This window comes from Arvicola amphibius, chromosome 5, assembly GCF_903992535.2.
Source record: "Arvicola amphibius chromosome 5, mArvAmp1.2, whole genome shotgun sequence".
Taxonomy (NCBI): domain Eukaryota; kingdom Metazoa; phylum Chordata; class Mammalia; order Rodentia; family Cricetidae; genus Arvicola; species Arvicola amphibius.
Window position 1 is genome coordinate 50,499,820 of NC_052051.1, and position 137,647 is coordinate 50,637,466.

General features: G+C 43.1%; 3 protein-coding genes across 5 annotated transcripts in view; all 3 read right to left on the reverse strand.

Annotated features, from left to right (window-relative positions):
• Dut (deoxyuridine triphosphatase) overlaps positions 1-4,067 on the reverse strand; it is a 9,023-nt gene extending 4,956 nt beyond the window's left edge. Inside the window, exons 1-4 of the mRNA XM_038330493.1 lie at positions 3,933-4,067; positions 3,436-3,568; positions 1,799-1,890; positions 604-648 (exon numbers count right to left, since the gene is read on the reverse strand). Of these exons, the coding sequence (XP_038186421.1) occupies positions 604-648; positions 1,799-1,890; positions 3,436-3,568; positions 3,933-4,041 (379 nt within the window). The 5' untranslated portion in view covers positions 4,042-4,067. The remainder of the gene's footprint in view (positions 1-603; positions 649-1,798; positions 1,891-3,435; positions 3,569-3,932) is intronic.
• Positions 4,068-28,240: 24,173 nt separating this feature from the next.
• Positions 28,241-109,230, reverse strand: Slc12a1 (solute carrier family 12 member 1). 3 transcript variants are annotated; one of them, XM_038330116.1, is made up of 26 exons: positions 108,823-109,230; positions 101,057-101,188; positions 100,842-100,917; positions 94,895-94,990; positions 92,411-92,550; positions 91,243-91,353; positions 90,349-90,460; positions 88,096-88,223; positions 82,516-82,600; positions 74,206-74,357; positions 72,936-73,043; positions 72,499-72,622; positions 70,921-71,022; positions 68,665-68,820; positions 65,681-65,780; positions 64,813-64,924; positions 58,966-59,106; positions 55,951-56,057; positions 53,457-53,539; positions 44,200-44,343; positions 39,400-39,531; positions 38,529-38,640; positions 37,085-37,171; positions 31,438-31,573; positions 29,378-29,445; positions 28,241-28,376 (listed from the first exon to the last, which is right to left on the reverse strand). In XM_038330116.1, exons 1-26 carry the CDS (start codon positions 109,228-109,230, stop codon positions 28,241-28,243), a joined length of 3,288 nt encoding a protein of 1,095 aa, XP_038186044.1. The 3 variants fall into 3 exon arrangements, with proteins under 3 accessions (XP_038186044.1, XP_038186043.1, XP_038186045.1); XM_038330115.1 differs by lacking the exon at positions 94,895-94,990 and adding an exon at positions 95,445-95,540; XM_038330117.1 differs by lacking the exon at positions 94,895-94,990 and adding an exon at positions 96,069-96,164.
• Positions 109,231-115,841: 6,611 nt separating this feature from the next.
• On the reverse strand, positions 115,842-116,087 carry Ctxn2 (cortexin 2). The gene has a single exon (XM_038329235.1). The coding sequence runs from the start codon at positions 116,085-116,087 to the stop codon at positions 115,842-115,844; it is 246 nt and encodes an 81-aa protein (XP_038185163.1).
• Between the last annotated feature and the right edge of the window lie 21,560 nt (positions 116,088-137,647).

Sequence of the window (137,647 nt, forward strand, 5' to 3'; positions counted from 1 at the left end):
CACACTGCGCATGTATGCACAAATGCAGAATGCTCACATATATTAAATAAATATACACATAAGAATCATGTCAGGAAAGTAAAGAATCAGGAAGATTCTTTACCTACAGAGGCACAGTTAGAAACCCTGTAGCTACAAGGCAACACTGCCCAAAGGTGACAAGAGAAACAGGTGCCACCAAAGACACTTTCGAGAAATGGAGAAAAGCACCATAGTTAGTCTTGGTACTGTGGGGCAAAGAACCTTGCTACATTTTGCAAAATAATCATGGCCTTTCTTCCAAAGCTAAGAAAATTCTTACAAGTTAGAGCCGTCTAACTAGAACCTTTTGCTTAATAGTTCAGCAAACTCTAATTCAATAACCACACAAAAGGTTTTTCTCATCTTTGTGCTAAATACAGATTATCAGTACAGCAAGGCAAAACCCTTTGTTGGACAGTGCCTGCTATTAGTAAGACAACATGCATTTCATATATGATCAGTAGAAATTAGACATTATCAAATAGTATCTGAAACCACAGCAATATTGCCTATTCAGACTTAAGAGATTCCTAGAGGCAAGGATACTACAAAAATCTCACAGAATAAAGAAATAAATGTTACCTCCTACATCTATGAAGTGCTTTACTGCCAAGCCAGACCGTGGAGCTGAAAACAAAATTGAAAAACAGTGGTCACTTTCAATGGTAAGGGGAAATAGATAAACTATTTATGATATAACTTAAAGTACCACAGTCTCCTCTAAGGTGTTTATTTTTACCTTAATGTCGGCAGATCACTCTTAAAGAACACCTTTACTATATACCATACTACCAAAGTTGGAAGAGGCTAGTTTAGAAAAAGTCAACGCCGTTTCAATTCAAAGCAAACCCAAAGCAGTCACATGACTGGTCGTGGTACCGAAGGGAGCAATGGGTTGCTGGGATGAATTGGAAAGTGAGCAAGCACAGCTCAATCCGAAGCCTTCTGACTAGTTCTTAAATTATATGTACTTATTATGACCATGCATGGGGTGTGTGTGTGTGTGTGTGTGTGAGCGTGCGTGCGCGCATTTAGGTCAGAAGGCAACTTTGTGGACTCAGTTTTCTCCTGTGCTGGGGGACCTTAAAAGTGTAGTCAGCAATGCTACAGACCTGCAGAACCCATTTTCCTCTTTTTAAGGGGCAAAGTACTACTAGAGGCTCTACACATGTGTGGCAACAGTGTTATTAGCCCAGGTCTCTTATCTAAGGAATAGCCTTTGTCTCCAGACAAGTGGCACGTCACAGAAACTCAGTCCATGTCTTCTCAGCAGTAACGGTACACACACACACACACACACACACACACACACACACACACAAGTGCCCCTCGCTCTAATCTCTAGGGCCCAGAGCAAGACAAGGCTCAGTGGGTGTGGGTTCAGGCCTCTGTCCCACAATATAAAATGCCAAAGCCATAATAAGACCCCACTTTCTTACACAAATATTTGTCTGCTCATCAATATATTTACAAAGAATGTAACCTCCTATGCAGACTAACTTTTGCAAAGTTACAATACTACTAGAAAAAGCTCCAATTAAAAACCGCCCATGTTTCCCATTTTAAGAACCAACAATTGGGTCTTGAGTCTCTATCGACTCAAGAAGGTATTTGAAGTAAAAATGCAAAAAGAGGCAAACGCAGACATGAGAACCGAAGTTTTTTAAAATAGCTGTGTGTGGCCAGACGGACACTGCCCAAGCCTGCATCAGCTCTCCGCTGTGTGCCCACACGACACTAAGATGGCAGACAGTTACCGTTCTCTTAAACCACTTACCTACTCTTCCATAGCACCCAGAAGGAACAGCGATCTGAATGTCTGTTTTCACAATGGCTTTCTCCATGGGTGCTATTGTATAATCATAGGCACTAAAAAGACATTTAAATAAAGTAAGTATTTATTAAACTTTTTTTTCTCCCCAGACACGGTTTCTCTTTATAACAGCCACAGCTGTCCTGCTACTCTTTGTGGACCGGGCTGGCCTTGAACTCAAGAGATCCTCCAGCCTTTGCCTCCCAAGTGATGGAATTAAAGGTGTGAGCCACCACCCTTTATTAAACCGTTTGCATTCTTTGCTGTGATAATGCATATAAAATGTACAGCTATGCCATTACTTCCTATAAACTTAGATCCTATAAACAATATTGACAAATTCCTAACTCATCCAAAACGTTTCTTTAGAAGGTAGTTTTTCTTTTCGCTTTAAAAAGACGGCTTTAGGTTGGAGGTGGTGGCAGACACCTTTAACCCTAGTGCTCAGGTAGAGAGATCTTGGTGAGCCCAGGCTAGTCAGAACTCCATGGTAAGACCCTGGCTGGGGGTGGGAGAGAAATACGGGCTCACAGCTTAGCTAACAGTTCTCTGAATTTAACAGTGGACCGAGTAGCTGCCAACGCTGTCACAACTGTGCGTTTTCGGCTCTGAAAGCAATGGCTGGGTATTAGCACGGGGAGCGGAAAGGTAGACTTAATTCACAAACTTTATGGAAAGAAAATGAAAAGCCAAGAAACTGGCAAACAACAGCTAACACTCACTAGGCCCTCACTCCATGCCAGGCACAGTTCTAACCTGCTAACACATATGATTCTCCTGAGGGTGACCCTGCAGAATAACACTGGTGAGGCGCCGAGACGCGCGGCATTCCTTCTCAGCCAGGTAGATCAACAAACCTCCCAAGCTGTGGCTGTGAACTTCGGTGGCTGAGGAGAAAACTGGCCACCCAATTTTGGGTGTCCATCCCCAGTGGCTCCTGGTGATGGACACGGATGAAAACCGATTTCCGAAGGTGTACCTACCAAATGCTGCGCTCCCTTCCTGTTAAAAACGTCAGAGACTACAATGAGCAGCACTGGAGCTTACTCGGGAGGCCTTAATTCAGTCTGGAGAACTAACTGTGTTAGCTCCATTCCTTTCACGTGGTATGTGCACACCAGTCACTTCCGAAACACAGAAGATCCCAGCTTACTTACAAGATGTGCAAAGTATCTAGTATCTCTCCAAAGACTCGCCATACTAGATGCATACACACGGGTCATGAGGCTTGATGACCATCGGCTGAGCCTGGGACCCCCCCCTTTCTTAAGTTTCCAGTCTTTGGACTGCATGGCCGTTTAGAAATGTAAACAACGTCCAGGGATCCTTTTCCTAGACTCCCACGTAGCTTTTCTAACGTGCAGACCGTCACCTCTCTGTCAAGGATAAGCCGCGCTCACCGGACCTTCCCCTTGCAAAGGGTGGCGTGCGCGCTGCAGAGCAATGCTTTGTTTAAGTCAGCCGTTTACTTTCCCCTCGCCCGAATCCCTTACAGGGTTTGCTTAAGTAGAACTCTTAAAAGTTTCAGCGAGACCGCGGCGGAGCCACGGCTGCACCGAGGCTAGGGGTTTGCAATCCTGCCGCCGGGCCGTGGCTCTCACCTGTACAGGTCGTAGCCCGCAGCGCGCGCGGACCCGCGAGTGGGAGCCGTGGCGTGCTCCGAGAGGCGCACGAAGCGCAGAGAAGAGCCATCCTCGGCCCGAGCCCGCTTGCTGACCGAGACGGCGGCCACGTCTTCCGAGCAGGGCATGGCGACAGGAAGAAAAAAAGCAAGAGCGGAATGAGCACCGGAGCCCGCCAGCCCGGGAAGAAAAAAACCGCTCCTGCCTGGACGAGCCCACCGCGCAGGACGGGGGCGCCGCCTTCCACAAAGGGCTCGAGCGCAGCCTAGCGGAGGCTCCGACCGCGACGGGCTCCCCTCCTCGGAGACCCCAATGGACTCGCTCCCGCGCTCGGAGCCCGGCCCAGGCGCCCCGCTACCTGAGCAGGCCCAACCTCCCCACCCGCGCGCGCGCGCACGTTTCCTTTCCGGCTTCCCCTCCACCCGCGCGCGTTCCCGGCCCAGCGCCCGCACCCACGGCCCGGGCGGGGACTTCACCCGCTCCCTCGGCGCTTCGGCTCTGCACGGGCGGGAGCGCGCTCACGGGGAGCCGGGCCCGCAGGAGGCGGCCGCGCAGCAGGAGCGCGCGCGCGCACAGGAGCTCCATGGCGGGTCCCTCCCCGGGCCGCTGCTCGCACTTTAGGCCCTGCAGGCCCCGAGCCCGCCGCCCCGCCCCGCGCTCCGCCTAGCGGCCTAAGGAGAGACGGTTCGCCTTCTGCAAGTGAACCGGCAGAGCGTTTTTTAAATCTCTTCTCCTCGGCCAAAGCAAATGGGCGATCCCGTGGCTGGAAGTCAGTTCTTTTTTGACTTTACAAAGGGGATAATGAAGGAAGTTAATAGACTCTCCGGTTTTGTCTGGAGTATACTACAAACACATGGAACTCCAGTTGTGATGCACTTGGATTTCAAAATAAATAGAAGGCCCAAGGCATTTTTTTTTTTTTTTTGTTTTTGTTTTTCGAGACAGGGTTTCCCTGTAGTTTCTAGAGCCTGTCCTGGAACTAGCTCTTGTAGACCAGGCTGGCCTCGAACTCAGAGTTCCGCTTGCCTCTGCCTCCCGAGTGCTGGGATTAAAGGCGAGCGCCACCACCGCCCGGCCCCAAGGCATTTTTATAGAAATGCCAACTAAACATATTAGGGGGATGATCGTCATTTCCATACCTTTTCTACAGGCCAGTGCAGTCCTCTGGTGGGTGTGCAATACACTCTGCTTCCTGAGGCTCTTTAAAGAATCTGTTATTAGCCAGGCGGTGGTGGCACACGCTTTTAATCCTAGCACTTGGGAGGCAGATGCAGGTGGATGGACGGATCTCTGTGAGTGTAAGACCATCCTGACCTACAGAGTGAGTTCTAGAACAGCCAGGACTACACAGAGAAACCCTGTCTCAAAAAAACAAACAAACAAACAAACGGAAGGAAGGAAAAGTTACAAGGAAAGGAAAAAACACAAAACATGATGTGTATGTGTGCTCCTGCGTGTAAGGCCATGCCAGTGTGAGGTCAGCTCGGTCCACGATAGGTGGGCTTAGGGGTGGACCTTTGACCTTTGGTGACCAGGTTTGAGCAACAAGCTCATTGTCCCACTGTCTCTCTGGGCCCAGACTTTAAATTTTATCTATATGCCCAGAACTTTGAAATTTCTAGCATGGTCAGGCATTCTGCTCATTTTCCCGCTTGAGCAACTGTCCTACGGCCCTCTGGTCGCTGTGTCTTTCTTTTTTTTTTTTGTTTCCAGTTTATTTATTTTTTATTAAAAATTGCCATCTCCTCCCCTCCTCCTCCCCCTTCCCTCCCCTCCCCTCCACCCATACCCCCACTCCCTCCCTCTCCAGGCCAAAGAGCCATCAGGGTTCTCTACACTATGTTGAGTCCAAGGTCCTCCCAACTCCCGCTCGCTGTGTCTTTCTAACCATTTCTAGACCCAGCTTTGGCCCCAGCAAAACTCAGTTTATCTCCTGGAGGCCATTCGGAAAAAAACTTAAGTTGTTGCCCTGCCTCTGCTCAGAACTGTTTACTACCAGAATATTTTTCTATTTACATTTCTTTTTTTTGGGGGGGGGGTTCGAGACAGGGTTTCTCTGCAGCTTTAGAGCCTGTCCTGGAGCTAGCTCTTGTAGACCAGGCTGGTCTCGAACTCACATTTCTTGTTACTACAGTCTATACATGTATATTTTTTTCTAGTCTATTGTCTACTTATTGATTAGATTCAAAATCCATAAAGGAAGAACCCTATATCCTTTGATTGGTCTTTTAGATTCCTGGTGTAACATGGTAGGTTTCTGAAGCTCACTCCAGGCCCAGTGTCCATTTCTGCCTGCTGCCTGAGGATCAAGGCACCTCTGATTTTTAACTGAAGGCTTTTCCTTCCATATATTGCTCTTCAGAACAAGAGACAGGTATGATGCCTTCCCTAAGCTTCTGCACACGCCCACTCCCAGTCTCACTCCTTAAGGACAAGGGCCTCTAACGTGTGGGCTTTTCATGCTGGAATTTCCTTCCCTATCTCTAGATTATGTGTTGACATTTCTTTTAAAATGATACAGAACTTACCTTCTGAATTAGGATAATTCTTTTAACATTGTCCTAAACACCAGTCCTGGGACTATTTAATGAGAACGTTTGAGCAGGTCCTCCCTTGAAAGACCTTTGTCCTGACTCAAGCTATCATTCATTACCAAGATGAATAGTGTGATGCTTTGGAAACCACAGTGCTCTCAAGCCAATTGTTTTATAGGAGCTACATCTAATTTGCCCATTGTTTTTAGTATTGTGTTCCAAACATGCTACAGGAAACACACATTTAGCTCTTTCTCAGTTATAATTCCCCCCAGGGTGTCCCTCTCCATGGTCTGGCTCTGGTCTGTGGTGGTTGAAGTGGCTCTAGCAGGCCTGAGCCTGGCGAACACCACAGCCCAGAACATGGCCAATGCAGGCCTGAGGATGTCACTTTTACCTTCTTCTCCATTCCCTTACATTCTTAAAGCTAGCTACCAAGGTCTTTTCTTTCATTTGGCCACTTTCTCCTCCTGAGGTTGACTACCAAGGTTCAGCTATCAAAGTCTTGAAGTCCAGCAATCAAAAGCCCCCTTTTGGCTGCCCCAATTAACATGTCCAATCAAAATTAGCCAACTCATCCTAAGAGGAATTTCACATTCTACCTTAATAAACTGCCATTTGCCTACAGGCTACTTCTGTCTCCTCTCTATCCAGAGGCAGCCTTTGTCCCTCTGAGGCAAGTATCCCTTCCCTCTACTCTCTTGTTCCCTTCCCCCTCTCCCTTGTCCTCTGTCTCTTATTCCCTGCTCTTTGTCCCTCTGGGGCAAGTAAGTCGTCTTTGTGCTGAGAACTTGGTCTTGGGGTGTCTTGTGACTTCAAGGTCTGTTCCCCCTCTCATCCTGAAGCGTGGTTCCACAGATCAAGTGCCTGGCTCTTAATTTGTTCCTTTGTTTTTGCTGGAGTCCTTTCTAGTAGTTTCTGAAGAGAGTTCCTATGAGAAACTGTTTGAATCTGTGCTTCTCTGATCATGTAATAATTACAGGTCTCCTCTCCTAGTTCCAGATCAAAATTTCTCTTCACTCAAGACACTTACAACCAGGAGTGACTCCTGCTCCCTTCTTATCTCCCACGACACTCACTCTGTCATTAATTTATCACTTAGCTCTGGTGTGTGAGCTCATATCTTATCTTCCAGATTAGCAAAAGTCATATAACATCACGAATGCTTCAAAGTGCTTAGCTGGCTGTTTTATTCCAACAAAAGCATTGCTTGCCTTATATAATACCCACCACCATGACAGTGCCCTTATGTGCTTTTTGTTAATTTGGGTATAGAGAGTGTTGACTGTGATCACTTTTCCTCTGGGTCATTTTAGACTGAACAGAGAAAGGGCTATTAGCCACCTGAAAAGGAGTGTCAGGATTCTGAGGGGGAAACGCGACAAGTCATTGTTAATGGAAGTGGAGATACAGCTAAAATGAACATCGACTTTCAGTCCAAGCTACCGTACTTAAGAAGAACGAGGTATCTCCCACTGCGGCGAGCGAGCCCTGACCAGCGGGGAAAGATCACCACCGACACAGGATTCTTCTCTGATCACACTTTATTGAAGCGCTGCTTGGTTGAGGGAGAGCTGGAAGCAGGGGGCCCCCCGAGCCGGGCTGGGTGGCGGCTTATATACAGGAGGACGGGGCGTGTCTACTGATTAGGTGACGTGGCAGAAAAGGATTGGTGGAAACCTGTTGCTAGGCAGATGTGGCGCGAAAAGTTCGCGCCACATACTTGTTTACTTTAGCCCTCGGCGCCATCTTGTAATGGCGAAATGTAAGTGCGGCCGCCACAGTTCCCCCCTTTTAATTTTATGACATTTAAAAGACAGTCAAGGCTGAGGTCAGAGGACCTTACCCTGAAAATGTAGACATGTCCCATTTTTCTCAGGGATGGGAAAAATAAGCGGGACTACCCATATGCATAAGGTCATGATCTCCTGAGTGGATCTACTCAGTGCACTCTTAGGTGCAAAACCTCCTGTCCAGGACAACACATCCCCAGATTCAGGGGAACCTCATCGATCCCTCTTTCCGAGTGCAATGGCTCAATGGCCTTCGGGTGCAAAAGCAGGGATCAGGGTCAGGAGTCCTGTAAGATGCTGATCCAAGCTTGGGGGGAGTTGCCGGCCTCCAAGGCTGCGAGGGCACGTGCAATGGCCACCTTTTCCCGTTTCCTTACCCGAATCAGCCTTAGAATCAGAAACAACGCCAATATCACTCCCGAAGTTAATATTAATCCTAGCACGCCAACCCCTGCCCATTCCTTAATATATGAAAAGGTATCTACCAGCCAATCTGTAAATTCCCCCAGCGAAACCATAGTCGCCTGGGTTTGATTCAAAGCCCAAATCTTCAAACTAAAATTGGCTTGCAATTGTTCCAATTCCCTTGTCCAATTGCCATTTAGATATTGAGAAATCGCTCGGGATTCATTAAGGGTAGCAGTATAGGGGGTAACACACAAGTGCTTAGTACGATCCACACAACCAAAGGTAACTATATCAAACATTTCTAACATATTTCTTTCCACCAAATCAACTCTCTTATTTAACAATAAAATACCTGACATTAATTGATGGTTAATCTTTTCTTGTATATACATAGCGTCCGAGGTTTTTTGTACCACGGAATTGATAATAGTAACTGTCTGAACTTGATTGGCCATAGCTACTCCTGCAGTAACAGCCGCAGCAGCAGACACTGCAATAGCCGTCACAATAGTTGCTGTAATGCCAAAATCCCTTTTCCGGCGAACCAGGGTGGCTAATGGGAAGTTCTTAGGATTGGCTTTTACAGGCAAAAACACAAAGGTAGGGATGCGCATAACAATCGCACCTGAATGGTAGAAATTCCAACATTGTGACAGAGAGCAATTATCCTTCTTGCAATCAACTGCAGTATTATTTGAACTCCCTGTAGTATTAAACAAAAGCCAGACAAAGGGAGGATCCAGGCAAACTCTGGTTTGCCGTAGAGTAGTATTATGTTTTTTCTCTACACTAGTTATATTAATTTCTTTAGAAGTGTGATTCATAATCCCTGTATAATTATTTAACGTAATTATTCCAGAGCGAACAAATGTAGCAAATGGAGACAACTCAGTTATAGCTCCTCTGGAATTCATAAGTATCCACGGAGTAAAGGGTGATCCAACCTTTATCATAAGTTTTCTTTTAACCTTAAAATGGTTAAGATTCCTAAGAACCCATCCAGAATTATTGTAAAACTTATCATATCGTCCTCTGCAATCCACAAATTCAGGGGGATAGCTCAAATCATTACCAGAGCATCTAGGGACAGACCAAGAAAAAATATTATTACTAGTATGATTACTATTGCCAACCTGTGAATCACTATTATTAACCTTGCTGACCTGTACCCAATTGGGCGTTGTAAGGTTGCAACTGATCCCATAAGTGGTAACATTAACAGTATCATTGAAACCGGAATAGGAGCCAGATCCAGATTTAGCTCCAGATCTAACCTGAGGCAGGGCTACGCTAATGGCCTTTCTCAAAAAATTGGGGGTATCTTCTAAAAATGGATCTCTAGCTACAGTAAGATTCATGGCATCTAGCAAGATGCAGTCTGAGATAGAAGTGCTCTGATTTGTGGTAAAACATAAAGTTCCTGCTAGGGGCACTACAGTTTGATTAAATTTTTGTTCCTGTGCATCTACCTTTTTGCAAACTAAGTTCAATTGGCAACTATCAACAAAAAATTGTGGCAATATTGTGGACTCATTGTGAACAGGAATTGGAATGGGCCATGTACGGGCCACAGCCCAGAAATAAGATTCTTCAGATTCAACTGGAACCGGCAGGTTCACCAACAGGATCAGGAGCAGCAACATCTCCTTGCTCTTCGTCAGGCTGTTCCAGTGTTGTCACGATCCTTGTCAGTCTGGTAGGGATCCACACCGGATCTGGCCGATTCTGAGGAAAGACACAAACAGCTCCCCTGGACCTCTGTATCACAGGGTCCGGTCCATACCATTTGTTATCAATTACATCCTTCCATTTTACTAATTCTGTATTTCTGTGTCTGTGGTCCATATGTCTTTCCGCGGCTGAACGGCCATTGGAATCCAAGGTCAGAAAATTAAATGTAAAGAGAGCGAGAGATATTCTATCTCGCGGGGATGCGCCCTCGGCTATTCCCCCTTTTTGTTTTTGAAGCAATTCCTTAATGGTGCGGTTAGCCCTTTCCACGATGCCTTGTCCTTGTGGATTATAGGGCAAACCAGTAATATGATTAATTTCAAAAATAGAGCAGAACTGTTGAAAACTTTTAGAGGCATATGCCGGGCCATTATCCGTTTTTAAAGAATAAGGCTTGCCCCAAGCAGCCCAGGCTTCTAGGCAATGGGTCTTTACGTTAAGGACCTTTTCACCACATAACGGGGTGGCATGTATAACACCTGAACAAGTGTCCACGGAAACATGCAAATATTTTGTTTACCAAATTCTGAAACATGAGTAACATCCATCTGCCAAAGGGTAAGTGGCTTTAACCCACGTGGATTAACCCCAATATGAGGCGGATGATGAAAAACCACACAGGAGGAACATTGTTTAACTATCTCACGCGCTTGGTCGCGAGTAATATTAAACTTAAGGCGAAGGGTATTTGCAGGCACATGAAACTTTCTATGAAATTGTTCAGCCGATTGCATAGGATCCAGGGCAACTAAAGCCATTTCCCTGGTAGCCCTATCAACCATATCATTAGCTTCAGTCATAGGTCCAGGAAGACCGGAATGAGCTCTAATATGACCGATAAAAAATGGTTTAGCACGTTGAACTATACAACTCTGAATTTGTAATAACAAAGATGCAACCATGCTACTAGGTTTAACATATGCAGCCACTTCCAGATGTTTTACAGCATTAACTACATAGCATGAATCAGAATACAAATTAAAAGGCTGATGGGGAAAGGCCTTAAAGACCTCCAACACTACTTGACACTCCACAACTTGGGGTGCTCCAGAGCGAAATTTCAGAGTAACAGGCGGGGAGCCATATACCATATAGGCTCCAATTCCAGTTTTGGACCCATCAGTAAAAATAGTCAAGCCATTATTCAAAGGAGAAGCACTGGTAATCTTTGGAAAATATACAACATTCTGTGCCATAAAGGACAGCAATTTATCAGACGGATAATGATTATCAATAACGCCTGAATATGAGGAAATCAATACGGCCCAATCATCAGTAGTCCCTGTCAAAACCTCAATTTGATCTTTGGTATAGGGCAATATTAACTTCTCTGGCATTTTTCCAAAGGAGGTCAAGCTGAACCTCACTCCCAATAATGCCTGTTGTGCCACTAAATCAGGATAATAGCTTAACGTGCGCGAACCAAGTGTATGACCATGTATCCACCAAATCGGGCCTGTCTGCCACAATACTCCAGTAGGATGACCAACAGTGCGCAGAATGCAAAGCAATAATGGTTGTTCTGGATCAAACCGAAGAACCTGCGCTTGTTCTATGGCCTTTTCCACTATCTTTAATGCTTCTTTTCCTTTTGGTGTAAGCTCTCTAGGTGACGTTACATCAGGATTTCCTTCTAATATTGAGAACAACGGCTGCAAAGCTTCACGGGTAATGGGGAGATATCCTCTCAGCCAATTTATATCTCCGAGCAACTTTTGAAAATCATTTAAAGTGCGTAAATGTGATGTGCGAATGCAAATTTTCTGTGGAAAAATCTGTTTTGGGGTAACACGGGCTCCTAAAAACTCTATAATACTTGTTTTTTGAATCTTATCGGCGGCAATAATCAGCCCCTTTTGTTTTAAGGATGCCTCCAGGGCAACTAATGCCCGTTCTAGCATATGCTCTTGTTTTGCTGCCAATAGGATATCATCCATGTAATGGATCAGCCTAACTTTGGGAAAACTACGTCTCACTGGTTGTAACGCCTGATCCACGTATAGCTGGCACATGGTGGGACTGTTGGCCATACCCTGTGGTAAGACCTTCCATTGATAGCGTTCATCAGGCTGTTCGTGATTTATAGAGGGAACAGTAAATGCAAAACGATGTTTATCTAAAACATGCAAGGGTATAGAAAAGAAGCAATCCTTAACATCTATGGCAAAAACAGGCCAATCTCTTGGTAAAGCACTTAAAAGAGGCAACCCTCTTTGGACAGATCCCATGAGTTGCATCTGTGCATTAACTGCTCTAAGGTCATGCAGCAGCCTCCATTTTCCTGACTTCTTTTTTATGATGAAAATAGGGGAATTCCAAGGAGACACAGAAGGTTCAATATGACCAAGCTGAAGTTGTTCTTTAACTAATATGTGTGCGGCCTGGAGCTTTTCCATAGACAGGGGCCACTGAGGCACCCAAACGGGTGTATCTGTGCCCCAGGGGATGCGTAACGCATCATCAGTGGCCCCTAGGAAAAACCCAAGCCCTTCCGATCAGATTTGGGAGTGGGCAACACGGGGTCACTTCGTCCTTGAAGGCGAGCCCCCAGCCCTTTTCCTGGTACAAAGCCTTGTGCCTTCATGACATCTTTACTCACTTGAGAATAATCATTGGTAATTATCAATTTTAATTGTTGTTGTACATCCCTTCCCCATAAATTTAAAGGGAGGTCTATGACAAAAGGCTGAAAAATGCCTTGACTGTGTTCCATCCTCCAATGCAATTGCTTAGCACTCATATCTGGAGTATTTTGATATCCTAGACCCTGTAAGGTTTGTGCAGCCGTCTGTAACGGCCACCTCTTCGGCCAGTCCTGTTTACGCATCACACTTCTGTCCGCTCCGGTATCCAATAGGCCCGTAAAGAGCTTTCCTTCTATTTCTAGGGTACACATGGGGCGATCATCAAGTCCTATAGACAAGCATGCTAGCTCAACCCCAGAGGAGCCGAACCCTCGCTCGCCCCTCTCTTTCTCACATGCGGGAAATTTTTCATGGTCTGATCGAAGAATTAACAATTGTGCAATACGATCTCCGGGTGCAATCGAAATGATGCCAAACGGAGAATGACACATTACCTTAATAATACCTTTGTAGTCAGGGTCGATCACTCCAGGTAGCACTAATAACCCTCTAAGAGTACCGGAGGATCTTCCTAAAACTAGTCCCACTGTTCCTTCCTCTAGAGGTCCTGACATATCTGTGTCTATAGCTTGAACACCCATACTCTGAGTCAGTACCAATCCGGTGGTGGCACGGAGGTCCAACCCTGCGGAGCCTGTGGTGGCCCTTCTGATGACTGGGGTGGTCTCATGTTTGGCTCCTGAATTGCCCCATAAATTCTCGGGCCCTGGGGTAGTGGGCCCTTCTGCCCGTTTTTTGACATGGCTGATGTTGCATTAGGTATGGGCTGTCCATTGATATCCTTTACGGATCGACACTCATTCGCCCAGTGTTTTCCCTTTTTGCACCGCGGGCATGTGCCCGGCTGTCTCTGACCTTGGCTCTTTTTATGTGTGCCTTGGGGGCAATTTTTTCGTACATGCCCCGGCTTCCCGCAATTAAAGCAGGTACCTGATCTTCCCTGCCCCCTGGAGACTGCTAGCATAGCAGCCGCTAGACCAGCATTAGTTAGAGGGCCGCCTATCTCTCGGCAGGCCTTAAGCCAAGCATCCAGTCCTTTATTTTTCCACGGCATGATGGCTCTCTTACATTCTTTAGTAGCCTGTTCAAACACTAGCTGCTGAACCAAAGGCATGGCTTCTTCGGCTTCACCAAACACCTTCCCTGCGGCTTCCATCATGCGAGCTACAAACTCCGAAAATGGTTCAGTAGGGCCTTGAATAATCTTCGTAAGATTGCCCGTTACTTCACCTCTTTTTGGTATCATTTTCCATAATCTTGTATAGATTTCATTAATTTGTTGATAAACCTCCACTGGATAGGCTGTTTGATTAGCCGTCCATTGCCCTTGCCCTAATAACATGTCTGCATTCCAGGGAGCTCGATTTGGCGTTTGCGCATTTACTCGAGCCTGAGTGTGAGCAGCTTCTACTACTATAGATCTATAATCTAGATATTGACCTGTAGAAAGGCATGCTCTAGCAATTTCCCACCAATCTGTTGGTGTCATAGCTCTGGTGGTCAACCGAGTCAGTAATGTGCGGGTATACTGCGCATTAGCTCCATAAGTCTTTGCCGCTTCCACTAAATCTTTTAACTCTTTATAAGGGACTGGCTCATGATATCTTTGTTGATTTTGATCCTCAAAAACAGGAAATACCACCACTGAAGGTGGATAATGCACAGCTAACTGCGCAAGAGTGCCCCTGTCAATGAAATGGCAGCTACTCCTGGGCTGCACGTAAGGAGGGGGAAACTCTCTAGTGGGCACTTTTAGAGCTGGCCCATATCTCTCCTCCTCATAATGTGCATCTTCCTCCTCTAAGCTCTCCTCCTCTGCCTCTACCAGCTCCTCTTCAGCCAGCCGCAAGGCTGCGAATTCATCCAGCACCGGATACAGGGGAGGTGCTGAAGGTTTATTTATCTTAGGATCCTCTTTTTCTTTTATATCTTTCTTTTCCCCTTTTTTGTTCCTTATTACCGTGCACTTTTCTTCAGTATCCTCCTCTGTCTTTGAACCTGCTTCTGAAAGGCTGTCCTGGTGTCTTGCCAACATTTTCCTTCCTTCTCTTAACTCCTCTATATTTTTTCCGTCTTTCAAACAGGAGTGTACTAATCTCCAAAAAGGATAAGTTCCCTTCTTTAATTGCCCCTGTTCCTTTGCTGCCTCCAAATCTTTGCCTAGCTTTCTCCAGCAATGCAGATTTAGATCCCCAGACACCGCAAACCACGGCGCCATGCGATCAATATCCCCGACAATCACCTTTATGGTGGATTTCGAGATTTTCAATCCTCTCTCCTGTAGTAACCGCTGTATGGGATCTACAAAATCGCATGCACTGGAGACAGACTGATCGTTGCCCATCTTTGCTTACTTTTCTACAAGAGGCTTACAAAAGGGCAGAAAAATCGCATTATCTGCCACGGACTTACTTTCGCTTTAGATGTTACAGCAGCGACACTCCTCTCCTGGTCTATGACAACGGATAAAAATGCAAAAGGCATAAACCACTACAGCAAAAACAACCACTGCTAATGCAAACCACAAAGGACTAATTCCTCCAAGAAGCATACCTGAGGATACTTACCGGCGCCGACCGCTTCGTGTGTAGAGTTCTGAATCCTCTTCGGGCCCCCCGTGTGTGTCCGCCGAAGTTCCCGGGTTTTGGCACCAGCTGCGGCGAGCGAGCCCCGACCAGCGGGGAAAGATCACCACCGACACAGGATTCTTCTCTGATCACACTTTATTGAAGCGCTGCTTGGTTGAGGGAGAGCTGGAAGCAGGGGGCCCCCCCGAGCCGGGCTGGGTGGCGGCTTATATACAGGAGGACGGGGCGTGTCTACTGATTAGGTGACGTGGCAGAAAAGGATTGGTGGAAACCTGTTGCTAGGCAGATGTGGCGCGAAAAGTTCGCGCCACATACTTGTTTACTTTAGCCCTCGGCGCCATCTTGTAATGGCGAAATGTAAGTGCGGCCGCCACATCCCACCCCAGCTTATTTTATCAGGACTCAGCTACCAGTCCCGCTGACTAATTTAATTGCGTATGTCCAGCGGCGGCTAGAAACCTGAGGATCAAATAGGAGCTTTGCGGGTGAAGTTTGCGGCGCAACCTCAGATGCTTTGGTGTCAGAATCCTTGTTCTTCCAGCATTCTCCGCAGGTTTCTATGTGTCCCAAGAAGACCCCGATGGCAACACCGAGCCTGCCGCTGCCCATGCTCTCAGGTGCTAAGATGACTGGTAAATGAATCAGGGTCCTTTATGTGGAACTGCTTCTTCCATGGGCTGCACCCTCTGGCTTCCCTCCCTCCCTCCTCTTGGGCATCCTTGGGTGTAGTTCTGATCCTTCTCAAATTCTTGTGCTTCAGACTTAAAAAAAAAAATCTAAGAAGAGCCAGGTATGATGGCACATACCTTTAATCTCAGCTCTTGGGAGGCAGGGGCAGGTTTTGAGGCCAACCTAGCCTACAGAGCCAGTTCCAGGATGACCAGGTCTACATTGTGAGACCCTGTCTCTCCAAATGAAACAAACAAGCACAGCATTTTAAGAAGAGACTGGTTTTTCTTTCAGTTTTTCTCCTCTTTATTCATTAACCAATCAAAGCAACACATAGACAGGACTTCCCACACCATACGCCACAGCCACAGTGTTGAAAACAACAGGTGGATGTTGCTTGATAAGATTTGTTTGTTATCTGAGTGGGTTGACTTAATCGCTTGTAAAACTGTTAAAGACTTCTGTAAAGTACCACCCATTCCCTCCTCCATGTAAGCTTTCTGTGCTGTTGTATAAAAGAGAGAGCAAGGCCCTTTGTTAGGGGCATAAACACACAGACAGACACAGGCACAGGGTAGGCTTCACCAGACAGTGCTCAGTCAGCCATAGGTTCAGCTCCATGCAATAGACAAAGAATGACAAAGGCACAGGGAAAGGCAAGTAGAGAATTCAAATCTGGCCTCACTTTTGGTTAAATTACACCAAGTAGAAGTGATTTTAAATTTACTTTTCTTAATTAGACACCGATGCATTGTTAGTGACTGGGAGTTTATCACTAATGCATCCAAACTGATGCATTTACTAACATTTATCTCTTTCTCCATGTTCCTCCAGTGTCTTAGGCCTCTGGCCAGTGACATTATTTTCCTCTCCAACTTCCTGAGGTGAGAGTCCTTCGTAGAGGAGCTTTCTCAGACCTGGGGGTTTGAAAACTCTTGCATTCCTTCTGGGTGGGAGTCTGTCTTTTCGGACAATAATGCAGGAATGGAAGCGATGTAGGCAGTGATGGAAGACTGTCCTTACTGTCCGAATTTAGAACATTCCAAAACGGGCCACAGCAACTTGGTTTCTCATGCTGAAGTTCACAGAAGTTCATGAAGTTCAGACATGGATGCCAAGAAAACACGAGGTCACTTAGGACTCTGATAATAAAACTGAAATGTGTTTCTTTGCTTCTGTTCTGGAGGCCTTTCCACCATGGGACATAATCCGAGGCAGGCTGGGGGTGGGTGGGAAGTGTGCTTTTATAAACAGATAGTTACAATAGGGGAGCTAAAAAAGGAACTGGTAATATAGAAAGGGAAGCATAAATAAAAAGATAAAATATAATGTTAATGAAAAACATTCTTCCAGAACTTCTGAACGCTTTAGTTTTGCTAATGTACTATTTGTAAGTTTTTGGCCCAATATACCATTGTGGGTTCTGGAGAGGTGGCTCAGTAGATCGTTTGCCATACAAATGAGAGGCCTGAATTTGACATCCACTACGCACATAAAAAATAGGGTGTAGTGGTGTGCGCTTGTGTTCACAGCACTGGGAGGCAGAGACGGACAGAACCCTGGGGCTCCCTGGGCAGCCATATTAGTCTAGTCAGTGAGTCCCAGGTCAATGAGAGACCCCTGAGAAGTGACTCAAGTCAAGGTGAGTGACTCCTGAGAAATAACACCGGAGACTGACCCCTGGCCTACACACACCTACGCAGACAAACATAAATACACGTGCGAGAACACACACACACACACACACACACACACACCCCTACAAAATAATATCATTGGGAAGCTTCTCAGGGTGACTTTTGCTCCCCCAGAAGTGTGTGCGGGCATATTTGAAAATATTTTATTAGTGTATAATGTAGCAACCACATACGAATATTCCTATGAGGCCTTCATGAAGAACACAATGAACAGATGCAGGATTTTGATTCCGTGAGACAAGCACAGGGATCTTGAACATACAAATAGCTCAGGAGGGCCTGGAGAGATGGCTCAATGACTAAGAGCACTGGCTGCTCTTGCAAAGAATCTGGGTTCAGTTCCAAGCAGGAACACATAGGCTTACAACCATCCATAGCTCCACTTCCAGGGGATCGAGTACCCTCTTCTGACCTCCGTGAGCACCGAGCACGCATGCAGTGAACTTATATACATGCAGGCAGAACACTCATAAAAATAAATACATCTTAAGGAGAAATAGTTCTGCAGATTGACACAGATTGACTGGCAGTTAAGTGGCCTAGAAGCTAATTACACAAGTATTTCTTGCTGTAAAACTATTTGAACTGACTCACAAATTATGGCCTCATTGTACTGCAGAAGTTGGTGGGGATAGGATACTTATCATAAACTCTGAGAGCGTGACGTTCTCTTGAATATACTGAATACTCAATCTAACTTAACGAGGCAGCCATCATGAAAAGCTGATTCTACATTACGCAGACATGTCAGGAGACACAATCTCTGTAATTGTGGTTCACAGATGAGTTACTATTACCTAATTTTAAGGCATCATTTAGCTCTTCTGAAGGAAATAGTGTAAAAGCGACAGCTTTAAGAAGGAAAGTACACAGGACAGTCACCAGAGAGCTTGGCTAGAGCTTGGCCCAGATCTCAGGGCCCTTTGGTTGCTCATCCTGTTCAGAGACCGTTGCTTTGGGACTGATTATTGTAGAATTTTGTGGGTTCATCACACCCTAGAAAGAATCCCTTCACCTTTAATCACTGTTTCCAGCTCTACCAAACCTTCTGTGCTGAACATTTTGGTGGAGACATCATCACCTTAAATACGCAAGCTACAGCAAGAATTTTGTGAAATTTTTATTTATAAACAGACAGCACCCTGAATGTCTCCTGCTTTCTCAAGTAAGCTGAATGGAGACCGTCAAGACAAGTCACAGAAGATGTCCCACCAGCCACTGAGTGGGGCCGGAAGGCTGAAGTTAAAAAGTCCCAGTGATGAGGAGCTATTGATGGAGGAGGGTTACAAGGACTGAGCTGCAACGCCCTGAGGAGCCATGGGCTTTCTTTGTCTTTCCTGGCTCATGGTGCTTCTTCACAGCATGTATTCCTTCCTCATTGGAATTTCTTATTGAACTATGAAATTAACTTTAGAATGTAGCCATCTCTGTTGACTGGGCTCTGGTCAGAGCATCTTTATATGGTTCCATCTGACATGGGGGCAGAATTTATTTTTCTTTTACCATTTTTCTAGACACCCGTGCAACGTTTTGTAACTCACTCGAATTTTCAATTTGAGTCAAGGTAGAAGGAATGAATAATAGTTTTAGATGTCAATTTGGATTACCCTGACTTCCCCAAACACTCGTGTATTATTTATAAAGATGGAATGGTCTCCTACACCAGGACAGAAAACAGCAGAAAGGGAGGCTACAGTACAGAGATCCAGCTGAAGGCATTTCCCTCTGCCCCTGCTTCTGTATTCATTGCTTTTCTGTTACTGAATCCAAAACGCCTGACAGAAGCAATTTGAGAAAAGGCAGGCTTATTAGAGGCACACCTCCAGATCCAGTCCACTGTGGCATAATAGAGGCAAAGCCGAGAAGTTCTGTTCGTGGTGGCAGGAGCTTGTGTCCGTGATTCTTCACACAGCAGAGACCAGGAAGCAAAACCCCTCGCCTTCCTTGGTTTCTCCTCCAAATGACTTCTGGGAACAAGAAGCAGTCACCTCAGAGAGCCCGCCAGCTCTCCCCTCAGGAGTATACAAGATCACATGGTTTGGGTATGAAGTTTCCCCTAAAAAGCTTAGGTATTGAAGACTTGGTCTCTAGTTCTTGGATTCAGCCATTGAGAGGCAGTTGGATCACGAAGACTCTGCTCGATTCAGAGATTAATCCACTGATCAATTCATAATTCAGTGACATTTCGGGAAGGTGGTAAATAATCTGAGAGGAAATAGTTCACTATCCTTGGAGGTGTTTCTCGTCCTGGCCCCTTCTTCTAGCTCTGTCCTTTCCTCCTCACTTGCTGTGACAGGAACAGCATCTTCTTTCTCTTTGCCATTCACTAGATGTTTCTGCCTCCCCCACAGAGTGGAAAACTAGACTTTAGGACAAATCAACTGTCAAGCAAACTAGAGAGAAGTGAGCCATGAGCCAAGAGAAGGATTCCTTTGATAGACTCAGCGCAAGTTCCCAGGGTGGAAGAAGAGGAGTTTGTCTGGTAAGGAAAAGATGAGGGAGGTTGTCTTGGTTTCTTGGTAGGAAGAGGCCTGAAGGTGAGAGAATGGCTTTCACTGAGGGGAAAGAAGGCCAAGAAAGAGTCTAAGCTTCCCTGTCTTCCTTGTCGGGAGGTAAAGAAACACAAACAAACAAAGCAAAGCAAAAGCGCACTTTCTGGGAAAATGGAAACTTGAAGGCCCCTCCCCAGCTTTGAGAAACTGCAAGCAACCACTGGGACAAGGGGTGTGCAGGGTCTGAACTCTGAGCAGCCACGCTGAGCTCCAGCCATCTCAGGAGTTGAGGGATTCCTCCGACTTGTTGAGCTGCCTGCATGTTGTGCAGAGAGCTCCCAGGTTGCAGCTTCCATGAGGTGTCACCTCTGTTGGGGTGGGATCATCAGTGCTGCAAGTATTCTTGAGTCTTCCCTGCTGCTGTGAGTGCACGCTGGACCTTCCTCCTGGTAGTAACCCAATAACAGTGTTCAGGAAGTTGGACTTTGGGCAATTGTTACTTTCATCTTTCCTGGGTTCCCTTTCTGAGGGAATGAAAGAGAGAAATTGAGAGAGACAAAGACAGAAAGAGAGAAAGAGACAGAGATAGGGAGGCAGATAGAGACAGAGATGTAGAGACACACACAGAGAGACAGAGGCATATAGAGATAGAGAGACACAGACACAGGCACACATACACACACAGACACACACAGAGACACACAACACACAGAGTGTGTGTGTTTTGTCTCCCTGAGAAAGTCTTTTACACATTCTAGGTACCCAACCAGGAAAATGATAGAACCAAAGATGGGGATGTGCTATTGCTTGGTCCTGGCTATGGGTAGCAGGAGGTGAAACTGAGGCCAAATGGCCTGGGGATAGGGCATCTAGGAGGAATCCCCACATAGCTGTCCTTTCCTCTGTGAAGTGCACTAGCTACCTTTTTGCTATGGGAGTGGTTGCATGGTTCTTGCTATGGTAGTGAGAGCTGAAGCTGAGGCTGAGCCATCAGGAGTTGGAATGTCTATGGGTGGAATTCTAGAGTAGCAGTCTTCCTCTGTATGATGTGTCCTGGCATGCTTGCTTAATGAGTGGAATCCACCACTTGAGTACAGAGATGCCCTAAGAACGGTGAAAGGTATAAACAAGGATTGGGAATGGGGGCCTCAGAGAGTGACCATACAATTATGGAAGGGAAAAAGTTTTAGTTCTAGAATAAGGATGCACAGTCAATCTAAAGCAAGCAAGCAAACACACCCAGAAGAGGGCCCACTGGATTTTTATTCCTAAAGTGGACTGGCACCTCACAGCCTTATGACACTGGCTAACTTAGAGCAGAGTGGTTGAGAAGCAGAATGAAGCCTTGAGCAGAGAAAGCAGCGTCCAGCATTTGTTTTAATTCTAGGACTGCAAATGGAAGTTTCTGTCCCTCCTGGCAACACAGCCATTCAGTCCCAAAGAAACACAGAGAGGCTTATAACAATTATAAATTATTTGGCCTATTAGCTCAGGCTTATTATTAATGAGTTCTTGTAACATAAATTAACCCGTAATTCTTGCCTATGTTAGCCATGTGGCTTGCTGCCTCTTACCAGTGAGATATTCTCATCTTGCCTCCTCTGCATCTGGCTGGTGACTACAGACTAAGCCTTTCCTCTTTCCAGAATTCTCCTAGTCTGATCATTCTGCCTATAGTTCCTGCTGAGCTACTGGCCAATCAGCATTTTATTAAACCAATATGAGTGATACATCTTTACAGGGTACAAGAGCATTATCCCACGACTCTTCCCCTTTTTTCTTTTCAAAACAAGATCCCTGAATCTAATTTCCTTTGTTTAGCTTTTTCCCTGACCATTATCAATAACAACTTGTAACCAACACTCTAAACAAAGACAAACATCCATAACTATAAGCAGAGACTACGCATCTGTTTCCCGGCTGCCCAGACCTAAATAATCACATAGAAACTATATTAATTACAACACTGTTTGGCCTATAGCTTAGTGGTATGCCTAGTTAGCCCTTACATCTTAAATTAACCCATTTCTATTAATCTATGTATCACCACAAGGCTGTGACCTAGACCTACTAGTAAATTTCTGTCATCCTCCTTTGGCAACTACATGGCATCTCTGATTTCACCTATTCTCTATATCTCTGTTCTGATTTCCCATCTGCCTTTACCCCGCTAAGCCATTGGCCATAACAGCTTTACTCATTAGCCAATAAAAGCAACATACATACAGAAGGACAGTACCCCATCACGTAATCCATTTTTGGGGAATGTGGGCATAGTTTTCTAGGCTACTTCCTGCTGACTGAGAGCACTGATAATCTTATGGGGACCCAAAGGAAATTTAGGATTATGATCAAGTCCTGACTGGAGTATTCTTTGAGGCTGGATCATCTTAGCCAGCACTCTTGAGGCTGTTCTAGATGTAGAACTCAGAGGAAACTGCAACAGAGGTGCTCTGAAATATTGTATCATCTGGGCCATCCATCTGCTCCTATTGAACTTTTTTAGGGGGTCTTCCTTGATCAAACATGATTTTTTTTTAACCCAGAATGAATCTACGGCCTCAAGAGGTGCTCTGAAACATTGGATTATCTGGGTCATCTACTCCTATTGGAGATTTTTCATGGGGTCTTCCTCAATCAAACCTGATTTTTCTTAACTTAGAATGAATCCGCAGTCTCTCATTTCCTGTGGAAACCAAAACAAAACCTCTTCTTTAAAGTAACATATTTTTTTTTACTTAATTTTGAATTCAAGTCATTTTCAAAATATATAGATTGGATTAATCCAACAACATTTATAATCAAATGTCTTTTAGCAGTTGTTGCTCCTTCAAATTCAAAGACAACACAATAACATACAGTATGCATATTCTTTGCGTCTTTTCTATCTTTACATGGAAACTGAGCTGGGGTGGATGAGAGCTAGTGCCAGTGTTCTCCCAAACCCAGGTGGCTAGGTTTGGGTCCCAATTTCTAGGCTGGAATTCCAATGCCAGCTCTAGTCTGGGCTGGTGGTTAAAATGCCTCAGGTAAATGGCATTTTTCATGAATTTGTGCCCCACATTGGGTGCTAATTGAAGCATGGTTAATAACAACTCAAAGGGGGAAACTGGGGTTCAACCTGAATGTCAGAAAAGCAAAACAGCCAGACACTGGCTCTTACCTCTACCTCTGTCTGAAATGGCGATTCTTCTGCCAAGAATCTCAGAATGAGACTGTGTCTGAGAACTGTCTCCTTCTATAGTATAATCCTCTCTAGGGCTGGGATTGAAGGCGTGCACTGCCTGGTTTCTATGGTAACTAATGTGGCTATTAGGATTAAAGGTGTGTGTTACCACTGCCTGGTCTGTAAAGATGACCAGTGGGGCTGTTTTACTCTCTGATCTTCAGGCACATTTTATTTATTCAAACACAAATGAAATATCACTACGTTGGGCAATGCCGACTCAGGAGGAATTTTTGCCAAGTGGAAATTTAAAAAATTAAGTGAAACTTTGTCTTCTGTAAACTTTTGACAGAAAAGGCAGTATATTTCTTTTACATTTTCCACAGCTGTGTAGACAGTTTTTGCAATGTTTAGAAGTAGCATGGAAGGGCTGGAGGGTGCGTGGCCATGGTTATTATGTGTAAGAAGTGATAGAGCTGAAGCCTAGGTGGCTGCTTAGCAGGAGGAAGCGCATGAGAAAGGGGGATGCAGCTAGTGTTCTCTGTGTTTGTGTTCACCTCTGATTTGACAGGTAAATTGGATAAACGAGAGGAGAAGGCCGAAGTGTTGGTTTGGTTTGTCACTTTTCAGGGCTGGGGCTAATAGGAGAAGAGCGTAAGTTAGATCCACGCTAAGAAGCATTTGCTGGGGTTCAAGAACTTGGAGCTCATGGGAAGAATAGGAGAGTGGGGAGGAAAATGAGGCAGCAGGCATAGAAAGTAACCCTCGTGTCTGTCAGACCTATAATAGAGAAAAGGCGAAATCTGGGATCCGACATGCAGTTGGGGGCCTTAACAAAGGTCTGGCACAGGAGACAGCACTGCTCCAACTAGGGAAGACTTCTAAACAAGCAATAAAAAAAAGCTTGTCTCGGGCTGGAGAGATGGCTCAGAGGTTAAGAGCACTGCCTGCTCTTCCAGAGGTCCTGAGTTCAATTCCCAGCAACCACATGGTGGCTCACAACCATCTGTAGTAAGATCTGGTGCCCTCTTCTGGTCTGGTGGCATACATGCAGACAGAACACTGTATACAAAATAAATAAATAAATCTTTAAAAAAAAAAAAGCTTGTCTCAGTCTGGCTTCTGAGGCTGTGGGACATGGGAACAGATGGAATCCATCTAACTGTGGTAGAGGCAGAAAACCTGAGCAATGACTCCCGCCTCCTTAAGATAAAGGAGGTAATCAGACATTGACTGGCTAAGTAGAGCCATTAGGAACACTTGGCTATTTCCAGCTGAGGTCCCTGTAAATGTCAGGGAAGAGAGGTCCATAAGGGAAGGATGGGGGTGACTGAGGAGACTGAGAGAACCTGTGTTTGATCCCCAGTTCACAAGGCCAGAAAGGTTGATGTTCACAGTAAAAAGGAAGTTGCTTCAGCAGGGACCTTGGGACTGTTTCAGAGGGCTTTAGTGGCTTTGTTGAGTCTCATGATGGGATGGGATGTTTTTGAAGTAGGCGCAGCTTTGGCAGACATGGGTGACCTAGACCAGCATATGAATTGAATTTGTAAAGTGGAAAAGCAATCAGAAGGAGGAGGAGGAGGAGGAGGAGGAGGAGGAGGGGGAGGAGAAAGAACAAGAGGTCTGTATAGCTCACTTGAAGTGAAGATGTTGCAAGATCTAAGTCAAACTGGCATTCCTAAGGGAAAATTGACAAAATTTCAAATGTGTTAGTGAGTTTCTGGAAGACCTCACATTGCTTTTTCTTTTCTGCGTTTCCTTTGTTTCGCTTTGCTGTTTTGAGACTGGGTTTCTCAAAGTCCAGGCTGGCCTTGAACTTCCTGAGGAAGAATTTAAACTCGTGATCTTCCTGCTCCAACCTCATTCTGGGATTACAGACTGCAGCACCGCTCTCAGCAACCTTGAATCTGTTGGTACAACAAAGTACTACGGTCTGTGGTAGTGTATAAGAAAATGCCCCCCAAAGGGAGTGGCACTACTAGGAGGTGTGGCTTTATTGAAGTAGGTGTGGCCTTGTTGGAGGAAGTGTGTCACTGTGGAGGTGGCCTTGAGGCCTTGGACACGCTCAAGAAAACACCCTGTGTCACAGATTACTTCCTGTTGCCTGCAAGCTAAGATGTAGGATAATCAGCTACTTCCCTGCAAGTCACCATGCTCCTGGCCATGATGGTAATGAACTAAAGCTCTGAAACTGCAACTGTCCCCAACCCCCGCAATGAAATGTTTTCCTTTATAAGAGTTGCCATGGTCATGCTGTCTCTTCACAACAATAGAAATCCTAACTGAGACACACGGTCTTTAAAAGTAATCCTTACGTCAAAAGTCTAACCCAGTTATCAATAATCTAAATATAACAGGGCATTAAAAAACTGCTTTTCTTTCTAGAAGTTCTAGAGGGGAAAGCCATGTGCTCCTTCTCCTTCCTTCCCTGCCTCAGACCTCCTCCCTTCGGGCTCAGAGCTCCAGCAGCAGGTAGAGTTCTGCTGCTATTTTCGTTTGTTTGGCTCTCTGGCCACACCCTAGACTGGCTCTCCCCTATGTCCTTGTAAGTGCAGTGTGTCTGTCTACCCAGACTGACCAGGATATTATCCCTAGCTCTAGCTTACGCATGAGCCATGCATGCAGAGTCTCTTTGTCCCTGGAAGTAATAGACATACCAGTTCTAGGGATCACTGTGTGGACATCTTTGAGGAGCAATGTTTTGCTCACCACAGAGACTTAGAACATATTTGTTGTTGTTGTTGTTTTTTGTTTTTCGAGACAGGGTTTCTCTGTAGCTTTGGAGCCTGTCCTGGAACTAGCTTTTGTAGACCAGGCTGGCCTCGAACTCAGAGATCCGCCTGCCTCGGCCTCCCGAGTGCTAGGATTAAAGGCGTGCGCCACCACTGTCCGGCCTTTAAACACAGGCCTGGCAAGGGCAGGGTGTAGCCCAGTTACTAGAGGGCTTGCCTTGGATGCGAGGCCCCGGGTTCTCTCCCCAGCACTACAATAGACTAAATGTAATGGTGCAGGACTGGAATTCCAGGGCTCGGGAGGCAGGTGCAGGAAGAGCAGTTCAAGGTCATTTGAGGGAGTTTGAATTCAAATTGAACTGTATCACCCTATCTGTCCAATAGAAACAACTAAAAAATCACCCCGAACTAATAGACGTAGGCTTGACCTATTCCTTGGTGTCTGAGGAATGAATGAGCTCCATTAGTAAATAGAGACTTGAGCTCAGACCAGTCTGAGAGGAGAGGGTTGTTTGTTTGTTTAATTCGCTATAGTTATATACTCCATTGGCAGAAATGGCGATGCCTTTTCCCAGACTCGTTAGTGAAGAGCTTGCTGTCTGTGTGCTGGGAGGGCTGTCGGCAGACGGACCTCAGCTCTCAGCCCCTTCAGAGAAAAGTTCACATCTCCTTCTGGACAGTGCACAGCCAGTGCCTACATCATGCAGGAGCACAAAGCCCAGGTACTTTCCTCAGGTCCTGGGCTACTTTGAAGGAACATCCCAGTTCCAGATTGCTGGGCAAGCCAGTCCTTAGTCCCCACATCACTGTTTCCACTGTTCCCCTGCTCCACTTCCAGGCTCCTCCACCCCCAAAGGTTCACTGTGAGGAGGATGTGTTGCTCATTGGTAAACTTCTTGCCTTCCCCCGAGAACTGCTCTAGTATTTCAGAGGAAGCAGGGTCATTTTCACCAGGTCACTAGTCATTTAAGCTTCAGATCTGTAGGGTGAGCTGAGCATATGTGGACAAGGGACACCAGCTGTCCAGGTCTTGCTCCTTCCTTGCCTCTGTTCTTCTGCCAACCTCTGAGCACAGCTAGGCCTAGAAACACTCACCCTGAACCCCAGCTTTAAACAAGCTGCAGGTGTGGCCACGGGATGCACTATTCTATTCAGGCTCATACCTATGTACCATGGCACAGTGTCATTGATTTCAATCACAGAAAAGTAAAATACACCACTTTGTCAAAGCAAACACATTTTAACGATTTTATTTCAGGTCAATTTGCCCCCACATCTTTCCCCAGAATAGTCAAAATATGCCAAGAAAAAAAAAAACAAAACAGAACAAAACAAAAAACAAGCCATTTATCGGATAAATAATTTTTTCTGTGATTAAATATTACAGACACCCTATCAAGAAGAAGAATCATCACCTGTATTCTTGTTCTCTAAAGCCCATATAAGAACTATAGAAAGTAAATAAATGTACAGTCTGGATGTATTTTTAATAGTAGATTGAAAATTTTTGAGATTAGTTTTCAATGACAGATCTATTTTGATTTCATCTATGCAAACCACTTAATTAGAGGAAAAATGAGCAAAGTAGCATTAAGATAGAAATTTAAAAATATGTAGTAGCGAAGCCAATTGGAATTTCTATGTTAAGAATCGACTAGATTTCATTTAAGTGGAACATGTGTCTCTTACTTGCCTGCCTAAAATACCTTCAGCTGGCAGCAAACGCAAGCCCTGCGCTATCACCCATCACTTGTAAGTACATTATCTGTCGCATTAAATAAACCTTATTTAGCTAACTGCTTTGAACATTCCGTAAACTTCAGTCCTTCGCAAAGTTTTCAGTTATTGATTTTTAAATCTTCATAAGCCTCTCAGGAGGCCAAGCAGAATCGGGCCGCTGACCCAGCAGGTCTTTTCCTGCGATTGCCACCTGCCGTCCCCATACCAGCCCGTCAATAAGCGCTTATGGGCAGCCTGCTGTGGGCCTGAGGCCCGCGCCAGGCCATGCAGACTCCACAGAAATGAGATTAGGTTTGCGTGGAGCTCAGATCCAGATTAGCATGCCAGCGAGGTTTTACTAATTTCATGTTTACCAGCAACAACGACAAAGTTTCTCTAGGAGTGGCATGGCTTTTGATGTGTCTTAAACTAATGGGGGAACCTCTCAGTAGTAATAACTCTTTTTTTTTTTTAAAGACAACATTTATGTAGAATCAGGTAGACTAGTCTCTGGAGATTTGTACATCTATAGACGAGGTTTTAGAACACAAAGTACCAAATATGTTTCATATTTAGATGTCAAGATGCAACATTTCTCATCTTTCACTCTTTAGGAGTAAAATGTCAGGACATTTTTGTGATTTCCTCTAACCAGTAACACAGGAGGCAGGTTCTTGGTCAGAATTTCCAACCATGCCATGTACAGCAAATCCGATATAGATCCTTTTCTCGCCACTGGAAGGCTCCTGACGGCATGGAAGACAAATTAAAAGCAAAAAGAAAAATTACAGTGGGAAGGGACATTATCAGTGCTTCTGAATTAATAATAACTGGTAGCCTGAAATGTTTATCATATCACCCTCAAACGAGAACACTGCAATTATTTTAAATACAGAAATTAAATTGATGTATTCTTCAGATAGTGCAAACATGTATAAATGAGAAAGAATGGCTTAGTCATTGTACAGACAAAATAAAATTATAACTTCTGATTTTTTTACACAGAGAATTTAATAAACAAAAATTTTGCTCTATGGAGAAAGTTACTCTTCCTTCCGATATCTCCTGGGAATTTTTTTTGGGGGGGTGTACATTAGAAGTGGCAGTCCTCCAGGCCACACTGTGCTTGAAGATACATATATTTTCATATGTAGGTCAGTTCATGGGGTAAAAAATAAAATAGCTGTACATTTTCCCGTTTTAGCACAAATCTCCATTACATGAATAATACTTTCAGTGGGTATATTCCTAACACTGGTGGGGCCCCACGAGAAAGAACGAAAACATAAAAACTCATGGTGATCTGTTCCCACACTGTCGGCCACGACACATGTGGCTCGGAAGTACCCACTCAGGAAATCAGCCGTGAACCCACACAGCTCAGGGGCACCCATCAAGGGAAGATGCTTGTGAGCCCTGTGGCCTGCTTGGGCTATTGGGAGGGATTTCAGAGTTCCAGGCTTCTGGAGCCTGGTCATATGGGACCATAGGGTAGTTTCAGTCCATGGACACACGCTCCTGGCCCCATGGCTGTTGTAGAACCACTAGCAAGTCCAACCACGTCCTGCTGAAGTTGACAGAACTGGGTCATCCCTGTCTTAGAGTGACAATTGTCTTCCTTCACTGCCTAAACTCCCGCACGCTCCAACTTATCGCCTCCCACAAGAGGAGTCCTGGACCTTCAGTCCGATCAGCCCACTCAGCCTTTCCCTCCTCCCCACCAGGCAACCGCGCTGGCGACACTTACAGCACGATCAGGTTGGCGGCTCTCGAATGTTCCTGTAAGAGCTCATTCAGCCGGACTTGGCGGTAACTCTGTGGACAGTATTTAGACTAAGTTCAGTGCAGCTCTACCAGAATTATGAACAAGAAGTTATCGTCTTACCTCAAGTCATAAATAAGTAGAAGATAAGACTTTTAAAAGTCACTACTAAGAAAAAATAGAATGTACTTGAAAAACGAAGATTTACTGTAAAGCTTGACGGGAAATTGTAGAAATGTAAAGAGTGAATGTGGATTGTCATTGTGGTGTGGTGGCTTATTAGAAGCTAGGGGTGGAGAACAGCACAGATAGCAAAAACGAAAAAGATGAGAACGGAGGATTTGGAAACAGGCTTTTTCCTCTGAAGAAAACCAACTGAATCTTGCTATCTCTTTGGTAGCCTAAGAAAGCAGGTTGTGCTCTAACCTGTTCCCTTTAAGCCCCCTGATAATATAATATTAGTATTGTACTGGTTTTGTAGGACCCAGCCAGGACAAGCTCAATAGAGGCCTGAGTCTCAGTAGTTTACCCTAAGGCAAAACCTGGTTCTGAGAAATACCACAAACTGAGACTACCCAGGTACCACCCAGGAACAGACCCTCAAAAGGAAATTCCTAACGTTCCAACCTTTGTAGATAGGATCACTTGCCAGCACACATCCATTGCTTTTCACCAGGACACCCCTAGACAAATGTCAGCCAATCGGAGGTCCTGAACCTTAGAAATCTCTCACCCCTACGTTTGCTTCTATAAAAACCCAACCCCATCTGACCTCGGGGCTCTCCAATTGCTCCAATATGTTGGACACATGGAGAGTCCAAGTTTGCAAATTTATGTAAGAATAAAGGCTCTTTGCTTTTATACACAGGATTCAGTCTCCTAGTTGATTTGGGGGGAACTCTGTGATCTGGGCATACCAGTTTCAAGTAAAAAGCCACCAATAAAGTCATTGGAAAATTATTTTACAGTGCTCAGACTGATGCTTATTTTTGCATTTCACCGCTTTAGAACTAGCTTCATATGTGTGACTTGTTTAATTATATGTAATGTCTCTGTTAAGACTGGGTACTTAACCACACGCACAATTTATTGTTCTCTTTTAGCGCTGTTTACGCCACTACTGGAAGGGGTTAATATTTTCTTCCTCTACAAGTTCATGTGATCCCTGTCCTTTAATGACCAGCTAACATGTTGAGCTTCGCACTTAAATCTTCACCCCTGTTCTTTTCCATTATCATTACTGCTACCACGTCAATGGACGCTCAGGTCAGAGAGAAACTTATGGTTGTTCTCTGTTCTCCCAGCCTGGCTAGGGGTTTGTGATCCTCCTGCCTCAGCCTCCAGAGTGCTGGAATTCCTGGCCACTGCGCTATCTAGAAAAGCTCATCATTTTACAACCATCTCCCTGTGTATGCCAGATGCAACTTACACACGCACACGCGCACGCACATACACACAGTTATTTCACTATTCCTGTGTATGTATGACGTGCGTGTGAGTGCTGCAGTGTGCGTGTAGATGTCGGAGAACAGCTTTTTATGAATCCATTTTCTGTTTCCGCAGTGGGATCTGGAAGCTGAGCTCGGGCCACCTGATGAGCGATCTTGTTAGCCTAGGCACAACATCTGTCCTCATTATTCCAACCAATGCATCATACATTGCTGTAGATACTCTTGTTAGTTTTTCACAGCTATGTTTATCAGGTTATAGGTCTTTGTTATTGTTTAAATTGTGGGTCAATTTGCCTTGATCCACATAATATGCTTAAATGAGGAATTATTTTAAGATTAATAAAAATATATTTCAAAGGAGCCCTCAGAGTACGGACCAATAACTTATTTTGTTAACTTAAAAATAGGTGACTTTCTAGAAAAAAAAATGAAAATGTTTTCTGAATGATTGTATCGAAATGTCCCTGAAAATGTGGGCACCTGGGATGCTGAGGAAGGCAGCTTGACCTGATGGATCGGTTCTTAAAAATCAACCGCTGTTTTCTCTTCGCTAATTAGACAGCAAAGTGGAAACCAGGGAAGACAGGTCCTTACCTTTTCCTTGACTGCTTCCAGTTCTGCGTCTGTAATTTTCCACGGGCTCTCTCTTTTTAATTTCTCAGCAGTGGTCAAATCTTTGTGGCTTTCATGGAGTCGATAAGGTTCAATCATCTCCTCAAAGACTTTCCAGCTGAAATTGGAATTGTAAAGGAGGCCTCATAGCAGGAAACGGATTCATTATTTCACAGATGCAAAGAATCCGAGCTGAATGGTATGCAAATCTTTTAAGAGTCCTCTGTAGCAAACGCACCACGAGGGGAACCGTGGGCAGAGGCCTCCCTCCTTTGTCAAAGCAAGCAGCCCGTGTGTTTGAGGCCCCGTTAGTTTGCAAGGATCATCAATATTATTAATTCATGGACACGGAGATAATAATTATTCCACAGATATGTTTTCTGCATAATGTAGTTAAAGGCCCACTTATACTATAGACACTGAAGCCCACAACTGAGTCTCCATTTGCTTGTAATGCAGATCAATGGGAAACATCTATCAGTTATTGTAGTTGGAGTATGACCTCCATTCTTTGAGTGCTGGGAGTCCTCACCTGCAGTCAACTGACAATGCCCATGCCTGCTGGGAGACTTCGGGCAGATAGGAAAATAGCCTAGCCTGGGCTCTCACAAGTTCAACAGTTCTAGCGCAAAAAATGTCCGCGGAAAATAATGGTGTCCTTGTCCTGGTGTTTGATGTGGCTGCCTGGGATTTTCAAATGACTATTATTCATGTTTGTGTTAAGCGAGAGGACAAAAATCAATAACATTTAATGCCTAAAAATCTGAGGCCATCTTAGGGCATCTAAAAATAAATCATCGAGGAGAAAGCGAGAAGCGGCGTCTGAGCTATGGAACATTTAAAAATTGCAAAAAGAATCTCATTCTTGTCTTACATGATAATCTCCTAAGATTTATTCCTCAAACTATGGCACAAAGTGAAGCTTCTAATTTATGGAAGGAGCTGTCTTCAGAGCTCTGCTTAAGAAGACCTCAACGATGAATAATTTTCTTTGGTTTTATATAATTTAGCTTACTTACCATTTAGTAACTTTGGGATGAATGATAATTAGAATCCATACGCTTTGGGGTTAAGAAATTAAAATACGAAGTGATGAATTTAATTATCTCATCAGTTGCCCTGATTTAGGACTTGCAGATAAAAGTGCAGAGATTACCAGGGAGTAAAATTGTCTTTCTGCCAGTCAGCCACTATAAAGGACTGAGGGGTACCCAGTCAACCTCTGTAAAAGACTGAGGGGTGCCCGGTCCGCCTCTGTAAAGGATGGAGGGATGCCTGGTCGGCCCCTGTAAGGGGTGGAGGGGTACATGGTTGGCCTCTGTAAAGCACTGAAGGGTACTGAATGCAATAGACTCCTATTGTGCCGACTCACATAGAGAGCAGGGAGACAATGGGTAAGCAAGAGAACTGATGTGCCCCTATTATTCTTTTAACAATATGTTCATTTGCCATTGCTTCCCAGTGTCAACCCTGAGAGGGCTGTGGCGACAGTCAGTGAGCTGCAGTCTGGCCTCAGAACCTGGATAATTGATTGTTCTAGGGTTTCTACTTCCCTCTTAGAGCTAATCTGGCCCACAGAAGGAAGTGACAATGGCCACCGAGAGCCAGGGTGATGATGTGGGTACACCATCGGGAAAGTGAGGTAGCATTGTGCTGGCCAGCCCCAGAACTTGGTTTCAGGATAGAAAACCGTATTTAAACTTTACACATTTTTATTTTGGAACAGTTTGAGTCTCTCTGTGCCTCATCCGGAGCCTGGCTAGAAAATACAGCCTAAGAATGATTTCCCAAGAAAGAGAGGCGGAGTGGAAACTGGTGGTTGCTTCCACAGTATCCAGGGTGAGAAGCGTTCCATCCGACATCAGCCAATGCTAGCACATGTCTATGCTTTCTGCAAGGACTGAGTGAAGCCTAGGCAATTCTGCACTAATATACACCCAGTACTATGGTGCCTACCACGAATGGCCCTGTTTTTAGGGGGACAGTGAATCCTGAGTAGAGTATAAGACCTTGACTTCACTGACGAGGGAGAGGTACTTTCTCTCCCACCGAGTGAATAAGTATGGAGTCCTAGCTGCTATCGTCAGTCATCTTGCTTTTCATAAGCTAAATGAACTTTGATTGGCAGCTTTCTACAAAGAGGGAGAACGGGAAGAAGGAGAGAGAATCAGTCCTTTGTTATGAAGTTTATTTTCTAGGTCATTTAGCTGAAAGCCAGCCTACACCTATACTTAATTACATGTGACACTAATTTCTGTCATCTAACTCACTATGAGGTGATTTCCACTTGCACTGAAACACACTAAGGGGGTGAGGAGGGAGACCACAGTAGACCATTGGATCTCTTGGAACTGGAGGTATAGATTGTTATTAGCCAGTATATGGGTCGTAAGACTCAAACCCTGCTCCTCCGGAAGAACAGCCAGTGCTCCTCTCTCCAGGCCCCAGCTGATCTTTCTTTAAAGCACCTTTTAATTGACTCTCAGCCAAGTAATATCTGCTGTTAAATATAAATGAGGATTAATTCAGATTTTTTAATTAACTAATAACTGTCCTGCCTTCTCCATCATTTCCTTCACACCAAAGTTCAATACTATTTTAACTGCATAAAACTTTCTCCCTGAGAGAGGAAAGGGAAGGAGGAAAACGATTTTAATCTCAAAAGTGTGATAATAATTTAAAATTTTATCCTTTGTCCGCATGAGATTTCCTCTTTCAGAGTAATGTTTTGTGGTTGTTTTTAGATTACTCTAGCATCTAGCATCTTTAAGCTAAATTATCTAGCTAATTGCTTCCAATTTCTCCTTGATTTCCATATAAAGATTTCTCCTTTGGCCCATGACTTTTATTTCAGTTTATACAATAAAAGTGGATTCTAACCACAATATGTCCTATGTTTCCCTAGGCTCAATTATTTTCTCATTTAGTTGGCTTTTGTGCCATCTTCACCCTTGCCCTTCCCATATGTAGAGATAAGGTTTCTATGACAAAATGCCTCTGACATGGCTAACCAACATTTCATGGTGGCTGCAAGATTTGCTAAAGAAGATTGAAAGATATTTTAACACTAGACTTCCCCCAAACCAATCACTGCCAAACTGTTATCCACTCTGCTTAACACCAGGTGAGCAAGACAAAAATAGTGATCTGGGGACAGTTGTTAATGGTGGTGAAGACTGCCCTGCTAAGAAGGCCACCACGGGCACTGAAATTGAGACAGTATTCTCTTGATGGTTTAGCTCGACGGCCTGGAGTTACATCCATCTACAAGAGTTTTCTCTATTTGACTGTACTATCCAGAGTTAACACAAACACACCTGACCTGCTATCAGAGGCCACAGGTACTCTGGACCAAATGACTGTTTTCTGTTCCAAACTAGGGCTACTTTCAAATCATGGGACATGAGTTACCAGCAGGGTACATGCTATTTTACACATCAATGCTGGTGGAGTGTGGTGGAAGGGTAAGAGAGGAGAATGGCTCTCCTGAGCACTCTTCCTGGCAAACGGTCTCCTTTACTCAAGGCCGTATGCGTTAGCCACCAGAATTCTCTGGTCTCTGGAATGAACTTTAGACACATGGACAAAAAGCGAAAATGCCCCAGGAAGAGAACAGTGTGGGACAAATAAGACAAAGTTGGTCCGTACTATGACATGCAGGTTCTCCCAGAGTGGAGAGGACAGCTAAGGAAGGTAACATATCACACGTTCAGTGACAGAACAGAAAGGGTAAGAACACAGGGTGGTGGCCACAGCTGCTGAATGGAGGCTGGCCTGCGTGACACAGAAAAACAGAACTAAACAAGCCTTAAGGAGAGAAAACCAGGTTGAGGGGTGAAAATACAAGGGGATAGAGAAACAGCTGCTTATTTACAAAGATAAACAATGAAGACAAATTCTAGTCCTTCAAGAACTGGGTGGCTAAACTTTGTTCAGCATTGAGCAAGGGCTTGAAGAGAAACAGCAGTTGACCTTGACTTATGATGATATCTAAACCCTATCACGAAGGGGTTCATGCAAAAAATTGTTTGATTTGCTCTGTTCTGAAGGATCCATCGCTACCAGCTAGAGTCACTCAATAGGACTGAGGGGTAACACGGCTGCAAATGCCACAGAGGCATTGGCTCAATTAGCTACAACTCTTCAAATGAGAAGAGACTGCAGGGCCATCCGGTCCTGGTTAGAACAGTATTCCCACTTACCAATGGGAATTGTAAATATGTTATTTTATTTACGTGTTTGTAGTGGCAGAAGCCCAAGAATGTCAAGGATTTGAGGTATGTACGATACAAGGAAATGTTACAGAGCATATCTGGTTGGCCCAGCAATTTCAGCTTTCTTATCACAGTTAAGGTGTCATGTTAAGAATTCTACCTGACCCATAGCTTTGGTGAACTCACGCACACCCTAAACAATATGAAGTTCGAGTTTATCCAGTCCATAAAAAGTGTATCTTAAGTCGTAATATCTTTAGATATTTATCAAGTTCATAAAGGAAACACTGTACTACAAGAAGGGAAGAGGTGAAAAGACTTGGAGATTGTAGAACTACGGCTTGTCAAGAATAGCCAGAGGAAGCAGAAACTGTGGTCAAAGAAGACCCAACAGCAGTGTAGGACCCAAGGCACTTAGAAGCCTTCACATCCCACTATGTGATTTTTCTTTGTGAGCTTCAGTCTACTCTAAGTCAAATGTATTGAATCATGTTCACAAGAGACAGTAAATACAGCTTACTTTAAACAACTGAAAACGTCTTGTAATGGCTAAATTACAAGTCTAAGCAGTTCATTTAATTTATGATTAACTATTCTTGCACCTTTGGGATATCCTGTGAAAATATAACCCGTGATATCAATAGATTTCAGATGCTGTGGCTATGAACTAAAGTTTTGTTGTCTTCACACCATGAAGCTTAAACCCCCAATGTGGTGAAGTTTGGAGGTGGGGCCTTTAGGGGGCACTTCACTTTAGATAGAGAGTCCTAAGGATGGTGGCCCCATAAGGGAATTGGTACCCTTGCAGAAGAGAAAGAGATGCCAGAATTCTTTCTCCATAAAATGAAGACATAGCTGCAACCAGCTTCAAGTTAGAATCCTCAACAGACATACACCCCAAAGCATCTTGTTTTCTTGGATTGTTGAGCCAGAACCGAGAAACAAACCACCTAGCCTGTGGCATTTTGTTAATGACTAATATAATAATGGAGTTGAGAAATTCAACAGTTGATAAGGGTTAAAATGCTGTCAAGCTTTGAAGATGTTTCAATGATTGTTTCTACATTGTCACTTTTAATTTTCTGGGAGTGGGACTTCAACCACCTCTCTAGGTCTCAGATAGTTTTAAAGGTTCTCTCAAAAGTTCACAGGCCTAAGCATTGAGTCCTTTAGTGCCTGGAACCTAAAACATCCCTGGGATGGGGGCCCTTTCCTTCGATTTCTCACCATAACCCTCTTCTCTCCATTAAAACGGACTTGATGGCTCTGTGCCATAGTTATGAAAAAGACTTCTCTAATATCCGTCAAGAAGATGTTACCATCCATACATTACATTTTCAGCCCTTTGCTAAGCAACACGAAAAAAATGAGACAGGAGCAGGGGCTGGGAAAGGAGCCTGCTACCCAATTCACACCTCTCTTTGTTTGGCTTGATGTTGATGTCTCCAATTATATGGATGTCTGCAAATTTTATCCTAAATTTGCTGAGGAGAGAAGCCATTCTGAAAGAGAGAGAGAAAAAAAAAACCACATCATCAGTGTCTATGTAATTACTTTCTATCAAAATTGTTTTTGTGTTTGATTAAGACATCAAAAGCAATCAGTATAGCTTCCAGATGGAGGCTTTTCAGTTTTGAGATTTGTTAGCACACTTGTTGGAGATGTCACGGACAAAGCCGCTCCACCGAGGGCGTAGAGCAAGCCCTGCAGGTGATCAAGGTGGCACAGACCTGCCATCTCAGGGTACTGAGGCAGGAGGACTGTGAGCTAGAGGCCAGCAGGACACACTCCGAGACACCTTGTTATAAAAATGAATCCAAGAAATAAAAACAAAGAAAGCCTGGAAGATACAGAGAACAGAACAAAGGGAACTCCGTGATCATCTTCGTGAGAGAGAAATGTGAAGCCATCCTTGCCGTCAGTCAGACAGAACAGCTAATTCTTACTGCTGGACGTCTCATAAACTGCTGACAAACTGCTAACTATAGTGTAGTTCCACCGCCCCTGGAAATTAGGAATCTTAACTTAAATTTACAGAAATCTTCTAAGGTGATCCAAAAATTCCCAGGTTTATCATTTGCTTAATTTTTTTTCCAATTTGGCTTGGTAGTCTCTTTGTTTCTTTCTCTTTATATCTATTTGTCCATCCACCTCTTAAAGGAATCAATATATGTGATATTATTGTATGAGCATTGTGATATCTTCATTGAAACAAATGTATAAATATACTCATATCCTTATAAATGTGAGTATATGTGTGTGTTTACCGTAATTCCATTCACCTGGGAGGAAAAAGAAAATATGAAAGCTGATGGAATGAGAGGCCTGTTATCATTGCACAGTTTCTGGAAGGTTCAGAGCTCAGGACTTTAGCCTATCATGCAGGACCAAGAGCTGCTGATGTTGACTCTCCAGGCTTTCCATGACAATTATGAGCACATATGATTACTCCATGCTCTTGGATGCTTGTTATTCTCACATCTACACATCGGCTCCAAGTGGCTACATTAATGAAAAATCTATAAAGATATGTGAATCAACTTTAATTAGAACTCTCTCTCTCTCTCTCTCTCTCTCTCTCTCTCTCTCCCTTTCTTTTGAGACAGGGTCTCATTATGTAGTCTTTCCTGGCTGGAACTCAACACGTGTCCAGGTTGGCCTTGAACTTGCTATGTAGAGCAGAGAGCAGGCTGGGCTCAAACTCAGAAAGATCTGGCTGTCTCTGCCTCCCCAAGTGCTGAGAATTAAGGCATGTGCCATCACACTCAGCTAGCTCAAAGGTATTTAAATCACTGAAAATAAAGCAACAGAGCAGCCCATGCTCAGAAGGACCAGAATCGTGAGCCACAAATTACTCACGAAATCTTTTCCTCTTCAATACGGTTGATCTTTCCTCCAACGTAGATTCTTAGCTTACAGTCTTTCCATTTTTTTCTGAGAGTCAAGATATATGGAATAAGAAGTGTTAACCCTGGAATAAAGAGTAAATTGCAACAGGAAGGATGAGAGAAATTGAAAGAAATGAGAGCATTATTTTTATTTATTCCCACTATCATAACTATTAAATGACTTATTATAGTGGTATATTATTTGTGTTTTAGTAAATGAAGTTTTCCTGAAGATCAGAGCAAAGCAGCCACACTAGTCAGCCATACAGGCTAGTATGTAGCACACACCTTTAATTCCAGCAGCTACACTAGCCATAGAAGCCAGGCAGTGGTGGTGCACACCTTTAATCCCAGCACTAGAGAGGAATATAAAACGGGAGGATTCAGTTCGTGCACTCAGTCTCAATCTGAGGATTCCTGGAGGCAGGCTCGCCCATTTTCAGTCTGAGGTAGAGGTAAGAGCCAGCGGCTGGCTGTTCTGCTTTTCTTTTTTTTTTCTCTTCTTCTTTTTTTTTTTTTAAATTTATTTATTTGTGTTTTATGTACATTGGTGTTTTTGTCTGCATGTATGTCTGTGTGAGGTGTTGGATCCCCTGGAACAGGAATTACAGACAGTTGTAAACTGCCATGTGGGTGCTGGGAATTGAACTCAGGTCCTCTGGAAGAGCAGTCGGTGCTCTTAACCACTGAGCCATCTCTCCAGCCCTGTTCTGCTTTTCTGATCTTCAGGTTGAACCCCAATATCTGTCTCTGAGTTTTTGTTATTTGTGCTACAATTTGTGGCCTTCAGGAGCTCAGAAATGAGCTCCCTAGCTCCCTAGCGAACGATCTGGACAGCTTACCTCCATCATCGAACAACCACCACACATCAATCGTGCCTTTTCCTTGTTTCTTTTTAAACTGAGCACTGGCTTCCACCAGTTTCTGGTTGAACTCCCCGACATGCATCGACTGGATGGTGTTGATGTTGTTGTCTGAAATAGAGGACACAGTGATGCATCCGTTTGTCCTCTGAGGACAGACACAAGGTGACTTTCCAATTAACCTTCTGAGCTCCAGTCTACAAAGCCAAGCTCCATAATTTAACTCGTCTTCCTTAACTAAGGAAAGAACTGCCCCCCCCAGTTCCGCAGAAAGTTCTTATTCTAAAGAAGTGCATCATTTTTAGCTCCCTTATAATCTCACTATGGAATTATAATTTAGGTGTATAGTGACTTAAACTTCAAAGATACCCCCACCGGCTTATATTTTTTGTTGTTCCCCCCACCCTGGCTGATTGGTGCTATTTTGGGAGACTGAGGAGCTCAGCACAGTTGGGGAAAGTAGTTCAGTGAGAGGGGTGGGCCTTAGAAGGTTATAGCTTGGCTCCCACTGTGGGGCCTAGATGCTTTCTGGTGTGCCCTGATGTGAATAGTATCTGTCGTGAGTTCCTGCTGCCAAAGATGAAGCCACAGGAGTTCGTCCTTTCTACTCTGATGGGCTAAAACTCTCTGAAATCACAAGCTATTGGAAATAGTTAAGAACTATTTCCTCTTTTAAGGTGATTTTTGTTCTGTTTTGTTTTTGGTCAGGAGACTGTTAAAGAATAAACAGTGTCTATGGGGATGATTTGGAGGAGGGAAAAAAGTGTCACATGGTAAGCGAACGTGGGAAGAAGGCTACGGGGAAGAGAAGGGTACAAGGGAAGGATGGGAGGGGGACAAAGTGGGAGAGAAACAATACAAACAACATTTGTTTGAAAAAAACGCTATAATGGAACCTAATTCTGCATATGTTAATAAAAACATTCCTTTTAGAAGAAGAGGGCCACACAACAGCTTCTTGTGGGATGTTTTAGCCTGGTTATGCGCCAATTCTGAACGCAGCAGATGAAAATCAACAGATCCCCAACCTTCCGAAATTTTAGAATGGAACAAACATTTTTAGATTTACTTTAAACTAGAACGTGTGGTGACTGAATTTTCTAGAGATGAGCAGTAGGGGACAGGGAAGGTCACTTAGGCGCCAAAGTGCTGGCCTCAAAGACCCCCATGAGAAAATGACATGAGAGGTGTCATGTGGGTGCAGTCCCAACCCTGGGGAGGCAGAGAGAGGTGGTTTTCTGGGGCTAATTGGCCAAGCAGCTTGCCTTGCTTGGAGAATTCTAGGCCAATAAGAGGCCCTGCCTCAAAGTGGATGGATGGCTCTCCTGGGGATGACGCCGAAGGCTGTCCTCTGGCCTCCATACCCATGTACAATGTGCACCTCCTTCCATACATGTACACACTTCCACACACACGTAAAAAACTATTCTTTCATTGGAAATTTCACTCATTTAAACACAGTTTTGCCACAAACTCCACAAAGGTCTGGTTGGTAGTTTTCTATAAGCCCAGATCACATCTATTTCTTTTTCAAGAGTTCTGTGAAGCAAAGCAAAATCCCTTGAGTTGTATGGATTTTTGCGGATGATATGAAAAAGGTCCAGGATACATAGAGATTAAAAACTGCTTTGAGGTTTTTTTTTTTTTTTTTTTTGGTTTTTTGAGACAGGGTTTCTCTGCAGCTTTAGAGCCTGTCCTGGAGCTAGCTCTTGTAGACCAGGCTGGTCTCGAACTCACAGAGATCCGCCTGCCTCTGCCTCCCGAGTGCTGGGATTAAAGGCATGCGCCACCACCGCCCGGCAAACTGCTTTGAGTTTTAATTAAGGATGATGCATATATAATTCTTAGAAGTGAATAATACTTTTCTAAACTATTATTATTTGTATTATTTTTACATGTGAGTGTGTGTGTCTGTAGGTAAGTATGTACACTGTGTGTCCTGTGTGCACGTGAGTGCAGTCGCCCACATAGGTCAGAGGTATTGAATCCTCAGAGCTGGGATTACAGGTTGTGAGCCACCTAATGTGCGTGCTGAGACTTGAACACGCGTCCTCTGGAAGAGCAGCAATTGCTCTTAACTGCTGAGCCATCTTTCCAGCCCCAGATCTATTTATTTTTAGGTGTGTGGGTGTTTTACATGCATGTATGTCTGTGTACAATGTGCCTGTCCTGTACTCTCAGAGTTGACCCGAGGATGTCACCTGCCCTGGAACTGGAGTTTACAGGTGTGAGCTGCCTTGTGGGTGCTGGGAATTGAACCTGGGTCCTCTGGAAGAGCAGTCAGGGCTTTTAGCCATCTGAGTCATCTCTCCAGCCCCATGTTGAATAGTTTTGACTCTGACATGGGTACAACAGAGGAGTATCTGGGGAGTAGGCTCATTTCCTAGAGAACTCTTGTCACTGGGGTTTCTTGGCATGCTGTCTATATTATTCTAATTTCCTTGCCTTTGAGAGTTGTTGCTTCATGGCTCTAATGCAAAGAGGCAGCACCAGGGCAGTGCTCAGTGCAGCTCTGACAGCCCCTTCAGAGCTCCCTCTCTGATCTAGTGTGTTCTGAAGACACTTTGTTCTCTTTCCTCTGTTGCTGCGTTCTGGGCCCGTCAGTTCTAAAGCAACAAGCGCATATTGTTTTTATATCCTTAGGACTGCTGAGAGAGAAAGCAAATTTATTTGTAGAATGGACCAAATTCTGCCCTTACGTCCACGCAAATCAAAGCGTCTGGAAGGATTATTAGGAGAGTCTGCAGGTTTGGGCTTGAGCTAGAACTCAAAAGAGCTCTCACCATCTGAAGCCCGGGGTGGCGTAGGCTCCCTGTAGAGCAGTGTTTGAATGCCTGGGTATTGAAGTACACAGCGCATGCTTTTGTCTTTCTGAACGCCGAGGCAGGTTGGCACTGGGAACAAGTGCTGTGATGGAGAAGTGGACTTCAGAGTGAACACGCCTTCTAGCACGAGTGACACCGAGACATCCCCCCCCCCCGCCCCCCCGCCCCGCCAATAGAAAGAGGGAAGGACTGAGCTTTCGCTTTGAACTTTTTGTTGCTTTTCCAGGCCGGGTCACTTAATAGAGATTCATATGGCAAATAGGTCAACAATGGAAAAAGAAATAATTTTTAAAAGTCTTCTTGCTAATTAAACATTTTAAACATTTACTTATTTTGCATGTGTGCATGTGTGGGCACACATGTGCCACGGCTTACACATGGAGGCCAGAGGACAACTTGGCAGAATCAGTTTTCTTCTTTTGCCTTGTGGGTTACAGGGACAAACTCGTGTCATCAGGCCCGGTGACAAGCACTTTAACATGCTAAACCATCTCACAGGGTCCTATTACTAATTTTATAGCAAGTCCAACTTCAGATTCAAATATAGAATTCTCATGGGAAAGTATGTATGTACGTGTGTATGCATGTATGTACGTGTGTATGCATGTATGTACGCGTGTATGCATGTATATACGTGTGTATGCATGCATGTACGTGTGTATGCATGCATGTACGTGTGTATGTGTGTACGTGTGTATGTATGTATGTATGACAAGGTCTCTCTACATAGTTCTTGATAACTGGAACTCACTCTGTAGACCAGGCTGGCCTCAAATCCACAGAGATCTGTCTGCCTCTGCCTCCCAAGTGCTCATATTGAAGGTGTGCGCCACCATATTGGGAGGGAAATGATATTTTAAGGTGCATGGGAAGGGGCTGGAAAGAAGGCCCAGAAACTAAGAGTGTTTGCTGCTCTTCCAAAGGATGCAAGTTCAGTTCCCAGCAGCCAGGTACCCGTGTCAGGTAGCTTATATCCTCCTCTAGCCCCAGCTCCAGACACCTGGTGTCCTCTTTGGGCACTTGTGTGTACACATAAATTAAGAATAAATCATTTTTTAAAAGCTTAGTGGGAAATAGTAAGCTTCCCGGAGTCTGTAGGACACAAGTCGTATTTCCTGTCATTCTAATATTACAGGTAAATTTTCAACCTTGGGCTATGCGCACTAGAACAAGTCAACGGGATCGAACTATTTACAGGTTAGGGCATGGTCTTTTCAGAGCTGGCCCTCAGCACAGACCGGGAGCTGGCAAAGCTACAGTAAGGGGGGTCCCTGTCACTGGACTAACAGAGAACAGATCTCTACTCAAACCCGGTGTGCGACCATCTCAGGCATCCTGTGTGCATTCTGATTTCGGGCCAGCAGAGGCCGCTGTGGACCTTATTAAATTCAAACAGACTCGTTTAGGAAAGAAGGCAATTTTCCTGCAACTTTAAACAAATTCTCTCATGTTTGATCCTCTGTCCTCGGGATGTCTTCCAGACACGCAGAGATAAGTTTACCACTAAACCAAAACCACAGGAAGCAATCAGTGTCAGGCGAAGCACTGTCTCTCATTCAGGTCAGTTACACGGACGCCTTCCCGGAAGCAGGTCCAGCTGTATCTTGTTTGCCTAGTGCACTAGCCAACTGTATGACCCTGACATGTCGGCAAGGTGAGGATTGTATAGATAAAACTGATGGGTATTACTGGCTCTTAATTTTCTATTCTATCTCAGCAGACAGTTCTATTTTGAGGCACCCAGTCTACATGGACATCAGGCAACCACTTTTTAAAATTAGCTTTTGTACAGCAAGGTGGTGTAGAGTGCTTCCTCCTCACCCCCGTCCTTCCTGGAAGAGATCTTTCGGTGCCTGCCTGTACTCAGTGTCTTAGATGCACCTTCTGACCCCTTCGTGATGGTCAGCTCTGTGCTCGTCTTGAAGTCTTATTCCTAAGGTTGAAAAGCACTTACCTTTCTTCGGAGCTGGCTTGGTAATGCTCAGCTTGCCAGCTTTCTTAAACAAGCCCCGGATGCCGCCCTTCCTCTCCTCACTCTCATTGTCTTTGATTGCGGCCTCCAGAGCCAGCCGCTCCTGTTCCAGTTTTTCCAGTTCATCTAAAGAGAGGAGGCACAGTCAGGAACTTTGCTCAGAGGGACAAAGTTTTTAGGAACGATCTTATAAATAAGACAAGTCTAGCATTTCATACAATTATGCAATAAGATGGCAATGCGATGGTATGATTTTCTTTCCCTGATCATTAAAAAGTAATGTTCCCAGTAAATTGTATTCAGAATGTAGTAACAGCTGCTCAGAGAAACAGCTCCATGCATGAAGCCACCGGGCTTTCATTTGTAAGGGCAAGAAAGGCTACTTTTTTGTTGTTTGTTTTTATTTTGAGACAGGGTTTCTCTGTGTAACAGCACTGACTGTCCTGGACCTCGATTTGTAGACCATACTGGCCTTGACTCACAGAGATCCTCCTGCTTCTGTCTCAGGAGTGCTGGAATTAAAGGTGTGCGCCGCCACGCCCCGCTGAAGACTACTAATTATTGACGCCTTTATACCACCACCCAGAAAACCCGATTTAGTGAGATGATGTCACTGTTAAATTACTGACCTAATGATCAAGATACTAGGTAAGATTTTCAGCCAGCAGAAACGACAATATTGCCCATCCCACACAGCAAGGCTCTGAACTGAAACAGAAAACTCAGGAACTACAGACAGACACCTGGGTATGCTCATGTACACAGGTGATCCCAGCACTGGGGAGGTGGAGGCAGAAAAGTCAGGAATTCAAGGTCATCCATGGCTCCACAGGTGAGTTTGATGTCAGGCCAGGCTATGATAAGACTGTCTCAAATGGAATGGGGGCGAATTATGGAAATCTAATCAGGTCTTAGAATCAACTTCTCTGATCTCTGAATACAGATTGCAGTGGACAGAATGTCCAGTACTAATTGCGTCTCTTATGTAAACAATAATGACAAAAAATAGCATTATGGAGGGAGTGACCAAAGGCAAAGAGCCAAAGCCGAGGTTTCTGGGAGAATCTCAGAGTCCAGATGGCTGAAAAGTCATTCGAAACACTTGAGTCTAAACCAAGAGTCAAACTGTGCAAAATTTCCTCCAGAAGGTTCAGGACTACTCTCCAGGCTTTGGTGTTACATCTGGCTGCCTTTTAGTTTTGTAGGGTTATGATCATGTTGGAAAGTTCCTAGCTAACCTCTCTCCCTCCCTCCCCATTTCTCTCTATAGTATAATACATAATCTCTCCTTCACCTTGGCAAGTAAGAGGCTATAAGCAGTCACATGACAGTGCTGAGCTAACAAGCATATTCTCGAATTTCTGTCAGATCTTCTAAGTCTCACTGACTGCTGAGAATTTAGCCATGGGCAATAAGCCCTACTCCAAGGGAGAGGGCAGAAAACCAGATTCAGTGTTACAAACCCCAGCTAGGGCTTCTGTAAATGTCAACCCTCAGAACCCACTGCCTTATCTATCTGCGAAGGGATGATTCCGCCTTAACTAAATCTGTCCAGCTCCACAGAACCACCCGGCCTTTTTCCAGGTCTTAGCAATTAATCCTTTGCCGGTGGCATGCGATTTGGAGTCAAATCACCCATGTGATTGCCCCGAAGTTCCAAAAGTTCTCATGATGAGTGGGGGGTAGAAAGGCTGGGAACGAAGCTGATGGTCTTAGAGACCAGGCGGGTCACGCTTGCACTGATATTAAAAGGTGAGGACAGTCTACATTGCAGAGGGGACTACAACCCAGAGGAGCTCAGCTTTGGTTCTGTAACTTCAGGCATTTACTCCATGTCTCAGACTTCCTGTGGAATAGAAGATCAGAATACTTCCTTTTCTACCCTCTGAGTTTCATAAGAAGCAGCAGCAGCAGAGTACCTTGGAACTTCAGGAAGACCAGAGCAGCAATGTATTCTTTAGGCAGGGTATCTGTGTGCCTTCTGGAAATGGGTCTTCTTGGGCTGGGAGTTGTTTTAACCCTGTTTATTGCACGGTATTCTCTGGGTACCGTGTTTTCTTCCTTTCCAAATAGCTCAGAGAGGGTTACTATGATTTTCTTCATTTTGTGGATGAAGGAACCAAAACTCACAAAAGTTAGATAACTTACATGATTATTGTCATGTAAGGAAGGCCAGGGCTTAAGTACAAAGAGCTCAGTCTGGCTGTCAGTCTGGATGTTTCCCAGCATGGAGACCTTCTTGGGGCTCGTTAGGATTACTTTACAATTGTTTCTATTAACTGTTAGCCTCTCCATCAGAGGAACTGAAACATTGCAGGCACAGGGTACCAAGGCAAACCACAGCACCAATGATGGTTCTGGAACATGTCATTTTAGGGAGGGCTCTAAAGATCTGGGCTGGATGGGAGGTTGCCTCAGAGTTCCAGCTGGGACATTCTCTTCCAGCTGTGAATTACTTGGAGGTGACCATAAGAGCTGCATGGAGGAGGGGCAGCTCCCTTTCCTTTCTTTGGCGGGTTCCAGCACACCCTGTGTTTAGCTACTAACTGTGCTCTGCTTGGGCAAAGATAGTTTAAATCTTCTTTCACAAAGGAGCCAGCTGGCCGAGAACACTCCAAGTGACTCTAGCCATTTGTTCCAAGAGTCCAGAGCCTATCCAGGGCAAGCAAACTGTAGAATCCCAGGCCCAGGAGACAGATCAAAGTCTGCTCCTACGCTTCAAATCCACTAGCTCCCTTGCAGAGCAGGCAAGCTGGTAAAATCTTTCTGGAGGCTAAAACCAGCTTGCTTAGCTATCTTGGGTCTCAGGGCCACAAGTGGTGCAATCTGCACTGCACAGTAGGCTCACAAGTCTTCATTAGAGATGACTCTCCACCATTTGCTCTGTGGGAGATAGATTGAGGACCCCTCCCTGTAGCTCCTCAAATTGCTGTGTGAACCAGAAGCGCCCCTTGGATGACCTGGGTTTTGAATTATAACTGGTGTACTGCATACCTCGGTTTGCACTGGGAATGAGTAGACTTTGCCAAGACACTTAAGAGGGTGGGATACTGGGCAACTGAGTTGCAAAAGTAATCATTAGTCACAAGAAGGAGGTGATTCAGGGAAGCCATGGAGTTGATATTAAAGATAATTCATTCTATTCTATACCAGAACTACTGTCCTTTTCTTTTTCTTTCTTTTCTTTCCTTCCTTCCTTCCTTCCTTCCTTCCTTCCTTCCTTCCTTCCTTCCTTCCTTCCTTCCTCTATTTCTTTCTTTTCTGAGAGAGGGTCTTCCTCTGCAGCCTAGAAGTCTTCACGTAGCTGAGGCTGTCTTGAATCTCTATGTCTTCACCCCGAGTGTTGCGATTAACATGCCTGTGCTCCTAGGCTCAGCTACTATACTTTGGCTATTCAGGAATTACAGAGTCTTCACACACTGCAGACACTGGTATGCAGGGAGAGAGGTGTCAGTCCTCATTTTCCTCATTTTGTTATAAAGGAAACATGGGCACAGACAGTGCAGGTGATTTGTCCAAGGTCACTTAGCTGGGAACACACGTCTTCTGCTTCCGATTCTAACATCGGTCCACGCCACCAGTGTCTTTGAGTCTTATGTAGCCTCAGCTAGCCTCAAGACCACTGGGTAGCCTCGGCTCCTGATCTTCTTGCTTCAGCTGTGTTAGTGCTGGGTTTACAGGAAGGTGCCACCACACCCTATTGCCCATCCCTCTTCACCAGTGGCTCTCGACCTTCCTAATGCTGCCACTGGCCCTGTAATACAGTCCCTCATGCTATGGTGACTCCCCCAATCATAAAATCATTTTCATTGCTACTTCACAACTGTAATTTTGCTACTGATATGAATCGTAATGTGAATATCTGTGTTTCCAATGGTCTTGGGTGACCCCTGTGAAAGGGTCATTCGACCCGCAGGTTGAGAACTGCTACTCTTTACCGTTCTTCAGTGACCTGATCATGCTATCTGTCTGCCCTTTGATGTCACAGATTTTGAGAGATTCCCAAGGCTAAAACAGTGAAAGCAGATGACCTTTAGGTCGTCAGTTGAGAGCAGGATTTTAATGACTTTCTTTCTGCATACCCCAACACAATTATAGTGAAGGCAGATGTGCCCAAGCTGCTGTGAACAGAGGTCATCACGTTTCTAAGCGCCTCACAATCTCACCACAGGGTAACCAGTCGGAGAGACTGTATTTTGAAATTCATTTAGTTGTCAAAATGGCCTCATGTTCCAATGTGTCATGTTTTTCTAACGATGTCATTTAGGGGTTTATAGTTCACCCTCTGCCCTGAATCTAAAGGCCAGCAGGATGGGGAGCAGAGAGAGCCAGAGGGCAGCCATACTCCCCTCCTATTTTACAGCCTCCTTTTTCTTTATTCATTATTAAATTACAACTCTTTTCTTTGGCCAATCAACTTGAAGCCACAAATGCTTATATGAATCAGTTGCCGATCCCCAGGTGGAGTAAAGCTGGATGGAAGGCAGGAAGCAGTCCCGCGGCCTTGCCTTCCAATCAAGCAATTATTTACTGCTAGGCCATCTGTCTTTATTTTGCTAAGCCACTCGATCAGACACAGCAGGATCACCGTGCTCTGAGCGGGTCATAAATCGTGCAGTACTTACACAGGGTACTCAATTGTGACTCACACTCTATCGCTTTGTTTACTACCGCTGCAATCTGGATACTTCGTTGGAATTGGCAAACTTGCTAAATACCTCTGGGATGTGAAAACATATGAAGTGCCACTTTTTTTGTGTGTGTTGTCAGGCAATAAATTAATTTATTTAGAAGACTATTAGTCATCAGTATTGGGCGACTTGCTGTGGTGAGCAAGTTATAATGTTATGAGCATCGATCTTATTTAAACAAAAAGTTATTCTCATATGAATCTGTGGCACAGTGCAGAGACGATTGTCATTAGCTGGCAAATTACCTAGAAAGCTGATCTCTACCCAATGCTTTGTTAACTGTGGTATATGGGCTCTGAATTGCTAATGTTCCCCTTAAATTATAATCCGTGAGGACACTGCAGTGCCCGCGTTGGGAAAGCTATGATGATAATAATTAACATACTCTATGCAATCCTGAAGATTTATCAGGCTCGTATTAAGCCCTATATTATAATATAATATAACAAACTGCAAGTTTGTTTTTCTTCTAATCCAAAACCTAATATAAGTCTTGTGCCATAAATTGTTGGCGCTTCATAACAAAGCATGGAGCTGTGGCATCAAGCTAATTTCTGTCATTACATTTTTTTCACATGTTCTTTGTGTATTTGAGTGACATTGCATTTTTGTTTACCTAGGTTGGAACTTATAATTATTTTATTAGTATCCAACCATATTTTCCCTTTCTTGGTTAAGAAGCAGAAATATTTCAGACATCAAAGTTGGTCGAAATAGCACTTTTTCTTTGGGAAGCTTAAAGGAGCTATAGTTCAGTGCCAAGCTTTTTTGAGGCACAGTACAGAATCTAGTGGCTCTATTGCTCCACAGAAATCAATGGTTGGTGCATTTTGATGCCTGGAGCAGTAAGAAGTAGCGATGATGACTTTCAGCTATATCACACACATCAGCTTGAAGAGTCTAATATAATACATAAAGCAAATGCATAAACTAAATACAAATTATACTTTTTTCATTTTCATTTTTAGATAGAAAACTCAACAGCACCAAAGCCAGAAAAAAATCAAAATAGATGGGATACAGGACTCAGAGGATCTGAGTTGGATTTGACCAGGAAACCTTCTCCCTGAGAACTAGCTTTCATGGTACTAGAAGGTTCTATGCAAGCTCCCATGGGAGGGAAGCAGTCAATTGTCCTGCCCAGCTGTGATGCCCATGAAGCACAACAATGAGCAGAGTGGTAAGATTGTCCCTAAAGATGCAACAGTGGCAGTCACATCGTGGAAGTAACCAACAGCTGTCTAACTGGACTTCAGACTCTCTCAACAAGAGGGAAATCATGCCTGCTACTGGAAACCTAGCCATTACCCAGGACTAATTAGGTCATAAATCTTAGAGGAGAACCTACTACTGCCACTTTACTAAACCAGCACAAATCTTAACCGATTGGAAGGGCTTATACTTATGCCCTTAAGTGTGGTCTTCATCCCGCATCAAACAAACGGCTCTCTAGAATAGATGGGAAGAATTACAGAAATTCACAATGAATGATGATGGGGAGCCCAGCCCCAACTGATACATCCACAGCACAGTTTCTGCTCAGGGAACATCTTGGAAGAGGGAGCATAATGATCATAAGAGCCAGAGGACCAGGACATCTGCTGTTAAAGTGTGTCTCTTAGAAATGTTAGGGACATTTCTCCCTTGACACCTCAACAATAAAGCTGCCTAAATAAGACCTGAATGAGGATTCCAACACTATAATTCTAGAGAAATCTCTTTCACTACAATTATCTGTGTCATGTTAATTTTATTTCATTCACCCTAACTGGGCTTGTCTGCTGTCCCCAACAATGTTAGTTATTTATTCCAATGACTCCCTTGACACCAGCTACCTGGCCCCTTTCTGGCTCCTTCATAGCTTCTTTCGTGGGCCGTGTTTGCATTGTTGCAGTTTCTATTTCCACCTTTCCCACGATGATTTCCCACCTTCATTTGCTGGGGATAGCCCTGAAACCGTCACTCATTAAAGAGATTTGAGCAAGGGAAGTCTGTTTTTCACAGTTCTGGGAGTGAGAATATTCCAGTATCAAAGTGTTAACTGAGGTAGTTACCCAAGGCCACTTGGCCTAGTTTGCTGGTGGTGCTTCCCACACGGTAATGCCGAGCTCCGTGCCCTAATCTCTTCTGTAAGAGCATTAGAAGAGTTATATTGTGGTCCATCAGTGTGACCCTGTTTTACCTTAATTACATCATGAAAGATGATCTTTGTAGACAGTTTCAATCTGAGGTGCTGAGGTTAGGGTTTTGGCACATGAATTCGGTGGTTCCTGAGGCACAGTTTAGTCAGCAATATCTACATCTGGATCTCAGAAGATGCAGGCAGATTAAGACTATTGACCACCTACTGAGCATCCCAGCAGGATTTCCCACTGCCTTTGAGTTGAGGCACACATCTCTCCTTAAAGTTGAAACCTGTTCTTACACTGCCCATCTCCTTCGGGGCACTCAATCAACCAAGGTATTTTTTTCTTCACAGCTCCTTGTCCCATATCTTACACACTCAGTCTCCAGTGCTGTTCTTTATGTCTCCAAAATACTTCTTCATTCTGCCATTTTCTCTTCACCTCTGAAGGAGATTTCCTAGTTTGGGCTGTTGCCTCCCCTTGCTTCCATTAATGTAGAACTCTTTTTTTAAGTACACATTTTACAGTCTTTTTCCTTGGTAATATATTTTAAAGTAAATTAGAATCATCAGCTCTCACTCCTAGAATGTTTGTATATATCTCTCCACTCTTGAATTCTAAAAATTAACTTCTTAGTCTACAAAATAATGAGTTTCTCTTGACATTTTCATAGATATATATTATTGTGTCTGGCTCCTATCTGTCCTTCCCACCCCCGACTACCTTCTGCTGTCTGTCCTGCCCCTGTCACTGGTCTCCTTTCTCTCTCCAAATGTACCCCATTCTGCTTTCATGTCACATATAAGTATACGCCTATGTATATATACTTAAATCTAGATGTCACGTATGAGAGAAAAAAATGACATCCCTTTCTCCATTCTTGACTTCTTTGAGTCATGCCTCAAATAACTGAAATAGTATGAATGTTATAAGTCAAGTTTGACCATTATACTCTGACTTACATCCTTCTGAGGGCTCTCACTGGTGACAGACCACAGTCCACCCTTTGAGTGCAGCAGCAGAAGCATGGGAAGCCCTCAGCACTGTTTGCCTCCTACTTTTGCCTTGAGTGGTACTGATCTGCTCTGGCTATGCATGTACCCACCCATCCCTGTCCTTCATCTTAACCTTTCTTCACGCTCACCTCTGGGCAAGAGATGTTTGTTCTCAAGTCTCATTATTCTTCTGTCCCTCAATATCGCTTACTTAACTTCTACTCATCCACTAAACCTCTGTCTTAGTTAGGGTTTTGATTGTTGTAAAGAGACACCATGACCTATGACCTTGGCAACTCTTACAAATGAAAAAATTTAATTTTTCATAGTTTCAGAGGTTCAGTCCATGATTATCATGACAGAGAGCATGGCGGCAAAAAGGCAGACTTGGTACTGAAGAAATGTTGAGATTTCTACACCTTGCAGGCAACAGAAAGTCAACTGACAAGTCACACTGAGGGAAGCTTGAACAAAAGAGATCTCAAAGCCTGCCCCGGCAGTGACACACTTCCTCCAACAAGGCCACACCTCCTAATAGTGCTCCTCCCTTTGGGGAGGGTCATTTTCTTTCAAACCACAACAACCCCAAACCATATTTCTTCCAGGAAGCCTCTTTGGGAATTAGATGCCCCCCTTTTTAAACCATAATTTCTCATGCATACATAACGATCACACCAATATCCATTTCCCTTTTACAGTGCCAGTTAAGTGTGGAAACCAGACTTATTAACACTATATTATCATTAGTACCAATACCTTCACCTGCACTCTGCGTGCTCTACAGTAGGTGTCCCAAGCTCTCCCCTTATCTTGCTTAGTATCACTGGAAGACTCAGTAGAAAAGCTCAGCTGAAAAGGAGGACTTGTATTCTGTTCTAATCTTTCAGAAACTCTTCACCCGTGGCTCTCCTTGCTTCATATGCCATAAGGATACACGTAAATTCTAAGAGGAAAGATCTCTGCCACATTCTCTACAGTGACGCAATGGTACTGATCTGAATGAGTGTTTCTGCCTGTGCCCTACTTAGTGATTCACAGACCTGACACGTTCAGATTCATTTCCACGGTGGCTACACACCAGTCCTTGTCACCTGAAAACAAAATACATACTTCTCCATAGGGGAGGGGGTCTTCATTTTCTGAAACATCCTGCGGAAATTAATTTGGCATTCTACTTTACTGAAGGTGTTCATTTACCTCGGTGCTGCCTTTGTGGTATTATAATAAGAAAAATCGTTAGCTACCCTGAGTTAGTCTATATCTCTGAATACCAGGACAAAGGCTACTTGTGTGAGCCGTGGGAAAGCACACGTGAAGTGCACACAGCATGGGCTGAGGGAGAAGCATTCTGTCCATGCTGAACACTGTTCTGACCCCACCACCTAGAAAAAGCCACCATCTGTTGAGAGGATAAGGAAAATACTTACCTTGGACCTGGAGAACTGGAGAGATGTCAAACCCTTGACTGATTCTGACGATGACCACACCGATCTCAAAGTCAAAGGCGTCGCTGGAAAGGGAAGCAACATACTAAGTTTCCAGCATTTTCTTTTACCTTCACACAGGGTAAATATTAAACTTGTCTCTAGGATTTTGATATCATGAAGCTATTAAAATTCACTTCAGAATACAGCTAAGAGCTGATGTCTTCTTTGGGCTTGTTGTTTTTTTTTTTTTTTTCCTTTGTACCATTAAAAAATAAACTTTGGGTGGAGGTAAATTCACTATGAAGCTGATTTGTTCTCATAGTCCCACCAGGTAGCTATTTTGATTAGGAGCTCTCTACACACTTTAAAATAATTAATCTATTATTAGGTGATCAAAACAATCTGATATATTTAGAATGGAACATTTGTAGATGGCAAAATCTTTTGAAATTATCCGCCTTCCCTTCCTGTCACTGGGAAGACATCTCCAGGGACACTGAACCCCGAGTTCATGTTTAAAATGTCTGTAGCACAGCAGTTGGGAGGCACAGGCAGGTGGGTCTCTGAGTTTGAGGTCAACCTGCTCTACATAGTGACTTCCAGGACAGCTAGGGCTACAGAGTTGAAACCTTGCCAACAAACAAACAAAAAGGTTTCCGGTTTCTCTGAGGAGCTTTTGCTACAGATTCTACACAGGCTTCAGAGAAGTGCTTCTCCCTGGAAGTCCTGTGTCCTCGCAGATGGCTCTGATGTCTTCTCAGCCCCAGCCTAAGGAAAAGCGGTTGTTTTTATCTCAGCTACTGTAGTACATGTTATAGATCTGGACACAAGCCTGTTATTTGTGTTAACTAAATGTTTCTCACTCAGGAAGTTCCCTTGTTGGCTCATCTGCAGAATTGAGACCCAGAATTCCTTATGGTCAGGCCTTCCTCTGCAGCATCACTGTAGTCTGTGATTGATTGGTCAGGCCCCCCTCTGCAGTATCACTGTGGTCTGTGATTGATTGCTCAGGTCTCCCTCCATAGTCAGTGTTGGTCATCATAAGCAACAAGCTTCCAATAAGAAGTTGACCTGAACTTTCAGGGAACGATAGGAAGAAGTTCCACTCAAAGTTCAAATGTAAATTATCGTCACTTAACAAAATAGGTGTATGCTAACACAGAACTCTACATAAGTAAACCTTGTTTCTATTTAAACTTGATAATGAAAAACTAGATAATTAGTTTCATAAAGACGATGCTGATTCTTTTATAGGCAGATGGATGGGCTTTAAAGGGCATCTTAATTCCTAAAACCAATGAATGCTTTTCCTCACAAGACAAAAGGGGCCATGATTAGGTCAAGGCTTTGAGGAGGGGAGAGCATCCTACAGCGTCTGCCTGGGCCAGATGTAGTGACAAGGTGCTTGAAAATGAGGTTGAGAGACAGAAGAGGTCTGTGCACTGTGGCTGTGGCTGGATTGGCGGTGGAAAAGGAGGGCCACCAGCCGCATCCACTCCTGGGCAGCTTCTAGGAGCTGGAAAGGCAAGGTAGGACTTTATACCAGGGCCTCCTATGGACAATCTAGCCTGGTCCACTTTGATTTGGGCACAATAAGAAATGTGTTAGATGTCTAACTCATCAAACTATAAGGTGATTTAAAAAAAACAAAGACAGATTCTAAGTGAAATCACCCATACTTGTGATACAGACATTTCAAACCTTTTGTTCAAAGGAGGATAGTTAAGACACTACACGATTGTAACTGTAACCTCACACTAACGATACGTGGCTACCTTCCTCCTGCTTGCTCTTTGGAGGTGGAATTATTTAATTTTATACTAGTGCTAACTTGGATCACGTTAGTTAACATTGAATTTTACTACCAAGAAGACCAGTTGCTAACGTGTTGTAAAAGCCAGAGGCTTCCTCAGTTTGATGTTACTAGGCTTTATCATTTTGCTCCTTGGAATTGAGTGTTTGGGGTGATGGGGAGGCTGATCACAGGAATGCTACATCAAATACTAGACTGTGAGGATGTTCACAGTTCTTATATCTTCTAGGTCATATAAGATAGACATGTAGATTATATCTTATCTGCACTTGCATTTCCTTCTCCACCCTGTTTGTTGGCATAACAGCCAACCCAGGATCCCAAATGTTTTCAAAGAAAATTTCCTTCCCCTCTACCTGTCCCTTGCCTTCAATCTAGTAAAAGACTTTCAGGCTATACTTTAAACATTATATACCTGGGTGACCTGTATACCTTAAACATTTTCCTTTTCTTGACTTCAATATCACTCCACTCAACCTCCACGGATACTTCAACTCCTTCTCCTTCTTATTGGTGGTGTGGGGTTTTATTTTCCCACTTTGGTAAAGAATTTACAGGAGCAGGAGAATGCGTTCTTCTCCAGCAGATGAATCTGACACAGAGAGCTTTGTGTGTCCAGGTTGCCCGCTGCCCGGGTCACTGCATCATCAACAGGGGCCCGTCCTGGAAGCCACCACTTACTGTAGGATTCCCACGTAGTTCTCAATCTCTGACAAGGGAGCTTTCCTCCAGTTCTTTTTATATCCAATCACGAGAGTGTTTGGCTTCATTCTCCCCAAGCCTGAGGCCTAAACAGAGGACATAAACACATGAGCAATCCTTCCGCTGCCAGTGAAATACTACTGCAAGTGAAAAACGGTGTCAAAGAGCACTGGAGTAATGTTCTGAAGATTAGATTACATCTTAATGCTTGTCCTTCATGCCAGTACCCAAGCATAAAATAGGAAGATCAGTTCTAAATCATCTCAGCCATAAATGGGTTTTAGATGACAGGAATGTAGCTTTGCTAAATTAGCAGTCATTTGCATTACTTCTGACACACTCATTAAAATGGTTCAATAATTTAAAATCAAGTAAGGGTTGGCTTAACTGTCGATGTGCATGTTAAAACTTAGAGGTTCAGAACTCATTTCCAACAGTGATGTCCAAAGTGTCATCAACTATAAAATCCATGTTTTGGAGATCTCTGTATACAGGGACCATTGAAATCTTCTCTTATTTACCGAAGATTGACTGAACTGTGCTTCCCAAACAGAATGCTTTTGCATGGTAGTGTCCTTAGGTTTTATATTTCATATCAAAGGTTTTGGTCAACTTTAAACGACAGGATATGGCTTCCAGTTAATCAGATTTAATGTGGTCATATTATCAAGTCTGTATTAATTACGAAGTGATGTCTGAGGTACTTGGCGCTTGGAAGAACGTGGAGGAGATAAACTGTACATAAGCAGTTGTAACCCAAGAATAAATGCAACAGAGGAAGCCCAGGGACACTCGTGCTCCAGCTGATGGTTCACAGCTTCATGGGGAAGAGACATTTGTTCTGAATCTTCAAGTTTAATTAGACATTGACGAGTAGAGATAAGGAGAGCTGCTAATGAAGGAAGGCCACTGGGTTCTGAAGATACGAGAGAAGCGTCCAGCACCAGCCATGCTAGAGGGCACAATCCCGAGGAGAAGGACATAGGCACAATCGGCATGAACTTGGCCTTCCACACACTTGGTGTGTGCTTCATGTGAAGCTGCATGTTCAATTATTTTTTTTTTACATTTTTTGAATGTTTCTTTACTTTTATTTTTTTCATGATTCTTTTACTATTTAAAACAACTTTGACAAATTTATTCATGTCTATGCTGAATTCTGGGCTTTTTCATGCCCCCTCAGGCCCTCTCCACGCTTTGCCTTCTGCTGAAGCCCTTTTCCTTAACATGCTGACACCTGTTTCAATGGTCATCTTTCTTTTTATTTACTTACTATGTATACAGTGTTCTGCCTGCATATATGCCTGCAGGCCAGAAGAGGGTACCAGATCTCATTACTGATGGTTGTAAGCTACCATGTAGTTGCTGGGAACTGAACTCAGTACCTTTGAAAGAGCAGGCAAGGCTCATCTCTCTAGCCTTGATGGCCATCTTCTTAGTCCACTGAGTTTAACTGTGGTCAGTTGCATTGCCAAAAAAATACTTGTGAGGCTATTAACTGGTACACAGTCAACTTATCGGTGGATATATAGCTGAAGAAAGTGACATTCCTCCCCCAGCACCCATAAATTGCCCATAGTCCTTCTGTAAGGGGTGAGGCCCCCTGAGTCCCCTCCCCCATGCATGACAAAATTGTTCTTGGTAAAATTGTTGTAGGTCTTGCTGCAGGTAACCACAGTTGCAGTGAGTCATGGCTGCGATGCTTATGGCATGTCTGGAAGATGCTATTTTGTAGCAGCGCCAGCCCCTGACTCTTACATTCTTTGTCTCCCTCTACTGTAACGTCCCCGAGCCTTGGAGAGAATGATGTTGCTAACCCTGTTAGGGTTTAGTACACCACAATCATTTACTCTTCATAGGTTGACTAGTTGTGAGTCTTTCAACATTAAGTAACACCTATGGCAAAAGAAGCTTCTCTGATGAAGGCTGGAACCAACACTAATCTGTGGCCATAAACATCATGTCTATTTAGTGAAACAAGAAGAGCGGTCTCTCCTCTTGGGGTCTGTGACTTCCCTACTCACAGGCTCTTGACCAGGTTTCTATGAAAAGAGTTCCCTAGTGTGGAGGAGGCCTCAAATCCAAACAAAAGTCGCTGGTTATCTCTATAACGCTCATGCTGCTGTTACATAAGTGGGGGTGTCTTGCCAGGCAGGTTATTTTTGTAGAATGCCTGGGCAGAGGCTGTGACTGCAAAGGCTGACCAGCTGATCCAAGGGTGTGGCGAGACTGGGATGCTGCAAGTTGAGAGCCAAGAACTACCTATTGCCTCCCTCTGTGGGGCAGCTAACATTTTTGCAGTCACTAGGCTAATATTTTGAAATACACAAATGTTATATTCAGAGAGTCTTTTGGATTGTTTTAATTTTTTTCGTACTTTAACTTAGAGAGATGAGAACTGGGTGATAAGTTTCTGTATTCACTACAGAAGTAGAAGAGGGAAGGGCAAAGGAAAGAACGAGGAAGAGAGAAAACTGCAGACTCCGGCATGCAGCCGTAGAAACGATCACATTTATTTAATGTTCTGGAAATAATTCCCAAGTCTGGGGCGGTTTTCCACCCTGATCCACATGCGTTTATTAGTGGAGTCTCGCAGCTTCCCACCCGTCATTCGCAAAAGAAAAAATAGAAAAGATGCCTGACCGGACCACGGCTACCTGCTGTACGAGACGCAGAGTTTGAAGTTTTAATAGGGTCCTGAATGTCTTCAACCACCAGAACAAATTTGCATTTCAATGAGTGTGGGGACAGAACGGTGCTGGTCGCCAAAGGCAAACTCATTTTCTGTTTCCAGTCAATCATTTCTAGTTCAATGTAACAGAACTTTGGCTTTTGCCTGTCACAAAGAATTTGAAGTGCATTCCCTGTTCATCTGTCTCAATCTCTGATGCTTCCTTGGTGAGTGGCCTAACGCTAGCCATTGGTTTGAGGTGCTTCATCCACCAGGACGCTGTCATCTGCCTCTGTGCTCACTCCCCTCGGTGCCTGCCTTACCTGAAGGAGACTCCGGACACCGTCTCTGAAATAGTCTGCTGCCACTGCCGCATAAAACGCCTTGATTTTGTTCTTTATAAGCCAGGCCTGTTTTTTAGCCATGCCGCTGTTCATCTCCTTGACACACAGCTTGCGAGGGCCCTGGATGATGCAATGAAATATCAGTTAGAAGCCCAACTATCATACATCCCACTACTGTTGTTTTCCAAGTGACCAACCCACCAGTCAAGCCCCACTGAATGAAGATACGGGATTGAGGGAAATGTACCCCCTTAAATGGGAACCTTGTTTTTAGAGAGGACCTGTGCTGCTCATTTTGAAATATAACTCATTTTTCAACCCCACATCCAGGCTTAATAACACCAGCGTAAACAATTGCCTCCTAGAGAATGGAAGCAAAAGCTGAGGGTGTTGGTGGCACCCAGGGAAAACGCTCAGAACGTGACTGAAGAGGCTCGTGATGAATCCACAATCAACCTGTGATACTCCAGTGAGAGCCACGTTTATGAACCTCAGAGAAGTCTCAGTTAGATCCCGATTTCAAGAAGTGGACAGAGCTCTTGGGAGCCAGTGTGTGGCGAACTGCAAGTTCTGCCACAAGCCGCACATCCTGACAGTTCTATTGGTGTACTGCCTGGAGGTGTGGTAAGAATTCCTTCATTCCATTCTTTCCCTGCATCAATACACTTATAATTGGGCAAGTTAACGCTTCCTCCTCATCCATTAAATTTGGTGGGGATGAAAGACCATGTGTCTATGACGTGAGAGAAGTGAGACAGGCTAAGGGAAGTGAGGCAGGCATGGTGGTGGAAAAGCATTTGTAAGCTCAAGATTTAATTCTGGAAACCAGTGTTCAACTAACAGGTCCTCTTCCTTAAAGGTCCAGGTTCCTCCTCTTCTTCTCATGACTTAATGCAGTCCCAGAGGTATTTCTGTTTGTCGCCTATGCGTCTGGCCGGATATATGTGAGCCACCTACTTTCTCCAGTCTAAAGAGGGATTTGTATTTTGTTTGGATGTTTTTGATTTCGAGTCCCTTGAAATCTAGATCCCATGTAGTGAGCTGCCCCTAGAGGGTGTGGAGTAGGGCGTAAGCGTCCGTATTTCTGATAAACTTCTGATTCAGACGCTACTGGTTCCCCAGACTGCACTCAGAATGACAGTCTCAGGGGTCTTTGGTGGGAAACAAAGGACTTCAGGATACAGGAAAATAAGGTTCAAGTTTTGGCATCAGACAGACCATTTCTAGCCCTATGCTTGGCTACTTTGGAGGTCATGGGTTATCTCTGAGCTTTGAAATCTTATTCTGGCCATGGGAATAAACGCCCTTTCCCTGCATGGTTGGCTGAGTAGTAACAGTAAGTAAGGCATCTTGTGAGAAGCTTAGAAAGCACTGGGTGCCTACCTGCAGCAGACTTGTGCCATTGCAAGTGGATGTTCATAGTTTCACTAACATCCCAGGCCTAATTCAGTATTGTGTCTGCTCTGCCGCACCTTTGGAATATCACTGAGCTGGGAGTCAGGGTGCTGGGTTTAAATATGGCTCTGGACTGACTCGCTGGCACAAATGGTGTCCTTTCTTGAGGGAAAATGTATTTATACAAATAAGGCAATTTCTGGGTCACCACTGTCCAATATAGCAGCTCTCATCCACACGTTGCCCCCGCACATAAGAGATATCCTAGAGGTCTTAGTTCAGAAATATATGTAACATAAACCTCATTAGCATTTGTGCTGATTGCATGTTGAAATAACATTTTGGACATATTTGAGTTAAGCAAAATAAATTATTAAAAATAACTTGATCTATCTTTTGTCTTTTTACTTGACAACTAGAAGATTTTAAATTATACTTATAGTACGTATTATATTTCTGTCATACAGCACTAATTGAGCTTTGGGGCCACTTCCATTTTAGTATTTTGTTTAAATTGGATCAATTGTTTTTTATGTAGTTAGTCGTTTGCCAGCATATGTTCTAGAAGCTACCAAAACTCCCCCCAAAATTGATCACTTATGTTAGTCAAAAAGCAAGAGCTTTCAATGAAGATAGAAAAGGTGGAGCCATCAGGAGGATGGCTATTGAGCCCAACGACCTGGACCTAAGGAAGGGATGTTAGTATGGGAGAAGTCTCACTCAGGGCTCCAGAAGTCAGTGCCTTTTAAACTCCTAGCCCTCCCATGGGCATTCTAGGCTTCACCCACGACAAGAGGAGGACAAGAGAAAGAATATCGTACTGAAGGCCGTTTAATATTGATGACAACCATCAGACGGAAGAACAACCAACAACTGAGAAAGATGTTAGACCATCAGAGTTCTAAGCTACCCTGCAATGACTGTTAACTCCTGGGGAAAATGGCGCTTACTTAAAGAAATATATCTAACGTATGTCTGTTAGTATTACAAAAATCTGGATTAAACATTAATGGTGACAGAGAGATTTATTTTAATGACTGAATTTGCCACACTGAAAAGTCATAAAAATATTTCATACAGAATCTCTTTTTGCTAAAAGGGATTTCGATGTTCTCGTAGCGCACTCATTAATATGAGTTAGACTGTAAGGCACGTAAGAAGGCTAAAGCCACCAACAGAAGGGGGACATTCTGGAGCATAATTAACCAATATTCAAATATGCCATGATCACAAAAATGGATTTTATCAGCCAATTAATATATTATTGAGATTAACTTTCGTCAGCATTCCAAAATATGAGCACACAAATTAATTCTCCAATTTGAAAAATGTGTATATTTATATCAACTATGCTTCCATATGTTGAGAGTCTCGTGATTTTGCTTTCATTGCTTCTCTGGTTGGAACTACCAGAGGCTAATTTCTCTCATTTTCCGATCTAGCCCATGAACCATGCCATATACCCTAGTGCCCATTCTTAGGTCATTTCATTCTTCCTCTATTTGTAATGTTATTATTTTATCAGTGTCTTTATAGAGGCCCACTGACACAAAGAATTTAGCATCCCTCATCTGAAATTTTGAAGCTGAACAAGAAAAAGACAAGGGAAGGGAGAAGCTTCAGTGGCTGAACATGAGTTAGGTGCATAGGGGTCTAGCAAATCCATTGTCTGGACCTGAGAGTATCTGGGTTTTGTTGAAGACTACATATTTCAGGAACGAAAATAGCAACTATCATACTCTCTCAATAATAACATCACAACATTACCAAAAATAACAAAGTTAATTCAGTATTCACTGTTTGACAGACACAGAATAGTGCATGAAGTCACATATAATTCTCACGATGACCCTAAAACAGGTGATTCTTTTATTCAGAGCGTCTAAGCTATGTGTATAAGGGAATCAAAGCTAGTAAGTAGCTAAATAGTGGCTCCGAATTTGATTGTCAGTTTCAAAGACCCTGGGGAACTTGCTTCCTGGAGTTGAAAACAAAATTGTAGCTCCCTTCCCATCATCACTACTTAACATTTCCATAAGGCTGGCTTAACCATCATCAGTATTCTTCGGGGAGAGAAATTTCCAGTGTATGCTGCCTCCCCTGCATCCCTTTCCATCTGTCTCCTTGTAAAGATGATTGACAGCTGAGCCTTGAATCTAAACATTCCGACAGCATCCACAGCCTCAGGAGTTCACAGGAAGTAACTAACCGGGAAGTCTTTAATCGATGTAGTAACTGTTTTCTGTTCCCCAAGAGAATTTCGGCACTGGGGAGTTGGACTCACTGGGCTTTCACGGAGACATCAGCACAGTTATGTGAAGTGTTGTCCAACATACGTATGAACCTACCAGATCACACACTTACTTCCCATGAGAAGGTTTCTAGGACTGTAGTCCTTTTTGCATCTAAGGAATCAAAGGGTTAGTTAAAAGCAGGGTTTCTTGTCTCTGTGGAAGACCTTTTTTCCCTTGCCAATATATGACTGTTTATATTTCTTGTTCATTTCTCCGGTCCTGAAGATATTTTCTTGCTTGCTAAACCAAATTTTCTCTAAATTGCTAGAGCAGAAAAACACCGCAAACTGCTTATTCCATCAAAACCAGTTCCTATATTATATTGGCCAAAATGAAATCCACTAATCCAGGGCGCTAAAGTTGATAATAAGAGAGAAAGGCTCTTGATAAGTTTTTAACAAATTCTCTGGAGTCACAGTTGGTCATAACTTAACCTGTCAATCTTCCCGACTCAGTAGCTCTCTCCACCCCTCCTGGATAATTGTATTTAGTAATATTGCTTGAGTTACTGTCATCTAAGCACAGAAAGGAAAGAGAATGTGGCCAACTTTCATAGCATTTAGGATATTGCTAAGTTTTAGAAGATGTTTGAGTGTTTCTTAAAATGCAATATAGTAAATTAGTTCACTGCATCATTGTAGCGTTGACTGCCCTCACACCCTCCTGAGCAATACTGGAAATGTAAATAGCGGTCTTTGTGACAATTCTCTCAGGCCGCCCAGACTTTCTTCTTTATGGCCTAACAAGAGGTGCCCTGGGAAGCCGCCATGACATCCCAGTTGCCATTTTCTTGTTAGGATGGCCCAGTACATGATTTATTTTTTTTTTCTGCTTCTTTTTTTCCAGTTAGTAAAACAAAAACAAGAGTTTCTTTGTTTTCTGTGTCTTATGTGCTTGCAGATCAAATAAGGAACTGGGAAGATGCTTTGAAGACTATGTAAGTATTTAATCATGTAAACATGTGTTGATAAGCATTTAAATTGAGAGAGACACAGAGAGCATACAGACAGAGAAGGAGAAAAACGAGAATATACGCAAAGGCAGGTTAGCATGGAGGATTTAGATACATTTTAATTATAATTTCAATGCTTTTACTCCCTTTGGAGGATTGGTAAATAATTATTGTTGACTTTTTGAGCATCTACTTTGAAAACCTTCTAGAAAAACCTCTAGTCTCTTGTTAGTCCCCCCTCACAGTCTCAAACACCAGGAAATTCGCTCAGTCTGTCAATGGTGTGGAATGCTTAGCTTAATTCTCCAGGTATCTGTAGTGTCATCACAATAATTTAAATATTTAATCTAAAATCCACGTGTGGTTATAAGGCCATTATGTCTGGTTTCTTCTCATTGGCTTCCGTAGACTCATGAGTGTTCTGGTATGGTCTTTCCCACTGTTTTAATTTAGACAGTTATCAACCCAGATATCTCCATTTTATTTCTCAGCCAGTTCTGTTCTTGGGTCAAAGACCGTAACTTAAAAATATTTATCACTTTAAAGTAGTCTCCTGAGAAATCAGAAATATATATTTCATCTATCCATTTAAATTCACAATTACTTTTTCTGCTAGTTCTGAATCAAAGAGAACTCTTGTTCAAGTTATCTTGTCACTTCCCTATTACTGTAGGTATCAGCTGTGGCACCTAAAATATCTCAAGGTGGGCACTCCCCTTGGGTGAGCACTTCCCCTTGGGTGGGCACTCCCCTTGGATGAGTCCTTCACTTAGGTGAGCACTCCCCTTGGGTGAACACTTCCTTTGGGTGAGCACTCCCCTTGGGTGAGCATTTCCCTTGGGTAAACACTCCCCTTGGGTGGATACTCCCCTTGGGTGAACACTTCCCCTTGGGTGGGCACTCCCCTTGGGTGAGAACTTCACTTAGGTGAGCACTCCCCTTGGGTGAGCATTTCCCCTTGGGTGGGCACTCCTCTTGGGTGAGCACTTCCCCTTGGATGAGCACTTCACTTAGGTGAGCACTCCCCTTGGGTGAACACTTCCTTTGGGTGAGCACTCCCCTTGGGTAAGCATTTCCCTTGGGTAAACACTCCCCTTGGGTTGAGCACTCCCCTTAGGTGAGCACTCCCCTTGGGTGGATACTCCCCTTGGGTGAACACTTCCCCTTGGATAAAGCAACTCTTACCACAAAGACTTCACAGCAGATGCAGAGGCCGCTGTTCTTCGTAAAAGCATGGGTTATATCCAAGAGAGCGGGTCTTGCCATGGGTCCCCCTGTTAAGACAATGCACTGGGGTCTGAAAGGAAAGAAGACATGAGAATTGGCCAGTGCAAGAAGCATGTGTGAAGAAAAAAAATCAGAAATCGTGGAAAAATGGAACAGCCATTTCCTTAATAATTTCTTGGATTTCCCACCAGAGTCCTTGAATTATCCAGACTGCATCTTGTCATTTTAGGACGTTTCCTTTAACGAATCACAGCAGAAGCATGAAGCAGGGAAAAGGTAGTCCCAGGCTCCCCTTGTCGTTCTTTTTTGGGCACTACATCACCCCAAGTCTCCAGACACAGCCTGTCCATCTCTCATTTCACTGGCCTCCCTTGTTGGCTTATGTTGTGAGCACCATTATATACAACTAATGAAGATCTAAAATCACTGCTTCTCCTAAGGCAATTCATTAAACCACCCAGTCCCAGACTGAATGCAGATAAGTCCAGGGATTAACACGCATGGGGATCTGGCAGATAGCCCTCTGACATCATGTCCTTTAGGTCTTTGTGACTCCAGGCACGGAACAGCAGGGTGAGGAGCTGTGGCTCTAGGTGGGCAGAGCTCAAAACAGAAGGAAAAACATGCTCATTTCTGCTCTTGGTAACAGCATGAATTCTATCCCAGAAAGCAGGCCTTCTGCCGCTGTGAAATTTGGTGGCTTTGCTATTCATGTCTGAAATGAGCCCACAAAGCTACTTGTAGCTACACTGATGTATTTGGCTTCCTCTAAATGAAAGACACTGAAATGTGGAACACCAGGAGATCCCCCAAAACCAAACTTTACCTGAAATTTTTCACATGGTCTTCCACTGTGGTTAATTCCAGAGCATTGTCTAAAGCGCTCACATAGGAAAGCGCCTGTGTGGAGGAGCCCCAGTTCACATCTGTGGACAAAGGAGGAAATTGGTACCTCCCCAAAATTGACCTTTTCTCTGCATGCCTTGAATAATTTTTAGTAAACCATTCCCTCCTGCAAGTTTTCTTGCCTATGCAAGCAGTGATGAGAGCCCAAGATGGAGAAAATGCAACATAGTGTTTCCTGGAAAGAGCCTTGTACCCTCCCGTGAGCACCACGTGAATCCTTAGGAATGAGCCTCCCTTCCAGCCAGGGTCACAGTGCAAATCTGCAGCCCCAGAAAGCCTGCTTAGTAAGAAAGGCTGCGAGATGATGCCCACACAGGCAGAAAGCCCAAGGCCTTCACAAATTCTTCATTTGAAGGAAACAAAAGAGGGATTTCTGTGTGGAGGGGTGGTGAGCACTCATCTTTCTCTTCTGAGAGGCAGAGCTGATCAGCTTGCGAAGTTTTGCTTGTGGGGGTCATGAGGAGAGTTTTAGGCTCTTTAGTGAGTGTCTCAGTCTGGCCTGCCAGAAACTAACCTTTCAAAGAGGGAGCTCAGCGCTCTCCCTGCTTCAAAAGCAGTGAGTTTAAATATTAAATGAACTTGGTAAGTCTCATGATGGGAGTCTCAGAGGTGAACTGACAGATCTCCCCGGATGGCAGTTCTCCCAAGGCTTGTTGTGGAGCGTGGGCACAAGTGAATATTTTATCTGAGGATCGAGCAGAGTAATACGAAGTGTTGACTGTGTGTGTGTGTGCGCGCGCGTGCGTGCATATGCGCACATGCATGCTTGCATGGCACAGCATATGTGTTGGTGGTCAGAGGGCGAGTTTTAGGAGTGGGTTTTTCTCCTTCCTCTGTAGGCTTGAAAGATTGCATTCAGGTGTTCAGGCTTAGGCGGCAAACACTTCACCTGCTGAGCTAAATTGCTGCCCGATACTCACCCCTTTAAGGCAAAAACCCTCTACTAGTCAATTTGATATTCATATATAAAAGAAGGAACTTCAGACCATACCGTATACCAAAATTAACTACAGTAGATAATAGACTGTAATCAATGATCAAAGTAGCAAAAATTCTAAATGTCTGTAGCCTTAGGTTAAGGGAAGATATCTCAGGTCTCTCTCTCTCTCTCTCTCTCTCTCTCTCTCTCTCTCTCTCTCTGTGTGTGTGTGTGTGTGTGTCTCTCTCTCTCACACACACACACATATACACATGCGCGCGCTTGCACACATTACAAAAGATAAAATATAAAAATAAAGATCAATTACTCTTGATAAAAAATAAGAATGTGCATTGATAAAAATGAATTATCAGGTAAATGAAGCAAGAAGCCGTGGGCCTGGAGAAAATAGTTAAAAGGCACATACTACAAGAGGAGCCAGACTACACAAGGAAGCCTCACAATTGAGGTAGAAAGCAGTAAAGAAAAGAAGACAAAGGATTTAAGTAGCTGCTTAGTAAGATGCACAAATGGCATTTACGATTTTCAGTGCCATTAGTCACTAGAAAAACACAAATTGAGTGACAGAGGCTAGGACTATGCCTCTGTTACAGGGACTTTAAAAAACCAACTGACAATACTACCTGCTGACAAGGATGTGGAGTGACCAGGACACCTTTTTAAACTGCTGTTTGGAGTGGAAACTAATACTGTTATTGTGGCAGACAATCTGGCAGTGAAGTTATGTACACTATGTATAAGCAGTCTTGGTCCTAAGCATTTACTCAACAAAAATAAAAACACTGATCCACTTAAATTATATGTATATATTACACATATAAATGGCACACATGATACTAATATATAAAATTGTATATAACATATATATTCCAAATTGAAAATGACCCAGATGTCTATGAACTGTCAGTCAGCAGCAGAGACTTGTGGTACATATATCCATAGAACACCACTCATCAACATCAAAGGATAAATTGCTTATACATGCTTCAGTATGGACAAATCTAAAAGTTCATGCTAACCCAAAGACATCCATAAGGACTATATACCATGATTCTATTTATATGGTATTCTGGAAAAGACCAAGTCATAGGTTCAGGAGTTAGAAAAGTGGTTGCTAGGAGCTAAGTTCTGGAGAAAGAGCCTGAACACACAGGTGTCTAAGGGGACTCCTAGGGAAATCCTACACTTTTATTGTGATGGTGACAATGGCTTATAAGTTTGTCAAAACTTATGGCTGTATATTAAAAGGGAGTGGAACTTTACCAGATGTAAATTGTACCCATCACTAATATTGTATGTATCCACAATTTACCCCCGTTCTTCTCCCTGGAGGCTCGTTCTCTGGATCTGGCATAACCCACCTCCAAGTGGCTTGATATTGTTTCAGAACTTAATCCATTCATTTCAACAAATATTTATTAAATTCATGTAGAGTAGTTGGCTCTGTGAGTACAAACTGTGAGCTAAGAAAGCTTTTTGAACAACTCCAAGGTTGCTCCCGCCTCGTCATTTCCCCAGCAGTCAGTTTACCCCGCTCTTGGCTGTGAGTCTGAGAACTCCTTCAGGACAGAAGCCCTATCTCATTAAGACATTAGAAGAAGAAGATGGAAGGGAAGGCTTGTGAGGCTTGGAGTCACACGACTGTGATCTAAATGTAAGCTCTATCACGTTCTGACTTTTATTTTGGCAAGTGATCAACCCTTTGGAATTTCTTCACAACTATAAAGTGAGCCTCAGACCATCAGGTGCAGAGCGTCACTGTGTAGATCAAATGAGCGTACATATATAAATTACTTGTATAGTGCTCCATGCTGCTAATGACCATTGTCTTTAGATTACACAGCATTGTGATGGACTGCCTTGCACACACTACATGTAAGCATGTGTAAGCTACATGATAAACATTCAGTGGTTGGACAGAGAAGGCCATGGAAGGCCATCCTAGGTGGCCTTTATTCTCTTACCTGGCTTCTTATAAGTCACATAGATATAGAGGGATAACTCAATGACATAGGTGATGACAGCTGCCCACCAGTTGATGACGAACATGACTGCACAGCACAAAATTGCTCCAAATAGAGATACCCACATGTTGTAAATCCCATATGCTGGCCTCCATCCTGGAAGGAAAAACAGAATAGGAAAATTTTTGCTGCTGTCCACTCTCTATTGTAGGGTGCAGATAACATGTCTTCCTCTGGCATAAAAAAAAAAGTAGTTTTTAGGTTCGTCTCCTAAATCAACTGTTTTTCTATGTTCTTTGATCCTTGGTCTACAAAGAGGTCTTTTTTTTATACTAAAGACAATGCTGTAAGATTTGGGAAATAGAAAACATTTGGAAAGTAGATGGGCATCAACCAGACCCCTCTGTTCTTCCTGTGTATCCTGACTGTCCTCCAAAATGACCAGACCTCAAGCATCTGAAATCAACACCATCAGGAATGGGAAGAAAGGAAGTAGGTTGGAAAATATGATTTTTTGCAACAGGTAGGGTGGAAGAATCTCCTGTCTACTCAAGAACCAGTTACAAGAGTGGTCCCTTTGCTCCATTTGTAGAGCAATGGAGACAGCCTGCTTTATTATCATCCTAAGAGGACAGTGTTTGATCCTTCAAGAGCAATAATCTTACAGAAGAGAAGAAATGTTTCTATTAGAAATGTTTCTTAAGCCCAACACATTGATATATATATATATATATATATATATATATATATATATATATATATATAGTATTTGGTATTTTGAGACAGGGTTTCTCTGTAGCTTTGGAACCTGTCCTGGAACTAGTTCTTGTAGACCAGGCTGGACTCGAACTCACAGAGATCCGCCTGCCTCTGCCTCCCGAGTGCTGGGATTAAAGGTGTGCGCCATCACCGCCTGGCATAGCATTATATTTCATAAAGTATCTGCCACAGTTACAATACACACGGGCTCCTATGCTTCATTAGTTTTCTGAAGTGAAAGAGACTTTGGTCAGGATGGGAAAACCTGAGCTGGAGGATGCATTTGGTCAATGGATGAATACAACTTTAAATCTGGACTTGGGGAAAGACAATTGATGGCTCTCTAGAGGAGCAATTTCCTCAATGACCACAAGATGGAAATAGCACTCCAAGAACACCATTAGACAAACCCAACTTTTTCTTAGTTTTGCTTCATTTTGAGAGGCCAGTGGAGGTCAGGAGGATGGGGAGGAAGTGGGGTGGATTTGAGGAGTCATATTTGGGGGTTGTGTATCTACTTGTGCCTTCTTGGATTTTTTTTCTTATTTTTCTTCACCCTTTTATTTTTTCCTATTATTCCTTTCTACTCTTCTGATAATTATTGTAACTGTTTTTTTTAAATGCAAAACATGGCATTTATAGATTCATGCTAAGAGACAAACCACACTAAAACTCAAACTCTTAGGTTACTTTCTGTAACCCAGTAGCCCTGCATGGATAGAGGCTCTCCAGCCTCCCTTTCTGTAACCCAGTAGCCTGAGTGGATACAGGCTCCCCGGCCTCCTTTGCAAACCTTGCTGCCGATAAGGCCAAGGATAGTGGCAAACTCTAAAAGAGTATTTATTTAGTGTCTTGGACAGAAGTCCTCATGATAAAAAATGTTCTGAGAGTCATATGACCACCAGATGACTTTCTGGAAGCAACAGAAGCAATTTTATTGGCAGTGGAAGTAGAGAAGAGATGAAGGGTGATGAACAAGAGGAAGGCTCGGGTGTGGAATTCGAAACCATTCAAGAGCACAGCCCGGTTGTGCGCTGATGCCCCTGGGGTGGGCACGGCACTAGATCTGCATTGTCTCTACTCAGCAGGTAATTACGGGAACTGTTCATCCTTCTCTTCTGCACCATGGGCAGGAAACAAATTGATAGTGAGGAAGTCTCAAATATATACATTTATTCCACTTCTGTGGTCACTTTTACCCTGGAAATAAATAGTGGTGTTTTTCCACTGCTGAAATAAATGTGGTTTCTCTTGCAATGAATAATTTATTGCCACAGGAGAAAATTGACTTTACGGTTGGTCAAAAAGGCCATTGCTCATATGATTCTTTTTCTATTTCGGAAGTCATCCCCCAACTCACCAAAATAAAGTGGATTATGCTGCCTACTAAGATATAAGGGAACATAAAAACACAGATTGAACACTTTTCAGACTTATTTCATTTTATTGAGACAAACTAACTGTTTGCTTAGGCTTATGGTTTTCATTTTGGCTTACCTGGTGATTTGGCGTATGAGGCATGGAAGCAGGAGAAATTAATAAGTGCATACGAGGCCAGGAAGAAGTTGGAGATGATGGGCGCGATGACGTTCAGCTCGGCTGCAAGAGAAGCAGAACAGTGTGTGTCCCTCTGAGCAGTGTGTGTGTGTGTGTGTGTGTGTGTGTGTGTGTGTGTGTCGGGGTGGACAGCTCTTAAGGCCTGGGAGCTCAACCTTTTCTGGAAATCGGAAACAGCTAAAATCTGTCAAAGTTTAAGGAGTTAGTGATTTTTCTTTGAGGCTATGTACATACGTTCAGCCAAGGTTTCCATGGGGTGAGACTCAAGACAACCTGCTAATCGGAAAATAGACAACCCGGATCTCTGTCTATACCAGGACTAAGCTCATAATGACCTCTTTGGTGTGCCCAAACTTGCTATATAAACAGTCAAGAGGCTCTGAGGATGGAAATTCATGTGGTCTTAACGGAGATAATTTAATATGTACATATGTTAAATCAGTTTTAAAGGAGGTAATTTAACGTATACATTTTTTAAAAAGTTGGTTGTGCGATCATTTAAATCCAGAAGGGCTCTGGTAAGATGGAAAGGGTATGCTGCCATTCTGACCCCTTGAGTTAGGTCCCAGGGACCCACATGGAAGAAGAGACCCAGCTCCCACAAGAGCTGACCTACTTGAAAGCTCAGGAGTGTGCACATGCGCATACATACACACATGTAATAAGACATTTAAATGCAGCATAGGGCAATAATTGGAAGTCTTAAACATTACATTACTGGTCTATCTCTCTATATAAACTATTTTTTAAATTTAATTTCTTAAAAATCTAACAAATTTAATAGGAGTTATATGTAGCCCCCTTCAACTTCATAGACATCATTTAAGGACATAAAAATTGTAGTTGTTCCCAGGGCTTCACACACAAGGAACTCTTAGCTTTAGCCTTAAGGGAGAACAAGGGTCGTGAAACTGTCAAAGAAGCCTTCTCAAGACAACGTCGTTCCTTCTAGTTGGCCTGGGAAAGAAAACCCAAATTACAGTCCAGGTAAGGGGTTCTCAAAGCAACTCCATCTAGGAGCGATTTGAGGGGCATGTGAAACGCAGATTCCAAATCCTCAGCGATTCCAACTCAGCAGCCCTGGGGTTGGGTCTGCAAAATCTGGGCTTTCAGAGACACCCCAGTGACTCCGAGTGCATGGTCAAGGTGCTACATTTGAAGAAACTCTGGTACAGACGATTCAGCTGGCCAGCTTGGAGCTATCAGGCTAGTGCATAGAGCAGGGTTGGAAGGGAGCGGGGTCTCGTGGTTAGGACGTGTTGAATTGGAGGAAGGGCTCAGTTGCACTTGGCTAGATGGGCTCCTAGCAGTCACAGAACATACATAAGCCCTAGAGTCCGTGCCCCCACCACCCAGCGAGCCCTCCTCAAATGCCCTCTTCACGTAATGATTTCTCATTTCCTTCTCAGACAAACAGTGTCTTAATACAAGCCAGCTAATTTCTCCAGCCAACAGCAAAAGCCTGAGTCCTAAGAAGACTTTTCGGCTTTCTATAGTGTATATTTTTTCTATACACACCGATGAGAATGAATGCCATGGCGATCACAAACGTGAGGAGGTATCCTCTCAGGGGCTCGTTGTTTTTCCCATAGCCCTTTGCGAAGAACTGCAGTCCTTTGAAGATGTTGTCCTTGCACAGGGCCTAATGGGGAAAAAAAGAGAAGACATTTGTCATTTCTATCTATGCACAGCCATTTCCTCTAGGTGATTCAGAAAAGAAGATTTGGGAAAGATTAAGCGATGCGCAATGCGAGGCGCAAGTTAACACTGCGGCCCATCATTCTTTATAGTATCGGAATCGATCTCGACTATGTGGCAGACACAGCACTTGAGCCAGATGCAAACATTAACGGTTGCAGAAAATGATGGAAAGTGATTGCTGGCGGGAACCGCTATTCCAGCTAGTTTTGCGTGCAGTGGAGACAGCGCGCGCCCCCACCCTGTGGCTGTATTACCTGGAAGACTTTGGGCGCACTGACGAGGGAGGCCAGAGCCGAGGAGAGTGTTGCGGAAAAGATCCCCGCGGTGATGAGGGGACCGAACCCTGACACCATGCTCATGACCTTGAGAAGAGAGAGAGGGGGCTTCGGATAAGGCAGCTCGCCCAGCAGACAGTTTCAAAGTTAATTGTTCTCCAAGACAGTTTTTCCTTCTCCGCTTCCTGTGAGTCTCACCCTTAGAAACCAATGCTTCTCCCCACCCCCTTGAATTTGTAATACTTCTCTTTCTAAGGTGGAATGACCTCTTCTTTTATCTACCACACACTAGATACCCACCATAAAACATTTAGAAAACCCCGGAAAAGCTAAGGAAGGGAATGCTTTCAAGGACGTTCACAGCACCTCCCCAAGTTCACAGCACCTCCCCTGTGCTCTCTGTAGCTCAGGTGGGAGGAAGCTCTATCCACAGCAGGTGGTGGTGAACCCCCGTGAGGACTGAGGACGGCTTGCCTGCCTTAGCTCTTTCTAATGCATCGGTTTTCCTTCTACCAAAGAGTTTCTAAACCTTTGCTTTTCCTGTGCTCTTTAAATCTAACTGTATTGTTTGACATAATCGAGATACTCGTGATGTCCCCAGAACAGCAATGAGAACGAGATCAGGACCAATATGATCCCTGGGAACAGGTTTTACATGCTTATGAGGAACCTATCAGCATGAGTCACACTCTGGAATAACAATTTCGGCTGAGATGTCTCTGCACTGGTTGTTAGGAATAGATGGACGCAGACGTCACAAACCGTTTGCTTCTTCCTCTCTTTACGCACCATGTAGGATGACTATTAGTATGTTTCAAGTTCTGTACTTTCCCCTGCCGCTCGACCCTCATTTTTGCCCTAGTTTCTCATTCACAATATTTCCTTGCCATGTCTCTTGGCCTTGTGGGCTACCTTAGGCTTCTCTAATCTAACGCCTGTACACAAAATGCATCCCGAGTGCCAGCTAGTCTCTGTTTCCCAGCACAGTATCTCACAGAGTTGACTGAGAGCTAGGGAACAACATGGTGCTCCCTCCTAATGACACAACTCACACCGGTATTGTCTCCTTACCACAGTGCCTGGAAAACAGAGGTTGCTACCACATCACACCTGCATGGTTCCTTTCTCTCCCACACTTAATTCAAATAAATCAATATGTAATCAATTGACGATCCAGAAGCCTTTTCTATACATGATATTCAGAAAATGCAGACAATAGCAATAAACTCCCCCCCCCCTCAGTTCATACCTGGAAATTGTTCATCAGCCCGTACTGACAAGGTTCATGCTGACATCTTGAGAAGTCGTAGCCCAGTTGGCAGGCTGCGGACCCGTTGCAGTTCATCCCAGAAACGATGGTGTCATTTATGCTTCCAGTGGCATCTCTGACCACACATGCCGCTGAGGAAACAGTGTCTGTCTGTCATTTCTTTTCTTCCTAGCTCCTTTTCAGTGCTAGGGACAGCACCAAGGGCCTTGAGCTTGTGACGCAAACACTAACCCTGAGCTACATCCCTGAGCCACGTCCTCTCCCCATTCTGGCTTCGTTCTAAACCATGCTTGGCTGGCACTGAGTCTGAACGTATATTTCCAGAGCCTGTGCCGACTGTCAATTCTTCTTGAGACATGGTCATTGGAGCTCCCAGCCTCTGAGTCCTGCGAACACCCTGACTTTTACAAGCTGCCGATCACGCTGTCATGGGTGGTCCTCACCCCTGAGGCTATCTTATAGGAGTCCTGGGTGCTGAGATACTGTCTTATTTTCTGATCTCCTAAAATGTGTGGTGCTTTGGCCTAACATGCACACAGCTCATACCTTGTTCAGTTCTTACTGACCACATGATTTTTTTTAAAGATTTCTTTATTACGTATACAACATTCTGCTTCGATGTATGCCTGCACGCCAGAGGAGGGCGCCAGATCTCAGTACAGATGGTTGTGAGCCACCATGTGGTTGCTGGGAATTGAATTCGGGACCTCTGGAAGAGCAGTCAGTGCTCTTAACCTCTGAGCCATCTCTCCAGCCCCCACATGATTTTTAATAAGTCTCATTACCCAAGAGGAGACCGAGGCAAGGTACTAAGGAATCTAATAACCAAGAGAATGAGGCCTCGTTTTCAACTAATTCTTTGCATACATTTTTAGAAAACAGAGCAATAACCCTACTGTAGATGTAATTTTAAAAGCTTTTTTTTGAGATTATAATGTAATTACATCATTTCTCCCCTTCTCTGTCCTTCCTCCAAACCCTTTCACATATCCACCTATCTTGTTCTTTCAAATTCATGGCCTCTTTTTTGTTTAATTGGTGTGTGTGTGTGTGTGTGTGCTTCTAAACACATGAATAGTGTACTTCGTCTGTATGCTGTTTGCCTGTATGTTTCCAGAGCTGGCCATTTAGCCTTCGATCATGAATTGCTATGCTTTTCCCTGGGGAAGACTGTTTCTTTTGGTCTCAGCATTCCTTACTTCCCTATAGTTCTTGGTGTAAGGCTGAGATATCATGGGCTTTCCCACCCCCCCATCCATGCTAGCATGTCTATTGGTGTCCTCCTTGTTCAGGTCACATATATGTCATTTTAATTGCTTTAATAATAAAGATAGCACCTCCTAGTAAGACATTTGCATAGTTTCTGCCTATGTGAGCCCTGGTGAAGACAGAATAAAAAATATTAGACTTCATCCCAAACAGAAATATAGACAAGGCTTTGGAAATCCATGAAGGAAAGAAAGGAAGAAAAAAATGTTGAACAGGGATGTACCACTCCACCAGGCTAGCAGAACCTCACCTGTGCAGTTCCCTGGCTGGGTCATGGAATTCAGAAGCCACTTTCAAAAGATAAGCTAGGTGAGGGTCAGGCAGTTCCACCCCCAGCACAAGTCAAAGTCCTCATGAGCTTAAATCCAGTTGTAATATTTGGAGAGGCAGTGATCTCTCCAGCTGATGAGGCAACATTGGTGAGAGGGATCCTGTTTAGTCAATGGGATTCAGGGCAGTGGGGGCTGGGAGGCATCTTGGGGATCTTCCCTTGGGTCTTTTACAACACTTCAGTGAAGAATGGTCCAGGGTGGTGGTTGTGGAAAGTGGAGCACTGGACATGGATGTGCTGAAAGGTACAGGCGGCCAGGGAGAGATCTCTTCAAGTCTGGCATGTGGTGCCTCTGAGCCTGAAGCTTACAGGTAGATGAAATTCTGGAGATAACTGTGGCCCACTGCTCTACAGCCCAAGAACTCAGAAATTCTAGGAGGTGCGACCTCCAGCAGGTGATTAACACTTGGTAGACCAAGTCAGGCCCTCCACGTGTACCCATCTTGGTGCTGTGGTAGCTCCCACATTCCCACAGCCTTCTGCTAGAACGGGCACATCAGGTCTACGACCTGGGAGTCTCACGAAAGTGAGAGAACCTGTCCAGCTTACAAAGGGACACAGAGAGGCCCGCAGAGGCCCCTGGCACCCTACGGAGGAGACCAGCCGCAGTGCAGTGAGCTCTGGCAGGCACCGTGCGTTTGTCCAGGACAGACCAGGCAATGGCATAAACCAGGGGAGAGATGGGAGCCCACGTTCAGCTGACTCCCCTCCCACACTGCTTGTAACTAGAGCTTCAACTCTGAAGACCCAACAGGAGCCATTCTGACGTCATTCTCCACCTATTCTTTCTGTCCCACATATTTAGCAGGCTCTTCACTGTATTATATCTTTTAAACTTTTTAATATCTGTACTCATTTTTCCTCATTCATTAATCTTATTTTATACATTTTTAAAATCCTCACTTTGAGGCATTTTTTTTCTTCTTTGTTTCTTTTCTGGCCCTTCTCTCTCCCTTTCCCTACCCCCGACACCTCTCTACATTAGTATTTTGAATTTGTTTCATTGGTTTCTTTCTTTTTAAAACAGGTTTATGTTTTTGATCACGTGTCTGTGTATGTCTGTGTGGGGCTATGTGCATATGAGTATAGGTGCTCACAGTGGCTACAGACATCGGATCTCCTGGAGCTGGAGTTACAGGTTGTTCCGAGTTGCCCAGCGTGGGTGCTGGAAACAGAACTTGGGTCCTCTGAAAGAGTAGCATGTGCTCTTAACACCTACCTAGAGTCTCTCCTGGCCAGACTTTTTTTAAACATCTTAATACGCTATTTTTTTAAAAAAAAATTTTATCCTCCTTGTTGTATTTATTCAAATTGAACTTTTTTCATAATCGGGAAATATTTTTTTTTTAAATTTATTTATTATGTATACAATATTCTGTCTGTGTGTATGCCTGAAGGCCAGAAGAGGGCGCCAGACCTCTTTACAGATGGTTGTGAGCCACCATGTGGTTGCTGGGAATTGAACTCAGGACCTTTGGAAGAGCAGGCAATGCTCTTAACCACTGAGCCATCTCTCCAGTCCCCGAAATATTTTTTCCTTTAAATTTTTTCTATTTTTCTTTCTGCTCTGTTTTCCACTCCCTTCTTTTCCTCTTAGCTATCTCATTTCACATCTCCTATTTTTTTCATCTTTCTCCTCCTCTTCCTGTATCTCATTTATTTCTCACTTTATAGCACATTCTGAAATAATATCATTCTCGGCCCAGGGTCACTGGTGATGTATTAGTGGCTGTAACTGATCTGTGTCTCGTGTGCTTTGATGTTATTGTGGGAACAGAGTTTTGTTCCCTCCTTGTCTGGTAGTGGGGACTAAGACTGAAAGAGTAAGTAATCAAATAAGAAGGTCCTCCCCCTCAAAAAAAATCCAGATATCTAAACCAAGAGATGCACTAACCACAACAAACATAAGAAACTTCAAAAAGTCAGCAGCATGACTCTTACAAGAGATCGTAACTCCACGAATGCTAAACCCAAAGATATGGAGATATGCAAAATGCAACGTGACGATTTCAGTTTTCTTGTAAAAATGATTAATATCCTAAAAGAAGATACAAACAAGCAGATGAATTTGATCAGGCCATAGAGAGGAACATCAGCAAATAAGAAAAAAAAAAGTCAGCAGAATGAAGGAGGTCAACAATACAGGCAAAAATAGTCAACAACACAGAAAACTCAGCAAGGAAACAAAGATTTTTGAAAAGCAAAACAAAAAAGCCCAGAAGCATTTGAAAATGAAAAACTCACTGAATCAAATAAAAAGCACAGCAGGACCGGTCACCAAGAAACCTGACAAGCAGAAGGAAGAATGTCAGAGATGGAGGATGGGGTCAATGGAGCATGGAGTCCCGATATCAGCACAGGAAATGACAGTGGCAAACAAGCATCTACGCACTCCGAGACTCTAAAAGCTCAGAATCCACAACAGAGAAGAAAGAATCTACTGAATTATACCAGAAATTCTCCAAATTAGGGAAAGACACCAATATCCAAGCACTGGAAGTATTTAGAATTCAAAACAGACACGATGAGAGAAGAAGCTTTGTGATGTTAAAATGTCAAAAATATGGAGAAGAGAAAACCATCTTAAAAGCTGTAAGGGGAAAATGGCAACTCATCTACAAAGGCAGAAACAGTAGGATAGCACCAGGCATCCCACAGGTCACCCTCAAAGCCAAGGACACTTGGAATGAGATATACAAGTCCCCAAAGCAAATAACTGTCAGCCACGATGGCTATATCCAGCAAAATTACCTTTTAGAATTGATGGAGAAATAAGGGGCCCTAAGGCAGGTAAGTACTATGGCAATGATATGTGCCAAGCCCACACTGCAGAAGATGCTTAAAGGGATATCATATATATTAAAAAAAAGGAAGGGGTAATGCTGCAATTATAGATTAAAATCAAAAATAAAGCCGGGCGGTGGTGGCGCACACCTTTAATCCCAGCACTTGGGAGGCAGAGGCAGGCGGATCTCTGAGTTCGAGGCCAGCCTGGTCTACAAGAGCTAGTTCCAGGACAGGCTCTAGAAACTACAGTGAAACCCTGTCTCGAAAAACCAAAAAAAAAAAAAATCAAAAATAAAAACAAAGGACAACATACGTTGGTGGGGATATGGGGAAAGATGAACTCTTAGCTATTATTGATGGGAATGTAAACTTGTGTAGCTCCTTTGGAAACCAGTATGGATATTCCCTAAGAAACTGAATATAGATTTAATGTAAGACCCAGATATACTCTTGACTTTATAAACAAAAAGTTCTAAGTAGACATATCTCAGAGATATGTCTACATCTATACTTATCAATGCACTGTCCACAATAGTCAGGACATGGACGTAGCTTAAAGGTCTGTCAACATATCCACGGATGGAGAACATACGTGATGTCTACACAATGAAATTTTACTGCCAGAAAGACAAGTGAAATTATGACAGTGGCAGGAAAACGTGAAAATCGTGACGTTAAGTGAAACAAACCAGCCTCAGAGAGACAAATACTGCCTGTTTTCTTTCAGATATAGAACCTAGGTTTAAAATTATGCATACATGGGAGTGTATATGTGTTTGTAGGTCATATAACTAGAATGGAGATGATGAGGGATGAAGCGATCTGAGGGGAAAGTGAGAAATGGGGAGGGTAATGGGACACAGGAAATAGGAAAGCAGAAGCAGGAAGTGGCATGGGGAAGAAAGAAGTGAGAGGAGGGTGTGGGAAAGAGCGGTGGAGAAGGGAAAACTCAGGACCAAGAGTACCGACAAATACTTCTGGGGATGCTGTAAAGGCACACATCCCTCTGTATGTTAACTGAACAAAATAAGTAAACCATAAGGCAATACTTTGGGATAAATATTATTATTGACTAATTATCCATTAATATTAACAATGAGACTATCTTACTTCTGTTTCATTATTTTCACACATTTGAATACTTCCATTTTTTATTATAAACTTTGTATGATTAACATCTTTGTGCATGAACACAAATTTTAAAATATTTAACTAAATTTAATTTAAAAATTAACACTAAATTTTAAAATATTTCTTCAGGGTAGAGTCTCCAAAACAGAATTGTGAGCATTTAAAAATACTTTGTTTTTAGGTGTACTTATTTGGATTTTCATGTGTATGTATGCTTTGTCTGTATGTGTTTATGGGCACTACATATGTGTCTGGTCTCTGCAGAGGTCAGAAGAGGGCATTGGAGGTCCTGGAACCGGAGCTACTCATGATTGTGAGTTACCATGTGCGTGCTGGAAACTGAACTTGGGTCCTTCTCAAGAGCAACAAGTACTCTCAAGAAGAATAAGATTTATGCTATTCATCAGAAAAATGGATGAACAGAAAGCATCGTGATAATCAAAATCAGCCAGACTCAGAAAGATAAATATTTCAGGTCTATTTCAGAATAAGCATTCTCATATGTAGAATTTATATTTAAATCTAAATCTCTATGTGTGCATATGTCTACATACATCCCTACACATATACATATACACATACATATATATGATGTGGAAATAGGACAGGGACTAAGTAGGGAGAGAGAGAGACTATTAAAGGGAGGGAAAGGAGGTCTAAGAAAGTGTTATGGGGGGCAAGGATGAGAAAATAATGTGTTGGGGAATATTTGATGACACTGTGAACTCTGAGGGTGCGTGGGCAACTCATTGACAGAAAATAATCATAGAGCCTTAGAGGGCATCAGGGAGAGACACAGGAAATAGCAGGGAAGGGTTTGGATTGGCACAGCTTTGTCCAGTTTGGTGAAGTGGAAGCCAATTCTTCCATGGACACCAGCAAGGAGAGAGGATTAACTAGTTGCTACCCAACCTCTCTGACCTACAGGTTTTCACTCCAACCTTTGAATCCTGAGTCTTACTCATAATTAGAATGATAGAGATTGAGTTAAAGCTACCTTTAGTGCCAGCAACAGGACCAGTGCCTGTGGGAACAGACTTCTTGCTAGGCTGAGACCTGAGTGGTCAGCCTGCCGCTAGATGAGCAGGCCGGTACCTGGGGAGCTGCAATTGCTGGCTGGAGATTAAGATGCTGCCATTGTTAAGTTAAAGTTAAAACAATGATGTATATGAATAAGATGTCAAGGAAATGAAACAAAGAAAAAATATGGAGTATATGTTTTGATTTTTTTACTTTTCTTATAAGTTTTTATGACTATAATCTCTGCCACTGTATATTTGATAGTTTTTGAAGTATATGGATATAAACTATACATAAGGATTTAAAAATGCATGAAAATAGGATCTTTGTAAACCAAGGGCCAACTAATAAAGCTGTTCACTTGGTTTTCCCACTCCACCCTGGGTGGTCTCTTACTCATTACTACTACCTTGAAGACAACAGCTCCCAAGGTGGCTCATTGGTCTGAGGGTATGATTCTTGCTTATGGAGTAAGAGGTCACTGGTTCTAATCCTAGATAAACCTTCTTATTAAAAGCTAGGGACATGTCTCAGTAAAGTGTTCACTGCACATGCATGAGGACCTGCGTTTGAACATCCAGAACCTATGCAAAGTCAGGCAGGTCGTATGTGTCACCGTGCTCCTAAGGTGTTTCTTAAACATGCACCTGCTCACCTAAAACCACAGTTGGAAGCTGTAATCTCAGATGACTTCAGTGTCATTCTGAAGTCATTGATGTTCTAACACACTGAATCAGGAAATGTCTTCCTGTGTAACCCTGCACACAGGGCAGTGAACACCTTATCAGGTTCCTCACACAAGAAGCAGCAAGATAGGCACCAGTCTTAGCTTTTTGCTTTTTTGCCTCCTCCTCCTCCTCCTCCTCGTCCTCTTCTTCTTCTTCTTCTTCTTCTTCTTCTTCTTCTTCTTCTTCTTCTTCTTCTTCTTCTTCTTCTTCTTCTTCTTCTTCTTCTTCTTCTTCAGAAATCAGTTTAAGATTATAACAAGTAGAGGACTACTGGAGCTCACCGTTTGGTCAAATGGCCACCAGGCTTCCATAGTTGCCCAACCTGGGCCTGGATCCCTCACCGTGCACTGAAGAGGGTTTCTTCTCTGTGTGTTGGAAAACACATTCCTTTCTTCCCACTATGGCATAAGCGTGCCGTGGCCCTAAGAGGAGGTGTGGCCGCAGGCAGTAGGTAGAGCCAAAGCTTGCCTTGTGGAAAAGCCACAAAACGCATGCTCTGCTCACAGAGAAGCACAGGGCTGGCTTTCACATTGCTAACAGCTGGGGCTGCTCTGATCTTCTGGCAGCTTGTGTCAATGACACTTCCAAGTTCTTCCTCATCTTTCATAATTTCCTTTCCCAGGTTTGGGTTTGGGTTTTGTTTGATTCCCCCCCCCCCCCTACTTTGCTCTGCCCTTGTTCTCGCTTATCTCAGAGGGCAGGAGAGCTAAGTGGTAGAAGTGACAGCTTTCTCAGCTGTGCAGTCACAAGGGTGGCAAAACCTGGCCTTCTCTGGGTCAGGCATAACAACAATAGGCTCTTTTTAGACACTGATCTGAAGATGTCTGCATTGTACTTTAATTGCATCAATGGCTCCCAAAGACACAAACTATTAAGTACCAAAAATTGCAGCTGTAAAGACAAAACAAGACTTTCTACTTACGTAGGCTCCATTGGCAGCCATTAGACACATACACACACACACACACACACACACACACCCTGGGCTCCCTGACATTCTGACATCAGGGATGTTTTCCTTACCTACACAGATAGCAACACCTATGTAGGCAACAGTGGTGATGAAAATGGCCAGCATGGTTCCTCTGGGGATGGCATCCTGGGGATCCTGTGAAAAATCATGCAGAGGGGAAAACAGAACTCAGTAGTAGTCAGAGTGTGAGCCGTTATTGCTGTATTTTCATGATATTAAACCATGCTTCCTAATGCAAGCTCTAAAGGAACTACCTAGCAATGGTGAAGTGAAGAGTCTTTGGGTGGAGCATCTGGAGTGAACGATGGGATATTAAATGTGGTGCTGTGTAGGAACTCCCAGCGCTTGCCCCAGTCTCTAGCAGATGGGGTCCTATCTGAAAGGAAAAGTGGACACATGCCTGCATCTCTAACCCAGAAGCTGTTTCCAATGGATAACTATGTGCAAATGAGAAATTAGCTTTCTCCAAGGGAGTCTCACTGGGGAAACAAACCACTCTTAAGGGTAGGCTCCACGTCAACAGAAAACAAACTCATGGCATCTTTGGAGGTTCTTTGTCTCATGATAAGTCAGGTTTTTTCCCCCTTACATCTTTGGTTCTTTTTCTTGTTTGGTTATTTTGTCCTTCATTTGTTTGCTTTCCTTTTATCTTATTGTATTATATGCATTATATGTCATTTTATTATTGTGTCTTAGGTGCCTGTTTGTTTTCTAAGGAGAGACAGACAGGGAGTGGATCTGGTGGGCAGGAACTGGGAGGAGTAGGGGATGGGAAACTGTAATCAGAATATACTGCATGAGCCGGGCGGTGGTGGCGCACGCCTTTAATCCCAGCACTCGGGAGGCAGAGGCAGGCGGATCTCTGTGAGTTCGAGGCCAGCCTGGTCTACAAGAGCTAGTTCCAGGACAGGCTCTAAAACTACAGTGAAACCCTGTCTCAAAAAACAAAAAAACAAAAAAACAAAAAAAAAAACAGAATATACTGCATGAAAAAAGTCTCTTTTCCTTTTCAAAAAAAGGAAAAGAGAAAAGTGGTTCTATTTTTAATAAACAAAAACCCAACTGTTAAAAAAATAAAAAACCAAAGAAAAGAGACCAAACAAGCCAAACCTCAGTGCTGAAGAGAGAAGTTACAGAAATGAACAGCTAGTTCTCTCTCCATGTGAACTGTATGTAGAAGCATCAGACACAAACAAAGCTGGCATGTTGACAGTATCTGGACATATGTTTGTTTTATCCTGAGTTTAGGCTTGTTTTTAATTAAAACAAAGAAAGAAAGAAAGAAAGAAAGAAAGAAAGAAAGAAAGAAAGAAAGAAAGAAAGAAAGACAAAACAAAAAAAACGATCTGACTGAGCAAAAAGGATCATCTAGTAAACTCTCCAGTCTCTCTAAGGTTTTCATTTTCTCAAGTAAGCTCAGTAAAGAGGTAAGGTCAGCTCTGCAACAGAAAATGGGCTTTTCTCTTGCTTACGAATGTATATGCACACACCGAATTGAGCCCAGATGATACTTAGTTCACCATGTTATACCTGGTTTTGGAAGGAACTGCTAAATTATATCAAACTGACTTCCAAGCAGCATATTGGATTATATTTAATTCAATTTAAGAAATTATTAAACATAATTTGAGGCATGCTTTTCTTATACAGGCAGTTATCTGGCATTCAGAAAGAGTCAATAAATACTGAACAGAGAAAAGTACAATTCCAGTAGGCAATGGTCTCCCAGCTGGAGGACACAAGTCTCATCAATACACATAAGCAATCAATACAGGTAAGTGAAGATTAAGGACTTGTTTTTTCTAAACTTAAATATGATGATCAAGTCCATTGAGAAGGTCACACTTGGTGACTGCAGACACAACCCAACCTCTGGAGATCATGACTTAGCCAAGCAAACACGCACCCCACCTGGGTGTGACCAGCTCTGTGCAGCCACTAACTCCTATGCTCTAATTCTTCCAGGAACATCTGCATATTGGGGTTTTGCTGGTACAGGTGTACCCAGCCTCTTCCTTCCATACGACTGACGCCACAGCCAATGTACAGTTGTGTGCAATATGGCGGCTCCGGGGAGGGGGACGAGGGCAGTGTGGCTGAAATGGGCCCTTCTTAATCGAATTTACTGTTTTTTCTTTTCACCTTTTAGCTTATTGCGGAAGAATTTATTGGGGAACTGGGAGGTAGCTCAGTAAAGTGTCTGCTGCAAAAGCATGAGGGTCTGAGTTCAATTCCTAGAATCCATGTTTAGAAAAGAAAAATGTGGGACACACTTATAATCCCAGCACTGGGGAGGTGAGGCAGGTGGAGGCCTGGAGTTCACTGGGTAGCCAGTCTGGCCTCATTGATGACCCCAGATTCCAGTGAGAGACTTTCACCAAACCAAACCAAACCAAGTGTCCCGAGGAATGGCCTGATATTGACCTCTGACCTTCAGAAGCACACACACACACACACACATGCAGACATGCACAAACGCATGCACACATGCACAAACGCATGCACGCACACACACATCTCCTAAGGTGAACACAAGCAGGCACACACCTCACAAAAATTTCATGGGGTCTGGCTTAAGTTGTAACCATCTTAACTGGAGCGTGATTGACTAAGAGGTAGAAGGTAGATGGCAGCCTGCAACACAGACATGAAGAAGCGCTCCCCTGCAGCTGCCTACTGCAAGCTCTTAAGCTGCTGAGGCCACGTGACATGAGGGTCAACCTGATGCTAAGACACTAATGGGTAGCCTATGATGTCAGTGTATTGATGTGTGATCCTGTACAAAATGGAATTGTTCAGTCCTGCTCCCGACAGAGGGAGCTCAGCAATTTGACACATTCTTAAGTTTCCCCCCTCCTCCGGAATTAACCCCAATCTAAGCTGTTTCTCCTTCCTGTCCAGTAAAAGTGACCACCCCCAGCCAGGACAGAATATAAGTAATCAATTAGGTTTCCACTTTTTTAGGGGTCTAACAATCACTTCCTAATTTTGCATCTCAGAAATATTTCTTAAATCTTCTTCCAGATCCCGATTTTCAGGGCAGTTCTTGCCATGCTATTGCTGTCCCACACAGAAGGCTCAGGATGGGATCTGCATCCATCCATTATGCTGTCCTGGTCGTCCTTCCCTGCAGGGTGGGGGCCATCCTGAGAAGGATGCTGAGACTGGAAGCCGGGTACTCATCTGCATCTCCCTATATTCTATAAACAACGCTTCCTAAATCGAACTGACTTGATTATGATTAATATTATTATAATTATCTTGGGTTTCATCCTCAGAGAGAAATAAAGTTATGGATACAGAAATTTCCTTGCCATTTTCCAGAATATTTCACCTTTGGGAGCTAACATGTCTGACCACTCTGGCTTTTAACTATATTCTGAAGTCCTAGACAATTTCTCTTTTCGCTTCCCTTTTTCCTGGGCCTAAGGGCCGTTGGTTTCCCCATCCACTAAGCTGTTTCTCTGCCTCTGTCTCTCTGTCTCTGTCTGTCTCTGTCTCTCTCTCTTTCTCCTCCCTCCCCCCTTTTCTACAATATTGATCTGGGTGCCCACACTCCCCTGAGTGCTTCCTTAGCTTTCTTGCCTCCCTATTGCACCTACGTGGGTGAGTTCGCCCATGCAGCAGCTTCTATCCTGTCTTCCTTCCTAGATCTCCAGACTCTCTCTCTGCCTCCCAGACACTTGCGATGTCCTACTTCTGCTTCAACCCCATTAGCTAAGCCTGAGCCTCCTCTTCCTCATCTACTATGCCATGAAATCAATTCAGTGAGGCGAAACCAGTGTTAAAGAGCAGAATCGGATAGAACTGATGTAGAAACATCAAAAGGCTTTGCTCGCATTTAGCTGTGACCTATGATGCTTTCTTACTGTGGCTTATAGTAAAAGAATTCTTTCCATTGCTTCTAGCTCTAACAAAAGCAGAGCTTTAACCTCTGTCTCCTGCAAGGCCTTTGTTCAGACATTAAGTAAGAGGAATTGATTAGGCACCTTGTTTTTAAGGAGTCTAAAGAAAGCACAATATTTTCCAATTTAAAAACCTGCCTGTAGCTTCAGGAAGCTTAAATCAGTGACCTCTGATAGTGATAAAACAGGAGTTCGTAACAAGATCTCATTCAGTGAGGAGAGGAGCTGAAGCAGCTGGCACAGGTTTGTGACCTTTGGAGCTTCGGCATGACCTTTCCCCGCTGTTGTCTGCTCAAGAATTTACCTTGGCAGTGTGGTCACTAGCATAACAAATCTAAGTGCTCCGCTCAGTCAGTGTCTATTCCGACCACGCTTTCTCTGAAGATCTTTGGCCAATGAATAAGTGCAAGGCCAAGTTGCCACGTCCTCAGAGTTTGATGCCCCATAGTGAGCATCTGCAGCCACTTCCTTTCCTGTGAACCTTGTGAGGCTCTCCAGCCTCCTCAGTTTTTCTCCACTTAACCTGTAAGAGACTCCCTACTGTCCTCAGGTTTCTCATGCCAGACTCTGCTTGCTTCCTTGGCCAGACTTGCCTTGTTCCTCTCCAATAGCCAGCTTCTAGCCTTGGCTTTCCAAGTTGACTCTGATCAACCTGACAACTATTTGTTCAGTATTTTTATTTCACGACCCATTGACCCTTGCATGTTTTTCATTTAATACTTATCTTCCAATGAGTCTTGCAAATACTCACCTTCTGACACTGATTATAAATACATTGAGATAAGATTTGCATCTTCTTTAGCGTATGTGAGGTACAACCATTGTCTCTCTTATGAAAGAGACTTCTATTGTTCTCTAACCCTTCTTGTACTATTGGGATGCCTCAGCTCTTATTGGGGTATATGGCTGCCCTACTTCAGTAAGCATTTCATAGAGTCCTTTGAAGCTAGGTAAGGACATGAGCCAAAATCCAGATCAATGGGATGTCAACAGAAAGAGGTAGAGCGTGAACCAGGAAACGATTAATCACCCAGGACCTTGAAGATATGGATGAGCCCCAAGATAGAGGTGAAAGAGGAGAGGTTTCTCTGAGTTTCTGGGCTGCTTTTGGAAGTAGATATCTAATTTTGTTGGATGGCCTATGCACGTTCCAGAAACACAAAGTCTGGTCTTGTTTTGGCCATGGCTAGTGGGTGGTCCTCCTCAAAATACTGAAATCCCATCTGTAGTTAAGTCAATGATCCCTCTGGCAGTTGATGGAGAATGCTGTGAACTGAGGACAAAGTGGTCACATGACTGTTTGCTATTGTTGATTTGGTTTTGTTTATCCGCAAATGTCTTGTATTCTTAGTCATTATGATTTTTAAAGGGAAAGGGTGATTCTGAAAGTAAGTCACATCCATTTTATTGAAAAATAACTTCCCATGAGTATGCTCTGCTTTGGATGTCACTGAATATGGGTTTTGGAATTATACTATATTGTCAAGAGCTTAGATTTAAAATTAAAGGGGAGGGAAAGAGATAGACAGACAGATAGATAGATAGATAGATAGATAGATAGATAGATAGATAGATAGATAGATAGAATAAATATCCAAAAAATCATTCAGAAACCTTCATTCTTGTGTCTCTGGGACCTAAGTCATGTTGAGTCTGCACAGCTTCTCATGCTACCAACAACAGCACTCCCACCACCAAGGCTACAAAGCCGAGGAAACTACATACCTCCAGGTCTCCAGAGATGTTGGCACCAGCAAGGATCCCAGTGGCAGCGGGGAAAAAGATGGCAAAGACGGAGAAGAAGCCTTCACCCTTTGTGAAGCTTGGCCCAAAGTTTTCTGCAAATATGGCCGCTGAAACACAAGTGAGGGGAACATCATCTTGTTGGGTTTTGCACACTGTAGAAGCCTATGTTCTTGACTTCTGTGTTTCTAAATGAAAATAGATCTTTAGAATGGGAGCAGAGTGAACCCGAGACTGTTGGTTACTCTTCTCCAAGTACCAAGGCGCCTATCATTTTACAAACACAGTTTAGGCCTTGGATCTCTCGACAGAACTCTGGGAAGGTCATTGGAGACCAAGCTTGCTTGTCTTCTTTGAATATAGAAGAAATGGAAAGAAGCAATAAGGATTCTTGCAGAGGAGAAAATGAGTCTCTTTCAATGGGGTCTCTGGGTATCCACTTATGAGAGGCTCTATGCCAAGCAGTAACTGGTCAACGCAAAAACAAACTCAAGGGTATTTTTGCAGACTTTTTGTCTCGTATTGCTTTATTTGAACATTTTCTCTTTCTTTTTCATCTTGCAGTTCTTTTGCTTATCTATTACGGGTTTCTGATTTTGTGCCTTATGGCTTTTGTTTCTGTGTGAGTCTGTGTTTTATTGTTCTTTGTTTTTGCTTTTTATCTTGTTTGTTTATTTATCTGTTTTTCTAAGGAGAGTAAGAAAGAAAAGGCATGGAATTGGGTGCATGGGGAGATTAGGGAGGAGTTGTGGGGGAGAAAAAACTATGATCAGAATATATCGTATAATTTTTTAAATTAAAATATAATATATATATATATTTCCAAGAAAATATTTTTTGCATAAACATGTTAGTAGCCTCAAAATATAGAACATATGTTCACATGCCCCCCTCATGACCACATTCTCACATATATATATATATATATATATATATATATATATATATATATATCTTTAAACAGCCTTTTCAGGCCTTTGACAAGCCTTAAGAGACCCATGTTAGGTGGGCTGCAGTGACTTGTGTCTAGCATTCTGCTCTCTCTGCTCTTCCCCTCAGAGTTTGGATCTCAGCTCCTTATACCAAATTCTCCAAGAATAAGAATATGGTGAGTTGCTTTGTCCTTAGAACAATACTGTCCTGTCCTGTAGGCTGATCACCAAATCACTTAAATGAAAAGAAAGCCTTCTAGAGAAAAGGCAGAAAGAAAGAGAAAGAGAAAGAAACCAAACAAAAAAAGAAATCTGGGATGAGCAAAGGGGGTGAAAGTTGAAAACATCAGAAGATATAAAGTAGGGGAAAAGGTAGAAAAGAAAGGACAATAAAACCCAAAGCAAATAAAAGAACCACAGTAAATATCTGGTTTTAAAAATGGTGAGGGGTCACAGGTACTGATAACTGAATATGTAATTGAGCAATTGATATTTTTTATAGCCTTAGCTGTGTATTGAGTAAGCTAGGGTAGAAAATAAGAAGGTAAAAGAAGCAGAACTGGGAGAGAAAAGTCAAATTCGTACGCTGTGATGTTATCACAAGGAGATACATAAGTAATTCACCCATCATTTCTTTCAAGTGTGTTTAGCTTTGTTTGTATGTATGTATCTATACTGTTCTCCTGCCTGGTGCCTACAGAGGCCAGAAGAGGGCGCTGGATCCCCTGGAACTGGAGGTGCAGACGCCTATGAGCTACTGTGGAGGTCTGAGCAGTGTCTCCAGCCTCAGATTAACAGTGGTCACAGCAGGTTGGGCGCTACAGAGTCTCCTGGGAAGACAGACAACTTGACTTGGCACTAATGCTCAGCAGAGGCTGATTATCTTTCCCAGCTCCCAGTTTTCATTCCCTACAGGTAGCTTCTATTCCTATTGTGTAGCCGTCTAGTGATAGCCCAGTATCCAAGGATTTACAAGAGACCTTCTCATCTTCAACTGAAAAAAGACTGACTTCTCAAGATTGCTTTTAAAATTTGAGTACCCTCCATATATACTTTTTAAAGTTTCCTCAGGAAGTTGTCAATCATTAATTTAATGGGAAAATCCGAGAACCAAACAGGATGTGTATAACCCGCTCAGCTGATATGCAAGTGTTGAAACCGCACCATGGATCTCCTGAATCCAACTGCAGGCCTTTCCTGGGCTACATTGGAATCCTCGTGGCTGGGGATGGGTGAGAGAGGCAGCAATGGGAAGAACAATGTAGACCCATTAACTGAGAAGGGACTGATTGGCCCCGCTTACCTTGGTAGTTGAAGAAGCCTCTAGACTTCTTCTCGTTGTTGGATGGAATGACAGTTCCAATGAAGAAGTTTGCAATGGCAATGAGAAGAATAACCAGGAGAATCACCTGGGCCTGTGACACGGCAGGAAAGGGACCGAGTTAGAAGCAAGAACAATGTAAACCAGCTTCAAATCTGGACTTTCTCACTGCACAGCTGAAGCTTAATATATTGCCCTCTTCCCTGTTCAGGTCTTGAGGACGAGACCTGGATCTCCAGTATGCTGTGCTGCTGGCCTGGACAAGAGTTGTACATAAAGACGCGTCAACCTTGCTGGATGTGTCACCACGATGGCAGCAAGCAAAGTGAAATGGGGCCCTATGATCTGACCCATACGATCAGGTCTTGATCAGACTTGGTACTGTTGCGGAATATTTGTTTATACTGTGTGACAATGTGCCACTGTGATTTGTTTAATCAAGAACTGAATGGCTAATAGGTAGGCAGAAGAGAATAGGTGGGAACTAGGGATGAATCTCGGCACACGGGGGATGACAGCGAGACACTGAAGAAGTCACACATACGGTGCAGAGGAGGAGTAACCACGGTCTGAGGCAGAATGCACATCAATAAAACAGGTTAAGTAAAGTTATAAGAGCCAGTGAGGAAAAAGCCCAAGCTAAGTTCAAGCTTTCATAAGTGGCAGTGAGTCTCAATGCCATTGTGTATGAGCTGGTGGCCCAAAGGAAAGTACGACTACAGGTACTTAGTGGCATGATGGCCACCTTGCGTGTACTCATGCCTTTCGCTATAATGAAGGAATGGCAGCTGTTCTTTGTGAATATGGTGTTCCTTCTGTTGTGACTAAGTCAGGGCCTGGCCAGCACTAGTGACAGTGTTATTTAGAGACACCCACCTTCGCTTCCCACTCCATCCCAGCTACTGAGATTCCTAGGAGAATCACCACGGTGATGGAGCCAATTATCCGGATGTCATTGGTTGGATCCACCATCATTGAGTCACTCTCCTGGGGGTGGGGGGGGAATCACTCAAATGATTAGAGATAGTTCTTTGCACTCAGTATTTTTTATAATATTCAACATGAAGAAAGGATACTGTACACAAATGCCTGGGGCATATAGGATATTAAGAAAATGAAGTATTTGTAAGTTCTAGAAGACAAAATAGAAAAAAAAGTTCTAATTTTACTTTATCTGTGATGTAGGCCTTTGATAGGCAAGGCTAGGGCTAGAAAGGCTAGAAACTCCTAGCCACAGATGCGGGAGATAATGAGCACTAACTAGAAGTCTGCATGGTCATACCTTTTGTGTGGTACTTCAGCGGAAGGACTGGCTACTTTCATGTGCCAGGGAGAACTTTAGGAGAATAAAAATGGGTGGTTTCCAATGTGAATATTGGAAAATAAGCGTTGCTTAACTTAATAACAGAGAACACAAACTGAGCAACACATCTCTTGAAGAGAGTAGGCCGTAAGAATACACACTATGTTCATTGATTCATATAATTTCCACATAGACAAACTTTCACCAGTAGGGCCTTTAAGGTGAGACAGTGAGGAGTTAGCATACTACACAGGCTTAACGACCTCGTTCCCAGAGCACCTGGGTTGGGCCCTTAGCTCAGAGAGGCCTCATTTTCTGCAGCAAGTTGTGTCCATGTTTGAACTTTCTTCATCTTTGGAAACCTTGTGAGCATCAGTGGCATGCCTACAGGAAGTGATGCCTGCCGTCCACCTGAAGCTTTGTATTTTATACACTTTCCACACACATCCTTCCCATCTGATATGCACGGAACTTCTGGGGAATGCACGAAGCAGTAAATTAGCTCCTCGTTCCGCTTCAGAAAACAAATGAGCCTCAGATGTAGAGGAGACTGGTCTAAAGTCTCCCAGGTGGTAAGGCGAGAGCTGAACTCAAAGCCAGACCTTCTGACCTTATGTCTGGGGCTCCTGCCCTGATCCTAAACTCCCCTTCTCTTATCTTGACCTGAGACTATCCCCTAGGGCCCTGTGAAGGAAAGCTGAGCTACTTGGTTTGTCTGAACGAAAGAAGAGCTTTAATTACCTTAAGGAGATCTACCACAGTCTCTGCGAACCCCACCACATACATGGCGACAGCCACTGCGTTGGCGAAAGCAAAGATCAAGCCTATAGACCCACCGAACTCGGGCCCTAAGCTCCGGGAAATCAGGTAGTAGGCTCCTCCTGCAACGAGAGAACATCGCATGTCACCTGGAGGGGAAGCCAAGCTCTCCGGTCCCTATGGTTAATTTCCAGCTGTTAATCATCCCACCAAGAGTATTACAGATTCCTAGGCATGCTATAAATCCTGGGTCGTCATGATGAGGCCCTGCGGGCAGACCTGCCTCCTATGCTGTATAGAATCTGCCAAGTACGTGCCAATAGAATTCAATCTGTTGAGACTTCCAAGTTAGATTCCTGCTCTAAGTTGATAAATAATAGCAACAAGCTTTACTCAAATGCTTTGTCTTTTTTTAAAAAAATTGATTTAGAGTATCCAAATGAAGAGTGTGACAGAAGTAAAATTTTAAATTCAAAATTTCCAGAAACTGAAAGACCCAGGTAGAAAATGAAATGGCAAGACTTGTTCTTTCCTGGTGCTGTGTGGTACAAGCCTGTTATCCTGGCCCTTGGGAGGCAGAGGCAGGAGGGTCAGGTCTTCAGGGTCATCCTCAGTTATAGTAAACTGAAGACTAGCTTGGGTTACATAAAACACTGACTCAAAAGAACAAAGCGGTTGATCCTTTTTAATTTTTATTTTATTTTCTGGCTTCCATTCTATTGTGTAAACTTTTCTGGTAGCTAATTTGTAAAATGAGCATCTCTATCGGGGTGTGTGTATCCACTCTGGAAAGCAGACTTGTTTTCTGGGTTTAGCCTAATGAAGCGTCAATTCCCATAATAAGGCTGTGGGGCGGGAAGAAGAGCAGGGGGGGCGCTGGGAACCAATGCTCTTTCCTGAACACTAAAGAATAGCTTTGTGAATGGCCACCCACTTCCGTGACATGAAAACCGAAGGGGTTCGCTTCACAGCTTAGGGCCAGTGACACTAAGACAGGCTGACGAGGGAACTAGACATTGTAATGACCTCTTAGGTGAAGCTGGTCAAGGGAGTTTGCAAAGTCGGCATGGGACTAGAAAACCCAGAACGAACCCCCTTTTGTGGAGGAGAAACTGTGCTCGGTGTGGGTAAGTTCTCAAAATGGAACGTAGAGATAATCCCCTAGAGTTTTAAAACTTAACTTTGCTCCACAAATTGGCTGGGCAGTTACATGGGCATAACAGTAAAAACAAGAGACAGATAGGGGCTGGAGAACTGGCTCAGTGGTTAGGAGCACTTGTTGCTCTTGCAGAGGACCCAGGTTCAATTCTCAGCACCCATGTGGCAGCTCAAGACCATATATAATTTTAGGTCCAGTTGTTTCGATGCCTTCTTCTGACTGCCTTAGGCACCAAGTACACACAGGGTACATACACATAGATGCAGGTAAAATACTCATGCACATAAAATAAAATAAATCTTTAAAAAGCAATGAATAAAACATAAGTTGAGAGAGAGGGGTTCTGTGGCTAGGGTTGTTTTAGAAAGCCTTGCGTGGGGCAGGGGTAAGAAGGGGTGGTACTCGTGCCTACAACCAAGGGATTTGAAAGGCTAAGATGAGTGGATCGCCATGCACTCAAGGCCAATCTGGCCCTGCAGAGTAAGACTTTGTCTCAAAACACCAAAATCACGCTAGAGATGGCTCAGTGGCTGAGAGTGTGTATTGTTTTAGCAGAGAACCTGAGTGCCCAGAATCAAGTAGTTCACACCCACCTGTAACTCTACTGCTGTCTTCTGGCCTCTAGTTCCTATACTGATGTGAACATAACCCCCTACACACACACACACACACACACACACACACACACACAGTTAAAAAAAATAAATCTTAAAAATACAAAAACAATCCCTCCCCACAGAATCCATCACTGACAACAAAAATTCCCAAGCAGGGAGACTTGGATAAAACAGCCAAGGCAAAAATTAGTGAACCCAAGGAACAGGATGAGGGCAATCAGGACAGGGACAAACTTTCTACCCCAGCCAGCCTGCTCCTGAAAACTTGACAGTAACTCATTGTTTCATTCATTTATTTTTTAAATTTTCTTGTTAGTGATGTTTTATGATAGAAGCAGAGTATTTGGGGAGACCATGACGGCTGGGGCGGGAGTGCTGTCTGTGTGAGAATCACCACTGTGAGGCGGGATGTTGGGGAACACCCAGGCTGAGGGGACCCAGGAGGGAGCAGTATAGCTCACCCTGGTACTGAGCACCCATTGGGATTCATCACAGGAAATGGATCAAAGGAGCCCTTTCTACAGATCTTTTTTTTCAGTTGAGAAGAATTTTACCTTGCTTTTGGATTTTGCTTTTTTTCCTTTCAAGTCTTAGGGGGCCAGTTAGCAACATAAAATCTACACACTCAGTAAACAACTCTCGACAGGATGTGACGTCATCGTTTATAATCAAGTAAATCGGTTGGCTTACCTCCTCGAACTACTCCGTTTGTGCAAATAGCGGACATAGAAATACCTGTGAGTGTCGTCACTACTACGCTCAGGGCGATGATGATGACTCCCAGACCTGCAAAACCCCCAACAAAAGCGTTTGACTCCAGTAGGGAGAGAGATCACCATTCCTTCAGGAAGTGCCAGTCACAGAAGATCCGTCTCCCTGCAGAAACCTGAAATGCTCTAACCGGTCCCATTCCGCGACCGTGTGGGAGACACCTGAAATGCACCGTGCTTAAATCTGCCGCCATTCTGAGGACTCGTTTCCTGTGAACGACCAGCAAGACTATACAGACTGACCTGGAAGAGAAGAGCTTTCGCCAAGGACTCCGCGCATCTGGGGTAGGACCTGTCATGTGCCGGGATTCTGTTAGCCGTGACCTCGGTGGACTTGAACTACACTCACCGTGCTGCTGTCTGCATTCGGCTTCTCCACACTCCCCTGTGCCCATCAGCAACCAAGTATATAGAAACGTGTGCCTACCCGTACCATGTGATGAGGATATTAGGGATCTTAGAGATTTTACCTCCACGAACAAACCCGTTGGTTGCTATTGCAGAAGTTGACAACCCAGTGATAGAGGTTACCATGGTGGAAAGAAGAATTATAAGAACTCCAAGACCTGTCAGCAATGAAAGACAGAAGGTATTACATTTTATTCTTCTTCCTTGGAGTCCCTTCTCCTGCAACCTCTACTGCCTTTTTAATTGAACTTTTCTGGTCCGTGCTGTGGACCCCAGTGGGGTTTCTTTGTACAAAGGTAGGGTTGGTATGCCTGGCATAAAGATCGAGTCCAAGAAGCACTCATTATGATGAAGGATGGCATCCAGAAGTCAACACAGTCTAACGTACAGTCCTGCAGAGGAAAAGCCGACTCCTCTCTGTGTCCTGGGAGAGAAGCTACCCCTGCCGTGAAAGAGGAAACATGACATTTGACCTTCTCTCTTGTTTGAGAGGAACCTGATTGGGAAAGTTTGGGATTTGACAAAGGTTAAATCCTTCTTCATTTTTCTTGCACCCTTTGCCTGGGGGAGAAAAGGAACCAACTCACATTACCTTCGAAAACACCCCAGAAAGGTCAGCGGTGAGCTATTGGAGCCTGTGTCACCTTTACCTTATGCCTGATGAACTGGCTCACAACCTTAATTACCTCCTCTGACATATCCATTTGTGGCGATAGCAGAGGTGGATAAACCAGTGATGGCTGTCACTGTCACGGCTAAGCCGATGATAATCACACCGAGACCTCGGTTGAGAGAGGAAAAATATGGGCGATTAAATGGTGGAACAGCTCATTGGGTCATTTACATAAAAGCAAACACATCTGGGTAGTCATTGAAGGATCACATTTGAATTAAACAAGCTGGCCATGAAATCGCCATTCAGGTACTAAGGGAGTTAAGATTAGGGGCGTGCAGAGCTGTGCCTCCCCCAAGTGTATGATTCAGGTTGGTCAAAGCATAGGATGAACCTGGTCTTTGATGAAGTTCCCCACAGCCTCCAGCTGTTAGTATAAATAAAGGTTATTCTAACTTTCCCGGTAAAGGTCTTCAGTAGCAAATTGTTCATTAGGTAGATGGGTAAATCGGACAGAACCGAATTTAGGTACATTAACTTATTTGCGGTGCGTTCTCAGAATTTACTTATTTTCTGACACCCCAATGGCAGTGACATTAGGAGTGGGTTGTGAAGTTGCTGACGTGGTGCACAGAGGGCAGAACTCACTGGTGGCTCGCTCAGTGTACCCACAGCACCCATGAATACCAGCGTTTCTGAAAAGCCTTCTGCATGTCTAGCTGTGTGGTTGGCATTGTGAGAGATGCAAGCCGCAAACGCACCAGAATGAAAAAGCCACCTTTGAGGATATCGTGGTCCAGAAGGGCAGCGGTTATGAGGAGAAACTGACAAAGGCCAAAATTTTAGTTTCAAGACACTCACAGCAGGTGTGTGTGTGTGTGTGTGTGTGTGTGCATGTGGGTGGCTGCACGCGCACGCACGTGCACATGTGGGGCATTTAGGCAGGCATAGAAGGCATAAAATGTATTAGAATATATCACTGTGGTATAAGGATTTTTTTTAAAACTACATAAGTGAAAATAAACCGAGCAGGCACAAGGAAAGCTCTCGGCTTTCCTGTTTGTCCAGGTCAGGGGCACACACGTGTGAATGCGTCCATGCTTCCGTTATCTGGAAGGACTGATGCTCAACCACAGAGACACGTGCAGGCCCTTACCAGACTGCAGAGGATTCTTCAGGAACCCAGGAACCTTCTGGATTAGTCCTTTTTTGTTCTAGCAAATTTCTCTATTTCCCTTCCCATAGTTGGCTACCCTAGAAACTCAAATTCCCTTCTTTTTGTCTAGTAGGCTTCCTGCAGCTTCATTGTTCCTTTGTTAGGACGGTATACAAGTGTTCCCACCACTCCTCTGCATCACCACCCACCACCGCGTCCTCCCATGAGTGTGCACAAGACATTGATAAGCACATTCATTTGTCAATACGATGTCTGACAGTCTAAAGCATGAGGCTATGGACCCGAGATGGACAGAGGGAAACTTTTTACGCTCCCCTCCCCCGTCACGAGAAGCTGATATGGAATTCAGAGATTGGGGGAGTTCAGTGACTCTGTCCCGTTGAGTGCTCTCCCACACGTAAGGCAGTCATTCCTACTTCGCCACCCTCACCACAGACCCTTGGAGAGAAGGTGTAAGAAGCGGTCACGCGGAATGGTTTAGGTGACAGAGACACTATGAGGAGCATCCCTTTTCCTGTGTGGTTGCAGGTGCTGGTGGTTTCTTTCCCAGCCTCCACCTATTATTTTGAGTTTTGGGATGTTTGAGGATGAATGTTTAGCACCCCCTAGACACTTCACGGGCTCGCCAGTTTGCATTGCATGACGTCACTCCCTTTCTAACTTCTTTCTTTCCTGATCACTGTCTCCTGAGCAATTCCCACCTCACTCTGTCATGCTGTGGACATTTCTGTAGCCTGTTTGAACGCAAGTTCAAACACATTGAGAAGCTTGCTTCTTTCTCACAAACAAACAAAGGAAAAGTCCCAGGGTAAACGGCAGCTGAGGGAGCATTTAGTTTGTCGATTCCTCAAATCGTGGCTCTTTCATGACCTGCTGCAGGAAGTACTGGGGATGCCTGTTAGAAATGCCCACATTTGCTAGGTTCAAAGCTTTGAAAGTGAATCTTAGCTCTGCAGTCTTCTATTCCACTTCAGATAATTCTTGCTCTTCCTGTAGCGAGATGAGTAGTTTAGCCGTAGCCCGTCTCGACTTGTATCTGCCCATTCAGTAAGATTTTTTTCTTTAAATAATTGGTTGAGGGGGAGAATTAACTCATTTTTAAAAAAAATGTTAGCCGGGCGGTGGTGGCGCACGCCTTTAATCCCAGCACTCGGGAGGCAGAGGCAGGCGGATCTCTGTGAGTTCGAGGCCAGCCTGGTCTACAAGAGCTAGTTCCAGGACAGGCTCCAAAGCTGCAGAGAAACCCTGTCTTGAAAAACCAAAAAAAAAAAAAAAAAAAAAATGTTTTAGCTGCAGAGTGAAATTCAGAATGGAAGTGACCTGCTTCGGTTCACATCCACTTTCCACGCCCAACTTCCCTGCCTAATGTTGCGCTAATTGGAAATGATACTGCCCCAGCTAGGTGTCCAAAGAGAGGAACAACTGGACAGCATTATCAACTCAATCTGCCGCGTTTTTAGGAATAGGGCAGCCCAGACTCAGAGTCCCAGCATGGCTGCCTGTGAACTGTAACTACAGTCACCAGATTCCTCCTGGCTCATCCCCAGGCTCTGGGTTCGAAAATATATAACTTATTTTCTTTCCCTAAACTATGCCCAATGCAAGAGAAAAACACTTGCATTCGTGTCTTTTCTAGTCTAGAGAGAAGTAAGCCGAACACAGTGCCAGCTGGACAGTTGTGTGTGTGTGTGTGTGTGTGTGTGTGTGTGTGATAAGATGCCTCAACAAATGGTACCAGGGATTGAGTCTTAAAGAGCAAGAGGCTCAGAAAGAGGACCCCTCCCCAGAAGAACTCAAAGATGCAGAGGGATGGTTAGAACACCTGTATATCATCTTTGGACAAGTGTCGGATGAAGATTTCAAAAGTTCTGACAGAAATGATCCAGGACATGAAGGATGATACAGATTTAGTCAGTCCCTAGAGAGGAATGTCAGCAAAACTGGTGAGAAAACAAGCAAATATATAAAACCCAAATGGGACCGTTGGGTTCCATTAGTTTTAGGTCTATAACAATGTAGGTTGATAAGATGTTTCTACTACTCACTATGTTCTATGCTCTGAGATTTAAAAGAGCATGAGAAAAAGCAACGCCAACAACGCCAGTCAACAATGTAGGTTAGAGCCATCACTACGGACTTCTGTGTGTGATTACACTACACAAACGAAGCGATTTTGTTTAGTCACACTAATGTCTAAAAGTGAAACAAGCAGCTTAGTGGAGAGAGGATCCTTTATACCTTTGTAAGAAACCTGAAACTGGGTTGATTGTGAAGAGTTGTGTAAGAGCTGATTAAAGTTCGGATTGTTGCCCAAACATATGGGTGTTAAATACATACATTAGAAAGAATTACTCTTGCCTTGGGCTGTCTGTGCTCACACCTCCACACAAAGAACTGCGTCTTGATGATCTCAATAAGTTACTAAACTGCCCTTAAAAACCTAATTTTGCATGAAGGCCCGGAGCAAAGCCTTGGCAATATTAAGCTGCAGATTTTCCGTGGAACGGCATCTACTTATTTTGGACCCTGCGGCTGTAGGCATTCATTTGCTACGCATCATCAAACCAGCAAGCAGCCTTTCTGTCAGGCACATAGCAGCTGTTGAGCGAGAAACATGGAAAAAAACGACGGGGCTGGCTCAGTGCTCCCTTGGAGGGGAGCCTTCCTGGTCCGGTTGTTAACTGCTGGTTCTAAAGGTGTGTTGAAGGAGGTAGGTAACACCAGGTACTTTCCATACCCAAATTGAGATGTCTTCCTGAGCAGCATAGAAAGGCACAGCTGAGCTCCTGTGTTCTCCATACCAATACTCACATCTAAGTCTCCCCGCAATACTCAACCCTTCTTTTTCGAGTACATAGAATAGAACCCTGTCGATTTTTATCACAGTAAGTTAGGAACTTAGGTAAAAACACAACTAAGTTTTTCAAATGAATTTTATATTCTTAATAAAAAAAAAACACTCTGCAAAACTGAATTTTTAAGTGGCAAATTATTGAAAAGCAATAAATCATCACTCCTGGAATAATACAACTTTAAAAAATACGATTGTTTTAAATTGGTTACCTGCATTGTAAGTAATCATTTGCGATGACTGGAGCCATTTCAACTATCATTTAAAGCCTAAAGTTGGGAATATTTTATGAGCATTTGCTATTTACTGCTGGTATCTGACAGTAACACAGTTATTTTCTTTGGGAAAATGTTCGGCAACATGGCGTTTTTATGAATCAGGTCATGTATGTAGTTGTGCGCACATTTTTTGCACTTTCCCATAATTTGTTTTTGCTAAGTGAAGTTTTGCCATTTTTCATAAGTGGGGCAGACTGAGGCAAATAAAATGCAAATGTCAGTATGTCCCAAAGTGTGACCATAGGTGTTTGAAATAGATATGCTTCCTACAGCCATGTGCTTGAAACTCTGCAAGAAGGGAGAAATACTTGCTTGACCATTCCCCTGTTGAGCAAACTGGAAAATTCCAGTCTCTCAGGAGTTAGTGTTTCACCTTTCCTTCCTGGCATTGTCCGAGGCAAAAAAAAAAAAAAAAAAAAAAAGTTCTCAAGTGTAAATGTCTTCTGTGACCTTCATCTTCTGCACCTTTGATAGTGAACCCAGTTTGTTATTAAGCTTGCAATTTACATAAAAAATCGTTTAGGAGGGGAGGTTACTCACCAATTCCGGCTTCTCCGACAATCCAGGAGAGGCGAATGAAGAGCATGACTCCCCAGATGTTCAGCATGCATCTCACCTGTGGGTGAAAGTGAGGACGGAAAGGGGTCCTGAGCCAAGCCCAGCCAGCCCCCTTGGTAACTCTGGTGTCCATGACTAGCTGGTGAAGCCCGTCGGACCACCCGGCGGATGCTCTCCTTTGTAAACAGTTTTCTCACCAGCACGCCTTTCACCCATCCAAACTTCACAACCCCGGCTGTGTCTTCTTCCTTGTTTTCTGCTTGTTCATCTCCAGGCATTCCATCACCATTAGCAACCCTGTCGGCTGAGCCAGGGGCCACGGCCACATTCTGCATTTTTACAGAGGAAAAACAGAGCAAAACAGTAATGGTTCAGTTTCTCTCTCTCTCTCTCTCTCTCTCTCTCTCTCTCTCTCTCTCTCTCTCTCTCTCTCTCTCTCTCTGTCTGTCTGTCTCTGTCTCTCTGTCTCTCTCTCTCTCCCCCCCCTCTCTCTCTCTGTCTCTCTCTGTCTCTCTGTGTCTCTCTCTCTCTTAATGGCTCAGCTTTTTAAAACTTTCAAAGCCAAATCAAAACAGTGGCCATAAAACTCTAGAAAAAAGAAGTATTTCAATAACTTCAGCAAATAATATTGTTATTGCTTCTTACCCTGGAAGACAATGGGTCCCCATTATGAGCCATTTCCAACCATGGCTAAGGCTGTAGGATGGTAGGCAGAGCCAGGGCCATCCTGCCACTAGCAGCACAAAAGTGGTCAAACTTAAATGAATATAAAATGCAAACGGATAAAAACAAGACAATAGACTCAAGGGAAGAAAGAAGGCAAGGCCAGGTGCGTCTCTTGTGCCACATGTTTGGAGGACCAGAGTGATTAGCTTCCTGGATGCAGCAAAGCTGGAATTCTTTCCCTCTGCTTCATTTCATTCAGTTACTTAAAATGATCCCCCACCCCGTCTTCCCCTCTTTCTCAATCGCTGTTCCAAATAATTTTTAGATGAGAATAGAATCTCTCCCCTAACTCTTTTCTCTGCCTTTACTTATTCTGTTAAAATAGTTTCTTAATAAACTACAACTTTGCTTAAAAATAAGTAACGGCAACAAACTGTTCAACCAAAGTCTTTAAGAGAGTAAACAGTTAAAACCCAAAGAAGTGTTTTCTCTTCACACGCAAACAGAGCACTTCTGGTAGTCTACAGAAGGCTAAAGGCATGTGTAATTGCAAAACTATTCATCCCGTATCGGAACTTTCATTGATTTAACTTATTTATTTATTTATTTTATAATATATGAATGCTTACCTGCCTGCACGTGTGCATACCATGTGTGTGTTTGGTGTGTACAGAGGCCAGAATGGACCTCATATCCCTTAGAATTGGAGTTATGGATGGTTGTGAGCAACCATGTGGGTACAGAAAACAGACTCCACGTTCTCTGCAGAGGCAAACAAATGCCCTAAACAGCTAAGCTATCTCTCTAATCCCAAAAGGATTTTTTTTTAAAAAAAACAAAACATTCTAATTTAATTTTTTGCTTTGTTTTCAATACATCCCGACTGCAGTTTTCCCTCTCTCCACTCCTCCTCTTGGTCCCTTCCCCTTCCACCTCCTCCCTTCCCCAGACCCACTGCTCCTCCATTTCCCTTCAGAAAGAAGCAGGCTTCCCAAGGATATCAACCAAACACAGCATAACAAGATACAGTAAGACTAAGCACAAACCCTCACATCACGGCTGGATGAGACAACCCCGTAGGAGAAAAAGGGTCCCTAGAGCAGGCCAAAGAGTCAGAGATATTCCCACTCCAACCTTTATGAGTCCCACAAAACACCAAACTGAAAAATCATAACATATATACGGGGGACCTAGTACAGACCCGTGCAGGCTCCATGATTACTGCTTCAGTCTCTGTGAGCCCCTATGGATGAAAGTGAGGACGGAAAGGGGTCCTGAGCCAAGCCCAGCCAGCCCTGCTTAGTTGATTCTGTAGGCCTTGTTCTCCTGGTACTTCGACCCCTCTGGCTCCTACAATCCTTCTTTCTAGTCTTCTACAAGATTCCTCAGTAGAAACAAAAAGAACTATACATAAAAAATTTTTGAAAAAAATTAGTATATGATTTTATCTCTTTCAAAAACTTCCTTTTGAAAGATTATTTTTGTATGATATCCCTTGAATACAATGTGGAGAATATATGTTTATTTCAAATTAAGAATAGCTCTTATTCTCTTAATTTTTCTTCTGCATATATCTGAATAATTTCAGGTATTTTATTTAGTCTTTGTTTCTTATCCATTTTTCATTGCTCCCTTTGTACAGGGCACATTTAAAAAGGGAGAGAAAGAGAATGAATCTCAAGCCATGTCCTTTCTTCCCTCCCAACCTTATCCAAACATAAAATCATATCTGTTTCTACTTCATAACTGTAATCTTGCCACTGCTATGAATTGTAATGTAAATATTTGTGTTTTCTAACAGTCTTAGATGACCCCTGTGATAAGGTCATTTGACCCCAAAGGGGTTGCAACCCACCAACTGAGAACCTCTGGTCTAGTTCATGCTAAGCCCATGCTTTGCTATTGTGTTTGCTCTCGGTCCCTAGTAGCTACTTTGAAAGGGAAAAAAAAAATCATCAGATGAAATAGCTTAGGTTTAGATATAGATAATCAAATTTTTAAATTCCTTTAGGAAATTGCATTACAGATATTTGTAATGTAAATGTGTGTTGGCAGTCATGGTCCCTCACTTTGGAGAAGGGACTGGAATCACAAGGAATTTTAGATTGTGCTTTACTTCGTTGGGTTTGTACAAGATATTACCATTCAAATTTATAGTCAGCATAAAGTATCAGGAAGCCTTCATATAAGTATTTTCCATGCTAAATTTTTAAATTCAATGTGTATTTTTCATTGACAACACATCTTGGTTTAGACTAGCCTCATTTCCAGCACTCAGTAGTCATGGGTCACGTATGGGCTAGCTAAACAGAGGCCCACACAGTATAATACATTTCTGATGAAAGCATTAGGTGCTTTTCACACACCAAGTAAAAGTGGTTTTCTTTTTATGACTTCTAGACACATAGGCAGCTAATAGTCACCTGTAGCTTTTACTTTCATTTGTGTGCTGTGTATCATGTGTCTATGTTTCTGATGTGTGTGAATAAACATATAGGATGTATGCATTTGTGCTGTGTACGATGTGTGTGCATGTGTGCTTGTGTTTGTGTGTATGACCGCAGGCATGAATGTGTTATGGCATGTGTGTGAACATCAGAGGACAACCACAATTGTTGGTCCTTGCCTTCCATCTTGATTGCAACAGGGTTTCTTGGCTGTTTGCTGATGTGTATGCCAGGCTGAGTGGTCCCAGAGCTCCTGGGGAGGCAGTCTCCTGTTTCCACCTCTCTCTCTTGCCCTGTGTGTCCACACCAAGCAATGTTGCAAGTGGAGACATCTCCCAGGCACAGCTTTAACTTCCCATGACTAAAACGTACAGTCTTTAAAAGCATAGGAGTTACGGGTGTGCTAATAAAAATGTTGAAGGGATTGTTTGGTTAGAGAATTCACTTTTTCAATTTAGTTCAAGAAGCCACCTTTATAATTAGAAGTATTAGTCACCATTAGTTAGTCGCCATTCCGTGGCTGGGGGTCATGTGAGAAAGCCTTAGCCACTTGTCTTTTTGGATGTGGTTTTGGGAATAAAACCTATGCTTTCTGGTAAAACTTGATGAGGAAACCCTAGGAGATTGCCGTGCTCTTGATGAACTCCAGTGGTGATGCTGGCCCTTAGATTTGGAGAATGAGAACAATAACAACGGAAAACAACAATAAGCCAAACAAAAAAACCACCCTCAAAACAATAAGGAAATAAATTGCATATTTAAAATTATCCATCAAAAGAAGCTTTTTATTTCCTGGTGGGTGCTAATCCTGCTCACAGCTTCATGGTTTTCGAGTCCGCCACTTGGACTGCAGAGCATGATACAAAGAGAACAGTCTACAGGCAGGACAGATAAACCACCAGACACGGAAGTTAGTACAGCAATAATTTCCTAAATTGTTCAAAAGCAAAGTCAACGTCTCTTTTCATAGATAAATGGAACTTGCTAGTGTTTTGAAGTTTTAAGTTTATTTATATCAAGGGCTCAGAGCCAGTGACCTCAAATGTATATTTCCTTCTGTGACTAATGTTTACAGTAAATTTACAAGGACGATGCCATTTTCTTGGCTCACTAAAATATAGGAGCAAAAGGGCTCTGTATCTTGTAAACTACAGGTGGAGTCTAATTTTTGTCATGAAATTAATCTAGGGCATGTCCTCCAGCAAGCTACTTTTTGCTTTCTTAAGAAGTGAAAATGAGAACACATCCAAGATTTTTTTTTTTTTAAAAAAAAATATTATCTAGAAGTAGTTAAAGACAAAATCACCTTTTATGTGGTCAAGCAAATCTTGGTTTCACTCTTTGATAAATGCTTCCTTTGTATGCCAGAAGAACAGCAAATTCAATGTCTCATTCAGATATTGAACATGACTTGAGAGGAGGCTTGTGGGCACCTCAGGGTGCTAAGCCCTGCCTAGGGGGCTCACAGACATCTGGATGCTGTCGGCCGATGTGTCAAAGATGAAAAGCTTTGTGGCGACATCTTGCCTGTAGCTGTTTTTTCTTTTTGTCACAATCTGAATTAATTTTTCTGTTTCCCTAAATGATGATCCTTAACTGTTCATAAATGCATTTTTAACTTTCTGGAATGACCATCCGTTCCCCGAGATTTCTCCTTGTGTATTGCAGATTCAGCGAAGAGAAAAATAAAGTGAATTTAAAGAGACAGAAAGACAATTTTGTACCAGTCTTTCCCCTCCCAATACTAAAAAATGAATGCAGCTCCAATCACATGTGTTCTGAGGGGAACTGGAAACAGAATGCTTTCTATGAAGCTCAATCCTCCTCAGACACCAAGTGATCACGGTGCATTCTTTGATGTGGAGAGATCGCCAAGGTCGATGGTGTGGGGAAGAGAGCAGAGCCCAGAACAATGTAAAAGCCTTGGTCTTATTCAATCTGTTCAAAAACTGATACGCCAATCCACAAAGCTTTCCAACGTGCTGTGTCAAAGGCAGTTCCGGCATTCTGTATGGCCCCTGCGATGGCATACTGAGAAACCAGTGCTTCTGAGTTTATCCCCCTAACTTCAAGACCTTCACAAGCTAGGCCTTTAGAACTTACTCGTAATCTACCTTTCTCTTTCTAATGTCTGTACTAAGAGCGACTTTCTTCCTACTCCACTGCAGCCCATTAACAGTGCTAGAGACTGCACCGATAGTTTCTTACATTCTGGGCAAGTGCGCCCATAATGAGCTGTATCATTTGTTTGCTTCATCTTGTTTTGAATTCGAGCTTTAATTCTGAGAGAGGGTCTTACAAAGTTGCCCTAGCTGACTTTGATCTCGTTCTGCAGTGAAGACAGGCCCTGAACCCTTAATTCTTCACCCTCGTTTTACCTATTAGGCCAACCTTTGTCAAGTCATTTTCTGACTTGGAAATCAGGTTCCAGGCATAGCCAGGATTGCTGGCCTGAACTACCTACCAGGCCCCGCTTCTAGTTTCTTCTTAATGAGGTCTAAGGTATTATTTTTCTTCATTGTAAATTGTGGGAATGGATGAAATTTTAATATTGAAGGGGGCAGCTTTACAAGTTATGTGTAGTGTACAGGACTTGGTGGGGTAGAATTTTATGTCTTGTTCTGGACAGTTTTGGTTCTTTTTACTTCTCCAGACAATTGGAAGCTCCATGTATTGTTTAGCTCCTCTTTCTGCTCCTTCCACAACTTGGGATCACCATTCCCTCCTGTTGGTCTATTGTTTCTTTTCTCCCCCCACTTTCCTGTCCCCGGCCATTCTCCCTTACCCCCTCATTTAGAGAAAGAAACTGACAAGCAGTTTACCTAAAATATCAAATGACCTTCCTTAAAAAAATCTCCATGGAAACTGATGATGTGTCTGAATAGCCACAATATTATTAACATTATTATTATTATTATTATTATTATTATTATTATTATTATTATTATTATTCTAGCACCAGGTAGTTCAGAGAATGCCTAAAGTTGGCAGATCGTCACAGATACAGCACAGAGGACAAAGGAGAAGGCTTGTGGGGAGTGGGGTAGAATAGAACAGAGTGGGAGCATGGAATCTCCCTCTGGAAGTCCTAGTATGGAGTTGGGCCCCAGTCAGCCCAGAGAGTAAATTTTGGAGATGTCTTTCCTCTGGGAAGAAGGTGAGAAGAAAGTAAGAAAAGAGCCGGTGCCTTTTCCAGAATCATCCTGACAGAACCCATCCTGAGTGGGGGGTAGGGATGATTGGAGACTATAACTTTTTCCCCCTTTCCTTCTTTCTTTCCTTTCTTCCTTTCAAGACCAAGTTTTTCTGTGCAGCCCTGGTTGTCCAGAAACTCACTCTGTAGACCAGGCTGACTACGAACTGTCTCCAGAGTGCTGAGGTGGTCTGCACCACCACGCCTAGCCTGTTTAACGTTTCAGAACCAGAATGAATAAATGAATGATTATGGAATAAACTGTTCGTGCTCTGTTTTCCTGGAAGCATGGGTGCGAGTAAATAAACTATATTAGAATATATATTATCCAATTATCCTCCTAGATTGTAACCATATTCCACAAAGTGATATTCAGGGGTTGGGAGATGGTTCAGTGGCAAGGCACTTGCTGGGAAGTGTGAGGGCCTGAGTTTGAATCTCCGCACTCATGTAAATGGCCTGGGATGGTGTCTGTCCCACCTGTAATTTCAGCACTGAGGAAACAGAGACAGGAGATCTACAGAGGAAGCTAGCTAAGCTACCTGAGTTGTCAAACTCTGGGTTCTAGGAAGAGAATTGGACCGTGTCTAACACCAGCCGCAGACTACCACATACACCTGCATACATGAGTGCAAGCGCATGCAAACAGGCACACATGCAAACACATACACATGCAAACATGCACACATGCAAACACGCACACATGCAAACATCAGGCACACATGCAAACATCAGGCACACATGCAAACACACACGCAAACAGGCACACATGCAAACACGCACACATGCAAACACGCACATATGCAAACAACAGGCACACATGCAAACAACAGGCACACATGCAAACAACAGGCACACATGCAAACAACAGGCACACATGCAAACACACACACATGCAAACAGGCACACATGCAGAGTGCCACACAAACGAAACCAAAAACCAAAACCCAAACACCAGTGACGTTCATTACAAACTGCCAGAAAGGCAGGAAAGTCTGTCAACAATCTCGGAGGAAGTCACAGAAGAAATCTAAGCTTCTAAATGAGAACACAGCATTAGAGTCTTCCAGGGACTTTGAACCCCTTGTGCATTCTTTAAACAGGAAGTCTGGCCACTGTGCTTCTGTGCTTAAATCTAGAAGAGCAGAGAGCCTCCAGCAAAGGTATGAAGAAGAGAAACACAAGGCTGAATCTTATGTATTTCTGCTCTTTCCTTAAAGAATAAGAAAAGTAGTCATCACTCAGCCTCCGCTACCAGGGTAGACGAATCCGGGGCCGCATGACCTCTGCACCATAGGGTGGCTGACCCAAATGAACTACAAAAGCACAGTGGTTTTTTTAAGAATGGCCGTGGAGTTGTTAGCACTAAGGTGGAAGCGGCTTAGAATTCAGGGCGGCATGTTCAGCCGTTTGGGACTTGAGGAACCTTCTTATACACACCATAGGAAACATTGCCTCACTTTCCGAGCTCAGTCTGCACTTCTCTCCCAAGTCAGCAACCATTTGTGAAGCACATGGACCTTTTCTGTTTCTTGGGAACTAGAGACAGCTGTGTAAGGAAGACTGCTGGCACGCACCAGCCCTCTTCATTGGGAGCACCGTGTGTACAGTGTTCTTACCTCGAGGGAATGCTGGGAACCGTGCCCTTCAAGCTTACCTTGGCCAGCTGCTCGTGGATCTCCAGAAGGCTGGGCCGATTGACCTTGGGCCCGCTCACGCTGCCCGTGTTGCGGTAGTACTCAATCTTCGGGACGGCGTCCACGGTGTTGTGGCCAAAGGTTTGTAGGTAGTAGGTGTTTGTGTGAGAGTCGTAGGCGTGAAAGGTGGTGTCTGTTTTAGCAGCGTCTCCATTTTGGATGAAATTGTCGTAGCACTCCTGATTCCCAGGCCGAAAGCTGATTCTCAGTCTGTTTTGGGCTTCGTCTCCAAACGAGGTCTCTTCGTAATGTGGAGGGTCCGTGCTGTCGCTCATGGCGGCGCAGCTGCCACGGCCCTCGTTTACGACATGGACTTGAAAACGGCTGGCACCACTGGGCACTGAGCTGGAAGGGGTGTTCACTGACATCTCCTAGAATCTACTTTGGAACTACCTGTTTTAGGTATTTTTTTTTTTAACTCTGTATTTCTGCTTCAAAACAGGCAAGAATGTGTTTACAGTATGGAGGGCTCAGCTTTGGTTCTAGATGACCCAATAATTAGATTCCTGCTGTATTGTTGGTGTATTGTCTCCCATTTAATCTTCAGAATGATCTTCAACGCTGTTATTAAGAAAGAAAATTCAATTTGTTCCAGGCGATGCATGCAAACCTATTTAAGAAGGGCTGTGGTTTAAGGTGCACTTAACTTTCATAAGATACACAACTTTAAGTTTGTTTCACTAAAAATGACCTGTTCAGGAATCCTTGCTACCTGAGCAACGAAATCCTAACAAATAACCAGAGACTGGTTTCTGCAAACAGAACTTCCGATGAAGTAACTAGCATGTGACTGTTTGTCCTGTTTGCTTGGAAGTCACTGGGGCTTTTAGAAAGCTTACTAGCAATCAGGGATAGTAGGAGCCTTTACAGTCCGGCTAAATGACGAGACTGCAAAGTATTTTACCTTGATAGCATTATACACTGGCTGATACATGAAGCAGGAAACCTGAAAATGTTGACAAGTGTGTGTTGTTTATTACAAAAATCCATACATCATCAATGATGTGCCTCAGAAAGACCTTCACACGTGTAGCAAGTAAAAAGTTACATTTCAGAATGAAAATTTAAAAAAATGAAGCCGGCAAAGATGATTGCGAAATTTCAGAATTTTTAGTAGCCTTTGAAGCGCTTCGCTTGCTCGCGTATTTGTGCTTTTTATAAATGCCATTAAGGACGCCTTAAGAAATGGGTGTTTGGGATATGAAAATAAATTAGAGCTCTCACTAAAGGCTTACATTCTACTCGCTCCTTTTAATGAAAGATTTTGTGAGTTCAATAGGCCACACAATAATTTCCATAATTCTACAGTGATGTGCCAAAATTAAATACTGTCTCTATCTAGAGTGATATTTCTTTGCAGATACCTTAAATTTTGATTTTTTTTAAAGAAAGCTAGAAAAAATGAGAATGATATAAACAAAAACTCTCAAGCAGTGCTTTAAGGGATTTCTCTGAATTAAGGAAAAAAAAAACCCCACATATAACTTAAACTCGTAAATAACCTTTCCTGGTGAAATGACGAGTGAAGGCCATATCCCTTAGCTTTGTTGACCATTTAACACTGCACGGTCCCGGACATCTCCAGCCCAGTCCTCAGGGTCCACTTTTTGCCATGTTGTAAAGGGAAGCTCTTGCCCAGCCCACACGCTTACCTTCCCATCCGGCAGCCGCCTTCTGAGGAGTGCAGGCCACTTCAGCATGGCACACGCACATATATGGAGCCTTAGCTTTCAGCCCACAACCTTAGGCTTCTCCTCATTGGTTAAAAACTTCTTGAAAGAGATGACTTTTCATTCATTGGCCTGGAGTGCTGGGAGAAGCCCTGCCAGTCACTAGCCCTGGGGAACCGTGAGTACCACATCAACTAGTAACTCGTAGTAAATCATTAATCCTTTTAGGCAGTAAACAAAATAAAGCTTCTTTAATTCACAGATTGCTCAACAGCAAATCCTTCAAAAATATTGCTTCAGTTGTTTGGTACTAGATGAATTTAGTCCCATGGTCTGCCTTTCTTTCTCTGTGTCTATATCTCTGTCGGTCTCTGTCTCTACCTCTGTCTCTGCCTCTCTCTGTCTCTATCTCTCTATGTCTGTCTGTCTCTGTCTCTATCTCTCTTTCTTGCCATAAAACTTGAACCCAGGACCTCACGTATGCTAAGTAAGCACTCTAGCACTGAGCCTCCCACCCCATCTCTAGATGTTTTATTTTGAGGCAGTTTCTTGCTAATTGTCTAGGCTGTACTCCAGGCATCCTTGAACTTGCCCTTCTCTTGCCTCAGCTTCCCAAGTAGCTAGAAGCAGGCCTTTGCCACCAGGCCTAGCTCATCAACTTGTTTTTGATGAAACCTGGTGACCTTTTATTGCTCAGCAGAGGAGCCAAAATATTATCCTCAAAAGGTGGTCTCAATACTTTGTAGCTAGAAAATGTTAATTAGGTCATTTTAGCTTACTCACCTTGCCTCTTCTCTGCATAGGCAGTGAACAGGTTGAGAATAGCATTAGTTAGTTATTGAAAAAATTTCCACCTAGTGAGAAAACTACTTTAAGCTGCCCAAGTGGAAGGGGATATGCTTCCCAGTGGCTGGACACACTCCCCAGTGGCTAGACACACTTCCCAGTGGCTGGACACACTCCCCAGTGGCTGGACACACTCCCCAGTGGCTGGACACACTCCCATGTGGCTGGACACCCTCCCCCAGTGGCTGGACACACTCCTCGGTGGCTGAACACACTCCCCAGTGGCTAGACACACTCCCCAGTGGCTAGACACACTTCCCAGTGGCTGAACACACTCCCCAGTGGCTGGACACACTTCCCAGTGGCTGAACACACTCCCCAGTGTCTGGGTATACTTCTCGGGGGCTGGGTACATTTTCTGTCTCTGCATGGAGGGTCAATTTTTTTTTTTAATCACATCTAATTTTTGAGTTTTCACCAAAAAGTTTCTGCTCTCAAATGAGAGCTGGTGATCAAGACAGTACATACAATTCTGTGCAGGTTCTGTCATTGGTTTTCAATCAGGATGATTGAATGAGTCTCTGTGTCTAATAAGAAACTATCCAAGTGTTTTCCAGTTGGTTGGGTGGCTCCGCTGTGGTGTGATGTAGTGGTTAAGTGTGAGCAGTGATTGAAGAATGTTTGATTTCAATTCTGGTCCCTGCTTCTTCCTGTCTGGATGAATTCAGGAGACTCATTCACTGTGTGTGCTTTAATGTTCTCACATGCAAACGTGGATGCAGACAATAATGGCCTGTAGCTTGCTGAGTTATTGTGAGGATTAAATGAGCTAATTCATGTTTATGTTTAAACAGCACCAGTTTGTACATAATCCTTGTTTGTACTATTTTATCAATATTTATTATTGGTTTGTGACTCTTTTCCTACTCCCACCCCTGATTCTGAGACCAACCATTAAAGACAGGGATAGGAATCTGCTTATTAAAATAAAGGGAAGGGTAAGTTGATAACCAGACACAGTATTGTACAAAGGGACATGCAGATGCCAAAGGAAAACCCCTTCGAAGCTCTTAGCCAGGTACTCAGTCAGGCTAATGTCGTACCCAATCTTCTTTCTCTTTTCCTGTTTTTACAATTGTTTGTTTCTGTGTGGGTGGGTGGGTGAGTGCATGTGCTCACACATATGTGGTATGTGTGGAGAGCAGAGGACAACTTCAGGGAGTCGGTTCTCTTCTTCTGCTACGTTTGTCCCAGGGTTCAAAATCACGTGTTCGGCCGGCAGCAAGTGCCTTTACCCCCTGAGCACTTGTCAGCCCTCGTCTTCATAAAGACCACTCTAATAGAGGAGAATTATTCACTGAGTGAGGATTCCATGGGGCTGGAGAGATGGCTCAGTGGTTAAGAGCACTGGCTGCTCTTCCAGAGGTCGTGAGTTCAATTCCCAGCAACCACATGGTGGCTTACAACCATCTGTAATGAGATCTGGTGTCCTCTTCTGGCGTGCGGGCATACATGGAGGCAGAATGTTGTATACATAATAAATAAATAAAAAAAAATTTTTTTAAAAAAAGAAGAAGGACTCAGCTTAGGAAGTTGTCGGATGTCAGATTCAGTCGGGGTGGGGTGGGGGGGTGGCTGGGCTACTGATTTAATAGATCAGTACACTACCAAAATGATACTGGAACCCCCAAGCAAATTCTATTCCTTGTACCAGGATGATTGGCATTACCCGGCTCTCACGCGCCTTTGGGACTCCCCTGCCTTATTCATTCTTTAGTCTTTTTCCTCCACCAGAGGCCGGGTGCCTCTGACGCCAGTCTCTGCTTCCTGCTGCATGTCTGTCTGACTTCAGTGTGGATGAATTAGTTTCACTCCCAGTCTTCCGTCAAGTAGACATTTTCATTTGAGGCTGTTATCTCAGACCTGGAAACGATGGCCTTTGTCCTAGAGTGGCTGAGGGATGTTTGGGGATATGGATGAAGTGACACCCCATCCATAAAGTCAACCTTGGATGTGAGCTTAATTGAAGCCTTTGCGGTGGGTCAGGGACCAGAACATGCTGTCTGGAGTACGCTACCTTTCCTCCTGTTCTCCCTAACAGGCTCTCTGGTGTGACATTGGGGGCTGATCTGGGTATGATATTGGCCGCCTATTTGTAGGAACATTAACATTTCTTGAAGTTTCCATGTTCTATCCCAACTCTAACCAGCCATTTATAGTTATCTTCTCACTCTGAAAATACAGATGATGACCATTCTCCTACCCCCATCTTCACAAAAGACTAAGATGTACCAATAAAATAAAAATTAAAGCCATTGGTCAAGCACTTTCTGTCAGTGTATTCTCTTCCTAGTGAGACTGGGAATGACAGTGTGCTGGGAGCTGATGCTCTGAAATGGTGCGTTCTTTGTGAATGTGTCTGGCTTGCCTCCTTCCCTCCCTCCCTCCCTCCCTCCCTCCCTCCCTCCCTCCCTCCCTCCCTCCCTTCCTCCTTCCTTTCTTCATTTTCCCCTTTCTTCCTTCTTCTGTTCCTTCCTTTCTCTCTCTCCCTTCCCTTTCTCCTCCCTCCCCCTTCTCCTCCATCCCTCTCTTTCTTTCCTTCTTTTCTTCCTCTCTCTCCCCTTTCTTCCTTTTATTTTTTGAAATAAAAATCTGATCTTGTGAAATGGAAAGTCTTAGTGAATGATGTCTCTGGAACAAACAGAACCTCTGCATGAAGTTGGCCGTGAATCTTAGAGAGCCCTTCAGAAGCCCACGTCACAAAGATGATGCCTGGTGTTCGGGCACAGATGCCTTTCAGCCAGATCAGTTGAGCCCAACTTACTGAATTATTCTTGGGCCAGATTACCAATAGAATGTGAGGTGTTTTTGTACCAGCTGGAGCACCAAGAGTCTCCTTGACGTGAAGGCTTGATACAGAAGAACCACAACCAACACATAGGTTTTAAAATGCCTCTAGGAGCCGGGGTGGTGGCGCACGCCTTTAATCCCAGCACTTGGGAGGCAGAGGCAGGTGGATCTCTGCAAGTTCGAGGCCAGCCTGGTCTACAAGAGCTAGTTCCAGGACAGGCTCTAAAACTACAGTGAAACCCTGTCTCGAAAAACCAAAAAATAAAATAAAATAAAATAAAATAAAATAAAATAAAATGCCTCTAGGAGAGAAAACATCTAAACCACAACAAAAAATCTCTAGCAGGAATCTCTCTGTGGCTGCTGTTTTGGAATGCCACAGACTCGAATGGAAGTTTTGTTAAATAAATAAATAAATAAATATTTTTTTAAAAAGTTGTAGAGGCCAAGATGTTGGTTCAGTGGAAAAAGTGCCTGCCTTGCAAGCAAAGGCCCCTGAATTCAGATCCTCAACACCCATGGAAAACTCAGGTTGGCAGAGGCACGTGTGACTCAGTGCTGGGTTGGAGCAGTATGAAGACAGATGAAGAACGTGGTGTTTTTACATGTTCCATGGTTTCCCAAGTGCTTTTCTATCCTTTCCATCTCTGTCCTCTTGCCAGCATCCCCTAGTGACACAGGCTGCATTTCTCATCCTATTTTCACAGATGTGGAAAGCTGTCTACCCTGAGATCACTTTCGAGGTTATACAGCTAGATGAAGCTAGTTGTTGCATGAGCCAATATCAGAACCCTGACTCCTGACCTAGAAAATTGTGCCTCTTCAAACCTCATCTTGGCTCTCTGGCTTTCCAGGGACAAGTGCAGCATTTTTAGGCTGTTAGTTTAAAGGGCCATTCCATCCCTCTGGTTGTCTCTCTCTTGGAGTCCACAGAGATTAGACAACTGGCTCAGGGAGGCATGGCTCTAGTGGTGGAAGGACCAGCTGGCTGACCAGAGTTCATGCTTCCGTACACTCGCCCCTCCTACCAAGCACTGCTGGAGTTCTCTCATGAAGGAGGGTTATGCAGCCAGTGTCCCTGTGAGGCAGGACTGGTGGGCACTCTAGACTACAGCATCTTACCATGGAAGAGCTTCAAGCCTCAGAAGAATGTTGGGCATGCACTCTAAGAATCTTCAGATGTCTGCAGAGCTAGAAGGTTTGGGTGCTGGTTTTTTTGAATTTGCCCCACTGTGAACTTTCCGACCTATGTCCTCTGTTTGAGAAATGACAGTCTTTCCTTTTGGGGCCCAGAGGCCTTCAAGCCCAAGTGTTGTATAGCAATTTCCTCTGAGATAAGGTCCCATCTTGGAGGAAAGTTCCTCGAGACATGGAATGTTCTAAGGGGAGGGAAAACACCCCCCCACCCCCCAGCGAAGCTTGCTAAGTTTAGGGAATAAACTAACCCAAGGCTTCAGAAGGTCTCGGATATTGACCAGATAACCTAGATCCTGTCTTCCCCAACCTTACAGAAACGAGATTTTACCCAGCATGGTAGATAGATCAATCACAGATGTTTATTGAATTTCGTGAATGAAACGATCCTCTCAGCAGCAGCACAGTCAAGCTAATTACAAACGTGTCTACCATGTGTCCCAACGGCAACTGGAAAAAGCATGAAGCTTAGGCCACCATCAGGCAAGGGCATACTCAAAGGTCCCTTTATCAAACTCTTCCACTTCGTCTTCCCACGTAGAAGAGGGCATGCTACTATATGGGTCTAATAGGATTTTGAAGCATCTGATAATAAGAAGCCCCAAGAAAATGCACAGGATGCCCACAAAGGCAAAGCCAGTCTTTTGTTCCAGGGTCAGGGAGAAGGCAGAGACTTCGTTGACGCTCATCTTAGCTGAAGAATTGCCGCAGTAGGTGCTACTCATCCTTCACTGGTGCATTGTGGGGGTTCTTCAACGTCCTTGCAGGAATCAGTTCTCCTCCTAGACACAGAATGGACCCAGTTTAGTCTCCTCCTTGTGCAGCATTGGGCAAGACATTATAAAAGCAGGTATGTTCAAGGTCTCTTAACTCATCAAAGATGTTTGAAGGTATCAGGTATAGACCAGAATGAAACTGGCACTGGAGATGCTTATTCTGCTGTAGTAAGGGCGCAGTTGTCTATGGACACAGAAATCCATGCCTGCACACTGAAATAGAAAGGCAAGCATGAAAGTGATAGTCATCCAATTAACACTAAATGCCTTTGATTCGCTGGTCCCTGCTTCTTTAATCTGAATTTTCACTGCATTTTTGCATGTAGAGATCATAGCGCAAGCACAAAGAGCGTAAGTTGTTCCTGCGGTTTAAGGTCCTTGTGTTTAAGGTCTCTCCCCAGGGCCATTTTGTCTGAAAGAAAACCTGATCCTTTAAACCGCGTGATAGACTCTTTGTTTCAACTCTTGTTTTCATAGCTGCATGCTTATAGTATCTTCTCTATTATATGTGCCCCCTTTGCACGTGTGTGTGTGTGTGTGTGTGTGTGTGTGTGCATGTGCAAGAGAGAAATTCTCACTCTATAGTCCAGACTGCCCCAGAACTCATGGCCATCCCTCTGCCTCAGCTTTCCTTAATGCTAGGATTTAGGCAAGAGCCGCCACACCTGGTTTAAATGCCATTTTTAAAAAGTGACATTATAAAGTTATGTCTTGAAAATTGCCTAAGCAGAGGTAATCCCCAACATCACAACTACAAAGAGATTAAGTACAACATCTGTGTGTTAGCTACTTCCCAACCATGTACATTCATTTTCTGACCCCCTGAGCCAGAAGTTCTCAACTTGTGGGGCAAGACCCCTTGGATGGTCAAAAGCCCTTTGACAGAAGTCACCCGAGATCATCAGAAACATCGGATATTTACAGCAATTCATAATAGTAGCGAAAATATAATTATGGTGTATCAATGAAAATAATCTTATAGTTGGAGTCACCACAACACGAAGAAGCGTATTAAAGAGTTGCATCAAGAGGAAGGTTGAGAACCACTTCCCTAAATAAACGAAAATCCAAATTAAAGTTGTGTGTTCTTTGTAATTCAGCTAACTTTAAGACAACTCCCTAGTCCTTCTAAACGAGAGTCTCATTCTCGTGCCCCTCTCTATGACTGATATCCTAAAACTACAGCTAAGATGTTAAAGAAGTTGGCTTTAAATACAACGGAGCTCCTTATCCGTTTTCAGAAAGCAACTTAGGGAGCTGGAGAGATGGCTCAGCACTTAAGAGCACTTGTTCTTGCAGACAATGGAGGTTTGAGTCCCAGCACACAGCTCAGGGATGTCTATAATTCCAGTTCCAGGGGATCTGACTCCCTCTTCTGGCCTCTGATGGCATCAGGCATGCCCATGGTGCACAAACATATAGGTGTGCAAAACACTCATACATATAAAATAAAATAAACTTTAAAAAGAACACTGAGATAGAACAAGGGATAGGTGGGAATGTGTGGAAAGAGTAATAGGTTTATAACTTTCAAACTTAGAAACACTGATTTTATGAAAGTTGTTTTTTTTTATTGGTTTTTGTTTTGTTTTTTTTTACAAAAGAGCTCAGTCTTCAAACTACCAGTGACAGACATATTCCCTACTTCTGGCATTGGTTGGTTGACATTTTGTTCAATAAAAGGGAAAAACATTTTAAAATTCCTTTGTGGAGATTCTTTCTACACGTTGTTTTTAATGTCCTAGCAAGTAAAAGTGCGCCTTGCCTGTTTAAAAAATTACCTTTCTAGGCTTACATTAGTAACTCAGAATGGCCTTGCCAGAGGCCGAGTTATTTTGTTATTTTCCCTGTAGGAGGCATAGGATACAGGATCAAACAACACTTTCTGTTTCAGAATTTGTAAAATGCTGTCAAGTTCATGGTCTTGGTAAGCTACATTTAACATTTGCAAGGGGGTGCGGGTAGAGGAGCCAATAATACTCAGCGGTTAGGAAGGGGTCCTACTCTTGCAGAGTGTCAAAATTCAGTTCTCAGCTCCCATGCCAGGCAGCAACTCATAAACATAGGTAACTCCAACTCCAAGACATCCAGCGCCTCTGTCTCTGAGGGTGGCATCCATCACTCGTGTGCATGCGTCCACACATGTGCACATTAAGATAATAAAATGAAACCCCTGGAAACAGAAGGGCCGATCACATTGGTTTACTGCAGACTCCGTGGTGTACCCACAGTGCAGGACTTGTTGCCTAGCAGCTGGCAGCGTTCCCAGCAGTTGTTATTCTTTCCTTGCATGGGTTGCCTCGGCTGCAGAGAGCTGCCCTACCACGGGTGTGTCTCCCCTGCAAGGATGCTGTTCACTGAGTGAGCTGTGTGACTCTGACCGTCTTGACTCAAAGGGGAAGATGCTGAAGATGTAGTCTAGCTCTGGAGTTCCACAGGGTATCAGCTGAGGTTGTTTTGGTGCAGAGCACAGCTCAACTTTGTCTACACCTGCTTTATTCTCCATCTATCTCCAGGTTAGGAACCTAAGGGCATTTCTTAATAAACATTTAGGCCACTAAACTCTTCCTCCTTGTCTGGTTGCTGAAAACAATTAGCCTCACAAATGTTAAAACACCTGAGCAGGTTTAATGATTTGTTCATTTTGCTGTCATGTAAAAATGGCTAAGTGGATTGATGTTATAAAATGAGCTAAATATAGTTACATGTTTTAAAGACATCATAGAGTAAACATATGTGAGGTGTCATAGCTGGTCACAGAAGAAGCCAATTGAGTTGCCCTTGGGCTAATAATTAACTCAATAGCAGTTTTTCGAGACAGGGTTTCTCTGTAGCTTTGGAGCCTGTCCTGGAACTAGCTTTTGTAGACTAGGCTGGCCCCGAACTCACAGACATCTGCTTGCCTCTGCCTCCCAAGTGCTGGGGTTAAAGATGTGTGCCACCACTGCCCGGCGACTTTGTTATTCTTAGTAAAACCTACCAATCAACTAAACAAGCAAAGCAACAACAACAACAACAACAACAAAAACATTTTTCAGAAACAGCAATCAAACACGCAGCTCATATAATTCTACTAAATTAAAACAAAACGCCTTCCTCATCAGAGATACAAAAGCCCCCGCCCTTCATACACAATTTAGCTAACATATGCCATATAACACTTTGTTCTTAGATTCTTGAACCATAAGTGAGTTAATGAGTTAATAGAAAAAAATAACCACTTTCTAAGCTGGCATATCATCTTTATTCAATAAGTATTGAACTGTAATAAGTTAAATATGTTGGTGGATACAATCATTAAAGAACAAAGTTCTTTTTTTTAACCTAATCTTTCAATATTCAGAGAACTTGAAATTTCGTTTATTAGTAGTTGGCATGAACAAGAGGACTTCCATTTGCTTTCAAAACCTATGAAGATAAGCAACAGGATTTAACACCTCTGCCAGTGTTCCTGTTCTCTCTGGTTAAACTGATGTTCTGTGGCCTTCTCAAAAAGACACGAGTTGTTATGTCCAGAGAGAGAGAATATGGATTTTTCCTAGTAACTCTGTGAATTTCCCTTTGTTTTCTCAGGAGACTATATCTTAATTATCTTATATAGACATTCTTCTGTACTAGAAAGCACAGATGCCAATTTTATATTTGTTCTCTGTTTTTGTTTGTTTTTTATTTTTTTAAAGATTTATTTATTTTTTATGTATACAGTATTCTGTCTGTATGTATCCCTGCAGGCCAGAAGAGGGCATTAGATCCTATTAGAGATGGTTGCAAGCCACCATGTGGTTGCTGGGAATTGAACTCAGGACCTCTGGAAGAACAACTAGTGTTCTTAACCCTTGAGCCATCTCTCCAGCCCCATTCATTCATTCATTCATTCATTCATTTTTTTAGTTAGCTTAAATTTTCTGGTATAGTACTCCAAATTCTTGATCAAATCCTTCGCTGTCAGCCTTAGTAAGGAAGGATGCTATAAAATGCTTCAATATCTTCTGAATGGAGTAGGGCTGTGCATGGTGTGTGGATAGACAATTGCTTGTTAAATGAAAAAGGTTACCATGACAACAAACCTACTTTGTAGCACTCGAGCTTTCCATCACTACAAATATGAGATGAAAGGCAGTGCTATTTGAATACATGTTGGAAAGTGACCCAAAACTTTTAGGGTGGTGTCGGAAGTCTAAAGGGTTAAAGGAGTTTAAGTCAACATAGAATATTTTCTTAGCTTTTTCCTTGAAAAAAAAAAAAGTAGAAACTAACATATGTCAGCGTTCTCCTTGGTGAACTTGGTACCGATGTGCCGTACCGAGCAGTATGCCTTGTGGAAGAGGCAGACAGAATTATTTTAAAGTCATAAATGACAAACACAAAACTCCTTAACCTCCTCTGGTTTTTATAGCGTGGAGATACTCTACATGACTGACCATGGGAAAGTTACCAGAGTCGTGAGTCCAGACAAACGTTTTGCTTTTCAAAGAGCAGAAGAGGAAATTATATGTTGGGGATGTGTAGCTAAAAGACATTGGATAAGCAATGGCTGGCACGGAAGGCACTGGCGATAACACGGCTGAGAGGCAAGGCTGCACTACTCCGCTTTCCATTGTAGGCAAGCATCAAAGTTCATTTTGGCCCTCTGCTTTGGCAGTTTCAGCCGTGGGCACATGAGCCTGATTTTGGTTCTAGAATGTGGCCCAGGAGGGCTGTTCACTTGGTGGTTGGAAGGAGAGAAGGACCAGGGTCTCACTGTACTTTTCAAGGTCTTCTCCACGGTGACTTAACTTCTTTAGACAAGGTACACCTCCTCCTAAGGTCTCACTGTCTCCCAGGAGCCCTGTAGCTGCAGGTAAGAGTCAGGACTTAACAGAGGGCCTTGGAAAAAAACTTCAGATATCTACAGCTAACTCCACCTTTTTTTTTCTAGTTTGCTGTTAACATGATGAACTAGGGACATGGGTTAGTGACTTTGGCACTTCATGGAACTTCTCTTGTAATCTCTTTGTGAGGAATATGTGAGGTATGCCTGGCTTATGGTGTTTTATGTAGATTCACAGTTACTGAGCCATCCTAATAATTACAGGTTCTACAGTCATGAAGACAGTCTGCAGGGTAGGATCACAAAGGCCTAGCCTTCCCTACATATTCTTACATGCTTCAGAATGACGATTAGCTACTAAATTCGACATAAAACTTGGCTGAAATTATATATAGCTCCCAGTGTTGAGATTCCAAAGAATTCTAATGACGTAAGTTCTAAGATGGAATCTGAGCATAATATCTGATAGAAACATTTAGAAAAGTCTTGTATTTGAGAATGAAGGAGAGAAATGTGTTAACTGAATATTGGGAAGAGAATGCTTGATAATTTGCATGAAATAAATATTCAAACTGAAATTCATCAAAAATCCTTATAAGTTGAAGATATGAAGTGGTTTCTTGAAAAGCAGAAACAATCTTAACTTGAATGGAAACAAAAGGTCCAGAAAGGTAAAACCATTATTATGGCTCAGTCAAACACAAATGATTCATCAATAGTCATCATACGCGTATTCAAAATATTTACTGCTGTGCTGTCACATGGTAATAGGTGTGGCCTCTCTAGTCAAAGAGCTTCCAACTAGCAAGAGAGAGGAGCCATGTTCAAAGAAGAATAAAAGCAAGTCAGTCTTCTACTTGGGTATTGAAAAAGAAAAGCAACCAAGTTCAACATTTACTGCCTTTCTCTTATATAGTGCTTTACACATATTTTATCTCCTCGGCAGCCATATTGGGTTGATTTTATTATTGTCTACATATTTAGAAGAAATGGAAAACGATGCTTCGTGTGAGCAGCAATGAAGGTCTGTATGAATAAGTATAAGGAAGAGAGTGTAGGTTTGAAAGCTCTTCATAAAGCTAGGATGGAATGTGGGGAGCAATGAAAGGAGGTCCATCAATGGTAGCTCAGCTCTGTTAAGCTTGAACAAATGTAAAAACAGCATTTCCCCTAAGCAAAAAGTAAGCAACATTAGAGATTTACAAAGTAAATGTAAATTTGGGCATTGTAAACTCATGATTTTCATGTAAGGAGTCAACCCAGATAATTTTGTGCAACAGAAAGTTCCTAGTGGGAAGAACACTTTAGATTTGGTTTTCAAGTAACTGATGCAGATGAACAAATGCAAGAGCGAGGGACCGCAGTACATAGAAGTATCTGCAGCCTTCAAATTAAGAGGAGGAGACATTATTGAAAGAGAACACCGAAGAAGACAGTAGATGCGTCCAGATCTCTAAAGTGTTTTCTAGTGTAGACTTGTTCTAGACTGATCCAGGATAATTTTCTTGTAAGTCCAGCAAGATGCTGTTTGCTATTACCAGACAGGATTTGGACATAAGAAAAAACCCACTATCAATAAACCACAATGCATATCCTTCTTGCAGAGGGAAAATAAGATCTCCCAGTGGACTTACAAGAAGTAATCAGGATCATGAATTAATGCATAGTAGGAATGCACACAAAACTAAGAAAGCCAAGGTTTCCAGATGAACCATTGAAAAACTGTCTAATTCTGTGGGACGGAAACTAAGTACTGGCAAGCAAGGCCTGGTATCAGAATTATTTCACCATTATAGAAAGTTCTAGAAGGCTAATAAATTGAAGGGAATTTTGGTATAATGGCTAAAGAGGAGATAGAATTGGATGGTAATAAAATTTGACAAAACAAGTTTTACTTCTGTGAAAATTAAAGGATAATACATTGAAATAGGAATTGTTCTCAATAAGAAGAACTTATCCAGATATTTGATTTTTCAAAGTAAACCTAAGTCAATCCATTTAATGTTTGAGAAACTGTAGATTACAATTTAAAACAACAATTGAATTGAGAAAGGTTGGTTTTTGTTAATATCTTGAAAGGAAAAACTTAGATTTTAATGTTCATCTTTAAACAAAGTGCCATATAGGAGCATAATTGAAAAGGAGATAGACAAAGCCCAAAGAAGCCTGCTTATTGACACAGCGCTGTAGAAGTAGGCAGATAAATACAAAACCAGAAGCACATTAGCCTTCATACTCAAGAACATCAAAACCACTGGTATTTGAGGCCTAGCTGTTTCAAATAATTTCCCAAACTTTCCTATATTATTTGACATATAAAATGAGTACATTGTCTCATTTCAATACCACCAAGTCTGAAGTTTTTGAGAACATATCACCAAGTTTTCTGAACTATGTGCCTTTCCATTGGTGTGGAGTACGTTCTATAACATATTGGTAATAATCATATCATAAACAAACAGAAATCTTCAGTTACAGCACTGACTACTTCCTGGTGAAAAAATTTTCAAAATCATGTTCATGTTACTAGGGAGTAAAGACAAATTTTCGTTTTCCACAATTGGGAGAGAGAGAGAGAAGTAAAGACTCATTTAATTCTGTAGAACAGATTTTATGAGGCTTACCTCAAAAGGAAAATAATATTTTAATATTTGAGAAATACGTTCTCTGACAAATAGAAAATGGATGCAACATGAGAGAAATGAATTACAAAGAAACAAAACTACAAATTGATAAAAAGCCCTTGTGAAAAACATAACTGTGAAAAGAAGAAGGGAATTTTTTAAAAGGAATCTGAATCCAGGTAAAATTTACTTTAAGTATGATATACCACAAAAATGGACAACATCATGAACACCACTCAGTTTAAATATCAGAATCCCTCCATATAATGGCTGAAGTATTAAAGTGTGTTTTTATACTACTTCTACTACTGATAGAATACTGCTTGGAACTCCAGCCACTGGAGTTAATGGTTAGATACTTTGGTAGTGAGCAGCCAGATTTGAAGCGTCTCTTTTCTTTAATGGCAAATGCCATGCTTGCTCTGTAAGTCCTGATGAGTCATAGCACGGGGCCACGGCCGTACCTGTAGATACCGAAAGGCCCAATGTCATGGAGTTGCTTTGTAGTTAAACTGACGATGACGACAACACCAACAAAGCCTCTGGCTTAGTTATTGTAATCATGTCACTGCGAGTGACCCACCAAGGAGAGCCGCTTTATACCTGCTTACGCATGTAGCCTTTCGTGTCCATGAATGAATGCGGTAGGCAATGCTTTTTTTCCTCTGTGAGCTATTTACCGATTAGGAACTATCAAATTTGCTTTTTGCAAACAGTTATCCAACGTGCACACAATAACATGCAATTGCAGAAGCCAGTGCTAAAATGTAGGTACCTCCTAAAAATACACAAGAGCATCCTATATCTTTATTTTAATCAACAGGTTTTCCCCCTCATGCTTATTTATCTAGTATTAACATCACCAACATCAAATCTGAAATAGTGGCAATTGGGGTGCAATATGATATTCTAGGTAAAAAGTATTTTAGTAGTAGCCACTAGACAACAGTCTTTAGTGAGAAGATACTTGTCATTTCGTGAAATGAGACATGCAACCTCAAGCTTAAAAAATAATGAGCCCTTCTGTACATAAACAACAGACTCTGCATCAAATACAAGGGTTGTTAAAGTCTATTAAATTAAGGAACAGCAGAAAGCATTATTGAGGCCATATCTTCACAGAGCTATCGTTAAGGAATGGATGTATTGGAATCAAAAGGAAATCCTTAAATTACAAACCCAGATGTCTTCATCATGCTGAAGTACATGCATGCTGGTTTCCTAGAGTTCCAGAATCTCGGGATCTTCAAGAATTTACCCCCAAAGCCCCGAAGACATCAACCTTGAGAGATTTTCCTTAAGAGAATATTTGGGTGGCTCCTCAGACAACCATTCCTTCCAAAGCACTGGTAAGCTTGATCTGGAAATTCTCAACATGTCTCACCAAGGACGCCTAGACCATCCTTATTATTCTACCTTACGTTGACTCTGGTTGTCTTCTACATATTAAGCTGCAGGAAGCATGGAAACTTCCTACAAGACATCATGGGAGAAACATCAGCAATCTGTATACACACAACACATTTTCTTTCTTTCTTTTTTCTTTTTTGACAGCATCAGCAGCTGCAGAGGCATTCTTTCCTTTTCAGAATTTGAGCTCACCCCAAAATACAGACTTTCCCTGCCCCCCACCCGGCTCTCTTGTCTCTGAAATCCAAGAGAATAAGGACACCTTCTCCTCAGGACTGGCGCTGGAACCCTGTTGGTGAATGCTGAGGAGGGGGGAGAAAGTTACTTCACAGGCAGCAGGGGTGGATGGGCTCACCTTCCATGTTTGTTGCCATGGAGATGAATTCCAGCCAGTAGACTTGTTGGTAGGTTTGTCTGTGCTCGCCGATCGGTTCAATGTAAACGGCGGCGTGTTCCGAGGACCTGCGTGGAGGGAGTCACAGGACCGTGGGTTGCGCTTTTCTGGCCTACGTGTATAAATGTCTGTGTCTGGGTGAGAGACAGGACACAGGCAGCCGCGGAAGGACGTGCGCGAGAGTGTTTGCAGGAAAATGTGTGTGCATGTGTGCATTTCTCTGGTGTGGCAATGTGTAAATATTTGCGCGCAGGTGTATGTGCGAGCAAAGGAGGTGGGATGTGAGATGGGGAAGGGACTCCAACAACAGCAACAGGGTCTGTTTTTCAGGTCTTAGAAAGAGCGGAGGCAAGGGCTCATTTTCATTCACATCGCACCCTGAAGCTTAGCAATCAGGGTTCGTCACTATTTGTGCTTCCTAGAGTAGTGAGGGTTTAATTAATTCGTTGCGAAAATCCTTGCCTCTGCCATGTCCCCAGCTGTGCCGAAGGCATCTCGCTGTGCGTGGAAACAGCGGTCTCGAGTTGTTAGAAGGCGCTACGGTTTTTACATTTCCTTTGATCAGACAAAGGGGAAAAAACCGAATGAAAGGTGTACTGATTTAACCGAAAACTGATGCGTCACTTAGTCATTTAGTGTTCTTTTGCACTACCCACGCCCCTTTCCTCCTAAGCCCCACCCCACCCCTTCCCGCAGACGCCTGGAGCTGTCCGCAGTGCTGAATGCTGAGGCAGACCTCCCTCCTGCGAGAAGCCGCCTAACTAGCTGTGACAGAACCATTCAGGTAGAGTAAGGTTGGTTTTCTCAAGCGTTGAATATACACACTGCAAACAGACAGAACTGAAAGCAAAGTAGAGCACATCAAAGCAACAGATACTTCCCATCTCATCCCTCCTTGAGGTTTTCTCCACACTCAGTTTTAATATTTCTGAACTGTGACTGTCCTTTGACTCTATTCCCAGAACCTACCCTTGGCAAGCACCTGTGGATCCCCTACAAGCGTAATTGCTCCTCTTGAATTGTTAATATTTATGGGGAATGTAAATATGTAATTTGGACATTATTATTATTTCTGTTGTGGTTATTTAGCCGAGAACACATAGTGTGAGTGTGACCAGATTTAGTAATGAAGACAAATTTTATGGCCACCTTGAGTATCATCACTTAAGAAATTTAGTGATCCTACAAAAAAGCTGCACAGAAAATAAGTGTCAGTGGAGCGCCCAGCCACAAATGGAAAATCTGCATCACCCCTTCAAAGCTTATAGATCACTGAGCAAGAGGAAAAGGAAAAATTATAAGAACTGTGGTGGCGCACGCCTTTAATCCCAGCACTTGGGAGGCAGAGGCAGGTGGATCTCTGTGAGTCTGAGGACAGCCTGGCCTACAAGAGCTAGTTTCAGGACAGGCAAAGCTGTTACACAGAGAAATCCTGTCTTGAAAAAAGAAAAGAAAAGAAGCAGAGGGTGGACCCGAGCAAAACTGTTTTCTGAACAAGACAACTCTCTGCTTACTCATGAGCTCATGGCAGTCACACGAGACCTGCACAAGACCAAGTCAGTCCATTATAACATGGTGTAGGGGAGGGGATCCTGAGCACCCACCCCTAATTGAAGAGTTATTAACATTTGATAGCTTCTGGGGGGGCACTTTTTAAAGGTGTGATTCCTGGTAGTTTGATCAAATTTCTGTAGTTAGCCTCATATCTAGGTGGGAAAGTATGAGATCAGTACAAATTGGACTCAGTGGATCTTTTTAAAGGAGTTGAGAGGAAGTGAGGACATTATGGGAGGTGGGGCTAGGAGGAGTTGGGGAGGGAAATGAATACAGTCATATATTATATAAAATTCCCAAATAAATAATAAAGATATCTTATGTGTTTTAAAAGTTGTACAAAGCATATTGGGAGCTCATAGAAGGCCATCTTTTAAAAAGTTGTACCCCCTTTAAATGTAAAACAATCACAACATCTTAGGGAGTAGCTGATCTAATTACCTGCCGTGAAAGAGCAGAGGATGTCTCTTCTTCCAGGGGCAAGCTCATAGCTATATTGACTTTTGCAAAAGTGTTAAGGGCTGCATCCTTTCTTAATACTCTGAACTAAAACAGTTGCTTGAATTTTAATGTAGCTCTGGATTTCACATTTGTGAGAATCAGAAGATGCTAATTCTGTAGGTGTAAGGTTATGTCCCAGATTCTCCATTCCTAACATCTGTTTGAACTGACGGTAGAAGTTTCTAGTCTTAAAACCATACTTCAACTATCCAGGTACTAGAAGTATTGCATTCTAGCAATGTGCTTCCTTATAGAGTCTGAACAATGAGGTAATTTTCTCTGACCTATATTTTAAGATTATGTAGATGGAAGTTTCTGTCCTGCCTGGTACCACAGCCATTCAGTCCCAAATAAACGCACAGAAGCTTATATTAATTATGAACTGTTTGGCCTATTGGCTCAGATTTATTATTAATTAGCTTTTAAAACTTAAATTAACTCATAATTCTTATCTATGTTTATTCACGTGGCACTTCTCTCAGTAAGGCATTCTCATCTTGCTTCTTCTGCATCTGGCTAATGACTGACTCTCTGCCTTTCCTCTTTTCAGAATTCTCTTAGTCTGATTGCCCTGCCTATACTTCCTGCCTGGCTACTGGCCAATTAGTGCTTTATTAAACCAATATGAATGATGAATCTCTACAGTGTACCAGAGCATTGTCTCACAGCAAGATTGTTTCACTGGCTGGAAAGATGACTCAGTGCTCAAGAGCCCTTGCTGGTTGTGATGGTTTGAATGAGAACGTTCCCCATAGGCTCATGTATTTGAATACACGGTCTTCAGTTGCTCTAACTGTTTTGGGAAGGATAATGAGGTGGCCTTGTAGGAGGAGGTGTGTCACTGAGGGTTAGCTTTGAGATTTCAAAATACTCTTTCCATTCCCAGTGTCTCTATCTTTCTCTCTCATACTTGTGGATCAAGATTTGAGCTCTCTGGCTGTCTGACCAACCTTGCAACTACCCAGGCCCAGAGTCAGGATTATGAGTTGGCCCACTCCAACATCCACCCCATCTGCCATCTGTTGAAGCACATGAAGGGACAGGTCCTGCAGACGCAAAGCTACAGGATATCCATGACATAGGGCAACAACAGGATACACAAGAGGAGTTCCAGTGAGGGCCCAGCATTGATAGTGTAGCAGAAACCTGAGGCTTTGAACCAGACCAATGACTCTTTGCAGTGAACACTTGCAAGTAAAGATATATGGGGAAAAGGCTTTATTGCATGCCTCACTGTCACACTACAGCTTCCATGATGAGACTGGTTTTTTTTGTTTGTTTTGTTTTTTCCTTTCCTTCTTTCTTTTTTCTCTTAAATTTTATTTATTTTATTTTTTTTGGGGGGGGGGTTGCCAGGGCAGAGGGCAGATGAGAAGGGATGGGGAAATGAATGGAATGTAGATGCATGGTGTGAAAGACACAGAGAATGAATAAAAAGAAAGTTGTTTTGGTTTTTAAAGATGTGAGCTCTCAGTGAGTTCTCCAGTGCTGCCATGCCCACCTGTCTGTTGTCGTGCTCCCTGCCGTGATGGTCAAGGACTCTAACCCTCTGGAACTGTAAGCCCAACAGGAATTCTCTTCTTTATGAGTTGCCTTGGCCGTGGTGTTTTATCACAGCAATAGAAGAGTTCCTAAGATTCTGCTCTTCCAGAGGACCCCAGTTTGGTTCCCAACACACCCATGACAGCACATAGTCAACTGTAACTCCAGTTTCAGGGAATCAGAATCCCTTTACTGCCTGTTAAGACACTGGTACACACATGATATACATGAATGCAGACTATATTACACATAACTAAAAATAAAAATGAATCTTAAAAAAGAAGCTATTATAAAAACTAATCTATTTAAATAAGCCCAGAAATTATTCTTGTGTCATTTTGTTTGTAGACCATTAATAATATTTGTGAAGTTGATTAATCTTGTTCTAATTTTTTGTGGTATATGAACCTAGGCTATGTTTGACATTCCTCCTCGTGTGTGTGTGTGTGTGTGTGTGTGTGTGTGTGTAGGTGTGTAGTGGGGGCAAATATCCCATAGTACATATTTAGAGGTCAGTAGGCAACTTGGAGGAGTCAGTTCTCTTCTTTATGATGTGAGTCCTGGAGACTGAACTTAGGTACTTGGGGGCAAGTACCTTTAAGCACTAAACCATCCTGCCAGCCCATTCTGTATTTCCTCAGTGCTCTCAAGGGCTCTTAAACAGAATCATTTCTTTTAAAAGCCTGGCTTAAAGGGTCAGAACCAAGTGACATGAATCTGATATAGAGTCAAACTTCATTTCAGTAATGATTATCATAGCTAGAGATTTTTAATTGTTATTTTATGACTTTAAATATAGTTCTATGGTAAATGCCCATGAAGCCCTATGTTAAATACCAGTATGCTAGGGTTAAGGAGATGGTTCAGCAGCCAAAGTGTGTACTGCAGCTCTAACAACCACCTGTAACCCCAGCTCCAGGAACTCTGGTATCTTAGTTTTGCCTCTGTAGTCACCCACATGCACATACACACACACAGGCACACACACATCGAGAGAGGGAGGGGGAGAGGGAGAGGGTGGGGGAGGGGGAGAGGAAGAGGGAGAGGAAGAGGGAGGGGGAGAGAGAGAGAACATAAATAAATAAAAAAAAATCTTTAAAAGCACTTGGATGTTACACATCTAATTCTCACTCAGTATAGAAGAACAGGAGAGTGTTTTTGTTTGACCCTTGATGTCACAAGTCCATACATAGGCTTTGAAGGTTGCTCTGGGTGGTTGTATACCTTTTATTTTTTAAAAAGAGTTATTTTATGTATAGGAGTGTTCTGCCAACATGTATGAATTTGTATCATGCATGCCTTGTGGCCCACAGAGGTTGGAAGAGGGCATCAGATCCCCTGGAGTCAGAATTATGGATGGTTGTAAACTACCACGTGGGTGCTGAAATAAAGTCCAGGTCCTATTCAGGGAAAAAAAAATACTCTTGGCTGCTAAGCCATCTCTTCAACCCCCTGGTTTTCTATTTTTAAAAAAATCATACATCATTTAATACAATCCTTCCAGTTAATGTTTTCAAAATGATGCCAAAGGAAAGCTTTAACTGCAAATTAGGTTCTTTGGTGTTAGGTGGCACATGACCTTGATCTTTTCAAGCTAGCTGGAAGAAGATGATGCTCTCAAAAGTCTGAAAAGTGGCCCATTCAGGAGCGTGTGATTAGAGATCCATTTTGTTCCACTTCCTTTGCTAGGTGTTGGGATCCAAAATAAATTAGATTTGTTATCTGTCCTTGAGAAGATTTGTTATTGTAAAGCAGTGCAAAACTTCTACAAAGTTATACTTCTATAGAAATTAATATACTACTTATGTTTTATTTTATTTTATTGCAAAAGAACTGGCGAATTAATGCAACTGCAATGAACATGTGCCCTTCACATTCTTGCACAACTTCCATAGAAGCTATTGAGAGAAATGAAACTCATTAATGGCTTTCTAAAGTAATGAGAGTCACCTATGCTTTCAGAGACTATGATCTTTTTCCAGAATAGAAGCCAAGTTGTGACTGACATTGTACAACCCCTGACAAAAATCCCCTTTAACATGCTTTGGTGCTACATTGGACTTTATCTACAAATATTCTATTGGAAGGACTCCTGGTTTAAACAAACTGCTTTGTTCTTTATAGAGTTGTTATTAGATATTAGTTGGCATACATATAACATTGACTTTATGTGTGTGTGTGTGTGTGTGTGTGTGTGTATGCAGTTAGTCAACACATCACCTACTTCTTTATCTTTAAGATGCCGTGCAGTTTAGAAAGCTTGGAAATTTCCCAAGAAGTACTGCTTGAAATGCAAATGGAGCACTCCTACCCACTCCTCATTTAAATCAAACCAGAGTCAAATTAATAACTAAAAATTATCACCTCATATATTTTTTAAAAAATTTGTTTCTTTTCTCTATTTAGTTATTTGTCTTTGAATTGTTTTTTAAATTAATTTTTTAAAAAATTCAGATTATGGTCACCTATAAAATTAGTGTCATAAAATCAGAAGTGGAGAAATAACTTAAAGACATTTACTCAAAGCCAAAATAATGACTGTTAGGTGATGTGTATGACAGGTTTATGTATGTATTTATATAATTTATTTTAGTAGGATATTGAAAGATAGGAAATTATATAACCTAATTATTATGGAAATAAAAATCTAAATTATAATCTTAAATATTTAAATGTTTTAAAATTGATTTTATTGAGCTATACATTTTCTCTGCTCCTCTCCCTTCCTCTCCCCTCCTCTTCAACCCTCTCCCAAGGTCCTCATGCTCCCAATTTACTCAAGAGATCTTGTCTTTTTCTACTTCCCATGTAGATTAGATCCATGTATGTCTCTCTTAGGATCCTCATTGTTGTCTAGGTTCTCTGGGACTGTGATTTGTAGGCTGGTTTTCTTTGCTTTATGTTTAAAAACCACGTATGAGTGAGTACATGTGATAATTGTCTTTCTGAGTCTGGGTTACCTCATACAATATAATGTTTTCTAGCTCTATCCATTTTTCTGCAAATTTCAAGATGTCATTATTTTTCTCTGCTGTGTAGTACTCCACTGTGTAAATGTACCACATTTCCTTATCCATTCTTTGGTTGAGGGGCATTTAGGTTGTTTCCAGGTTCTGACTATGACAAATAATGCTAAATGTTAAAATGTTAAGTTGGCAGAAAAGAGTTTCAATTTTATAATTACAAATTAGCTTAACCTTATAAAGCACAGTGTATTCTGTTTCTTTTCTAGACCCTAAATATTGTCTTTTAATTAAGTTAGAGATCAGAAGCATTAATTTCTCTCTTTCTCTCTCTCTCTCTCTCTCTCTCTCTCTCTCTCTCTCACTCTCTCTCTCTCTCTACTATTGGTGTCTTCATTACTCTCTATATTGTTATTGTTATTATTATTATTATTAATTATTTGAGATGTTGAGACAAAATCTCTTATTGAACCTGGAACTCAGACTCAGCTAGGCTGACTGGTCAGTGTGCTTCAGGGATCCTCCTGACTCCTCCTCCTCAGCACTGGGGCTACAGACATGTACCATCACCCCCTGCTTTTGCATGTATGCAGAGGATTCAAATTCGGGTCCTCCCATTCACATCATAATTCAACCTCGCAACCAAGCCAGCTCCCCAGACCTGGGAAGTGTTCATTTCTACCTTGTAAAAAGATGTGATAACTTATAGGAATTAGCAAGCACAGAGGACAGCCTCACTCAGAATGTAGTCTAGCAAGACCATATTGCAATAAAAGTGAAAGCAAGATGATCTTCTACTGAATCAGTCTAGGGTCCTTCCCAGGGAGGCCTTGCTTGCCTGGAGCCTCTTCACTGGTAACTTTTTGCACCCAAGGTTTTTATATTGGGATGGCTTCCTGGAGTCACAGTAGAGCCAAGATGCTGCTTTCTTCTTCTTTGCAGAATCCACATTTTCTGGTTGATGGCTGAAATATATAGAGTCTAAATGTAATTCTTCTTATTACGTAGATCAGTTAACGCAAACATTGAGTAACAAAAATTAATATGATGAAGAAACATATAGACTAATTTTGGTATAGTTACTTTATTCGATTTATTTTCTACATTTAAAATGTTAATATTGTGAATTTTAGAAAGTATTTAGATAATCATTTGTATTTCAAAGTTGATTGATTTTAAAAATATTTTCCTATCAATCTTGAATGTCATTTTTACCTTTACACTCCATAAATTATTTTAATCTTTTTGGAGGAAGGGTTCAGAATGTTTTTGAAATTTTAGTAAGCGGTATCTGCTACTCCCTCCCCCCCCCCCCCAAAAAAGACACAATTGCAGATATTCTGCTCCCAATGCAGGCACATTCTGTACTTTCTAGAGGTTCATTCCAATCATCCCAGTGTAATTCAAGAGGACCAATAAATGGAGGAGGCCTCATCTCAAGTTTCTCAGCTCAGTATTGAGTGCTTTAAAGTTCTGTAGGTTTTTGTTGTTGTTGTTTATTACCCTATTAGCTTCCTGTTTTTCTTTTCTCCTTAGCCTCCTCCCCCCAGGTCATTTTCTCCTCTGGGATCTCAGGAGTAGCCAGTGCTGACATGGGATGGGAGAGTTTGATAAAGGGTTGACTGGTTGAGAAAACCCGCGCTGGGTCTTGTCAACAGTGAAGGAACAATCCGGGTGGACTCATAGTGAAACGAGCTGCTGGTTCCCCAGTGTGGATAATGACCTAAGGCTGGCCTATCTGATGAGTCCCATTGACAACATTACATTTTGCTAGACATTCTTTCGGCAAAGATAGATGCACCCAATGTTCCAGCTCCAAGTGATGATTAAAATGAAGTTTTATTCAATTGGTTTTAATTCTGCTTCTAAATAGTTTCACTTAAACCATAATTCAAGCTCTTTTCTATACTCATTGTTAAATAGAATAATGTTACTTTCAACACAGTCTCTGCAAATTTTTGAGCCATGAATAGTAGGAACTGACTGAAATTGTTTCAAATATCCATCCTTTTTCTGTTACAGTATATGATTCTATAGTATCAGTCAGTTAATACATAACTGACAAATGGGGATGTCAACAGATTGAGGAAAATCATTGTTTCCCCCACCCCCGGTATGTTATGTTTTGACTTCCAAGTTAAAAAATAGCTGAACTCTAACTCCAGTTACAGACGAATGAGGTAAGCTCTGAGGATATCAGCCCAGGTCACATTCATGCATTCCCCTTTCCCTCAGCTATCTTGAAAATTCCTATTTCATAATTTTTCCTTCTCTTTGTATGAGCTTTTCATACCTCAGTCATCCCTTATCTTCTCATCATTATGTGTGTTCTTAGTCCAATTTACGAAATCTAAAAACATCATAAACTCATCTTAGCTTTCATGCTTTATGTTACCACTAGTCTTAGTTTGTAAATGCCTGTGTGTGTGTGTGTGTGTGTGTGTGTGTATCAGGAACTTTGCTAAGTGGCTTGGAAATTGTACTACATAGGACGATTCAGCATTGCCAAAAATCTCTCTCTAGTTGTATTCCAATATATATGCAGATTTTTGAGAAGGAAGAGGAGAAGCCATTTGACCCAGCAGCTGCTACAGGTAACTTAGTGGTCACAGCAAAGAGCAGATGGGGTGTTGCTGGGCATTAGGGGTCTTCAGACTTTCACAGTTCACAGGAGCTAATGCTGGCGAGTTCTCTCCATTCCTGCCCGTTCTAATTTTTCAAACTCTAGCAATAACTCCTCAATTTCTGCTCTCCCAGCCCAACCAGTTGTTATGAAAGCACATAGGACCCAGAATGAGGGCCTTCCTCTTATTACATGTCTAAATGGCTGAATGAAAAGACTTTGCTTTTTCCCCTCTGACACCTGAAACAGAAAACAATGGAAATACATGCTATCAAATTTGTTTTTATTCACATCACACAGTTTTATATATTTCAACATATTTAAATGGCCTGTGAGTTGAAATACATTGACATGAAGTAAATTCAACCTACTCCTCTGTAATGCAGTACAACAAGATAAGTCACATCTGTAAACTACTGTAAGACCATTGCTTCCAACCAACTGTATGGATAAGTATCTGTCAGTAATGAATGCCTCTGTTGAAATGGCTGCGATGGAGCTAAATTCCTTCAGAAATTTAACTGTACTCAAAGAAAAGTTCTTTTGGTCCCCAAACATGAAGCCTGGTTATGAACAGTCAAAGGCTTATACAGGGGTTCTCTGACGTCAGCCGAGTTTCAGGTCTTTATCTTCTTCATCTGCAGCTGTTCACATGTCGATCTGCCCTTAGGTGGTTGAATCATGGTTTCCATATATATGCACGCTCAACTTTCCGACCCTACAGGGAGGAAGAAAACCTAAGAACTTGTCAGGAAATAGGCACTTCCAGAATCCCTTGAATACTATTCCTCACAACTCAGAAAGAGCTGTGTCATGTGCGCATGCGCATCACTTACCTAGGCCCGTTGTCAACTCAAAGCAAAGCTGCTTCTATTCGGTAAGGAGAGCAGAGAATGGACATAAGACAGGGAACTTGCAGTGTTCTATTGCATAAAGCAAAGAACAGGTCAAGAACACGTGAGTGGTGTCATCAGAAAGCCATTTTAAACCATCATATAGAAGAAGCTATTAAGCAAATCAGTCCTTCCCATCGAACGCTAGTCTCATCACGTTCAAACTCAGTTGTGCGTAATCGGAAGGTGCCGAGAAGCAGCAATTTAATCAGGGTGAGCCTTAGTTACTCATTGTAGAAAGCGAGGCCGGAGTTAGAATACCAGGGTAGATACTGTTGCTTCACAGCCTCATCCTGATTCTATTATCCTGCTCCTCATCCTTAGTTTCCAGTTATGAGGTCACTTTCTGGGTCCTACAAAGTAATCGTTGCAGTAAACGTAATTTCTCTATTCTGAGCCAATGACGGGGGAGACAAAAGAGGTTGGAGGGACCACCGCCCTTGTTAAATGACTTTCCTCTAAGACTAAATGTGTCAGGCTAACAAAAATATACCAGCCTAGTCTGGCTAAAATTTACTACATAGCTGAGAATGATCCAGAATCCTAGATGTTCCTGTCTCTACCTCCAGGGTGTTGGGATTATAGGTGTGCCCCTCTATGCCTGGTCTGGCCTTTGTATTTTAATTCTTACAGAGAAAAAGACTGATGGTATCTTAGTTGCCTTTCCATTTCACCTCCCCAAGAACTTAGATCTTGCAGGGAGCAGAGAGAGGGAACTGTTACCCCTTTGGTAACAGAATCCCCTTGGCAATGAGGCACTCACCTATTTCACATCCCCTCCACAGCTCAGTGATTCCTGGACACGGTTTTAGTCCATCTCTGGAAGTGAATGAGACTTCTCAGCAGGCTGTTTCCTTCTGCTGTGAACGACTTCTGACCCAAGATGCAGAGAAGACGCCCAAATTGCCAGCAATAGCCTAGGGTCATGGAGCCTCTTTAAGGATCAAAATCTCACACTAGGGTGGTCACAAAGTGGGGAGGTGGAGCCTGGAATCATGACTATGAGGCTAGCGTGTCATCTCTAGGTTATATCAGTTTACTTCACTTTCTTAAGGAGATTAGCAAAGCCCATCTTGCTTAGGAAGCAATTATTTCCCCTCATTGCTATTGGGTTTTGACAAATGATAAGGTATATTAAGCTATTGACAGAAAAGACTGGATTTTGGTGTTCCATTTCTAATATGCAAGAAGGCTTCCCTCTCTCATACATGTTTGTAAATACACATTCCAATTTTTGAGAAAGAAAACCAAGTGCTCCTGTGACTTTATTTCAGAAATATATTCATTCCTTTTCTATTGCTGTGATGAAATACCATGGCCGAGGCCACTTACAGAAGGAAGAGTTTATTTGTTTTTACAGTTCCAGAGGGAGAGGAGCCATATCGTGTTGGGGAGGCAGGACAGGAGGCAGGCAGGCAGTTGGAGCAGCAAGCTGAGAACTTAGATCTTGCAGGAAGCAGAGAGAGGGAACTGGGAATAGCATGAGTCTTTAAACTCGCAAAGCCCACCCCTAGTGACATACCTCCTCCAATAGGGCTACATCTCCTAAGTCTCCCAAAACAGCACAACCGACTGGGGTCCGAGTGTTCAAATACATGAGCAAAAGGGGCTCATTCCTAGTCAAACCTCTAGAAATATACTTTGTGCAGTTGTGAGGGATAACAATTTTGCAGTAAGAACCGAGGGAAGAAACTTGAGCATTTGTTACCTACGTGTTTTTTTTTTTAATGTGCATACATACACTGAAAAAAAAAATCCCAATGAGGGGAGTAGAGGAATTTTACTCCATCTGCTGTAGACTTCAATACAGTGAAGTATGACGGCAACAGGTGTGGGTGAAGGAACGGTCCGGGTATGGGGCAGCTTCTCCTCTGCATGGGAACTGCTCCACTGAACCAACCTTCCACGACCTCTCTCTTCCAGGAGCCCCTCATGGATGCTCAGTTGACATCGCCCTCTGCCCTTTATGCATTCACCAAGATCAGGACTAAAGTATAGGCAGGGAGCCATTTGTCTTAGGCACAAAATTTAAACCCAGGCACTCGAAAAGCACAATCATTTAGATAGAACTTTCAATGGAATATTTAAATTGGCATAAAACGCAGCACGGGCAAGTCTCACGTCTGTGTGTTTCATTAGATTATGCCTTTATCTCAGTCAGAATTCTCAAATACTGGAATTTACCAAAGTCTTCC

Coding starts and splice junctions, on each gene's coding strand:
- Slc12a1 (XM_038330116.1), bottom strand. CDS start 109,230: ATGTCAGTGAACACCCCTTCCAGCTCAGTGCCCAGTGGTGCCAGCCGT. Junction 74,358..82,515: donor AGGTGTTGCTATCTGTGTAG/GTAAGGAAAACA, acceptor CTGTTTCCTCAG/CGGCATGTGTGGTCAGAGAT. Junction 29,446..31,437: donor TGGAAGCAGTCAAGGAAAAG/GTAAGGACCTGT, acceptor TACTGTCCACAG/AGTTACCGCCAAGTCCGGCT.
- Ctxn2 (XM_038329235.1), bottom strand. CDS start 116,087: ATGAGTAGCACCTACTGCGGCAATTCTTCAGCTAAGATGAGCGTCAAC.